The following is a 139,369-nucleotide window of genomic DNA, read 5'->3' on the forward strand; positions in this document are numbered from 1 at the left end:
TTTGAAATATTTGGGTGACTGGCATGACGACAGATCAGTCTAATAAGAACTACTTAACACATTCCAATCTTTCTGGCTTCAAAAGTGATTCAAAAAAGGGGAAAACGGCTTCCTGTAATCTATTAATAATTTGATTACTGATAGAAATTATGATAGAGCCCTCTGCAAATATAAAGTGCTATACAAACCACGTTGCCAGCAGGCTTACTATTTTTAATGGGTACATTATCTTCTGGAAAAAGTTTTCTCCTCTCAAAATGGTACAGGAAAAGCTTTTAAAATCACATGTAGTCCACATGACTGATGCTGCCGAATTCCCCGTAGATGGAAGAGAAGAATAGAGGCGGTGAAAAGGAGTAATTTCCTCAGGTTTGAAATTTAAACTCAAATTCCCGAACTGCCACTAACAGATGCCTGGGGGAGGGGGTGGGAAGCAAATCTAAACTGATTTTGATAAAGAACTATAATTTTTAAATGAAGAAAAACAAGTATGCATGTAAGTTACATAAGCATGGCTCTGAACTCCACCATCACCCACTCCTCTGAGAGGTCCTACCTGCTATCTGCTGGTGGTCTTCGTAGTGAACAATCCCCACGTGGGGGTTCAGGGTCGTGAATGGGTAGGAGGCCACAGCAGGCCTTGCATTTGAAATGGCCCGGAGAAGCGAGGACTTCCCTGCATTGGGGAATCCAACCTGGAAGACAGTGAAGACTATCACCACAGAGTCTATAACTGGCTGGGGTCAGGGTATCTCAGGTGGGGAACAGGGGACAAGCAAGAGCAGGGCTCCTGATGAAGCCAAGAGGATCTGATAGGAGAAAGCGGGTTGCCCGGCCACCACGATGCACAGACACCCACCAGTCCAGCGTGTGCCACTGTCTTGAGCTCCAGGAAGAGGACGCGCTCCTGGCCTGGCTGTCCGGGAGTGCAAGTCGTGGGTGCACGGTTGTCGTTAGCCAGGAAGAAGCGGTTACCCTTTCCCCCTGACCCGCCCACTGCTGCGATGAACTCGTCTCCTGGGCGCGAGAGGTCAGCCAGGACTTCACTTCCCTCCTTCACCAAAGTGCCCACGGGGACCTGAAACACAACAAAGCGCTTTTAGGGGCTGGGAGGGATTGGGGGCAGGAGGAGAAGGGGACGACAGAGGATGAGATGGCTGGATGGCATCACCGACTTGATGAACATGAGTTTGAGTAAACTCCGGGAGTTTGTGATGGACAGGGAGGCCTGGCGTGCTGCGATTCATGGGGTTGCAAAGAGTTGAGCGACTGAACTGAACTGAAGAGAAGGGGGTACTTCCAAGCTCCCAGAGGGAGGAGGGCCCTCGGGGGTCTGCAGGGCAGGATGCACAATGGCTTCTCCCAGTAGCACTTCTGTAGCATCAGGGTGAGCAGAGCATCTGCCAATGAGAGCGATGCTGAGGGCATGAACCCACTGCTCACACGGAGATGCCCCAGGGGGGTAGGGCAGGGGAGGCTTGTGGGGCTGCAGATAGGGACTGCGGACCTCTGGGTCCCCTCGCTGGAAGACAGAATCGTCTCGTTGACTGTGAACAGGTCACAGATGCACATGGTATGAAATCGGCCAAAAAAAAAAAAAAAAGAAATCAACAGAGTCCCCGTCTGGGGTTGCTCCATGGAAGACGGGCCCCTCTGGACCCCTCGCAGGACCTGGGAACCCAATGGCCCACAGGGTGGACAGGGGACTCTGTGCCTGGCCTACCCGAATATAGAGGATGGAGCCATTCCGCCCAAAGCAGTTCTTCCTGCCGCCATCCTCGCCGTCAAACCCCTGGTACCGCGAGAGGACAGAGGACAGAGACTTGACATGCTGGTCAACTGGAAGTCAAAGCGGGAAGCGTCACCGCCCTCTGTGTTAAAGGCAGACCTGTCTCATTTCATCAAGTTTCTCTTGTTCAGATTAAGAATGCAGATGGGATGAAGTTATAGCAAAAGTTACCAAACAAGCAATGAGACTTTTTGAAAAAGCTAAATTCTTAATTTCTTTTAAAAGATACTACAGTTTCCAAAAAATTCACAACTACCCATAATATCATTGTGAGTTTGAAAATAGCTGTACTTTATTATTATGTTGTGAATGGCTACTAACTTCAAGTGGACTAGTTAGCTAGGCCTTTGTGCTCCATGCGTGTAGGGGTGATCAACACCCTTTCAGCACTTGACTGAGATAGTAACAGTAAACAGATTTAACCCTTGGACATATGGTACCAGAATGTTAGATTCCCTGATAGTCTTTATGTTCCTGAAATGTTAAAAAAAACAACAAACCATCAAAGTTGGTTTGAAAGTCGGTTTGGAGTGAAATATCTAAATGTGAACATCCACATAATTTAATAAAATGATGTCCACCCATCGGTTTTGAATTCAAATTCCTGTTAGGGCAAGAAGGTGCAAACTCCCCATCCAGAGATGGTAGACACAGTGAACTCCCCCAGCTGCCCAAGGGCACCTGCCTCTCAGGATGACATGGCCCCCGTTGCCTCCATCACCGCCGTCAGGGCCTCCAAACTCCTTCCGGGGTTCGCTGTGAAAGCAGCTCACCCCATTGCCTCCACGTCCCCCTCGGACAAGCACTCGGCGATGATCCACAAAATGCCGTTTCTGCAGAGAGCACAGGGTGCCCTGATTGGTATTAACTCCGCAGTCCTTGCAAGGACCAAGCAGCCGTTTGAAAGGTACCTTTTCTACCTAGGAAGAGCTTTAAAATTAGATGCTAAAGATACTAACATTGCTAATCTCACCTAAAATGCAAATATAAGAAAGAGTTCCCAGAAGTCACTGCTATTTATAGGCAAATGGAAATCCAGGACGCAGATGTAAAGAGTGGTCAGCATGGAATACACACCCCAGAAACAAACGCGACACTAACAACCTAAATACAGCACAGCATAGGAGACACTCCTTAAATAAAGCGTCTTCCTAGATTTTTTTCAAATAGAAACACACTACTGAAATAACAGACCTTTACTAATGAAGTTTCTGTTCCTCAGCACGAGACACTGAGAGGGACACTCCCTGGGCCACTGCCAGGCTTCCCGCTGAGACCAGATGTCTTCTCTGGCCAACTGAGTAGGTCCACATTTTTAAACGTGGTGATGCAAACAGAGCTCTAATCTGTGAGCTAGTTCTTCTCCAGGTCCCTAAGGGAGCTACAACTGACCTAAAGAATTAGACTAACTAACCCACCAGGCTAATATTTAATAAATGTTCACTCGCACAAGACATCCAGCTGCCCGAGGTGCCAGGGTGCAAGTTGGGGCTACCACCCCAGCCCAGCTGCCCTGTCCCAAGAAGCCTGTCTGCTTCCCACAGGAGCACACAAGCAGATGTGGCCACCCACACAGCCCCTCCGTGGGGACCAAGGCATCTGCATTTCCATAAGCAGATCTTTTTTTAAAAAAGGAAAACACACCAATATGTTAAGATGCTCTGGCACCATCACATGGAAAAACTACGAATGACTATTCAAAAACACAATGCATAATTTTGAACATGATGGAAAGCAACCTGATGGGAAAAAAGCACAACTGATGAGCACTGTACAGAAGATAAAACTAAGAGTCAATGTTTACATTCTAGGGAGGAGACATAACCATTGAAAACCTGATACATCTGAGTACACTTGCTGACTGCCAAAGTAGTTTTTCCACAGGAAGTACTCTCTGCCCTAATGAGCCTCATGTGGAACCCCCTACTTAGGAGAAAACAAAGTGGTCTTAAACATGTACGTTCTTCACTTTGATTAAAGATCATTCATATTTTAAATAGGTTTTGATAAATAGAAGAACAAAAAAGTGTGAGACTTTGAGAATTATAAAACTAAACGTCTATGCGTCCCCCTCCAATGATATAAATTAAGAACTATTCACACATATTTAAGAATATGAAAGTGAAAAGTGAAAGTGTTAGTCACGCAGTTGTGTCTGACTCTCTGTGACCCCATGGACTATAGCCTGCCAGGCTCTCCTGTCCATGGAATTCTCCAGGCAAGAATACTGGAGTGGGTAGCCGTTCCCTTCTCCACGGATTTAAGAATATATATAACACTTATCTCAGACACATAGGCTAGTGATACAGGGGTCTGGGCACCCTCCGGATGAAGGGAGAGAACACCCAGAAGGGTCATCACTTTTAGCACACTGGCACCACCTTGGGGCTGCCACAGTTTTGGCCAGCACAGTACTTGGTATCCACATGCCTTCATCTCATGTCCTCACTTTCAAGGATAAATGAAGACAAGGTAATGGGAGCTCAAAACAACACCCTGTGACTTCCAATGAGGAAACTGGAGGCAAATCCCTTCAGGGTTTCTAGAGGTCTCACCAGTTTTTTCTCCGAGAGTGGCTGCTTCCTGGGGGGTTCCTGGTGCTTCTTGCAGTCTGCACAGCTGACTGAGAGCAGCCTGGGAGAAGTGCGCAGCAGAAGAAGGCGGCTGGGCCCAGGGACCATGCGGGCTGCCAACGTCCAGCACCCCACACCCTCCAACACCGCCTGGGGTCTCGCTGAGAAAAGCCTCGAAGGTATCATGACTCCTTAACAAAAGGCAAACTGGCAAAATAAGACAGCTGGTTTAAACCTGAACATGAAATTGAAACTAAAGAAGTGTGGGCGCCTAGGCCAGAAAAATCCTGATGTATGTTTCTGAAATAAATGAGCCCACGAAAGAAGTTCTCACCTCACTCGCCACTTTCCACCCGAGTCAGGCCCTCTGAGCCCATATGCCACTTGGAAGGAGCTGCCTGGAAGCCTAATGGTTAGAATTCTGGGCTCTTACTGCCAGAAGCCTAGGTTCACTCTGTGGCTGGGGAACTGAGAGCCCATAAGTCTCGAGGCCAAAAAAACCCCCCAAAACAAACCCATTTGTTTCTTACAACCCTATGAGGGGTAACACCACATGCTGGATTTTTCCCACTGGCTTTTTGAGACTTTTCCCACCCTGCTGTTTCAAGAGAATACCCTGCAGGACCACCCTCGTGGCCTTGCTGTTGGGCAGAGACTGGACAGAGTAGCAGAAGAGCTGGATACTGATTGAAGGCTGCACCGCCAACCAAGGAGCCCATGTCTACGCTCCTCTGTCCTGGTCCTTCTCTTTACCCTGCGGGTGTCCAGGGTAACTCCACTGGACCAGCTCCAGATAAAAACACCAACTCTGCTGTTTCCCTGAATGCTGCCCTTCAAATGGGGGCCTTTACACCCTTCTTAAATTGTCCTCAAGAGACTGTGCCAGGATTTTGGACCCCTACATTTTGCATGCCCATTTTAAAGCAGTGGAGGCTGAGACTCAAGAGAGGCTGTCATTTGCCCATGTCCATAATGTCCTCGCTGCACCAGTGATTCACAGCAGTGTTCTTCAAACGCGGGACACACACGCGACCACCGTCCAGTGCAACAAGGCAAGGATCATTTTTAAAGAATCAATATCGTGTTCCTTAACTCTGGACACGTTTCTTCTGCTAAACTCTATCTGCCTGAGAACTATTTTAAAAGCGTGTTCTCCTTTCCGCTGGTGTCTCGAGAAGGGTCCTCCACAGAAGGAAGCCCCCTCCTGACAGGCCTGCGAGCAGGACGGACCGGGGCGCCCGACCAGGACAAGTCTGGGAAGTCCAGCCTGCCCCGAGCTGCCCTCAGAGCAAGACGCTGCTTCTGCAGAACTGTTTACCACGTGTGTTCACGCTCACACTGTTCTGTACGACCGCGCCACCGCCAAGTACAGAACAACACCCGCGAGGACCTCGGCCCGAAGGCATCTCCGGGCTCCCGGAGCGCGCCCACGCGGGCTGAACGGAAGTAGGCAGCCCGGACCGGGGACTCGAGGGCGCGCTCGGTCCCACGCCCGCCCCCTACCCTCTCCCACGAGTACCCGGACGCTACCCACACTCACCGCCCCGGGTGGGCACGTCACTTCCGGTGCCGCCTCCAGGGATCACTTCCGGGATCGGCCCCGCCTGCGCAGGGTTCCCCAGCGCGCATGTGCGGGAGGGGGAGGGGCTACGGGCGTCCGGACGGAGCCGACGAGGGTTTCCAGCGAGTGGGCGGGCGTTTCCTTTGAACCCCGGGACTCCGAGATCCCGGCCGGGCAACCCTCTCCCACCGCGGCTTCCGGCTCCCCATCACCTCACGGAAACTCAGTCTTCAGGTCGGTTCTCGAAGAGCCAGTTTATTAATTACACCAAAGGCATAAAACAACTTAAGACGCCAAAGTCCGACTGAAGAGAGAAACGGCGGATGAGGACGGTTGTCCCAGGACGGCCTGTGCTCGCGAACGAGACGGGGCTATCTGCCCGGTCACGGCCGGACGGTCAGACGCCCACTTCTGGCTCCGAGGCTGAGCGGCCGCCGGCGCTCAGCGACCGCCGAGGCGAGGCTCCGGCTGGGCGCGGGAGAGATGCTCGGCCGGCCGGGCCGGGCCGGAGGTGCCGAGTCCAGACGGGGCCGGGGCGGAATCACCGCCCGGCCTCCCGCACCTCAGCCGGGAGACCAGGAGGCACCGACCACGCCGCGCGGACGACTCGGTTCGGCCTGAGCTTCCGCAGACAGAAGAGACGCAAGAGAGTGACGAGCCGCTGGCATCACTCTCCACATTACATAAAAATGGACGGCACGTTAAATAAACATTTTGTTATTAATCATTAAATATATTAACACCAACAATCATGTATAAATTAGGAAATAAATGTACAAACTATCTCACAAAGTGCTTTTTAAAATATATACAACAACATTCAAGAAATTCTTAATGTAAGACATTTCAGATTGAAGTTTTGGGATAAGTTTTTTTCAAGTGTCCTTTTCCTTCAAAAAGTATTAATACAGCACTTTAAAAAAAACACACACACACACACGAAAGGCATATTCCCATATTGGCAAAGAATAAAAATAAACTATTTTCACAGTTCTCTGAAATGTTTTAACATTTTCAACGGGAAATTTTAATCCCCGATTGAGTTTGCAAATTACCTCTATGAAAATTGTCAGGAAAGAACAGAACAAAATGAAGGGAAATGACTCCCTAAATTGAAATTGCTAATGTCTGTGTCATTTAGCAATTAAGGGCTCTCACTTCAGTAATTTAATATAGAGATGTATTTTTTAAGCCCTTACTAGTGTCAAGGGTTTCTAAAACCTGAAAGTCTACAAAATAAACACTTATATCCCACTGTCCGTGTGATTCTGTCTCCACAGAAGAGGGCAGAATGTCCTACAGCAGGACTTGTTCTGGACCCCAGCTGTCCCTTCAGTGAGCCTTGGTGTGTCAGCTGTAAAACAGCAACAGTAACTGTCGCCATGTTCCCAGTGGGGACGGAATTCATTCCGCTAGAAACACATTAAAAATGTCTTATAGACTGCAAAGCATCCAATTATGGATAAAGTACTACTTTAAAATTTTAAAACATAAGACTTCACTAAAACATCACCTTCAGTAGACTTGAGATATCAATAATTGGATGTTTTTTTTTCTTTTTTGGATTTTCTTGGTTCTTGGAAATACGTCAGCATTTACCCAAAGATGTTTTTAAAGGGGCCATAATAAATATGGGTATTATTATCCAAGTAAAGGTTAATAAAATGTCTGTAGGACTTACTAGTGAAATGTAGAATTTTTCCTTTGACTTGACTTTTCCACATGAGCTATCTTTAACGTCTGTGCAGAGTTTAAATGGCATTTAATGTCCTAGGAATGTAAAAATGACTCAGATTTCTCTGCGTAAGAGCTTTCCTTCTCTTTAGGAAGAACACAGGAAAATCAGTGGTGTTCTCTTTAAAAATAAGATGTGAATTCCAGATATTCCTAAATGAAAAGGAATGCTTGCTTGGAGATTTGAATAAGCAGGTCCCGGAAGAAGTAGTATAAAATAACTTGTCAACTCTTTGGAGAATTTGGTGTCACTATTTTAAATTATGAATTTAGAATTGAGCATATTATATATTAAAATTCCAGAAACAGCCATCCAATAAACAAGGGTCAAACCCAAAATAATTCCTTCAGTAATACCCTCTCCTTCCTTCAGTAATACTGCTCTCCCTGGGTGAGGCTGATCACAGTTGCCTTCTTGGATTCCTACTTATTTGGAACAAAGTCATTGATCCCTCTTCACTTTGTAATACAAAAACGTGTGACTTTTTGGATAAACAGAACCTGTGAGAGACACAGGTAAGGAGCGAGCTCTGGAAATAAAGGTTCACAGCCTCTCCAAGTGAAGCTTATTTATCCTTTCCATTGGGTAACAGAGACTGATGCAAACCACAGAAAATGCCTCCCCCACCTCCCCCGCATTGAGGCCCAGGAAGAGGCTGCCAGCCAGGGGCAGTGCAGCCAGTGAGAGACAAGTTTACGACCCCCAGTACAAGCATGACATGAGAGTCAGACCTCAGGTCTGTTCATAAGAGCACGCGGACTGTGGCCTCTGGTAGGTTTGTCCCATCACTGGGCACAGAAGACTCCAATGACAAAAGGACCCCTAAAGCTAGCTAGAAACATGGAGGGGGGGACAAAAAGGGACAACCTCTCTGTTGTATGAACATACAATACTATACACAGCACCAAATATGTCACACCATCAAAGCGCCACCTGGCACCAGCATGCACGCTCGGTGTCCTACCCCGCATGAAATGTGCGCGCTTCACAAGCAGACGCTGCGTGAGGCAAGGGGCAGCCTACAGGTCACAGCCCCTCAGAACTGTCATTGGCCTGTCCATCCTGGGCGGACATGCCACCTCAGGATTCCTCACAGATGTGGGTTCTTCACTGCTGGTAATTTCCGTACTGGCCCTGCAAGAGAGCAAGACATAGATTATAGCCCAACAGGTCTGCGTGAGAGGGTCCACACCTGAGGATGAGACAGATCCCACCCCAGCCCACACCCAGGATGAGAGGTGGACAGGGCATGGTTGGCCAGCGACCAAATGCCTCAGCCTGTTTCCATGAGGCAGGTGGGTAGCTGATGTTCTGGAAGCCACCATCCAGGCTGAGATGACTGACTTAGGTCAGTGGATGGAAGAGGTTGGCCTACGTGGTCACACAGTAGCTGACCGCGCTGCGCCTGGGCCAGGTACCCCCGACACATCCCCACTGGACCCTGCCATGAGCAGGTTTGGGACGGGCTCCCCAGGCACACTCCCCTTGGCACTGCTTCCCACACGCTCACCAGAACGTTCCAAAAGCCAATAAGATTTGCTCCCCTAGTGACTCTGCCCTGGGCTTGTTTACTTCCTGTTGAAAACTCGTTCTCTACGGATAACTGGCTCATTCTGTATCTCTCTTTAGGGAGCAGGGTGAGAAGTATTTAAACAATGAGATACAGGACCTTACCTATTCAGGTACCAAGAGAAAAACATCCCTAATCCACACAGTGCCTTAAGGTTTTATTAGCCATGTAAATGGTCATTAGCGCCTCTGACCTACCACATAGTCACTGATGGATAGTCACCTCTTGCCCGGGACTATCCTCCAAGGAGACTGCAGAGTGCCCAGGACCGATCTCCTCCCACCTACTGCCCTGCTCCTTCCCCAGACAGGTCCGACTGTGACAGGCAAGATGCAAGCTCTACAATCTGCCCAGGTGCCATAACCTGAAGGCACGCCACGGACACTGACGCTGCCAGGCATGAGGGAAACATCCGAGGTGTGAACGGACGAGACTCCAGGTGAGTTTAGGACACAAAGAGCCAGCTGTGACTGACCGAAGTGGCAATTTTTAAAATCCTTACAGGCTCAGAGAATTCATGTTCCGGAGGAACCTGGGGAGCCAGCCTGTCCCATTTTATTATTCCTCGTGGCCACAGGGGAAACTTTTGTCACATGTGATGCACAAGGCGGGGCGTGGGTCTGGAAACGGGCAGAAGGCTTGCCTGCTCGTAGCCATAAGGCCGCTGCTGCTGGGCGGACGGGCCCGTCTGAGATGCTCGGTAGCTTCCGTACTGCTGGCCTTGTCCCTGCTGGTAGCTGGAGTACTGTGAGGGGGCGCCCTGGGCGGGCCCTGGAACACAGCAGGATCCGTGAGATCACCCCCCCAACGCCCTCTCCCACAGGTCCTCCCAAGCCCTTGAGACATGCGTTTGTGCTAATTCAGTCGTGTCTGACTCTTTGCAACCCCATGGAATGTAGCCCGCCAGGCTCCACTGTTCATGGGACTCTCCAGGCAAGAATATTGGAGTGGGTCGCCATGTCCTCTTCCAAGGAATCTCCCCGACCCAGGGATCCAACCTGCATCTACTGTGGCTCCTGCATTACAGGTGGATTCTTTATAGCTGAGCCACTGGGGAAGCCCCTGAGACATCGGCACCCGTTTTTCCTCCACATTAAACCTGAGCAGTGAAAGCACCACAGCTGGCGGCCACCCCTGCTACATCCGCATGGCTCCAGCTATGCCCCCCCACATCCAGACAGGGACTGGGGGCCACTCTCAGAGCGCTAGACCTGCTTCCTGGGACCAGTTTACACAGTCACAGTTATCACTGTAAACACAAGTTAAATGCACAGGAAATGGTGAAAATACATGCAAGACAGTGATGGTGCCTTGAAGCCTAAGTGGACAGTGTAGGTGGAATTGACAAAGGCTGAGGAGTTTTTCCAAAACCAGCTGCTTCAAGGGCTGGGACAGGGGAAATGCTATGGTCCCAGAAAGAAGCACATGCCCAAAGCCAAAAGCAGGGGGCACGTCCAAGAGCCATAGGCACCAACCCAAGCTCCCGAGAGGCAGGGCTGAGACAGCTTGAACCGTAAAATAAAGAAGTTTGTATCATAACCCGATGTGTAACATCAGTACCTGTGAGCACCTACCAATAGAAATATATGATCAATAACTAAGTGAACAGGGGAGAAGACACCTGTCTTCCCTGGAGAAGACTTCCCGGACAATCTATGTGGATGATACCTCCTCAGGTGGGGATGGACCCAGTGACACCACAGTCTGGAGGACGGGATGGAGGGAGTTGGGCAGTGGGAAGGCCTGGCAGGCGCCATGAACCACATGACCACGGTCAGCCTCAGCAGAGGCAAGTCACACCCATGGGAGGGGATATGAAGACACTTCCCCACCATGGTCTTCTTTTCAGAATCCAGACAAAGCCAGCCTGATGGAGGGTCTACAAAGTGCCTGCCCAGCCCTCTTCAAAGTGCCAAGGTCAGGAAAGACAAGGCAAGTCTGAGCAACTTGCAACCCAAGGAGCTGTAGGACCCCAGACAGTTCAGGACAGGAAAGGACATGAGGTAGGCCCAAGAGATCTGAAGAAACTGGGTTCAGTCCACGGCCACGCACCAGTGCTGGTTTCTTAGCTGTGACCACAGGGCGCTAGGAACAGAAGAGGTTAGCCACGGGGTACCATCAGCTCTCCCCACAGCTTTTCTGGAAACCTACAGCTGTTCCAAAATAAGAAGTGTGCAGGCACCCATTGAGTGACCACATTCCTGCAACCCCCCCACCTTACCGTAGCCTTGCTGTTGTCCGGGGTAGCTCTGCTGGTTGGGGTACTGCTGTTGGGAGTACGTCTGCTGCTGGGCTGTGCCCTGCTGGTACCCTGTCTGCTGCTGGCTGTACTGTGAGTTTCCTGCAGAGGGAAGTAGACGTGAGCTTGTTTCCAGAGAGCAACGGCAGCTCCGTTGTCCCCCAAGGTGTGGGCTACTTTGGCTTCCATAGATTGACTCTACTGTTCCAGTACCTTTTCTTTACCACAACAATACAAATTACTTTATTATACTTCTCTCTTACTATCTGATAGAAATACAAAAATACAGCCAAAATAAAAAGATTATTGCAGTTAAAACAAAGCCCGATACCAGGGCTTTGAGGTCCTGATCCCGGGGACTGGTGGCCTTATTTGGAAAGACGGTCTTTGCAGATGTAATTGTTAAGGGGAGGCCATACTGGATTAGACTGGGCCCTAATCCAGTGTCCTTATAAGAAGGAGATCTGGACACACACACAGGGAAAGGCTGTGTGACTTCCACAGTTCAAAGGGACCCCACACGTTTCAGTGCAGTTTCGTTTTACAGAGAAATGTGCAAGCCAGTTCAGACCTGTAATGTGTTTTTCCTCTGACTTCATGGATGAAAAGATGCAGAAATTTGCCTCTGTATTCTTCATCTATATGTGGGTATAGTCCCAGAGATGTTTTAGGTTCCTTTTTTCTTTTTTTTCCCAAAGAAAATGCCTTAATTCTCATTTTCAAAAATCTTAACTAGCCAGCCAGAACCCATGCTAAAAGCCTCATTTTTGGAAGAAAGCTCATGGTAAAATTTGAGAGAGTGGTAAGCATATTAACAAATAGTTATCAAGGGTTAAGAGCGAATGTAAACAACTATTTAAAAATCCCACGCCTACAATGGAAAAGAACCTAAAAAAAGTACATATGTATATATATATATATATATATATATATATATATATATATATATATATATAACTGAGTCACTTTGCTGTACACCTGAAACACGACACTGTCAATCAACTATATTTAAATAAAATTTTAAAAATCAATAAAAATTAAAAATATTTCTACAAAGTCTTCCTAACACAGGTCACAAGAGTTTTAGATTGGTGTAGAGATTAAATGCCATTCAGTTTTCATAGTGCCTTTATACAAAGACCAATTTAAGCCTAGTTTCATTGTTTTCTTTTAAATAGGGCTTTGCTCTTCAACACCACAGTGCCTGCCCTTTAACTTACAGTATATCGGGTCCTACTTTGCATAAGACCCCACCCTCTAACAGGAGCAGCTGGAGGCAGGGGGCCCAGGAGTGTTTACTCCTCTGTGGCATCAGAGAGCCAGTGAACAGCCTGCCCAGAAAGGAGAGCTATTTGTTGTTTTGTTGTTGTTCTTTAATGAAAACATATTCTGGAAGTAAGAGACAGAGGCACCGTCACAAGAGGCCAGGTTATGAACAATGGAATCCAAATAACCCATTTTTCTACATTATTTTTCCAGTTGTAAATAACTTTCCTCTTCTAGGAGTTGTAAATTGTAAGTATTTAAAAACTGGGATCCTAATAATGTACATTAAAAAATAACAGCTTTATTGAGAGCAAATTCATGTGGAAAGGCTTAAAACCCCACTAGGAAGTCCATTTCCAGCTGCACACAAAGAAAAGGAACATGCTCTGTAATATGGGCAAACTTTTCTCCAAGGTGGGCTCTGAGGAGCCTGCCAGGTCTTTTTAAAAAATTATTTGTTTATTATTTGGCTGAGCCAGCTCTTAGCTGTGCTGTGGCATGTGGGATCTTTAGTTGTGGCAGGTGGGATCTAGTCCCTTGACCAGGGATCGAACCTGGGTCTCCTGCACTGGGAGTGCGGAGTCTTAGCCACTGGACCACCAGGGAAGTCCCTCCTGGGTCTTTCTGACTGATCACCATCTAAGGAAACACCTTGACCTCTGCTCCCTCCTCACAACCATGGCCAGTCCCAGCAATAATGGCCAATGGGACAGCCAATGGCCAAGGAGGTGTCAGCAACTGGTGGAGATGAGGGTTCACTGTCCTTGTGTCTCCTGAGAAGTACATCAGAGACTTGGCAGGTTTCTCCAGGGCTGCAGAGTTTCGGGGCCCATCTGCACGTTCTCATGTCTTACAGTCCCTGTTCTCCTCCTGTGGTAACAGGTAAAGGGGCTAATTTACAACAGCAGCCGCTGAGGCCTGGACACAGCAAGTGTGCAGTGAGTAAGAACGCAGCGCAGATCTCACGCACCCAGAAAAACCTTCCCTTGACCCAGGGCCAAACCCCAGCAGAAGATGGGCTGGTTTGGACAGCTCTGAAACAAGAGGCAGGACTCTTTGAACATGCCTGAGGGATTCTCAAGAGGGTCTTGTGGGAGCAGCAGAGCCAGGGAGCCCAGATTCTGCCCTTCCTAGAACAACCCGGGGCTTTCCCTCCACTGGGGCAGAGACTACAACTTCCCTTGTTTTTCCACTCCTTTTCATTTGTTTCTATCTTTAAGACTATTGCGACAATCTATGATGTGGCCATGAAAAAAGGAAACATTCATTGGTGAAAGAAGAGGCTGGTGTTAATAAATGTGGCAGGAATGTGGCCACAAAACAAAGGAACAAACCCATGATGGTGACTTGTCTATAAAACCTTGTCGTCAAGCACAGATGAGCCTTGGGGCCTGAGTGGCAGTTGTCTGGGGCAGAGCCACCCTGCTGTCCCGAATGCCCACCCACAGTTACCATTGCCATCGGGAGAAACTGAGAATCGACCCGAGGACTGGGGGTGGGGGGCAGATCTGCACAGCCACAGGGTTAGTGCTTTGATTTTCAACGACAGCCAATAATGTTTAATATTTCGAAGTTTGACTTCTAAATGGACAGATACATTGATGCAATCTGAAATCTAAAACCAAACCCAGTCCACCTTGGAGAGGTCCATGGCCCGCCTGCACCACCCACCTGGCCTGGCCTTATCACCCCCGAGTCACTTCCATCACTGTCCCCAGTATTTCTCGTCTGTCTTTGGTGAGTGGGTGTGCTCTTAGCACTCGCTGTTTTGCACAGAAGGCAGCATCCAGACACCCTGGTGCTGCACATCTGGTGTGACCCGGGGGACCTGCCACAGCAGTGCTCTGGACACGTCACAATGGACACTGGCTGTGTCCAGCCTCTGCTCCTGCAAACCTCATGGAGAGGAAATGCCCGTGGGACACCAGGGTTTCCTTGGAGGGCTCTGCAGTGGCCCTGACAGCAACCCTGTCCCATCCAGCTGAGTTTGCTGTGCCCGGGGCCACTTCTCGGCACCTCTCACTCCAGAGAACCCGCAGGGCGCCTGCCTCCTGTGAACAATACCAGGACCAGCCACCCGTGTCTCTTGAGGTTCCTCATTTCCTTGGGGGACAAAGCTAGTTATGGCAAAGTCCTTTACGTCGGTTTCAAGCCACCCCTTATCGCCCCCGCCCAACACTCCTGCCTTTTTCAGAGCACAGACCACTCCTCTGAAAAGAGACACCCCCACCTCCCAACCTAAAAAAGACCAGGCAGGTCACCCACCAAGGCGTGGCCAGTACCGTGTGTGGTCCTGTGCGGGGGTCACTAACCAGGTGGAACAAAATGTTTCCAGATCCAGGAGGAAACCATGCCGTCTGCTACACCTGCCCTAAAAGAAGTCACTGGATGTTTTAGCAAAGTCCTCATCAATTATGGAGGGTGAGCGCTTGTAACCCAAAGCGAGGGTACAAACTGCACTTGAGGCTTTGACAAGCCGGCCCTGGTGAGCAGCTGGAAGGCGGGTAGGGGCTCCTCCTGAGGAGGAGGCTGAGCCCAGCTTTCCCAAAGAGGGAGGGGAGAGAGGGAGGCAGTGTTTCCTGGGGACAGATGGTCAGTTCAGGAAGATGAAGGCTCTGGCGATGACGCTGTAACATCACAGTGTGCACTAGTGCCACTGAAGTGTGCACTTAACAATGGCTAAAACGGTTACGTTATGTGTTTCTACAATTAAAAAACGGTCACCCCCAAAGTCACATTTTCTAGTTACTCATTCCATTTATATCATGTCTTTTCGTTCCTGGGCCACTGGCAGCCCTGACATTGTCCCCACTCCTGACCAGCAGACTGGGGGCCCTGGATTACATCACCCATGAGCTTATTAGTGGCCCCTCTCCTCTCAGGGCTTCCTGGGGGCAGCAGGAAGTCCTTTCCAGGGCCAGCTGGCACCCAATCAGTTTGGCCACATCACCTTGGCGGCTCTATCAGCACCCGCCCGATTTCTGCAGGCCCTGTGCACATTGGGCTTGGAGCTCACAGCCAGCTGCCTTACCGCCCTCGTAGTAGTGCTGCGTGGAGTCCTCAAACGACCGGTCGTAGGTCTGCTCTGTGTAGGACGCCGGCTGGTAGGCATAGTCGCCGTGTCCTGCAAGGAAACGAGAAGCCTAGCGTCAGTGGAGGTCCTGGCTTCCCAGACCCGGGAAAGACCACATGGACTCAGCCATCAGGTCAGGATGGCCTGCCACTGGATGTGGGTCCCGTGTCCTAGACAGAGCCCGTGGGGGCGCTTCCTGCTGTCTGGCAGCCGAGGTTCCTTTAAAGTGCAGATGGCCACCTGCTCCTGGGGCCAATAAGCCAAGGTTTACAAGGCATACTTGGTGCCCCATGTCTGACACACATATGTCCATTAACTCTTAATGTCGCTATGTGGTCACCATCCCGCCACCGGCTCCCATGAGAGTGCATGACCCCTCTGGTCTTGGCCACCTCCCCACCGCCCACTGCCTGACCTGGTCACACATCCCTGCATGGGGTCCTCTCCAAATCCCACCTGTCCTCTGTAGTCACTTTAAGCCATCTCCACAAACCTTGATTTTAAAGATGCCGGAACGGTGACATGGAAAAGGAAAATAACCTGCAGAAGTTGTAACTGAGCAGCTGGGAGGTGGGTGTTACGGGACATACAGTTGGCTCAGGTTTGTCACGTTCCTGAAGGCACTTCACCATGAGCTCATGTCCATCCTTTGGACAGTTATGTCCATCCATTCAGAGGACTGTGCCCCAGCCCCAGGGAGCCCAGTGCCAGAAGCTTCTCTCAACAGAGACTAGCCCCTACCCTCAAAGGGAACTCTGGGTGCTTCGCTGGTGGGGGCGCTGGGGCTGAACTGGGAACAGCTGGGAAGTGGGGACAGATGCCAAGGAAGTGGGCCTCACCATCGGGGTAGTACTGCTGGCTCATGGGCTCCGAAGCGGCCTGGCCGTGGCCGTACTGCTCACCGCCGTAGTACTCCTCCTGGCCCAGGTACTGCTGGGACGAGCCTGGGGGAACAGTGCTGATGTCACCTCCCCGAGCCCCAGAACCTCCCAGACGGGCCCACTCAGAGGACACCCCACCAGGCCCACCCAGGGGACATGGGGCCCTGCTGCATGTCCAGCCCCCAGGAGCCAGGCTTCCCACAGTGGCCCTCCCCTCACCGGTTCCCTGTACCAAGGGTGGCCTCACCTTGCTGGGAGGGCCGGTAGGGCGCCATGGGCCGCTGCCCCATCACGCCGCCCCCCTGCCCGCTCTGGCCCATCATGGCCATGGACTGGCCCTGGTAGTGCTGGCTCCCGCCCTGCGCCGCGCTGTAGTGAGACGAGGCTGCCTGCTGGTGCATCATGGACACTGGGGGACACGACAGACCCCAGTAACCCAAGCAGTTCCCGGGTGGTGCCTCCCCCACCCCCAGACTAGCCTGCACCCTCACCCCAGGCTGAAGCTTCTACAAGGTCCCCCCCAGGGGGCCACGTCACCCTTCCTGCCAAACTGCCTTTGGGTAACTCATAAAATGTGAAACGGGGCCCCCACTCTGGTCCCAGAGAAGCCTGTGGCCCTGCCCTCCCCAGACTGTAGCCTCAAAGAGCCCTGGGGGGGCCCCGCCTGCCTGTCCTTTCCTGCCCCCCCCCCCGCCGCTCGGGACCCTCCAAGCAGCGCTGTCCAGCACAAGGTATGTGAGCCACATCACAGAATGAAAAGAAACAGGTGAAATCTATTTCAGCAACATTTTATTTGACTCAATATATCCCAAATAGGTTGTTTTCATAACATAACAAGCAAGGAGAAATTTCGTACCCTCTGTTCCTGTTCTAAGCTTTCAAACTAACGGGGCACCCCAGTTTGGACGCAACGCTTCCTGAGTGCTCAAGGCCCCAAGGTGCCCAGCAGGGCTCCCGCCACCCCTCAGCATGCCCTGCGTGCCTCCTGCCTGTGGAAGCCCTACCCTGTCCTCCCAGCACGGGGTGGGGCATGCCACCACCCTTCAGAGCCTCCCCTGAAGCTGTCGTGGGAGCAGCCAAGCCCCCCTCCCGCCGGGCCTGTACCCACCAGCGCCGCCCCTTGGGAAGCTGCCAGAGGAGGGGGCCATGGGCAGAGCGGAGCAGTACCTGGGTTGGACTGCATGTTGATGTTGGCCCGGGACACATAGTTGCTGATGGCGCCCTGGCTCTGCAGGGGTACACTCTGCGAGGCAGGGCCTGAGTGGCTGTAGCCGGGCCCTGAGCCGTGGCCGCTGCCCGACATACTCATAGAGGTGGTGGGCAGCGTGCTCTGCGCCGTCTGCTGCAGGGACACGTGGTTCGGACCTGTGGTGGGTGAGGGGGTGTGAAACCCACAGAAGACCGGCTCTGAAGAACCCCCCCACCCCGCTGAGCTTCCTTCATGTGACTGTGCAGGGGGGAGGCTGACCATGGTCAAGCACACAACCAGCGAAGGAAACGGCCTGCTTCCCATCACGTTAATCAACCGTCCCAATGGCTGCTACTGACTCTCAACCCAAGAACAGGACACCTGTGCACTCAGGTGACCAGGTGACGCATGCCGATTTGCAAGGTCACAGTCAATCTGGGGCTGGAACAAGGGCCCTACCCCAACCCCTGTCACCCGCGCACGTGTGCCTGCAGCAGGGCCTCTGGGAAGAGGGGGTCTCCACCGCAGCACCAGCCACTCGGGAGCCCAGTCGGTGACCCGGTTGTTTCCCGGAACCAACCCGAGCCCGACGCGCCAGGGCTGCTCACCGTTGCCGATCTGGGCCTGCATGAGGGAGGACGGTGGCAGGCCGGCCCCGATGGCATCGCTGAGGCTACCCTGCGAGTGCAGGCCCTGGGCCGAGCCGCTCTGGGACAGCCCTCCCGGGCCCAGCGTCATGCTCTGCGTTGGCGGCTGTGGCAACAGGAAGGTCACCGGGAGGAGGGTTAACGCGGAGAACGGCCTCTAGACCGTCTCATCCAGGGACTCAGCCACCCCAAGACCTGTAGCCACATTTGCTGGCTGCCTGGCAAACGTCTCTAAGACAGACCACCACTCTCATACAGCTGGACAGCTTAGGCCAAGACAGAAATGCTACTCCAAGTGTTCCCCGAGCTTATCAACACACACTTTGAGGTTCAAAGCTGGGCCCCCCTTTCCTGGGACTCAGGGAGTTGCTTCACCAGCCCCAGCTGCGTCCACCTCACCTTCTCCACACCCTTCCCCACCCGCCTTGGTCTCAGCTGGCTGGGGTCTCTGTCCCTGGTAGCCCCGAGTCCTTGCACAGTCTGTCCTGTGCTACAGTCTCAGGTGGCCAGGCGCCCTGCTCCTCCTCCACCCCCAGGGCCATCTCTGATCACAGGACTAAAGATGGAGCTTCCAAGTGACCACCCCCCCCGACCTGGGCACCCTCATCTCCCAGATCTGAACCAGATAGTTCTGCAGCTTTGGACCAATAGTGTCTATACCCTCCCCCCCACCAGCCTTGGTGGGCACTCACGGCGGGCAGCAAGGACTGCATGTTCTGGTTGGAGTCTGCGATCGTGGCCAGGTAGACCAGGTTCCGGTGTAGGATCTGCTGGTATCTGCAAGTGGGGGCCTAGGTGAGGGGAGGAGCCTGCCCAGCCCTGCAGCCAAGCCCTGGGGTGGGGCGAACGGGCAGGTGGCACAGCGCTCTGCAACCCAGAAAGGGCCGGGGGTGGGGAGGGATACCCCGACCTGGGACCACTGAGTCTGTTCAGAGGATGGAGGTGGGGGTGGGTCAGAGGGACTTGGGGGCCAGGGAGATGCAGGAGGGGCTGTCAGGGGGCGAGCCTCATCGGTGGACCCTGGCACTTGGCTCACTTGATACCCCAGCCCTCGAAGAGGCAACAGCATCTATGACAGCAGTTTGTGAGCCCACTCTGCACCCAGCCCTGGGCCCCACAGTGGTCCCTTCTCCCCTACACTTGCATTTCCCTCCAAACCCGCCCACCTTTCTGTGGGGAGCCACCCAGGGGAGCCGACTCAGCAGCTTAGCTGACCCTGCGGCCCCACTCGCTCAGGCCACCAAGCCCCAGAGGCGGCTGGGAGGGGTGCAGGCAGTGGGGCCACTCACTGGGTGCACTCAGCCGTCTTGCCCTTGCTCTGATAGTCCAGGATGCACTGGATCAGGTGGTGGTTCTCATCCAGCATCTGAAGGAGAAGCAGACGTGAGCGTGGGAACACAGTGTGTTTTCGGGTAGTCTTCGAGGGGGCTCGAGGGCACCATCCCACAGCTCATGAGGCCCAGTGTTGCCATCAGCAGAGCTGCCCCCTCACAGCCCGAGCCAGCAGGGCCCAGCACTTTCCACATCCCTGGGCCAAGCCCGCAGCCCTGCAGGGCCAGGGTCCATCACACCCAGCCCCACCCAGACAGGTCCCAGGTTCTCTGCAGAGGAAAACCCACAGCCTGCAGGACCTGTTTTCCAGGATCCTTGAGGGTGGATCGGAGTCTGGAGAGCATGAAACCTGCAAGTAACGGCCATGTGGTGGGGATGCCTAGGGGAGGCATTCTCCAGAATGGCCACTTGGGGACAGCACCTGGGGTGGCCCTGGAGACCAGGAAACGAAAGAGGCTGCAGAAAAGGTCACCACGTGGGAGTGTGGGAGAGGCTCCCAGAGACCAGCCAGGAGGCCCTGCGTAGACACTTCCCATCCGGACGTGGGGTGGAGATGAGGGCCTTGCCCTACCCGCTCAGCCCCTGAGCCTTTGGGCTTGGCTTCTCTTGCTTGGTTTTTTTAGTTACAGCCTCTTTCTCTTTGCTGGGCTGTTTTCCCCACGCTGGAGATGATGTGCCAAATTCTGCCATTCCCATGCCGGCGGCGAAGCGGACCGAGATAGGGAGCCACAAAGGGGCGCTGTGGGCCGGGGCTGCCTGCAGAGCCCAGCGCAGGCAGGCTATTAGACCCACGGGGACTGGACATCCCAGCCATTTGCCCAGGAAGTCTTTCCCAGATTAATTAAGAAAGGAAAACAACCACAGAAGGCCGTGTCCTCTCCCTCTCAGAGCCGCCCCTAGAAGGCTCCACAGGCTCTACCTCCTAGGCTCATGTTGCCAGGCCAGAATCCTCTCCCAAGGTCACATGCTTCACATGAACCATAAGTCCATTTCAGCATCCTTCCTATCTGCTCAGAAAAGGGGGGATGCTAAGTGCTCAATGTTGGGATAACTTATGCAATGACAGGAAGACCATAGGATGAGACGTTAACCAGCTGTTAGGAACATTTTTGTAGTTCTAATAACTATGAGAAAATGTTACACTGTTAGGATTTTTTATTTTTTGTTAGGATTTTTTAAAAACAAGGTACTATCTCACTTCATGGAAAGCAGAAGGGGAAAACGTAGCAGCAGTGACAGATTTTATTTTCTTGGGCTCTAAAATCACTGCACACGGTGACTGCAGCCATGAAATGAAAAGACACTTGCTCCTCGGAAGGAAAACTATGACAAACCTAGACAGTGCATTAAAAAGCAGAGACATCACTTTGCTGACAAAGGTCCATATAGTCAAAAGTATGGTTTTTCCATTAGTCATGTATGGATGTGAGAGTTGGACCATAAAGAGCGCCAAAGAACTGATGCTTTCTAACTGTGGTGCTGGAAAAGACTCATGAGAGTCCCTGTGACAGCAGGGAGATCAAACCAGTCAATCCGAAAGGAAATCAACCCTGAATATTCATTGGAAAGACTGCTGCTGAAGCTGAAGCTCCTATGCTTTGGTCACTTGATGCGAAGAGCTGACTCACTGGAAAAGACCCTGATACTGGGAAAGACTGAAGTCAAAAGAAGAGGGAGGCAGAGGATGAGATGGTTAGATAGCATCACCAACTCAATGGATGTGAGTTTGAGCAAACTCCAGGATAGTGAAGGACAGGAAAGCCTGGTGCATTGCAGTCCACGGGGTTGCAAAGAAATGGGCTTCTTAACGGAGGCTGACTTCTGTTGTTGCGTCTCACAGGCTTAGCAGCTCCATCTTCCTGGATCAGGGATCAAACCTATGTCTCCTGCATTGGCAGGTAGATTCTTAGCCAGTGGCCCACCTGGGAAATCACTGAAGGAGACTTTCTGAGAATAATCAGACCCTGGGAGAGACTTCCTGAGGTGGGTGACCCAGTTCTGACTGAGACGTTCTGAGGAGGGATGACCTGATCCTGAGGTGGATGACACTCCTGAGGGGAGATGGCCCAATCCTAAGGGAGACTTCTTGGAGAGGAACGCCCCAAATCAGACAGAGATTCCCTATGGAGGGACAGCCTGATCCATGGAAAGGATTTCTGAGGAGGGATTATCCAACTCCCAGGGAGACTTTCTGAAGAGAATGACCTGCTCTGAGGGAGATTTTGGAGAAGGAACGACCTGATCCTCAGGGAGACTTTGTGAGCAGGAATGACCTAACCCTGAGGGAGACTATCTGAGGACGAGTGTCGGGATTCTGAGGGAGACAGTCTCAGGAGGGATGACCCGATCCTCAGGGAGACTTTCAGAGGAGGGATGATCTGATTCAGGAGACTTTCTGATAAGGATAATCAGACCCAGGGAGAGACTTCCTGAGGCGGGATGACTCAGTTCTGACAGAGATCTTCTGAGGAGGAAAGACCTGATCTTTGAAACACTTCCTGTGGAGCGACGACCTGATCTTGGGTAAGCCTTTGGAGGAGAGATGATCTGATCCTTAGGGAGACTTGGAAGAGGAATGACCCAATCCTGTGGGAGACTTTGTGAGGAGGGATGAGTGGATCCAGAGGGAGACCTTCTGGATGAGAAATGAGCCAATGGGGAATCTTTCAAAGGAGGGGTGACTCAGTCCTAAGGGAAGCACTCTCAGGAGGGATTAGCCCACCTGAAGGGAGACTTCCTGAGGATTGAAGACTCCTGAGGAGTTATTATTACATTATTATACATTATCTGAGGGAGCTTATGAATCCTAAGAGACTCTATCAGAGGAAGAATGACCTGATCCTGAGGTATACTTTGTGAGATGGATTACCTGATCCTCAGGGAGACTTTCTAAAGAGAAGACCAATTGCCTGGGAAACTTATAGAGGTGATGACCTAATCCTGACAGTGACTGCCAGAGGAGTGACTACCTGGTCCTGAGGGGTGTCTTCTCAGGAGAGATAACTGGATCCTAAAAGGGCACTTCTGAGAAGAAATGAGGCAATCCCAAAATATCCTGGGGAGCAACAACCCGATCCCAAGGGAGACTTAACATACTTTCTTAACACAAAAAGGAAAAGGCATCTTCCACACTAATTGAGTGCAATGTGTCTGTGTTACTTGTATCCGACTCTTTGAGATCCCATGGACTGTAGCCCGCCAGGCTCCTCTGTCCACAGGATTCTCCAGGCAAGAATACTGACATGGATTGCCAGTCCCTCCTCCAGGGGATCTTCCTGACCCAGGAAGTGTATCCAGGTCTCCTGCATTGCAGGTGGATTCTTTACCATCTGAGTCACCAGAGAAGCCCTATTGAGTGCAACTGACTCATAATCTTCAAAACGTCAAAGTTTTAAAGACCAAGATGGACTACGAATTCCTTACTGGAAAACTGAATATACGTGACTTGGGATTTTCTTTTTCTATGAAGCACATTTTTGGCATAAATGGGGAATTAGAATTAGGTCTACAGACCAGATAACAGTCCTGTGTCCATGTCCATGCCCACATTCCCATCTCTGTTCTGTGGTTATGTCTTTGTCTTTAGGAAAGTGATGCTTGGACATTTAGGAGTAAAAGTCAGTTTGCAAATCTCAAACAATTCTGGCAAAAATAATATTTATACACAGGGCAGGGGGGCAGAGAGAGGACGAGAGAGCAAATGAGGCAACATGTTAACTTGGGGAAATCAGAGGGAAGAGAATATGGGAATTCTTTCAAAGGTTCATGTCTCACACCCCTTTTTTCAGGAATCTGTAAAATGACATGGTCCTATAAAACAAGGGAGCAAATGGCAAAAGGGGAAGACCTCAGACCAACAAAGAGGCCTAAAGAATGGGGACCATGATGGAGGGAAACCTGGAGAGGCCCAAGAAGAGTAGCACTGAGACCATGAACCTGACAGATTACCTGAGCTGAGGCTTCCATGACTGGGAGAAAGTCTAGGATAAAGTAGTGAGAAATGATTTAAAAGAAAGTGAGATTGCCAACTCCAGGGGGAAAAAAAAAGACTGGACAGGAAAAATGATCACACACAAGATCGTGCATGGAACAATATTTACACTATCACAACCAGAGGCGGATCAACCAGCAGGGGGCCATCCTGGGGCAATTGGAGCACTTGTGTGTGGTGGAAGAGGGAGCACGAAAACGAGCCATGAACCCCTTTGCTATCATCTTCATGTGAGAGCAAATGTCAGGGACTGAATATCTGATGTCCCCCTAAAACTCCTGTGTTGAAGCCCTAACTCCCAATGTGATGGCACCTGGAGGCAGTACCTTTGGGAGGTGTTCAGGTTTGGATAAAGTAATGAGGGCAGAGCCCCCATCACGAGATCACTGCCCTGGCGAGAAGAAAACACCAGAGCTTCCTCTGGGATGAAGACAGCAAGAAGGTGGCCGTCCACAAACCAGGGGGCAGATCCTCGCTGGGAACCAAATCTGCCACCACCTTGGTCTCAGACTTTCAGCCTCCCGGTTGTGAGTGGACTGAGTCAACAGACAATGCTTAAAGCTAAAATCATTCAAGAAGCAGCCACTTGGTTTAGCAATGGTGAGGGCAAGTGGTGTTGCTGGGAGGTGGAAACCAGCATGGTGGTGGAAGAATGACCCTGAATTTCTAATACAAGCCTCACAGCATGATTTGATTCTTTACGTGCAGGTGTGGTTTTGATGAGTGTAAAATCTAACCTTAAAACAAGAAGTAAAAAAAAAAAGGAAAAAAAAAAAGAAGTAAATGACCAGAGGGAAACCCTGGCTCACTCCAGATTGGAGATTACAGAGATTTTATTTCCTACGAAAGTCACTCAGTCGTGTCCGACTCTTTATGACCCCATGGACTACACAGTTCATGGAATTCTTCAGGCCAGAAAACTGGAGTGGGAAGCCTTTCCCTTCTCCAGGGGATCTTTCCAACCCAGGGATCTAACCCAGTTCTCCCAAATTGCAGGCAGATTCTTCACCAGCTGAGCCACAGGGGAAGCCCAAGATTACCGGAGTGGGTAGTCTAGCCCTTTTCCAGCGGATCTTCCCAACCCAGGAATAGAACTGGGGTCTCCTGCATTGCAGGTGGATTCTTTACCAACTGAGCTATCAGGGAAGCCCTGATATTTTCTGATGGACTGGAAATCCATCGGGGTCTCCCTGCGAAGGTTCATATCCTGCTAACTACATGGTGGTTATCTGTGAATCAGTTCCTTCTTATTTCCTATATGTGTTCATTAAAATTTCTAAGAGAGGCATTTGTTACTGTTATCATTTAAAACATGATTCTATTATCTTTAAGCTTCTTTTTTTTGGATCTTTTAAATTTTCATTTAACTTTTTCTTTAAAAAATTTTTTAAATTTTATATTGGAGTATAAATGATTTACAATGTTGTGTAAAAGGTGATTTTAAAGAGTCTGGGACTGCCGGGGCTGGATGGGTCCAGGGGTTCACTTGTTCTTTTTCCTACCAGTGTGTGCATGCTAAGTTGCTTCAGTTGTGTCTGACTCTTTGTGACCCTGTGGACTGTTGCCCCCCCAGGCTTCTCAGTCCATGGAATTCTCCAGGCAAGAATATTGGAATGGGTTGCCATTTCCTCCTTCGGGGAATCTTCCTGACCCAGGGATCAAACACTTGTCTCAGGCATCTCCTGCAATGGCAGGGGCATTCTTTACCACTAGTGCCACCTGGGAAGCCTCTTTCTCTACCTAGTGTGTGTCTAAAAAGTGTGTATCCTTAATACAAAGTTGAAAAATAAAGACAACACTTACACTGACAGGGGGATTAACAATCTATTTCACATATTTATTGCTGTCTTCTGAGCTTTCTCACAGGAGATTCTGTGTCTTCCTGCACCAGAGGGCATGCCCCTTGCTCTCTGCGCTCTTGGGAAGCCTGGTATTCATAGGTTCAGGGGGATGGTACAGGTGATGTCACAGAGAAAGGAGCTGGAGACTCGTGAAGTATAAGAGCTGAAACTCAAGTGCCAGGCGTGGCCCAGGGCCTCTGGAGGCGAGAATCCTGGGGTAGACAGTAGAGAAGGTGGCAACACCGTTTGAAGAAGCTGGCGCTCAGCATTGAGGGCCACGACTGCCAAGTTGATAGTGAGATCCCATCTCTGAAGGCCTATCCTAGACTCAGGCAAGTGTGACAAGGAGATGGCCAGACCCCACCCTTGCTTGCGATGGAGTGGGCAGTGGCAGTAGGCGGCCGGAGTCAGGGCGAGTCGGCCATGGGCACACATCTGCTTGGTGCCACAGGGCGGCTGTGTGTCAACTGTGATCTTGACAGCAGGGATCCAGGAGCACGCAGCAGTGACGTCTGAGCCATGGCTGGAAAGCCGACCAGGAACACACAGGTGGAGATGAAGGCAGGGCAGCCCGAGTGGCAGGGGTGGCCCAGGCAAAAGTGTGGTAGAGCAGGGCACATCCGAAAGCAGAGACAGAAGTTTCAGGAACGTGGATAAGAGGATGCAGTGGAGACGGAGAACCGTGGAGCAGCTGGGGGAGGCCGAGGCCTGTGCCCAGCAGAGGGTGACCCACTGAACCGCAGCCTAGAGGGACTGCAAAGGCCAACGGGACCAAGGTCATGGGACACAGGGCACAGCCGTTACCTGCTGCGTGTCACAAACGTCCCCGTGCCCCGTGGTGAAAACAGTGGCTTCTTAGATCTCATGATTCTGGGCCGTTGGGGCGGTCTGCTGCAGGTCTCTCCTGGCCTCAGCTCTGGCATCGGTGGGGCCTCCTTGGCACATGGTCACCCTGGTGGTCTCAGGCCCCGGTGGGTAGCCGGAGAGCACAGGTCTCATTAAGCCTCTGTTGTGCTGGCCGCTGTTTCAGCGGTCAGAGCCCCATGAAGCAAAGCCTGGGGCCGCCGTGGGGCGGGGGGAACACGGGCTCAGAGCGGGGGTGGCCCCACTCAGCTGTTGTTTCTGTGACAATCCACCACAGGCTTTACCAGGGACTGGACCTGGCTTCGAGGGAGGTGATGACCGACCTGGCACTCTGCTGCCCATGGGCCTGCCTGGAGGTGAGGACACAGGTGATGAGGCAGGGCTGGGCTCAGGGGGCCACTGACGCCACACGTGGGGTCCTGACGGGTGGGTGAGGGATTGAGGATATCAGAAATTTGGGAAGGGGAGGGACTAGGGGCCCTAGAGCCCCCAAGAGAGCAGGGTACAGGGACTGGAGCCATCAGAGAACCCTGGAATAGGGGCCACAGAGGGACCTGGAGGCCCTGAAACTTGCTGCCAAGGGGGGATCGGGTCACCCCACAATGGGCAGAAGGACCCTTCACAATGTCCTTGTGGCTGTTCTTGTAATTAACAAAGGCTGTACCCTCGATGTGACTTAGCAGCAGCAGCAGCAGTACCCTCGAAATGGGAAAAAAATTCACGGATGTGCTGAAGTCCAGGGGGAGGGTGGGCCTCCCACCTCCAACCTCCCACCTCCCACCTTTGGCTGCCACTCCAGCCAATCTCAGCTGGTTTGGGAAGCATCTCCCTGTCCCTGCTGTGCACACATGGGGAACATTTCCGTCCCACTGGTCTCCCACCGTCCCTGTCTCAGAGACTGTCCCGTATCAGCCACAAAGTTCCCCCCTTGTTGTTTCCTAAGCACCAGAGAATTCCACAGAACAAACACGGTATTCAGGGGCTTCTGTGGCTACAAAAGAGACTGCAGAGCATGCCTCCACACGTGGGGTCAACTCCATGTGAGATAATTCCTGGGAGCCACCTGAGCTGTGGGAGGGACGACTGGAGAGCTGGGTAAGTGTCCCCAGTGGCCGACCCTCCCGCCATGGTTCTCAGGGCAGACGTTTTGCTAATCCATCAGGGCTCCTTCCCGCCAGCACACAGGCAGCTGCCACGCAACCACCCTGGAGGATAAGTAGGGGCCCCCAGGCCACAGACCTGGCTGATGGATGCCAACAGGACCCTCTTCCAACAAACATCTGCCTGATGGGACAATCTGTGAATCAGATGTGTGGGTTTCAAAAAACCCCAAACCTTACTCCTATGGTGTCCTTGGGAGGGGCTGGCCCGGCTCTGTGGTCCTCCCTCTGTGGCTAACACGTGTGTTCAGACTCTAAGGACATGGTAAGGCAAATTAACATGGTTGTAGTTGTTCAGTTACTCAGTTGTGTCAAATTCTTTGCAACCCCATGGACTGTGGCATGCCAGGCTTTCTTGTCCTTCACCATCTCCCGGAGTTTGCTCAAACTCATGTCCATTGAGTCGATGATGACATCCAACTACCTCATCCTCTGTCATCCCCTTCTTCTCCTGCCTTCTATCTTTCCCAGCATTAGGGTCTTTTCCAGTGAGTCGGCTCTTCACCTTAGGTGGCTAAAGTACTGGAGCTTCACCTTCAGCATCAGTCCTTCCAAAGAATATTCAGGGTTGATAACCTTTAGGATTGACTGCATTGATTTTCTTGATGTCCAAGGGACTCCCAAGAGTCCTCTCCAGACTACAATTCGAAAGCATCAATTCTTCAGTGCTCAGCCTTCTTTAAGTCCAACTCTCACATACATGACTACTGGAAAAACCATAGCTTTGATTATACTGATCTTTATTGGCAAAGTAATATTTATGCTTTTTAATATACTGTCCAGGTTTGTCATAGCTTTTCTTCCAAGGAGCAAGCATCTTTTTATTTCACGGCTGCAGTGACTTCACTGTCCACAGTGATTTTGGAGCCCAAGTAAATAAAGTCTGTCACTGTTTCCATTGTTTTCCCTTCTATTTGCCATGAAGTGATGGGATGAATGCCATGATCTCAGTTTTTTGAGTGCTGAGTTTTAAGCCAGCTTTTTCACTCTCCTCTTTCACCTTCATCAAGAGGCTCTTTAGTTCCTCTTCGCTTTCTGCCATAAGGTTGGTATCATCTGCATATTTGAGGTTGTTGATATTTCTCCCAGAAGTCTTGATTCCAGCTTGTGCTTCATCCAGCTCATCATTTCTCATGATGTACTCTGCATATAAGTTAAATAAGCAGGGCGACAGTATACAGCCTTGATGTATTCCTTTCCCAATTTGGAACCAGTCTGTTGTTCTATGTCCGGTTCTAACTGTTGCTTCTTGTCCTGCATACAGATTTCTCAGGAGGCAGGTAAGGTGGTCTGGTATTCCCATCTCTTTAAGAATTTTCCAGTTTGTTGTGAGCCACGTTAATGTGCACGCAGCTGCAAACACATGTCCATCCTCCTCAAGGACATGGGGCCCGCACATTATTCAGTCACCGCCACTCTGCCCTGTGAGCCTGGCTCCCTTCCCTCTTCACAGGACCCTGGACTCCTGCGGTTTGGGATCACCTGCCCTTCAGAATCTACTCTTCGCTTTTGCTCAATGTCAAGAATACCATCAAAAGGCTGAGACCATCACTTACTTACAAGATGGCTTGCCTTACTATACCAGGCAATCACGGGTTACCACAAGTGCAGTTGAAAGGACCCAACCATGTCATCTTCCTTAAAACAAGGAACCCGAGGCCTGGAAGTGGGGGTGGGGGGCGCTGGGCTGTGAACTGTCATAGCTCCACCCTCACTGCTGACCCCATGGCCCACTGCCCATCCACCAGCCCTGCAGTCCCAGCGCAATCACCCATCTACTCAGGAGCTGTGCTGGCCAAGGGGGTTGGGGCCACATTTCAGGAGCCTCAGCTGCACAAACATCCAGCACCTTTGCCCTGGGGCCTTCTGACTCCTGTCATGTTCATGCAGCAGGGCACACAGTCATGGTGCCTGCCAGAGATCAGGCAGTCCAGACTGGCCTGATGTTGCCCACATCCTGCCACTTGGGGACATCAGCTAGGTCCCCTCACTGCGGGGGTGAGAGGGCGGCTTCTACTCAAAGCCTGGGGACTGCATGGATGCTGTCATCCAACTCCCAGCACAGGGCCCACCGGCCCAGGGAGCGGGCTGGGGCAGAGAGCCGGGGCCACGAGCAGGGCACAGTGGGGACACCTACTAGTGAGTGTCAGAGGGCCCCTGGCTACCTCCCCCTCCCTCCACCTCCAGGCTCTGGAAGAGAGACACAGCCCTGAGGAGGCAGGCTTGCGGAGGGGTCGGGGGTGGGGCCTGTACTTTATCCAGAGGCTTCCATCCTCCACCAGGGGGCTCCCAGGACAACATCTGGGTTGAGGCAGTGCCTGGGCAGAAGGGCAGAGACCAGGCGGTGGCTGTTCCCTCCCTGAGAACACCTATAGCGGATGCACTCAGAGCCTCCACAGGGCAGGTTCAAGTGTGCTCAGGGGCAGCACCCTGCCTCCCCACCCAGGGCTGGTCCCAGAGACCACAGTGAAGGGACACCACCATTCCCACCCCAGGAGACCCTTCCCAGGCCTCTGCTCACTGGGGAGAAAGTGCTTTCGGTAATTACTGCCTGAGATGATCAATAGCAAAGCTCACAGGAGGCTCCGAGTCCCCAAGACCCTCTCAGTTGTGAATTTTAAAATGGCCAATCTACCTCCCCCATGAATTAGCCTACATTTTTAAGGCAAGTTTCAGGTCTGAGAGAGTAGAGGGCACCCCCCTACAATGGGTCACCCCTTACCCCTGTGCCCCCACCCTGCCCCTGGGCACAGAGGTCCTTGCGGCCGGGCAGCCACCCTGCTGGTCTCTCTCCCATGCCTGACCTGTATCAGCAAACACGCCAGCTGCCTACCCCTCCATGAGCTCCCACGGAGCCTGTCCCGCCTGCACAAGGTGCTTGGGTGCAGAGGGACAAGACGCTACCCCCGCTCTTCAGCTAAGGAAACAAGCTAAGGAAACCAACATAAACAGTGATGATAAAACCTCACATTTATTAAGCAACTACTATGTACAAAGCAGCAAGGAGGCACCTACACATCGGCTAAGGCAAAGCAGCCAAGGGCCCCTCCAACATGCCCCAGCCCAGCCACACAGGCTGCAGAGACGGCGGCACCCCAACCCCCACCAGTGACATCCAGAGCAGCTCAGGGCGGGTCCTGGCCTATAGGTCAGCTGGCCAGGTACAGAGCCACTGGCTTTTCCTGGGGACACTGTCCACCTCCACCTCAGACCCTCTGGCCAAATCATGTCCCCCGTGGTTCTCACCTGGGTTGAACCTGCCCTCACACTACGCTTGGTCACGGCAAGCAAGACCACTGAGTGCATGACTAAGGCACCCCTAATCAGGGTGGCCCTTCCAGCCCTGCTAGTTTTGGTGCCTGATGTGAAGAGCCGTCTCATTGGAAAAGACCTTGATGTTGGGAAAGACTGAAGGCAGGCAGAGAAGGCAGCAACAGAGGAGATGGTTGGATGGCATCATTGACTCAACAGACATGAGTTTGAGCAAATTCTGGGAGATGGTAAAGGACAGGGACGTCTGGCATGCTGCAGTCCAAGGGGTCACAAAGAGTTGGACATGACTGAGCCACTGAAAAACGCCTGTTCTGCTCCCTGCAGACCACAGGCGGGACCACTGGTGACTCTCAACCTTTGAGACCCTTCCTATCCCCACTCTTTGGTCCTCCTTGTCTGATACGCCCCCGCCCCCTGTGTCCTCCTTTAGGAGTTGAACTGTGTCCCTCAAAATTACCTGGTCAAGTCCTAACTCCCAGTATCTGGGGCCATGGCCTTACTTGGAAATAGGGGCCTTGGAAAAGTAATCAACTTATATTTGAGGTCACATGGATTAATGTGTTAGTTGCTCAGTTGTGTCTGACTCTTTGTGACCCCATGAACTGTAGTCCATCAGGCTCTTTTGTCCATGGGATTCTCCAGGCAAAAATACTGAAGTGGGTTGCCATTCCCTTCTCCAGGGGATCTTCCCGACCCAGGATTGAACTCAGGTCTCCTGCGTTGCTGGCAGATTCTTTACCATCTGAGCCAACAGGGAAGGATTAGGGTGGACCTTAAACCCCACACCCGGTGTCCTCATGAGAAGAGGGAGATTGGACATAGACACATAGGAAGGGGCCAGGTGAAGATGGAGGCAGAGGTCAGGATTATGCATCTACAGGCCAAGGAGCTCCAAGGACCACCAGCAATCGCCAGAAACTCAGAGAGAAGCCTGGAATAGATCCTGCCTCGGAACCCCAGAAAGGAAGCAACACTGCCAACACCATGACTTTGGATTTTCAGCCCTTCAAACTGTAAGAAAATTCATTGCAGCTGTTTTAAATGACCCTGTTTGTGGTAATCTGTTATGACAGCCGTAGGAAATGAATACAACTGCCCATCCCAAACGCTTGACTGATGGAACCAGGGTCACAGATGCTCCAGCACATGGTAGGCACTGACTGTGCTGGACACTGTGCCAGCCTGGGGACACAATAAGAACCGGTCAGCAACACAAAAACTTGGGAGCCCAAGTGACATGTCAAAGTGCTGCACTTACCACATTACTGCCAAGGGTGTACAAGGAAGGGGCATTTCAGGGGGGCCTTGAAGGTTGAGTAGGAGTTTGTGTGGCAAGCTCCTGTCCAAACATACTCTAAGGACAAGAGTGTACTTCCTGCTGTCTCTCTACCAAGCAGGCTTCTGAGGAACCCCTGGCTTTTTCTCAATGCTCTGAGCATGAGCACATACTGTGGACACAGCTCATATGAGTGCAGAACATGTATTTCTGATGCCCTCTCACAATACCAGTAAGAGAGCCCTGCGTATATATATTGACAAAACACCAAGGTGAATACACAGACTGCTAGTCCTATCAGGTCAAACCAGATGACAGCCTAAGCCGAAGACCCACCTCCAACAGTCAGCAGGCAGACATTCTGCCCTGCGATGCGGTCTTTCTGATCTGATGTTTGGGAGCAGTGCTCAAACACACACTTCTCCCTAGAGACTTGCAAAGTGCAAACGACTGGATGAATGCTGACGCCAAGGCAGCTTCAGGAACCGTGGCTACACTTGTCACACTTAGCTCCAAACACCAGGGTCCTCAGAGCCTCTTGGGCTGCCAACATGTGTGTCTGGGTCACATGCTTGACTCTCTGCCCCACCAAGGGTCCCACATGGGGTGTCACTGTCAGGGCAGACCCTGGAGTTGCTGTCCAGGTGTGACTCCTGGCCCCACCGTGTACCAGCAGGCACTCAGCCTCCCTATACCTGTCTCCTGATCTGTAAAATGGGGACGATAGTAACTCGAGACATTAAACGAGCTGAGACCTACAAAGCCCTTAGAATAAGGCCAGTAAGCTCCCCATAAGGGTTAACCAAACAAATAAGAATGCTCTGTTTTTAAACCTGTATTTCTCCTGCTTAAGTCCTCTCTTCCCCATTTAGCATTTATGAGGCTCCTCCTTTGTCAAAACCAATCACGACAAAAGTCTCAAACAGTCAAGAGGCTGAGGACAAGTCCACCAGGTCCCTGCAGGCCATCAAAGTCAATCCCTTCAGGGGAAAAACAGGCTCACAGAAACCAAGGCATACTGCAGAGGACCACAGGTTAGAAAAGAAAGTAACATAGCTGTCAAAAACACCAAGAAAATTCAAGTGGGAATGACTAACACCCTCTTTCTTCTAAGCTTATCTTCTAAGGAAAAACAGTAGGAAAACTGAAATCTTCATTTTCACAACTTAAGGCTTTGTTAAAGTTGCCCCCAAACCAACTGGGAAGGTTATCTCTAGAAAACCACAAGGCCGAACTTAAAGAACGTGGGCAAGGCTGTAAAGCGAATGTGTAAAGTTTCTGTTAGGTGAGAGACTGGCTAGGTGTCACACTGAAAGACAATTTGACACGCGAATAAGGGCAGCAAGGTTTGGCCGGCAGGTCGTCCCCGGGGTGTAGCGCGCTCCTTGAAGGGCTGCGGGGCTGCTGGAACTGCGTCCCACCCTCTGGATGCGCCCCTTTGTGCATCGGAGTGCACTTAAAGGGGGCAGTAGGGGCCGGCTGCTGGGACCTATCCCTGTCGCCCCGTGCACCCCTCGACCAGTCAAGGTACGCGTAGGGGCCAGGGCCGCCCACCACGCAGCGCCACCGCTTTCGCCAGCGAAGCGGATCCCTTGTGCACGCGGGGTGGCCGGCGGACACCACTCAGTGGGCGGCTGGTCCCACCGCCCTGCACCCCTGCCCACGGACCGTGGCCCCAAAGATGGTGAGTCACCACTGTGCCCGCGCGGCCCGCAGTGGATCCCGGGTTGGATCCGAGGATACCAACCCACGAGCAGCATCTTTCGGACACCACCCCTTGAGCAGTCTGTTCCGCCACACTGCGCCCCTGCCCGCGGCCCCTGGTCCCGAAAGCGGCGGGTCCCCACCGTGCCCGGCGTGGCCCAGGGTCGTTCCCGGCTTGGATCCGCCGACACCACCCCACGGGCCGCCCCGCGCCCTACTCACGGCCCACGCGCGCCCCCGCCCAAGCTGGCGCACGTCGGCGGCCAAGCGTGCGCGGGGCCCCGGCGGGGTCGCTGCGGTCGCCTGCGCCCCGGCTTTGTTCGCGCCCCGCGCCCGCCGGCTACCCTCGACCCTGCCGGGCGCCCGCCCGCACCCCGCGGCTCCCGGGCTCCGGCCCGGGGCTCCCAGCCCACCTTCTGGATGGTTTGCTGCGTGACCTCGCCTTTGCCTCTCGGCCGGGCGGACGCGAAAGCCACCGACATGGTAGCGGGCGCTGGATCAGCCCTAGATCATCGGGGTTTATTCTCCGGCTGCGATCGGCAGCCGGAGGCGCTCATTCTCCGCAGTCGCTGGGGGGCGGGGGGCGCGGGGGGAGCCGCGTTGTGGGCTCGTCCGCCCCGCCACTGCCGCTTCGCCCTGAAGCCCGCCGCGCCCCTATCCCGTGCGCCGCCTCAGCTCGAGGCGGAGCCCCGCACGGCGCCCCGGGGCGACCGCTTCGCGCCCCGCGCCCGGCCCGCCGCCGCCGCGCCACCCCCCGCGCCCGGCCGCCGGTGGTTCGGCCGGGCCCCGCCCCGTTGCGCGCGCACGTCAGCCCGGCGCCGCCTGACGCCCTGGGACGCCGCCTTACGCCGGTAGCGTAATCGGGGGCGCCGGGGGCGCGGGCGCGCGCGGCGCCGGCGCAGCAACGTTGTGAATCGCCGGCTGCGCGGCCGTGAGTGTGCGCTTTTCCCGGGCCCGGCCGCGTAGTCCAGCAGGCATGAGCTACGACCGCGCCATCACCGTTTTCTCGCCCGACGGCCACCTTTTCCAAGTGGAATACGCGCAGGAGGCCGTGAAGAAGGGCTCGACGGCGGTGAGCGGGGAGGCGGGGCGCGGGGGGCGGTAGAGGCCTGGGCGGCTGGGTGGGGCCCGGGCACGTCTCCCCGACCCGCTTCCCCCGGGGCCACGCTGACGGGCGCGCGGTGGTTCGGGGCCCAGGGAGGCATGGTGGTCTGGGGCGCACACGGAAGCTGGGACTGGGGCGCCGCTGCGAGAAAGGAGCGCCGCAGGCGGCGGTCGCGAGGGCAGGCCGGGAAGCTCTTGGGGCGCCGGTTTCCGCGTACGGGCGAGCGGGGCTGCTGGTGCCTCGACAAGGGCTTTGCTGGCTGCGGGCTTCGCTTCGCGCCGTGTCCGGAGCCGAGCGCGCGCCTGCCGCCGACGCCATCTTGGCGGGGGCCCCCGCGCGGGCCTGGGGGGCCGGGGGCGGTGCGAGGGCGTGGGGCTTGGTGAGGCAGGGCCCGGCCCTTGCTAGTTCCGAGGCGCTCCTTGAGGGAGTAGGTGGCTACGGCGGACTCAGTCTGGACAGCTCCCAGGTAGCCGACTCCCCCCTCCCTCTCGTCTTCCGCCCCTAGAAAGTAGTTGCCCTCCAGGTCTGGGGCTATCTCGAGAACAAAGGGCGACCGGTGTCAGCATCGGCCTTGCACTTCCCGGGCCGCCGGCGCGGCGGGCAGGCTCCCTCCTGGGTCCGATTGCTGAGTCCTACCCCCTTGGACCCTGCCCTCGACTCGTTTCCCGTCGCACCTGAGCGGTCTGTCATTTAGGCCGCTGCTTCAGGTGTGAATACTTGTTGTCTTTAAGATACCTGTCAGTTTGTTTATCGGTCTAACTGGATGATGGGTTTTTGTGGATTTTTTTTTCCCCCCTAATCATTTAGTGTTTCGAAGGCCTGAGTAGGCAGAGAGAAAACACACGGTTCTGTGAATTTTGAAGTATTTTTTATTTCATGAATCTCGAAATTAAGGCCCCCAAATCCACTTTCTGACCTACCTCAGCTCAGCTTGAAGACTACTGGGGGAATGTCAACTGACACCCCTCCACCGTGGGCCAGCCAGGTGGCTGCCTTTGCTTGCCCGGACTGCTGCCTCTGGGTCTGGCCTTTGCAGACAGTTTATGAGAAAGCTTCTTGAAATCTGAAACGCTGCCACCTGGTGCTTCTCTGCACGGGACACGGAGACTTCTAAACATCCAACAGGGCTCAGACCTGGCTCCCCACATTGAAGAATTAGCTGGCCCAGGTGCCTGTAGGGCCAAGGCTGAGATACCCTGTCCAAACTGAGAGAAGTTGCTTTTACAAGTGATTGTCTCGTTTGTGTCTGCTGTGCTTTGAGTGGGTTAACTGGCAGCCAGTGTGGTTTTCTCCCCCATGTATTTAAAACATCTTTTTCTTGTGCTACAGTGTCAGCCATAAGCAGAGAGCCATGGGCCTCCCAGTAACAGTTGATACGTTGTTCACCTGATACCATACCAGGCACTTCTGCACTGCTGTGCACATTGGTTTCAAAAGTGCAGGAGGGGGAGTTCCTTGGCAGTCCAGTAGTTAGGACTCTGCTTTCACTGCAGTGGCCCAGGTTCAGTCCCTAGTCAGGGAACTAGGATCCCTGGAGCCTGATGGTAAAATCAAAAAAGAAAAAAAAAACAAGTGCACAGGAGAGAGAGGGAAGGATTTGGGTAGTTTCATAACCACAGCAACATTGCTTTTGGAACACCTTACTTCACTGTTAAGGGTCTCACGCTCAAGCTTTACAGAGACTCTGATTCACTGGGTTGAAATGACACATGTTCACAAGCACATGGATTATAGAGCAGTTATTCCTTAGTTGTGTTGTAACTGAAACTACATACCAGTATTTTAAGGCACAGGGCTAGGTGCCTAGATGGTGATGCCTGGGCTAGCTCTACCAAAAGTGGATTGAGACCCACAGTTTGCAGGGTGTGCATGCCCCCCCCGCCCCCCGCCAAGGGTGTTCACAGGCCCATGTTAACATCTGCTCTTAGTGCTGTGTCTCTGGTGGCAAAACCTCTGGTCAGTTTCGTAAGTGCCCCATTGATATTTATTGAAGGTCGGTGTTCGAGGAAAAGACATTGTTGTTCTTGGTGTGGAGAAGAAGTCAGTGGCCAAACTGCAGGATGAAAGGACAGTGCGGAAGATCTGTGCTCTGGATGATAATGTCTGCATGGCATTCGCCGGTGAGTCTGGGGCCAGCACCGTGTCTCTGTCTCTTGGAAGAACGGCCCTCTGGAGGTTAACCTGGTTAAAAGGCTGTGGGGGACATGTGATTGGGTAAACCGGAATCATTTAGAAGAACGATTTGGCCTTTAAGAAAAGGGCTGGCCTCAGTTTCAGGGATAGGATCCTCCCCAGAAGGCTGAAGCAGAGGGGCTAAATGAATAAACAGTTCCAAAAAGAGGGGCTGTGCTGTCTCCTATATTGCTGCTATCAGGAGAAAGGTCAGCTGTCCACAGTTAACGGTGTACCTATGAAGTGGGGAGAGCTGGACAGCACCCTGCTCTCGGGATGTGCAGTGTTCTTGCACTTCTGTGGCTTCACTCATTTCCTCCTTCAGCAGGAAGATCCCAGTTCCCCTAGAGATTGACTTGTCAAAGACCTAGTGTGTGTGTAGCCTAGCACCCATAGCTCCTTAACCATGTAGCTTTCTTAGAGGATTTCACAGAGGCTGCTGGTCCCACTGTGGGGCTCTCAGAGTAACCTTGGTGCTGCCTATCAGGACCAGTTTTAGAACTTGTCCAAGGTTATCTGCTGTCCATGCGTGTGATCTGCACCATCCTTGACAGTTGCCCGGATGAGGCATGGCTTAGGGGGCATTGTCTTTGTGATTCTTGCAGGCCTTACCGCTGATGCAAGAATAGTCATCAACAGGGCCCGGGTGGAATGCCAGAGCCACCGACTGACCGTGGAGGACCCGGTCACCGTGGAGTACATCACCCGTTATATCGCCAGTCTGAAGCAGGTGGGTGTTCCTGCTGTGGCTCGGCTCTGGTGTCGAGCTGTGTCCTGGAGCGTCCTGCCACGGGATATCACTGTGGGGAAATCAGGAAACTGCACTTGTTCCACAGGCACAGTCCTAACCTCGACTTTCTCATCTGTAGTTTTACTGTTGTTTATCCTTTACAGTGGCATTTGTGGTGTTCTTATTTAGTGGTGTGCGGTAGTCCAGATTCATATTTCTAGAGGGACATGATGTAGTTTTTGTCTTGTTCTGAATGACCGGTCACTAAACAGTTGTGAGGGGGCTAAAAGCCACCCCCACTCTTGGTGAAATTTTAGTCACCTGTGAACCTGGTGTGTAACCAGATTGTGTCTGCTGTCAAAGTAACTCCAAGGAACCCCAGCCACTTTCCATGATGCATTCTGGTTTTCTAAGAATGAAAATGTAGCACAGGAAGGAGGAATGCTGAGAAACCATGGGCTCGTTTCATTTTTCACTTGAATTACAAGTAACCTGAACATGGGCTCAATTTATTTTCATCCTTTTGTTAAAATCTGTGTTTGGAACATGGTGTGTGTTTTATTTGCAGTGGGTTCTGGGTGGCCTCTGTGCGGAGGCTGCGGTGTCACTGTGTCTCTTTCTCCACTAGCGCTACACGCAGAGCAACGGGCGCCGGCCATTTGGCATCTCTGCCCTCATTGTGGGTTTTGACTTTGATGGCACCCCCCGACTCTATCAGACTGACCCCTCGGGCACATACCATGCCTGGAAGGTGAGTGCCTGACAAAAAAGGGGCTTGGAGCCATTTTGCCTGTAGAAGCAGTTTTGGAGGCTGTTGGGACCTTGAGCTGGCCTCATCTTATAGAAGGATGTACGCATACACATGTTTTGTGCTCATGACACTTGTGATGCGGAAGCCGGGAAGTAGTTCAGCGTTGATGTTTGGGAGCAAAGGACAGTGAGCTGTAAGGACACGTGGCGTATGCAAGATGCCCGTATGTCCTTTCATTAAGAGTCCCATTCTTGGTGGGCATGAGCACCAACTCCAAATAGCCCTTTGCAAAAAGCCATGGGGCAGGGCCTTCCCCAGCCCGGCTGCCTCTCCACAGCACGCAGGAGCAGGGTGGCAACGGCTGGCTCTGGATCGTTGCATTCTGTGCCATGTACCACACATCCCTGTTTCAGGCCAATGCTATAGGCCGGGGTGCCAAGTCAGTGCGTGAATTCCTGGAGAAGAATTACACTGATGAAGCCATTGAAACAGATGATCTGACTATTAAGCTGGTTATCAAGGCCCTTCTGGAAGTAAGTTTGTGTTTGAAACCTGGGCAAGATGAAGACACCCATGCCATGGTAGTGGTGGTACTTGGCCTGGGGAATGGACAGCATGGGATAGAACAGCCTAATGTATAGGCAACAAGGAGAGGCACAGGCACTCACAGTACCACCAGGCACCACTTTAGTGCTTTGTCAGCTCCTTACACATCTGGGGCAGTCAGGGTACCAAGTGGCTAAGCTGGCCTAGAGTTCAGGCTTTCTGAGGCTCAAGCTATGGCTAGAGTCAGAATTAGAAGAACTGGGAATAATGGGTGGGAGCTGTGATGTCTGACTTTGTCAAGACCTTGGAGGTGCTGGGAGTGAAGCCAAAGAGGCAGAGGGGGGTTACAGCTTTAAGGCTAGGCTGGGGCTCAGGCCTCGGTGGTGGGGCAGGCTGTGAGCAGTTGGCAGGGCCCTGAGTACATGTGCTGCAGGAGGAGAAACAGACAGCAAGCCTGCCCAAACCCAGCTGCCCCAAGACAGGAGTCGTCCCACCCCTCCCCTTGTGTGGTAGTTCTGGGTTCAGGTTCACGGGGCACTAAGTGTAGTTGAGGTGGGTGAGGTGTCTAACACTCTTCTCTCCCCTTGAAGGTGGTTCAGTCAGGTGGCAAAAACATAGAGCTGGCTGTCATGAGGCGAGATCAACCCCTCAAGGTAATCACCAAGTTGGTTTGCTGTCCTTCTCTTTGGGTATGTTCCCAGTGGTCAGGGCAGGGGGCAGTGCACGTTCAGAACTGCTCTAGCATCAAGAAATGTTCTTTCCAGGGGGCCCCACACAAGTGGAAAAGAAAACATTCCCACATTGACCATCTACACATTGGTTCCACCTTGTCCCCTGGGTCAGCCACATGTGACTTCACTCTCCTGTAGAAGCAGCCAGAGGGGGCATCTGGGACTTAGGTTTGGGGGCACCTTGTGTGGCTAACCATACACTGTTCCTTTGGTAGATTTTAAATCCTGAAGAGATTGAGAAATATGTTGCTGAGATTGAAAAAGAAAAAGAAGAAAATGAAAAGAAGAAACAAAAGAAAGCATCATGATGAAATGAAATTTTGCTTGTAATGATTTTTAAATTCAAATCATGGCTGATTTCCAAAAGGATACGTATGCGTTTCCATTCCATTTAATCGTACTGTCCAAGTGTCCTACAATAAATTTGCCTATTTTTTAACCTTTCTTTCAGAGGTGAATGCATCTTTTAGGTGTACAGATAGCTCTTTAGGGAACGTGCTCACTTTGGGTCTCTGGAGCATTCCTTCCCACTCCTCACCAGGCTCTAAGACAAGGTGATGGCTGAGTGGGATCCCCTTGGGATTTGTGGAAAGGCTGTACGGGGCAGTAGACAACAGGTGCCATGGAGGCAGAAACTTGGGGTTTCTCCACACAGGATGACCATTTCTTTTCACATTTTGTTGGAGTCCTTGATCAATGTATGACGTCAGGACACAAGGCCAGACTGTGCTCAGTTTAAACCAGGAGCTCACTTTGCAGCGCAGCTCTGGAACTGGTCTTGAATTTCTGGTTCTAGTAAATCAGGTCAGCATTCCTCCTGTTTTGATCCTTAAAGACTTCTGGTCCCTACCCACTCTCCCTCTTTAGCCCGAAAGATGATCCTTCTTTTAGCTTCCAGCCCACTTAAGGGTAAGTAATGGTCCTCAGCTTTGCCTCGGTAGGAAAACCCCAACCACCCACTTTGCCTGCATAGCTCTTGTGGGCTCTGCCACTAGCTTTAGCGATGGCATTGCCTCTTGGCTTCCAGTACTGCAGGAGAACCCAGAGGGCTTTCTTGAGTCTCTGGGCTGGTGGTCTCTTGTGACTGCACTGGTAGTACTCCAGGGCTCTGCTCTGTCTTGTCTATGGCTTTACTTGAACTGAGTTCTCGGTTCAATGGATTATATCCATCCATCAGACTTCTAAAGAGTACCGGGAATTCCTTGGTGGTCCAGGAGCAGGACTTAGCACTTTCACTGCTGAGGGCCCTGTTCATTCACTCTTCGGTCGGGGAAACTAAGATCCCATAAGCCACACAGCACAGCCAAAACAGTCAAGAGGCCTTGATACATTGTAAACTCAGCCTGAAGTGTCTAGTTGTCACAATGATTGTCAGTTTAAATTTTTAATAGCAAGGGTAGTCATAGGTGGTAAACTGTGACTTAACTATATTTAGACTCTCTAGCAGAGAAATACCTGTTGAGCTTGAGTGTGGAGTCACCTACCTAGTTTAGAATTAGTGTTTAGGCTGGTTGTATCCAGCAAGTCAGCTGTGGAAGGTGTTTATTTTTCATTGGTCAAAGATGTCAGTCGCTCAAATGGAAAGTTGCCAAGAATTTGTTCAAATTCTGCAACTACCACCAGGGCTCAGGACCTGCTAGGAGTGGTGGACTGCCCAGAAGAGGACGTTGGCCAGAGCACAAGGCTGGGTCCACCTGCTGCCTGGCCCTGCCCTGAGACTGCCTTTGAGAAACCACCTGGACGCTCATTAACAGTGATGTGCGGCGCTTCCATCTGGAAGCGGCCAGGTCCCTGCTTTTCTCTGTGGTCCAAAGGTCCAGCCCTGTAACATGTTACAAAGCATCAACATGAAGTTCTGGGGGTGTGGAAGCTGCATTAAGGTAGCAAACCTTCTGAAGCTGGTTCTTTAAACCAGTGTTCCAAGCGTCTAGAGAGTAGGATCACTGACCCCAGAAGGGCCTGGCTGATGGCCCACATCCAGACTGACCAGGTCTTGCTCACAGCACCAGGTGTCCCCAGAGATCTGCCAACTCAAGGCCTGAACAGCACACACACAGCATGCATATGGGACGGGCATGTTAACCCTGATGTAATTTAGGCAACAGAGTCAACAGGACTATTTCTAGAGCGAGAGAAGAGTTTTAAAGGTTTGCGTGTTTATTTATAATTACAAGTTTACATTATTCCAACAGGGCAACCCCACCGCTATGCTCTAATTCTTAGCCATGAAGTCCTACAAAAATAAACCTAAGCCTTTACAGTAACTTAATACAGAACTAAAACCTTTATACCTACTTAAAGGGATTTAGTTACCAAGGTGCTTATGTTCACCACAATGCCCTGTCAGAGGGAACATGCTTCTACTAAAGGTCTCATGCAATGAATTTATATTCCCACCCTCCCCTCCACCTACCAGTAAAACAAAAACATGGAACTATTTACAACTGAGAAGAAATATGCTCTTGGGTCAATCGACCTCGCAAAAAAAAAGACTGGCTCATTTCCAAGTGGATGAGACACCCAACAGTGTTCGGCCTGAGTCCAACACTGACTGGCCTGGGTCATGGACTGGTGAGGACAGGCACGCCACAGAGGGGCTTGTCCTGGGTGTTCACCCCACCCCAATGCCTATGAAGCCATGCTCCAAGTGACAGCTCACCTCCAGGAGCCCCCCACCCCGACCCCACCAGCCCCTACCTTGACATTGCCCCTTGGGATGTCAGGGTCATCTGCTTTGCTTATACAACATGATCCGTGGGACACCGCACTTTCCCTGCCCTAGGCCCACCCGCCCCCACATGCCCCCGTGCTGGCCATGCCCGGCTCCCGGGCCCCACCTGTGGCAGTGGGGGTGCCAGGCCAACAGCACCCGCAGCCAGTTGAGTTACAGAGATGCATTTGGCTGCTGCATTTGCCAAATGAAATTTGGTTCCACCTTAAAGTGAGAACTGTCCAAGAAAGGTCACAAAATGAGGATCACGCTTTCGCTCTAGAATCTTTCTGCAGAACACCAAAACCTTACAATCAGGCTGTGCACAACTAAAAACGAAAAATAGGCTAGGACACCTCAGAGCGGTTTCCCATGTACACTTCCCCAAACAAGAGGTTCTAACTCAGACCACATCCAAGTTCAGTCCAAAATTTAAGTAGTAGCGCGGAACTTTGCAAACTACGAAGTGACCATGTCTCCCCCAGTAAGTGCAGCGTTCTCCATCATCCTCGTAGACACGGCCTGGCACCCGTGCTGCTTCAGCAAGAGCCTTCAAGAAGACATGACACCTATGAGTGTCTCACCAGGCAGCTCCCCAGCCCAAGCCCAGCACACCTTGGCCTCCAATGAAGAATGGGCTACTCAACCTTCCCCCGACCCCAAGTCAGCCAACACAACCTGAGGTCATTTTTTGTCCACACTGGGGGTTGGAAGGCAGCTCCAGGTCCCACCTACAGCTCATGCACCATCCAGACCCCAAGGGGCAAACGTGATCCCCCTTGACGTAGTTTAAAGATGAAGACTCGGGGGCACTGCAGGGCCAGGCTGGAGCTGAGCCCCAGCTTGTAATCATTTCTCCTGATTGACCACACTAGAGAAGGAAACATCCCACCCTTCTGTGCCTGGACCCTCATTTTGACAACCTGGGGCCTGAGTCCCACTGTCCCTGAGAGCCCCCCAAGTGATTCATTAAGATCACAGGGCCCAGTCTGGCCACGATGCTAAAGGATCACGAAGCCCCCTCACTCACCTTTGGCTGCCTCCTTACACCCTGCCAGTCCCAGCTCTGTGGGAAGTTGGGTTACGGCGGGTTGCACCGTTGCCCCTGCCCCCTCGAAATCCACCGCGGAAACTACGGCCTCGGAGGAACCTCCCTGACACCCCGAAGGTCTCCGTGTTGAGCTTCCTCTCCTCAGCCCACGTCGTCCGCCTGGAACTGAACCACAAACAAAGAACGTGAAACTAACTGCAGCAGGCAGCTCCTCACACAGCCTGGGAAGGAAGGACAGATGGTGACTCATCACTGGAGCCATGGTGGGGCGGGGGGGCAATCCAGTCAGGATCTTGGAGCCCGAGCCTCTGCACTGCAAGGGTTCCCAGGCCTGTTTCCCACTGGACGGGTCTCTCACACCTGCAATGTCTTAAGGCCAGCACAAGACCCCCGTGTGCTCAGGGGGAGGGGAGACAAGAGCCTCTTCCTTTCCTTTCTGCTGCACCCCCAGCACAACTACTCCACTTGAGAACGAAAGGACCTAAGTGTCCACACCATGCTCATCCTTCAGACTCCATTTACTGTCTAGCATGTTCCCGGGCAGCACCTGGGCATCAGCTGTTGGGTACTAAAACCGTGGACACCCTTGCCAGCTGCCTAGGTGGCAAGGGCCTCAAGCCAGCAAGGTCAGACCAGGAAGCAGGCGCAGGCGAGGTGGTGCAGAACTGAACATCAGCAGTACCAGCAGGGAGCACTCCACCCCCCCTTGATGGGGAAAGGGCAGCTGAACAAAGAGGAGCCTGGATCTGCGTCAGATCACTCCAGCACCAGTGACTGCCAGGGCTCCCAGGCCCCCACCTACTGCCGGCGCCACTGGGGCTACTGTATGCATGATGGTAAAACTGAATGGGGGCCCAAGAGATCTGCCCTGAACCTGAGATCTGGGTTTGGTCTCCATGGGAGCATGCCCCAGTCTCAAGAGCGCAGGTACACCATCTCCACAGCAGCTCCCCGAGGCCTTGCCTTGTCCCTCAGCCCCCCAACCTGGTCTTGAGTTCAGAGGAGATGTTGTCAAAGAAGGACTTGGACTTGTCGTAGTAGCAGTTGGGTCCCAAGTGGTCCTCCTCAGCAGGGGCCTCGTCACTCTGGGTCACCACGGCCAGGTCCTTCTCTTCCCCTTTCTCAGCTTTGTCATCTGCACAGAGAAGCAGAGCACCAAGATGCCAGGGAGCAAAGCAAGCCCCTTCCGCCAGGACAGGCCCCACTGGGCCACTCCGCCTGACTGAGGCTTTGGGAAACACCCAGGAGTGTTCTGCACTGAGTGGAAGCTCTTCTGCTCCTCAGGGCTGGTCTCGGTCCCCCCCCTGCACTGCCCCAGGCCCTGCAGCCTGCCTTTGTCCCCACCTCCAGACGCCTCTCCTTGCCGGGACTTCCTTACATGGCAGCACCCTCTCCCACTGACCACCATTCCCAGCTGCCCCCCACCCCCAGCTGTCTTTCCTTGACCCACTCTATGGACACTCCTGGGGTGAGGGAAAATTTTCAGACCTTTAAAATTCAGTTTCTTCTTAAATTCCTTGTCCAGCTCTTCTCGGTTGAACTGGGCATTTGCACTCTCAAAATCAAAGTCACCTTCAAACTTGATTGTGTTTTCCTTGATGTTAGCTGGACGGCTTTGCCCTCTGGAGCGGTTCCTTGTTCGTCTGTTCCCTGTGAGAAGAAAGGGTGACCCTGGCTGTTAAACCACTAACCCAACATTGCTCAGCGTGAGACAGCAGAGCAAGAGGGACAGAGTACATGGAAGCCACCGCTGAACCCAGCCCCCCGAAACTGTCACCCACGAGAAGCAGGCAGGAGCCATGAGCAGAGCACAGCTCCCCAGAACTCTAAATGGCAACACCTGTTACCTGAGCGCCTCCTCTGAGGTCTTCTGTTCTCGTCGTTCACCTGCCCTTGAGTTTGCACAGCTGCCGGCTGAGCTACATCTAAGGTGCAAAAGGGAAGAGTTTAAGGCCAGCATCTGCAGAAGCAGAGCCCGGTGAGGGATGGGGGCAGCACCCCCAGGGAACACGTGGCAAGAGGCTGCCCTGCAAAGCCTATAGGGCTTGTGAGGTGTGGGGCCGGGGGGGTCTAGTTAAAAAATAGAGACCCCCAGGAAGCGCTGTGCCTGAGAACATGAATAAAGACCAGGGGAGAGAGCAGTTAAGTACCGGGGGTGGCCTTGCTGCCGGGTGGGGCCGGGCGGCCATTGAGCTGCATGCCCACGGTGCCCTTGCCAGGTAACAGCTTCTTGGAGTTCAAATTATCAAGAGATCCAGTCTGGACAGCCTGCTCCACCATGGGGCTCTTGCCAACTGAGACAGACGGAAAGCTGGCTCCTGAGTTGAGGAGAAGAGGATTTAAAAATGGAGAAAAGGAGCAAGCCTCACACCCCGCACCCTGATACTTGTCTCCCAGCTGGCGAGTGAGGGAGAAGAGGAAGGCAACCGCCTTGAGAAATTCTACTAAACGCAGCACAGCCCCGACCCGTGCCATCCCCTGCATTGAGCCTAGGCAGCAACAAAGCCAGCAGGCTCCCCTAGTTAGGGCACCCCGAGGAGGGAAACCCCTACCACCACGAACACCTCTCAAGTGCCTTAGAAAACGCTTCCCCCAACCACACAAGCTCTAACCCCATGGGGGCTCGACAGTAATGAGATGCTGGTGAATTCACGGTCTGAGAATGTGTTTCACTCTGGGCCCTGCTGGACAAGAACCATCTCAATCTGGCATCTTCCAAAAAATGCAGTGGTCAGCCTTTGAAGTTAAAAATGCTAGAACATGGTCATTTTTGCTTAAGGTACAATAAAATCAAAAAGGATGAAGTGATGAAAGCTGACTACAGAGAAGTGACAGCCTGCGCTCTTCCCATGAAGGCCTGTTTTAAGAGCCCAGGGTTCCCAGGCTGCCCCAGGAGCAGGCACCGCAGGAGTCTTTCCCCACCCCGAGGCATCCCTAGGCCTGAGGGCAGGAGAGACGCCTCGGAAGCCAGTCTTGGCAGAATTCCCAGCTCACGGGAGGGGCTCAGCCACAAGAGGAGGTCAGACAGGGAGGTCAGGCCATCTCCCCTCCCACGTTCCTATGGGCACTGTTGCAACGGACAGCTGAAGACTAGGTGGAGGTGCACAGACTTCTGAGACAAAGAACAATGAATCCTAACTATGGAGTAACTATGTTCGGAGGAGCAGCCCAGCACACACGAACACAGGACAGTCTACCTTAGTTCCACACACAACAGAAACGACTGTGAGAAATTCCTTGTAAAGATCAGGACTCAGAAGCCAGGCCCTACACACAGGTACTTTTTTTTATTTTGGCCACACCACAAACCATGCAAGATCTTAGTTTCCTGACCAGGGATCAAACCTGTGCCTCCTTCAGGGGAAGCGCGAATTTTTAACCGTTGGACTACCAGGGAAGTCCCCACACTGGTACTTCTAAGTGTTCTCTGTGATGGCATTAATTAACCTAGACCACTTTCTCTGACAATCGTGTCACTGAACACGGCCTTCCCCCAACAAGACACAGCTGCGTCCTACTCACACTGTAACCAGACTGGGCAAGAACCTTGGGCTTGTCTGCCTTTCACAAAAACAGACCAAACTATCTTGCCCTTAGAGCAGTTCTACATAAAGAGCCCCAAGAACAACCAACTATCTTGGGCAATTTTTAAGTGGGGGAAAAAACCACCGCAGCCATAGCTCAGATCCTCTGGCATCCATGCAGGAAAGCAACACAAGCAGGTTAACAGACTGACAGTAGTCGTGGGCTCTAACGGAAGCCCCAGGTACCATCTTGGACCGAGTCTCTGCAATGGTGAGGGCGGCACACACAGTGCTCTTGTGTCAGATTGCTGGTGAAAGGAGAAGACCCAGAAAGGTCAAGAAACTCCAAGTGCAGGTGCCCGGCAGACAGGTGGCACAAACCAGCATTAACAAGCCAGGGATCAGGCCCACTATTCACCTGGTCCACAGCTCAGGTTGGCCTCCCAATTTTAATGGAGCTTCTTTTCCCAAAGATATCTGAGGCCCCCGATTACTCATGCCCTGGGTGGTGAGGAAAGTGCCACACGGATCCCAGAGCAGCAGGCGATCGCCCTGCAGTCTTCCCCACCAGAAACCCCAGAAAAGGGCCTTCTGAGCAGAGGTAATTATGGTAGAGGTGAAAACAAGCCCTGGACTCAGGATGAGTAAACAAAGGGCACTGCCGGTTCTTCCTAATCAGTCGTTTAAAACTGTGGGAGTCATTACTCCAGGACTGCGTGCAAAACCACACAGAAGCACTTGAACTGATCATGGGCTCAGCAAGTTATCTGCTACAGCTACTGTCATTCTGGGCTACTGGTTTACCCCTCGCTCTTAGCTCGCAACACGGCATGCAGTTCTCCAAAACTGCTGTTACCCTTGGAAGTGAGCTGGTGTGGCTCTGAGGACATGTCAAGCTCTGAAACAGGTTGTGGAGATGGAGAAGAACTAGGGCTGGAAGCCGCGGCTGAGGCTGGAGGGCTTACCAACTTCTCTAAAAGAAGATAAAGGAGACAAGAGCAAACAAGAAAGCACACAGGTGAGTAAGGACAGACCCCGCTCGCACCCAGCAGGCTCTCTCACGGGGCACTCTGTTCACAGAGGCCTCATCTAGGAGGCGGGAGCCAGGTGAGAAGGCCTCCTGCACTGCGGGAGCAGCGGTCAAGATGGCAGGAGTCTTAAAGCACGACTCATGAGCCAAGTGGGCAATGCCTGCAACTCTGTGGTCTGAATACACTGCAAACCTATGGCCAGGTAACCCTCAGTCTATGCGTGTAGAGGAGAATTTACTGAGCCGTGGGGGAAATTTCATTTTTTGAGCAAAGCGCTGACAGGAGAATGATAAAAGGATAGAATAGGTGGGTGTTGCATTTAACTTTTATATTTATAGGCTGACAAATGTGTAAGTGGTTAGAACTCATCTGTAATTACACATATCAGTTATTTCTTCCTTGAAGCAGACGTACCACAACTTCCACCCAGACACAGGCTATTTTAAAGGAATTCTGATTCGATTCATCTGTTTTAAAACTCACACTGCTGCCTCTCTCACTCATTTGAGGAATTACTAATTTCTCACTAGCTGAAGGGGCACTGAGAAATGTACATTACGCAGTGTGCACTACAATCTAGATGTGACAAGAATGCAGTGTCCCCACCACCAGGGTCTGTGCCCATCTCCTGGATGTCACAGCACAGGCAGTTCACAGGTGGCAAGGGTTACTCACCTAAACCCAAGGAAGCGGCATACTGCTGGCTAAGCAGGGAGCTGGCGGCCAGCTGGCTGTAGGGCGGCATCCCTCGGAAGGGGCTGTAAGGCACGTGTGGCTGGAAGGAGGAGGCCGAGCCCGAGCCCAGGGAAGACTGAGCAACGAGACACACAGGTGAGAGCAGCGCAAGGCCTCCCGTCACCCTGCCTGGAGAGCGCCGTGCAGACCAGCAAAGGCAGCCAGGCTGCCAGCCTGTGTTCGCAGAGGCTGAGGCGGCACGGAGGCGCGAGAGCCTCCAAGACGACCTCAGAACCGCCAATTCCACACTTCATCCCCGCTCCACCAGTATACGAAAGTCTAACACGATCTTCTCCTAACTCTATGAACCCCTCTGATGGCCCCCCGCTGCCTGTGACCAGAAACTCAGAGAACGGGGGGCATCGACTAGGCCCTTCCCCCAACATTCAGGGGCCCAGCTGTGCCACTAGGAAACTGTCTCCACGCGTCTCCTCTCTGGCTGCCCACCTTCAGGCAGACTGGTGCCTGGGCCCCGCTGTCTCTCAAGGACTTGCTCGGGTACTTCCTTCTCAGCTTCCTAGGGACACTCATTCCAAACCTTTCCGAAGTCTGGCCTGGGGCTTCTTTATGGGCTCCACAGCCCAGAGTGCAAGCTCCTACCTCCCAGGGGGCATGCTCAGCCCCAGAGCCTCCTGCAGTGTGAACCCCAGAAGAGTCAGTGACTGTCGAAGTTTACAAGTCAAGAAAGTATCAGCCTGGGCTCCCTAGTAATCCAAGGCAAATGCCCTAATGCAGCAGGCAGGCATGTGGTATGAGACCTGCAACATCAACGTCCCGCAACTCTGAATGCAACGCCTGGACAGTGTAGAGAGAGCGAGTTCTGCTGACCCAAGTCCCTCCAAGCATCTCTGCTACTCATAGCATGCCACTGGGGCTCCAGGCTTACCCAACCAGACACTAAGGACAAGCCCCCCAGGTGCATATCAGTAATTTCCCCTAGAAGCATCTCGCTCCCACCCCTCCTAGCACACCCACCTCCCTCTTCAGTACACCCCACAGTTTTAAAGGAGGTTAAGACCTCCCACAGAACACCAACTGCCTAGACAAAAATTCAACTACTTTTCATGAAAAGGTCATTCTTTGAGTTGAGCACTCTGGCCATGGCCAGATGACACCAAGTTCCACTTGGAAACCAGCACCTCTTAGAAACAATGCCCACAACAAAAACACAGCAAGGCACTTACTTGAACGATAGCAGGATCCTGGGGGAGCGTGTGCTGAGCTTTCGGAGGTTCACACACAGTAATATCTTTGATATCACTTCCCCGGAAGATGATGTACTCATAAATCTCCTCTCTAGGGGGGGCAGGCCTATCTGTGGGACGGTCTTCAGTACCAAAGGACCTCACTTAGGGGTTGAGAAAAAGAAGGGTTAATTTGTTGTCCTCAACCAAGTGCATTCAATCAGTCCCCTCCTAGGAGCCTGTTTCCACGTTTCAACTACTACCCACCCCCAATTATCAATGGAGAAGACCCCATTATCAACCGACAAGTCCCCAGCTGTCAAAGCTCCAAAAAGTTCTAGGTCACAAAGGACAAGGAAAGATTCATGAAGCTCAATATTCTCATTTTCAAACACAAACCAGCGCTCTTGCAAAATGAGTCGTCTGATTTACAGAACCCCCGTTCACATCTGACTTAGCAGATTAAACAGCCCCAAAGCTGCTTTTTGATTGAAACTTCACAACACATCAGCCCTGGGGAGTCTTGTTTTCAACCGAGAAAAGCCGTGGGTTGAGTGCTATCCCCACCCTTCTGTCCACAAGCAGCCTGGGAGGAGCTGGTAGAGAAACAATGGGAGAGGGGTGCCCTGAACATGGACCCCCACCAGCAGTGTCACTGTCTTCTGGCGGAACTTCCTAGGGGGTTAACCCATAATGGCAGGGTTCAAGGAGCCCAAGCAAGTGTCTCCTCCTGGGATCTCTGAGGCACAGATGGGCTTGAGACTGCCTCTAACTAATTTGAGCACAGTGAGGACCAGGGACTACTATGGGCCTCAGGTTTTCCAACCAGGGTCTCAGGCCAAATGCTGTCAAAACTCAAGAGTACAAATGACGATATAATCTTATAATACTAATACTAGTCAGTACTAATACAAATTAGTACTTATACTAACACAATACTAATAGTACTTGTATCAACACCTCCTGGAGCAACGCGTCCATCCAAACACCTAACTACTAGTCTTTAGAGGAGCTATTCCCAGAGCTGGGAACTGACTGCGACCTAAAGGCCTGGGGCTCTAACACAAGAGAGTGGGTGCTGCGCCTTGACCCTTGAAGCCCAGCACAATGTCCCTAGCCTAACAAGACTCACCAACCACATGGGGCTTCTATAGACCTGGCTGCACGCAGCACTTCTACGAGGCAGAGGAACGACACTAGTTACCTTCCCGGAGGATGAAGACAAAGGAACTTTGGGGCCACCTCCTGCCTCAACACACTCAGAAAGACTCTGAGCTCCAGCAGAGGGACAATGCAGCCATCTTTCCCTAAGTCTCCCAAGACTTCAGTGGGGTTACCAACGCCCGCAGGGAGAGGTCTGTCACCAAAGAATATACCCACAGACCGAACGTCTGAATTAAGAGTAGGAAGGCGCTTTCAAACGGAGCACCTAGCCGCCAGCCGATGCTCTTATCCTAGCAGGAGGATCCATTAAGACGTGGTATTTGTTCAGGCTCAAGGCCCCAGCTGCTTAATAGGTTCCAGAAGGGCTTGCAGGAGTCGTTTTCTCACCCCCCGCCCCCCCAGCGGCCTGGAGAGGCCCGGGGAGACTCGGGTCTGCACGCTCCCCCTACCCCTCCCTTTCCCTCCCCTCCCCCCAGGGACCGGGTTTTCTCGGCGCCCGCGGCCCCTTCGGCCCTAGGGCAGGTGGGGGAGAAGACAGCCCAGCAACGCCGAGCCCCCACCTGCAGAGGTGGGCTACGCCACCACGGAGAACGGGGGGCGGCGCCGCGGGAGCTGGACCCGCCCCCACCTCCCCACCCCAACTCCGGGCAGAGCCGGGCGGCCGCTCACAATTACGCCGCCTCCGGGGCCGGGAGAGCCCATTGTGCGGGTCGAGCCCCGGAGGGCTGCAACGGGAGAGGGGCGGAGGCCAGGGACGCCCCGGGGGGCGCGGACCGGATGCGGGGGTGCGCCGGGGGGCGGGGGAGGGGCGCCCCGGGAGGTGAGGCGGGACTGGGGAGGGGGCGCGCTGGCGAGGTGGGGGTAGGGCGGGGGCGCGGGCCCGGCTGTTGGCGGGGGCGGGGGCCGGACGGTTGGGGCGGCCGCGGGGCGCTACCTTTGGCGAGCGCCACGGTGGAGTTGTCCGTGTCGATGGTGTAAAGGATGCCCTCGTAGCGGATCTGCGCCTTGGAGATGAGGCTGATCTTGCTGCCCAGGTACGGAGTGCCCGAGGAGCCGCTCATGGCGGCGGCCGCCCGGCCGGGCCTGGCCCACTCGCCTCCGCGCGGTCGCCTCGTTGCCCTCTCCTCGGCCTCGGCGCCGCCTTACCGCCGCGCGAGGGCCTGCGCGGGGACCAGCGAGTGAGCGGCGGCGGCGCGCGGCCTGGGGCTCTGAGGGGAGCGCGGGGGAGGAGGGGCCACAGCAGCCACATCCGGGGCCTGCGCCGCCACGCCCCGCCCCCACACGCTCTTCGCCCATTGGCTCGCCTCGCCGGCCTCCCTTTAAATATGGCCGTGCCGCCGGCCTGGGGGCGGGCCCGCGATGTGCGCCTGCGCAGCCAGCGCCGCCAGCCCGGGCGGGCTTTCCCCAGCTCTCCGCCCCACTTCTCGGCTGGCTCCCGGCGGGCCCCGCGCAGGGTGGTAGCACGAGACGCGACGGGCAGGACTGGGGGAGGGGTGGGAATCGGCCGGGGCGGAGCGCGCGTGCGCGGGAGGGGCGGGGCACACGTGTGGCGAAAGGGCGGGGCGCCAAGCTCTGCCTGCAGCGCGTGCTAATCTTCTCGCCACCCAGGGACAGGGAGCCAGTGGACAGTGTTAACGGCTCTCAGTTTTCCCTTTTTCAGCAGCTTGCCGGACATCTTTCTCCGGACCTGGGCGGGAAGGCCAGAGTGCGCCCCAACTCTCCCGTTCCCCAGGGGCAAAGATTGGGGGCTCCCTTCCTCGGGGAGTGACGGAGGGCCGAGGTCACTGCCCGTGGGGTGAAGGTGGGGGACCGGGGAGGTCTCTTCCTTAAGAGTAGAAGGTAGGAGGCCGGGCCATAGTCATTGCCTGAGGGGTGGAGGCGGAGGGTCCGGGGGCAGGGTCTCTTCCCCTGGGGCACGAAGACGGGATCAAGGTCACTGCCCAGGAGGTTAGGGTGGGGGCCGCCCCTCGCGCGTGGGGCGCCGTAGTAACTGCGGGTAATGAGCGCTTCCGGCGCGTTGGCCGCTAAATATAACATGCTGAGCGCATCTCCTTTAATCCCGCCCCTCCCCCTCTCCTGCGGTGGCGTTCCGCGTCCCTTAAAATAAATCCCCGCCGCGCCACCAGGGCCTCCGAGCCCCGCCTGACCTGGCCTGATTGCCGCCTTGTCCGGCTCCGGCTGGAGGTCTCGCAGTGAACTGGGAAACGGGTCGCCCCTCCTGTTCGCCAGGCCCCTCTTCCCTGTACAGCCTTGTACTCCATGGGTGGTTACGTCTGCACTTGCTTTTTTATTTTTTTTGGTCTGTCTCTCTTGACATCAGATCAGAGGCCAGCATTGGGTCATGTAAAAGCTTAATGAGTGGTGACCAGCATTTTATAAAAACGAAACAGAATGAGGCAGAGAGCGTCTCAGGGAGAGTGCTCTGGCTCTGGGAACCGTTTATTTCAGGTACACGTATTTAAGTGGGTACTTGACCAAGATGTAAACGGCGTTGCTTGCAGTAAGTGCCCAGTGAAAACGCAAGAGCTACCGCAGTGAACCCCTTACCACACCATGCACTTTGGCTCTGACTCCCCATTTTACAGAAGAGCCCCAGCATGGGAGGGTCACCCAGCCCACAGGTTGCAGATATCACAGACTCCTGCAGCCTGCCACAGACTCCTGCCCTTGTGAACCCCCTAGTCCCACAGGCACCCCGCAACAGAACAGTACTGGGTTGGAGAAAAGGGAGCAGAGAAGGAGCAGAAGACAAGATGAAAAAGTCTTCTAAAGTTTAACTGCCGAGATTTAGCTGTGCTTCTCTGCTGCTGGAGGTGCACTGGTGAGATGGCCCCTGGGTTAGCCCAGCTCCAGTAAGAAAGGTCACCAGGCCTGGGGGCTTCTGCCCATAGGCGTGACGCAGGGCTCTCCCTCAGCACAGTACAGTCTTCCCCAGGGTGTGCCTATGTGCTATCAGTGCCCCCCCCCCCAAGGTCTCCTGAGCACCTTAGTGACGATCTGGGCTGGGGTCCCCTGTGCAGCTGATGCCTCCCCACCCACTATCCAGGTCCAGAACATGACTTGCCCCAGGTCACAGGTTCTGTGGCTCACACATCTCGCCCCAGCCGCGTGTGCGCGGCGGGGTGGGGGGCTGGAGGTGCGTTCTTCACCAGCAGGAGCCGACTCAGCCATGGACAGGGGCGCTGGGTCATGAGCTCCAGGGTCAGGGCAGCAGCAGTGCCCGAGACCTTGGAGAGACCACTGGGCTCCCGGTGTGCAGCCGGCTGGTTCCCTGAAGATGTCAGTTGCTGCAAATGGCAGGGCAGAGGCTAAAAATACACGTGGCGCACAGGTCCAGGAAGGCTGGCTGTGCCATTCATTCCTTGGCATCCTGCCCACAGTGGAGGGCGCTTGCAAAAGGACGGGGCGGGGGGGGCAGTTGTGTGGGGCCTACATGTATCCCAGGAGTCCATTAGTGTGGTCTGTTTCCCAGGAGAGGACACACCCCTCCAGCTCCACCACCCTAAATAGCCGTTCACAGTGCCCACCTGCTCAGTCATCAAGCCTTAGGCTCCCAAGCCTGGGGATGTAGTGTGTGCTAAGTCGCTTCAGTCATGTCCGACTCTTTGCAACCCCGTGGACTATCCCTCGAGGCTCCTCTGTCCATGGGATTCTCCGGGCAGGAATACTGGAGTGGGTTGCTATTTCCTGTTCCAGGGGATCTTCCCAACCCAGGAATTGAACCCACATCTCTTATGTCTCCTGCATTGGCAGGTGGGTTCTTTACCATTCGGGCTACCTGGGAAGCCTGGGATGTAGAGAGAGGAGCTAAGAACCCAGAAGATTCTGGGTAGGTTGGACTCCCTGCCTCAGTTTCTCCTTTTGCCAGATAGAGATGACAGCTGTCCTGCCTCTCTCACTGGGAGCATGTGAGGACCCCAGAATATAATGCTTGTGATGGGCTTTTGATAGGTGCTGGGGCTCTGCATGGGAGAGGGGGGGCCATGCAAAGGACCACAGAAACGGCTGGCTAGGTTTCCACTGCACCCACGAGCCACACACTAAGCCCTGGTGTTTGGAGGAGAGTGTCCTTTATTAAGGGCTTCCCAGTGGTAAAGAACCCGCTTGCCAATGCCCAAGAGATGCAGGTTTGATCCCTGGGTCAGGAAGATCTGGAGAAGGGCGTGGCAACCCACTCCAGTATTCTTGCCTAGAGAATCCCATGGACAGAGGAACCTGGCAGGCTACAGTTCATAGGATTGCAAAGAATCAGAGACGACTGAGGAGACTCAGCACGCTCACACACATGTCTCTTACTAGGGACGAGTGTGAAGATACACAGAATCCTGCCCAGGGTTTTATTGCTGCCCGTGTCCTGCAGCAGGTGAGGGGCAAGTTGCCACAGAAAGCCACTTTGTGACTGATACGCAGCTGAGAAGGAATGCCTGGCCTGGCCACTGACCTCACAGGTATTATGACTTAGTAGGGGCTTCCCCGGTGGCTCAGTGGTAAAGAAGCTGCCTGCAATATAGGAACCACAGGAGACGCAAGTTCAATCCCTGGTTGGGATGATTCCCCTGAGGAGGTCATGGCAACCCACTCCAGTATTCTTGCCTGGAGAATCCCATGGAGAGAGAAGCCTGGAGGGCAACAGTCCATGGAGTCACAAAGAGTCAGATAGGACTGAAGCGACTTAGCATGCATGCACATGGCTTAGTAGCAGCAAAACAGAACAGGTGAGTTGTTAGTAATAGATAGGTGGTCACAGATAAAGCAGGAATCGAGCCTATGGTCTGAAACTGGGAACATGCCAGCAAGGCAGGACCTCGCCTGTCCCCTCCTCTCCTCCAGGACCTGATGCACACATGGGAGGGGTAGATGTCCACCCTTTGGGAGGGAGACATTGCCCATAGAGAGTGAGGAGCCAGGAGGGAGCTGAGGAGTTACAGGTGGGCTGGGTCGGGGGCAGGGGGCTGGCTTTGGGAGTCTTCCAGGCAGTCTTCCAGGGGTTGGGAGGCCCCGGACAGGTGTGCTCAGGGCTTCAGTGGTCTGGGAGTAAAGACAAGAGGAGCAGGGTTGATCCTGCACAGCCAGGCATCCTCCCCAAGTTCTCATCTCTGTGAATCCACTGGAAGTGCATTACCTGCCCCAGGGCTTGCAGGGCTGTTTTCCCTGGAGGCTCCCAGAGCTCCAGTGGGTTGAGGTTCATGCATCTTTGGAACCCCACCCCCCCGCCTTCCTTTCCCTTCTCCTTCATCCCTTCCTTCCTCTTCCATCTCCTTCTCCTTCCCTCCCCCCCGCCCCTTCCTCATCTCCTCACCTCCTCTTGCAGCCCACCATCTACCCAGCTGAGTCTCCTGGTGATGAGGCATGCTGTGGGGAGTAAACAGAAGTGTATTTGGGGACTTCTCTTGTGGTTCAGTGGCTAAGATGCTGTGCTCCCAATGCAGGAGGAAGAGGTTCAATTCCTGGTCAAGGAATTATATTCCACAAGCTGCAACTTAGAGTTCACATAACCCAGTGAAGGTTGAAGATCCCTCATGCTGCAACTAAGACCCAGTGCAGTCAAATAAGTGTGTTAAGAAACAGACCTAGCTTAGCAGCCTTGGCCTGCCTTTCCAGGTCCAGCTGGGTGGGACAGTGAGCAGAGTTGATGGGACCCTGGCAGAACCAGATACTTGGTCCCTGAGTATCAGGGGGCTTCCCTGGTGGCCCAGTGGTTGGGAGTCCGCCTGCCAGTGCAGGGGATATGGATTCAATTCCTGGTCTGAGAGGATTCAACATGCCTCAGAGCAACTAAGCCCGTGTGGCACAGCTGCTGAAGCCTGCGTGCCTGGAGCCTCTTCTCTGTCATAAGAGAAGCCCTCACGCACTGCAACTAAAGCGCGCACAAAGCAATGAAAACTCAGTGCAACCAAAAATAAATCTCAAAAGAAAAAAAAAAAGACAACAAACTTGAAAAAAAAATAAAAGAGCCCAGGAACAACTTAGGGGGCACATCCTGGGACCCCTTAGCCACCCTCACCACCCAGGGCCGGTCACACAGAACTGGCTGTGTTCTCCTAACCTCTCCTACTCCAGCATTCTAGAGAAAAGTGGGGACCAGGTTGTGGCTCATGTTCTGAGGATGGAAAGTGTGAGCACCAGGCCAGCAAGCAGCAGGGACTCTCGTAACACCTCATCCTGGGTCACCCCCATCTGCTCGCATGCTCAGAGCCTCCCTGAGAAGGGTGATAAGAAGGGTCGTTAGGGACCAGGGCCCACCATGCATACAGGGAGGGTGGAAGGAGGTTGAGGTCCCCGGGGTCCCCCACATCAGCAGCTGGGCCCACCCTACCCATCCCACAAGGCCCCCACACCCCTTCCATACACCTGGGCTCCCTCACAACCTCAAGGAAGAAGTGTCCAGGCCGGAGAAGTCAGTGGTGAACGTTTGACTCCTGAGAGCAGGGTGGGAGGAAGACAGGTTTCAGAGAGGAGAAGGAAATTGCCCAGAAGCAGAGCCCTGGGACACCATTCCTGGTGCCTCCCACCTCACCCCCTGCTGTGTGCCCTGGGCATCTCCTGCCCACATTCTTCTGGGGTAGTGAGCCGCCAACCACAGTGATGGGCAGGCCCACGGTTCAGGTGACCTGTCCCCACCCCCTAAGAACCTCCATGCCAGGCTCTGGGTTTGGCACCAGGCACATGCACCATCGCTGTTTATCCAGCTCAGCTCATAGGGGGCCTGCCAGCGCTCCATGCCAGCCACCCAGCCCTGGCCTCCTGGTGGTTCCCAAGGGGAGCTCAGAAAAGGGATGTGGGCAGTGGGGCAGGGAGCTATAGGGAGAGTCCCCTGTGTTCCCCTGAGCACATGACAAGTGTTTTTATTTATCAGTAGAAGGTCGCTCTAAGGGCCCAGTGGTGATGCATGTGTCTGTCTAGCAGCAGATGCTGTGGAGCGATCTCACAGCAGAGCTGGAGACCCCCATGAACCATGACTGCTGGCAGGAGATTGGGTCAGTCTGGGCACCACACATAAGCAGACCATGGTCGTATAGACGGGGCCGTGAGGGAAAGAGACTCAAAGAACCCACGCTCTGATCCCCTGTATGGAGTCACAGGCCTGCACTGCACGATGCAACCAGGATGTTGGAGATCAGGTTGGGGTCCCCCAGTCGGGGGGGCGGCCTAATGATGATGAACCCAGCCTGAGCTAAATGCTCATCCAGGGTCACATGGCTAGTGAGTAGCCGGGCTGGGATTCCGATCTGAGCCTCCCACTTCTGACCATACACCCTGCCTCCTGGCATTCCTTGTTCAGCCCCCAGGGGAGAGATCAGATGCCCACTCCTCACTCAAGGAACCCCCACTGTGTCTGTGCCCAGGGCAGGCTGTCCTGAGCTGAAGCTTGGCTGGGGGGCATACCTTCTTCTCTTGACCCCATGCAGAGAGTGCAGGATGCGTCCCAGGACGTTGCCACAGTAACCCAGAGACCTCCCGGGAGCGTCCTAGAATTTGAACACCCCGTCAGCTCCAAGGCTGGACACCTGCTTGTCTTTGCACCTGCTGATGATACACGAACACAGACCTGACACAATCGCAGCTCCAGGAATGAAGTCGTGTAAATAAGCAGTAGAGGGCTTCCCAGGTGGCTCAGGGGTAAAGAATCCACCTGCCAATGCAGAAGATGGGGGTGGGGTTCCATCCCTGGGCTGGAAGATCCCCTGGAGAAGGGAATGACAATCTACTCCAGTAATCTTGCCTGGAGAATCCCACGGACAGAGGCGCCTGGCAGGCTAGAGTCCATGGGGTTTGCCAAGAGTCAGACTAGACAGAGAAACTGAGCACACGTGCAGAGACGGTCCAGCCCCCGAAGCCTGTGGTCACTGCAGTGCTTGGGAGCCAAGCCGAGGGCTTCTTGGCTGCGTGCTGACACCCTCACCCAGCGAGAGGCTGGAATGTGGATGGGGAGAATCCTGCCGGGCCCATGGGTGCTTTGGCTCGTGAAGGTCCAGTTTGTTAACACTACAAACCTTCTCTTCTGTGACTGCCGGAAGCTCCCTGAACACCAAGGGTTGGCGGCAAGGAGCCAGGTTCGTGGAGAGCCTGGGCCCCGAGGCAGACACTCATTGAACTGCACACGAGCCAGGCGGGCACGTGTATGGTGGGAGGGGCAGCCTGTGGGCCGGGCTGAGGAGGGGGCTCTCCTCCAGGAAGATGCCTCCGCCCAGAGCTGCTTCTGGGTTTTCCAGGAGGTTTCAGCAGCTGGATGGGGTGGGTGGGGGTGGGCAGCGCCAAAAACACACCCCCATGGCTGGAGTTGCTCACACAAGCCACCGCAGACGTCCACAAGTGTATATTTGTCTTTCCCAAGGAGCAAGCATGAGAAATGTTTGCCTTGGGAGTTTCCCTGGGTTCGGGAAAGTGTTTTCACAAATAGTGTTCACCATGCTCCCTGGAACCTCAGGGCCAGCGGTCCAGAACCTGGTTTCTCTCCACACTGGGCTATACCGAACTCACGTCTGTTTATTCATTTCTTTGTTTAGCAACATTTTTGAGGTATTATTTACACACCATAATATTAACCCATTTAAGGCATTCAATTCAGAGATGTTTAGTATAGTCACAGAGTGATGCAGCCATCACCACTGTATAATTCCAGAACATTCCAACCCTCCAAACCGGGGTTTCCCTGGTGGTCCAGTGGTTAGGATGCCGATCTTCCACTGCAGGGGCAGGGGTTTGATCTCTGGTTGGGGAACCCCGCATGCTGTGAGGTGCAGTCAAAGGGAAAAAAGAAAGGTCAACACAGCGCCCCCAAACTCTGTAGCCATTAGGATTCACTCCCCACTGCACTGTCCCCCCAAAGGGGCAGGCAACCAATGTGGATTTGCCTGTTCTGGACATTTCCCATCCATGGAATCATACCCTGTGTAGGTTTCTGTGACTGGTTGTTTTCACTATGCAAACGTTTATAAGTGTGTTCAAGGCTCATCCAGGTTGCAGTGTGTATAAGTACTTATTTCTTTCTGTAACTGAATAACATTCTGTTGTAGGACAGTGCTTATGTGTTCATCAGTTGATGGATATTTGGGTTGTGTCCACCTTTGAGCTACTGTGAATAATGCTGCTATAAACACTGTGTACAGGGCTTTGTGTGGACATATGTTTTCATTTCCCGCGGTATATACCTCAGTAGAATTGCCTGCTCATATGGTGAGTCTATGTTTAACATTGTGAGAAACCACCAGACGGTTTTCCAAAGTGGCTGCACATCTTTCTGTTCCCACAGCAACGTGTGAGGGCAGCCGGTCCTTGTCTGATGCTATTTGGGGACAGGGTGTCCGTGTCTCTGCAGGGCTATTCCTTCCATTTGGGGATGAAAGGCAGTTCCCTGCTCAGATGAGCGCCCCAGCACTGAGTGTCCACCCCTCTGTCAGCAGTCGCCGAAGGGGCAGATTTGTGCTCAGCTGGGCAGGACAGATAGAGGTTTCTTTTAGGACAGGCCTTGGGAGGGGACTGACAGCCTGCTTCTGGGAGAGCTGCCCTGGGGTTGCTGTGTATGCAGCCTGCCTTTCATCCCAGTCAGTCAGGTAGCGCACGAGTCATAGGCCTTCGGCCCAAAGTCCCCAGACCTTACAGCTCCAGGTCTTCAGGCCTGTGGGTCATCATCCTGACCTTGGATACAAGCAGACCGCAGAGGTATTGTGGGTTCTCTGCCATGCCACTGCAATAAAGTGGATGTCAGAATACAGGGAGTCGTGAATTTTTTTTGGTTTCCTAAAACGTATGTTTAGGGTCATGAATTTTTTTTGGTTTCCTAAAACTTATGTTTAGGGACTTTTCAGGACTGATGCTGAAGCTCCAAAACTTTGGCCACCTGATGCAAAGAGGCAACTCATAACACCAGGAGAAAACAAAGGACAGAGAAGCCTGGCGTGCTGCAGTCCATGGGGTCACAAAGAGTTGGACATGACTCAGTGACTGAATAACAACACCTAGTAGTCTAGCAGCTAAGACTCCATGCTCCCAGTGCAGGGGATCTAGGTTTGATCCCTAGTCAGGGAACTAGATCCCACATGCCACAACTAAGACCTGGTGTAGCCAAATAAATATTTTAAAAGTTATGTTTACACTATAGTCTATGAAGTGTGCAATAGCATAATGTCTAAAGGATAATGTATATACCTTAATTTTAAAATAATGCTCTTGGAAAAATGTGTGCTGATAGACTTGCTAGATGCAGGGTTTCCACAAAACTTCAGTTGGTGAAAAATGCAGTATCTGTGAAGTGCAATAAAGCAAAGCATAATTAAACAAGGTATGCTTGCAGGATGCAGACTGTGCATTCTGATTTCTGCAGAGAAAAATAAGGTCCATGGAGCAAACACTTTGAAGGAGTGCTCAGAAAAAAGGACAGCAGCTGAAGTTCACAGTTGCTGAGTGTGTGCTGGCCAGTGTACCAAGCAGTTTCCATCTACACGTTTGATGTTAGAAGCAGTGCTCTGGGTTGGTGGGGGGTTGGGGGGTGGAGTGCTCTACAATTATCCCATTTTATAGACAGGAGAGCAAGGATGAGGGCAGTTATGGAATGTACCTACCGTTCTAGCTATGTGTTAGTTGCTCAGTCCCGTCCAACTCTTTGTGACCCCATGGATTGTAACCCACCAGGCTCCTCTGTCCATGGGATTGTCCAGGCAAGAATACTGGACTGGGTTTCCATTTCCTTCTCCAGGGGATCTTCCTGACCCAGGGATCGAATCTGAGTCTCCTGCATTGCAGACAGATTCTTGCTGAGCCAGATGCAAACCCCAAACATTTGCTGAATGAATAAACCAACCCTCCCCGGTCATCCTGCCTGTCATCACATAATGGCCAGGTGAGAGGGTCTCCGGGAAGCAGATGCTGAGATTTGTGAGGGTTCAAAGGGTATGGCTGGGGGGGGGGGGGGGTTGGTAACACCTCTGAGGGGAGAAATGGAGGAAATTGGCATAGGCTGGGACTTGACAAAGTCTCCCTGCTGAACAGAACTCTGGAGTCCAAGTGAGGAGTCCCATGTGGGCAGAAGTGACCAGGCCCTAGGAACACAGCCTCGCTCGGGGGCTGACTGCTGCCACCCTGAGAAGGGCACCATCTCCGTGAAATCTGAGGCAGACCCTAAGCCTCTAATGGCTGTGGGCAATCAGCCAGCCCCGCTCCTATATGGGGCAGTGCGTCTCTTTGGGAAGGGAGATCTGTGTGACCACAGTCCACACCCTTGGGCGAACAGGTTCGCTCCCTGGCACGTGGGGGCTCTCCAGGGGTTCTCCAGCCTCTCTTCCTGGGGATACTTAGATGAGAGAGGGAGGTGGATGTGCCCTCATGGGTCTCGGGGCCTCAGCTGGTGCTCAGCCCCTCTGGTCTCCACTCTCCACTCTCCAGTCCACACCCTCCTCATTGTCACCTCTGCAGATCTTAGGGGGCTTCGTCAGGGAGTGACCCTCACCCTCATTCCAGAGGATCTGAGCCCCAGTTTCTGTTCCTCCTCAGGTTGGGGGTGCTGCTCTGTCCATTCATGGTAATGGTCATATGGGGAGCACCATGGTGCCAGAGACACCCTCAGAATTCACTCCCTACCCTGCAGACTTCACAATATATGTCAGCCAAACCTTGAAGTCCCTTTTCTCCAGTATCGTCCCAGCTACATTTGTGACTTACTTCTCGTTACAGGCCTGGAGGCCCAGAATGCATGTGGGACAGGCATCTGCTGTCTTGTCGGGGAGAGTTCCACATCACTGCTGCGGAGTGGGCCGCGTCTGTAGGCTCAGGTGGCAGAAGGCCTCTGTGGAGTCAAATTCTGCATGCACACATTCAGGTCCCCACCCCTTGGGGGTGCCCGGGGTCCCAACCAGGGTCCTAATGTAGGCAGAACAGTCCTGCCTCAGCTGAGCACTCAACCATCTGAAGTATAGCCTCTCTGGCCACCATATTTGAACTTGAGTGTTTTCTGCTCTTGGACCTGAGATGGGAATTGCTTTGAAGTTGCTAATGAGATTGCTGGCCCTCACACCCTGTTCTCAATTATTTAACTGCCCCCAGCCTGTCATTAGCACCTTAATGTCAATGTCTCTAAGTCAGCAACTTAGTTAAGGAAGGTTCCATTATCTCCTCCCTCCTCCAGATGAGCCAGTGGAGACCCCTCCACCAGCCTCTTTCCCAGCCCCTTCCCCAAACCATCCCTGGGGAAAGTGTCCACAGCTGGGCCCCTGGCCAGGGATAGGGTTCTCCTCATTGCCCTGACAGTGAGTGGTCCCATCCACAAGTCCACCCTGCTGCCTTCTTTTCTGGACAGCTCCACTCCCAGTCCCAACTTCTCCAGGAAGCAGACAGTGAAGTGGAGTTGGGAGTGCAAAGGTTTCTTGGAAAGAAATACCTGCAGAGGGGAAAAGGGAGGTGACAGGGCTGAGCAGGAGGGACCACCAATGGTGATGTGTCAGCCCAGGGGGGTGGCTCAGGAGCACTGGCCCATTGTTGGAGTCCCACACTGAGCAGAAATAGCTGGCAGGGCCTGGGATCACCCAAGCAGCGAGTGACCTGGGTTTGCAGCTAATGGCTGGAGGTTCTAGGGTCACCCTGCTCCTTGCAGCTGGGCTGTGGTCCTTTCCCAGAGGGCTGTGAGCAGCACATCTCTGCACCTACACAAAGAGGGTGTCAAGAATCCATCCCTTCCCGGGAAAGCCCTCAGCCTTGTCACTTTGGGCTGGCTTGTCAAGAGTGCCATATTCCCTTTGGGAGACTGGCATGGTCCTGGCTCTTTTCTGTGAAATGCAGCCCCACCCAGATGTTTAGCATCTTTTCATGTTCTTATCGGTCTTTTGTATATCTCCTTTAGAGAAATGTCTATTCACATCCTTTGCTTGTTTTAAAATTGGGTTATTTGTCTTTTTATTATTGAGTTGTGATAGTTCTTTATATATTCTAGATACAATTCTCCTCTAAGTGTGATTTAAACTTTTTCTGTCATTTTTTTTCCATTTTCTTGATGTCTTTTGAAGCGCAAAAGTTTAAAAATTTGATGATGTCAAATTTATCTTTTTTTGTTGTTATTGTATGTGCTTTTGCTGTCATATATATATATATATAAATCACCTAACCCAAGGTCTACATGTGTACTTCGCTCTAAGAGTTTTACAGTTTTTGCCTTCACATTTAGGTGGCTCAGATAGTAAAGAATCTGTTTGCAATGCAGGAGACTTGGGTTTGATCCCTGGGTCAGGAAGATTCCCCTGGAGAAGGGAATGGCTACCCACTCCTGTATTCTTGCCTGGAGAATCCCATGGACAGAGGAGCCTGGTGGGTTACAATCCATGGGGTCACAGAGAGTTGGACTTGACCGAGCAACTAACACTTTCACTTTTTTTTTAGGTCTTTGATCAATTTTTAGTTCATTTTTGTGTCTAGGGTGAGAGAGGGGTTTATTCCTTTGCACTGCATATGGTATGCAGTTTTACCAGCACATTTGTTAAAAAGACTGTCCTTTCCTCAGTGAATCGTCATGGCACCCTTCTCAAAAATCATTAGATCGTTCATGTGAGGGCTTATTTCTGGGCTCTCTTTTCTGCTCCATTGGTCTCTATCTCTCCATACCCTAATTCTTCTCTGTCTTGATTACTGTGGTTTTGTAATACATTTGAAATTAGGAAGTGTGAGTCCTTCAACTTTGTTCTTCTTTTCCAAGATTGTTTTGGCTATTCTGGGTCTCTTGAATTTCCATATGAATTTAAGGATTCCTTTGTCGATTTCTGAAAAGAAGTCACCGTGAGTTTGATAAGGATTGTATTGCATCAGATATACAAGTGGTATCAGGGCAATGCAAATAAAAATCAATTTGGGGAGAGACTTCCCCGGTGGTCCACTGGTTAAGGCTCTGTGTTTCCACTGCAGGGGGCACAGGTATGATAGCTGGTTGGGAAACTAGGATCTTGCATGCTGCATGGCACAGCCTAAAAATTAATAAATACAATAAAAGATGCTGAGTGAAGGAAGACAGACACAAAGGAAGACATGTATTGTTTGATCCCATTTATGTGAGATGTCTAGAATAAGTAAATTCATAGGGAGAGAATCTGGATTAGTGGTTGCCAGAGGCTGAGGAAATAGGAGATGGAACTGACTGCTTACAGTTTTCCTTTGGGGTGAAGAAAATATTCTGGAACTGGGTAAGGGTGATGCTTGTACAACACTGTGAATGCACTGAATGCCACTAAATTTTACACTGCAACAAAGTTGAAATAGTGAGTTTTATGTTATGTGAATTTTACTACAATAAAAAAAATTAACCTTTACACGCAAAATAAAACATTGGGGAAAAAAAGAGAGAAGTCTGTGTAATTCCACTGGCCTCAGGTCCCCAACCTGGCTGCAGGAGTGCATGCTATGAGAACTCAGGTGGTGGTCACCTCGGGGAGGGGAGCCTGGGAGGGGGGTCTCTGGGGTGGTGGGCACCGTTCTGCTCCTTGATTTGCTGCTGGTGATGTGGGCGTGTCAGTTCGAGAAGTCACTGAGTTGTGCATTTTTTTTAAAGTGTGTGTCTTTTTCTTCAAGCACAAGTTAAATGATGAAAAATCAAGCGATGCTTCTCTTTTGTTTCTCTCTCTCTTTTTTTTTTTGCTTCGCTCTCTTTTTAATGATAGCAGAACAACACATCCATTCGAGAAAATGTGGAAACTCCAGAAAAAGCACAGAGGAGAAGGGAAGCAACCTTGAGCTCCCCGTCACCTTTCCAGTCTTTTCTCAGACAGCCCTGGGGAGCGGGCAGCCCAGCAGCTGGAAACTGGTGAAAAACAGCCCTCTGTGGTTTCTGGCGGATGGATCAAGCCCACTTGGACCTGGTCAGCTGTGTCCAGAGTTGGGGGCAGGCCTTCTCTCCTGGTCTCCAGGTCATGTCTTTTAGGTTTACATTCCTGCTTTGATTCTTTCTCATGCTCTCAGGTTCATCAGGGAGAGCCCATGGGGCATCAGGCTCCTAATGAAAAGATTCGCCCTTTTGCACTCAAGAGTTAGGCTATGTTTTTGCTTTATAAGCTTTAAAAAAAAACAGCATGTGGGTTCTTGGGGCAGGACATTCATTTTGCAAATGGTTTCTGAATGACACAGTCCATTTTGATAAAAAAAAAATATGACTAGCAAAATAAATGCATCGTCATCTTTTAGTGGCTAAGTTGTGTCTGATTCTTTGTGACCCCATGGACTGTAGCCCGCCAGACTCCTCTGACCATGGGATTTCCCAGGCATGAATACTGGAGTGGGTTGCCGTTTCCTTCTCCAGGAGATCTTACTGACCCAGGGATTGAACTCAGGTCTCCTGCATTGCAGGCGGATTCTTTACCGGCTGAGCCACCAGGGAAGCCCAAATAAATGCATATTGGCATGAATTTGGGAAAGGCTTTAATGTGTGAGCCTCTCTCAAAGATGCGATTCACTGGCTTGTTCTTGACCACTAACCTCATTCTGCACGTGCGACTCCCTTTTGTTCTCCCCAGAAAGGAGCCGGTGACTCATTTTGCTTATTCCCTGTTTTAGGGAATCTGGGGGGAAATGACAGGCATCCCAGGCATCTTTTGTATGAGAGCAATGGGTCTTAACCTCAGTGGGAAAGACCATAATTCCAATGATTTTTTCAGAATGTAGGCAGCTGCATCCCACCCAAAACCTGTGGACACACCCTCCCAGAGAGAGGCTGGATGCATCTGAATGCACACCTGTGCAGGTGCATGCACCATGTGAGTCTGTGTGGGTGTTTGTTTTACCTTTTAAATGCTAAGTGTCTCATGCATATAAAAGAGTATATACATCACAATGCAGGGCTTCCCAGGTGGCCCTAGTGGTAAAGAACCCACCTGCCAATGTAAGAGACTTAAGAGAGTGGGTTTGATCCTTGGGTTGGGAAGATCCCCTGGAGGAGGGCATGGCAACTCACTCTAGTATTATTGCCTGAAGAATCCCCATGGACAGAGGATCCTGGAGGGCTATGGTCCGTAGGGTCGCAAAGAGTTGGACACGACTGAAGTGACTTAGCACACATCAGAATGTATCTTTTAACTAACAAGAAGAAAGTGAGTGCCCATGTCCCCACCATCCAACCTAAGGAGTAGGGCATCATTAGCACCTCCAAGCCTGGGAACCTTCTTCAGTGGAAGGAATTTCACTCAATCCACCCCCTCCACCTCGCTGGGCTCCTGCCCCGGTCTGGGTTGTCTTTGGCTTTAATTCTTCAGGAGTGAGGGGAGTACTACCTGGCCATGTAGGGCAGGGGTGGCAACTCGGGGTCCCTCTGCTCAGGACACTGTCAAGCAGGGCCCAACTTCCAGCACCAGGCACCTTCTTGGTCAGTACACTACAGTTGCTGGGTAATCACCACAAATTAGGGGTTCCCTTTTAGGAAGATGGTTATTAAACACTCATGCTTGTGTGTGCTCACTCAGTCATGTCCGACTCTTTGTGACTCCATGGACTCTAGCCCGCCAGGCTCCTCTGTCCATGACATTTTCCAGGCAAGAATACTAGAGTGAGTAGCCATTCCCTTCTCCAGTGGATCTTCCCGACCCAGGGATCGAACCCGTGTCTCCTGCATTGGCAGGCGGGTTCTTTACCGCTGAGCCAACACTCACCAACACCTAACTGAGTGATTGATCCTTGACTTCTAGGACCTTCAGGTTAGTTGGGGTAGTAAAACCTACAAGTATAAAATAACTAGAGAATGTTGATAAGGTCACTTCTGGGTAATTTATCCAAAAGAACTGAAAGCAGGGGCTTGAAGAGGTATTTGCACACCTGTCTTCATAGCAGCATTATTCACAGTAGCCAGGAGGTGGAAACAATGCAAGAGTTTACCAGAAATGGGCAGAAAGAAAGGGATTTAATGCAAGCAAATTGCTGTGTTGGGGACAGTACTGACAAAGGATTTAGGAACTTTGTGTTTCCTTCTATGTCTCCATTTCCTGGTGGCCTTAGGCAAGTCGCTTGCCATTGCTGGGCTCTGGTTTCTGTCTCTTAGAGAATGAGGGGTATGTTTAAGTCTTTCCAGCTTGGAAAGCTGAATATGCAAAGCCTGATACATTTACTCATTGACTTTCACTCAAGTGTGACATTTACAAAAAAACTCCACACATCAACACATTCTCTCAAACCAAACACGCCATGTAATGCCATTGAATGAGTGGACCGCCATTTGTTTATCCATTTCACTGGTGATGGAAATTTGGGTTGACTCCAGTTTGGGGTGAGTCCAAACAGTGCTGCTCAGACCGTTCTGGTTCTTCCACGGGGCACACAGGACTTTCATCTATGGGGTGCAGGCGGAGACTTGCTGGGCCCCAGGCTGAATGCCTGCACTGCTTAAGCAGAAATTGCCAAACAATTTACAAGGTGGTTGAACCAATTCCTACTGTCACTTGCAGATACTCCTTCTCGACAACTAGATGGTGTCGGTCCTTTTGAGTATGGTCTTTCTGGCAGGTCTACAGTGGGTTTGGTTTGCATTTCCCTGGTGATCAATGAAGCTGGCCCCTTTAATAGTCTAATGAGTCTTTTTATATATCAGAAGTCCTATGCCCATTTCTCTATATTGCATGTAATCTCTCCCACTCTGTGGGCTGCCTTTCCATTCCTTTAATGGTGTCTTTTTTATAATTTATTTAGTTAGTTATTTTGGGTTGCACTGGGTCTTTGTTGCTGGGAGTAGGCTTCGTTTAGTTGTGCTGAATGGGGGTTACTCTTTGTTGCGGTGTGTGGGCTTCCCACTGTGGTGGCTTCTCTTGTTGCAGAGCACGGGCTCCAGAACACTGCCTCGGTTGTGATTGTGGCACACAGGCTTCCTTTCTTGGAGGCATGTGGGGTCTTCCTGGGACCAGGGATCTAACCAGTGCTCCCTGCATTGCAAGGCGGACTCTTAACCACTGGACCACTAGGAAAGCCCCTTCGTGATGTCTTTTGTTGAGAAGTTCTTTTTTTTTTTTCTCTTCTTTTTTTTTTTTTTTCTTTTGCAACCCCATGGACTATAGCCTATCAGGCTCCTCCGTCCATGGGATTCTCCAGGCAAGAATACTGGAGTGGGTTGCCATTTCCTTCTCCATTGAGAAGTTCTTAATGTAGTCCAATGTATCAACTTTTTTCCTTTATAATGTTCAGCACTTTTTGTACTTATTTTTTAAAAAGACCTTCAAAAAAACAAATGCCCTGGCAGTCCAGTGTTTAGGACTTGGTGCTTCTACTGCTGTGGCCCAAGTTCAATCCCTGTTTGGGGACCTAAGGTCCTATAAGCTGCATACCACGGCAAGAAACGGACAAAAACTTTACATTTTCTGAGATTATAAGCCCGTTTCCTTCTATAAGTTTTATTATTTTACCTTTCACATTTAGCTCTTCAATTTACCTGGAATTGATTTTTCTGTATGGTGTGAGGTTTGTTTTTCACCCTTTTGGGGAGCCATGGTCCCAGGACCAGTGGTGAAAAAGACCATCCTTTCTCCGCTTCAGGGCATTGTCTGGTATGTCATAAGTAGGTTGGCTAAACACATGTGAACTGTTTTGAGGTCTTGGTATTCATCTGGCCTATTCACCTATTCTTGCACCAACCCCTCACTGTCTTAATTACTATCACAGTCATGATATCTGGTAGTGAAGGCCTTCCAGGGTTGTTCTTTAAGATTACCTCTGACTTTTTACGTTTCCATATAAATTTTAGGGCTTCCCAGGTGGCACAGTGGTAAAGATATCTGCCTGCCAATGCAGGACAAATGGGTTCAGTCTCTGATTCAGCAATATCTCAGATGCCTTGGGGCAACTAAGCCTGTGTGCCACAACTACTGAGCCTGTGCTCTAGAGCCCACGCTCTGCAACAAGAGAAGCCGCTGCAATAAGCCCACACACCACAACTAGGGAGTAGCCCTGGCTCGCCACAACTAGAGAAAAGTCCAAGCAGTAATGAAGACCAGCACAGCCAAAAACAAATAAATAAAATTATAACAAAATTTGGAATTTGCATTTCTAAAATAAGCATTATAAACTAAATTCCCGCTATACATTGTTTATCTTGCAGCCCACACATTTTGTTTTTTTTTTTTTATTTTTTATTTTTTCCAGTGGGTTTTGTCATACATTGATATGAATCAGCCATGGATTTACATGTATTCCCAATCCCGATCCCCCCTCCCACCTCCCTCTCCACCCGATTCCTCTGGGTCTTCCCAGTGCACCAGGCCGGAGCACTTGTCTCGTGCATCCCACCTGGGCTGGTGATCTGTTTCACCATAGATAGTATACATGCTGTTCTTTTGAAATATCCCACCCTCACATTCTCCCACAAAGTTCAAAAGTCTGTTCTGTATTTCTGTGTCTCTTTTTCTGTTCTGCATATAGGGTTATCGTTATCACCTTTCTAAATTCCATATACATGTGTCAGTATGCTGTAATGTTCTTTATCTTTCTGGCTTACTTCACTCTGTATAAGGGGCTCCAGCTTCATCCATCTCATTAGGACTGGTTCAAATGAATTCTTTTTAATGGCTGAGTAACATTCCATGGTGTATATGTACCACAGCTTCCTTATCCATTCATCTGCTGATGGGCATCTAGGTTGCTTCCATGTCCTGGCTATTATAAACAGTGCTGCGATGAACATTTCAGCCCACACATTTTGATATGCTGTATTTTCAGTAAAATTCAGTTTGAAGTATTTTCAGATTTCCCTTGTGAATTTTTTTGACCCATGGGTTAGTTAGATATTTCCAAATATTTGGAGTTTTAACCATTTTGTTATTGATTTTATTATTCTTATTGTTATCTTAATTGTTTTTACTTTTTGGCCATGCCATGAGGCATGTGGGATCTTAGTATCCCAACCAGGGATCGAAACCACACTGCCTGCATTGGAAGAGCAGAGTCTTAACCACTGGGCCACCACTGGGCCAGGGAAGTCCCTGTTATTGACTTTAATTCCAATATAAACAGAAAACATATTCTTGCATGATTTCAACCTTTTAAAATTTGTTGGGATTTGTTTTATGGCCCAGCATTTGGTTTACCTTGCTGAGTATACTATGTACAATAGAAAGCAATGTGTTGGATGTAGTGTTGGGTAAATAGCAAGTCAAGACAGTTCGATTTCTGGGTTGGGAAAATCCCCTGGAGAAGGGAAAGGCTACCCACTCTAGTATTCTGGTCTGGAGAATTCCATGGACTATATAGTCCATGGGGTCGCAAAGAGTCGGACATGACTGAGCTACTTTCACTTCACAAGACAATTCAGTGTTGTTCAGATCATTTGTGTCCATCCTGAGATTTTTGCCCATTGATTCAACGGCTGTTATAATCTCCAACAATGGGGACTTCCCTGGTGGGACAGTGAAAAAGAATCTGCCTGCCAATGCAGGAGACATGGATTCGATCCCTGTTCTGGGGAGATTCCACATGCTGGACAACAGCTAAGCCCATGCGCCAAAACTACAGAGACTGTGCTCTAGAACTGGGGAGCCACAGCTACTGAAGCCCGTGCACCTAGAGCCTGTGTTCGCCAACAAGAGAAGCCACTGCAGTGAGAAGCCAGTGTACTGCAACTAGCAAAAAGTCCCTGCAGCAACGAAGACTCAGTGCAACCAAAAAAAAAAAAAAAAAAAAAACCTCCAATGATTGTTGAATTATCTATTTTTTTGTTTAATTCTGTTAATTTTTGCTTCATATGTTTTGAAGCTATGAAGCACATAAATTATGATTTTTGTATTCTTAATGAGTTAACCAACCATTTTTCATTAGGGCAGTGTCTCTTTTTATCTCTGACAAGCACTGTGTTGAGGTCCATTTTATCTGATGTTAATACAGCCTCTCTAGCCTTGTTAACCTGTTAGCATGATATATTTTTCTGAAATACATCTCTCAAAAATAGCATATGGCTTTCTTCCTTTTCTATCTTTTTAATTGAAGTGCTTAATGCTTACCATTTAATATGATGATGAAGTTGGTGAGATTTAGGTCTATTGTCTGTTTATGTTCTTTCTAAAAGGTGCTCTTTTGTTTTCTTTTAGATTATCTGAATATTTTCAACATTCTAATTTATTGATCAGATTTTTAACTGTGACTCTGAGTTAAACTTTTTAGTGGTTGCTTTAGGTATGTCAATACATATTATTAACTTTTCAGTCTTCTTTGAGTTGACATTGCACCACATCACATAAAACGTAGAACCCTAAAAAAAAACAAAAAAATTTAGAAACCTTTCACTAGTATAGGTCCATTTCTTTGCTATAACTTTGCTATAGTATATTTAAATGCAGGAAAACCTCCCACAATTCAGTGTTATAATGTTGCTTTAAATAGACATGTACTTTAGAGAAAGGAAGAGGAAAAATATTCTTTCATATTTATTCTGGTATTTACTGTTTCTGATGCTTGTCATTCTTTCCTGTTGACCAGTGTCTATCTGGTATCACTTTCCTTCAGTTTGAAGAATTTCTTTCAGCATTTCTTATAGTTCAGGTCTGCTAGTGATGAATAATCTTAATTTTCTTGTACAGTAAAATATCTTTATTTACCCTCATTCTGGACAGTTTGAAAGTTTGACGTTCTACAAAAGGGTTCATGGGCTTTCTTTCAATACTTGAAGGTGTTGGTCCATTTTCTTCTGGTCTCCATAGTTTTGGGGAAAAGTCAACAGTGTCATCTCACTGTTCCCTGCATGAGATGTGTTGTTTTCCTGCAGCTGTTGTTGTTTAGTTGCTCAGTTGTATCTGACTCTTTTGTGACCCTATGGACTATAGTCTGCCAGACTCCTCTATCCATGGGATTTCCCAGGCAAGAATACAATACTGGAGTGGGTTGCCATTTCCTTCTCCAGGGGGTCTTCCTGACTCAGGGGTCGAACCCTCATCTCGTAGGAAGCCCTCTCCTGCAGCTACTCATTAGATTTTTCTCTTTACATCTGGCTGCCAGCTGTTTGACTGTGCTCTCTGCTTGTGCATGGTTTTCTTTGATTCTATCTTAGTTGGGGAATTCGGGAATTCTTCAAGTATATAAATATATGCCTTTCACCAAATATAGAAAATTCTGGAAATTATTTTATCAAATACTCTTTTTTGCCTTATCCTTTCCTCTGTTTTTGTGATTTTGGTTGCACAGATGTTGATATTTCAATACTATTCAGTATTACAGAGATCCCTTATGCTCTTTTAATTTATTCCCCACTCCTTTTTTTCAGATTGAATAAATTCTATTGATATACCTTCAAGTCTACTGATTTATTTCCCTTTGTCATTCTACTCTTCTGTTTGGTTTCAGTTAAGTGTATGTTTGTGTGTGTGTGCTAAGTCACTTCAGTTGTGTTTGATTCTCTGTGACCCCATGGACTGTAGCCCGCAAGGCTCTTCTGTCCATGGGATCCTCCAGGCAAGAATAGAGTGGGTTGCCGTGCCCTCCTCCAGGGGATCTTCCCAACCCAGGGATAGAACCTGGGTGTCCCACATTGCAGGCAGATTCTTAATCATCTGAGCCACCAGGGAAGCCCAACTTTATGTTAAGAAAATTTTAACTTTCAGTTATAGAATTTCCTTTATAAAATATATTTGCCAGTCCTCTGTTGTGATTTTTATTTTTATTTTATTTATTTAGTTTTGGCTTCACCATGTGGCATGTGGGATTCTAGTTCCTGACCAGGGATTGAGACTGTGTCTCCTGCAGCGGAAACTCAGAGTCGTAACCACTGGACCATCAGGGACGTCCCAAGTCTGCTGTTGAGTTTCAAAAAATCTTTTCCCTTGTTAAAGTATGTTTTTCTTTATGTGAGTGATTACAATCCTTTGAAATTTTATTTTGCTGATTCTGTTATTTGGATCATATCAAGGATCAATTGCCATTTTTTTTTTCCAGGATGGTTTATATTCTCCTTCTCTTTATTTAGTAATTTTTTTTCTGTATTTAGTAATTTCAGATTGTGTCCTGGATATTGTGTTATTTTGTGTTGACACTAGATTCTCCTACACTAACTCAGAGTGTTGATTTTATTATTTCTGTGTTTATGTTAGCACACAGCAGATGACTTGGTGGGACTGACAGCAAACACTTTCCCTTGGACAGCAGCTCAGATCTCATCTCAGTTCTTTCATTCTTAGCCAAGATGCTTAGAGTCTGTCCTATACCTGTGTTCCAATGTCACCTGGAGATTTAGGCCCAGATTATAAGTAGAATTGGAGTCTCCCCTTCTCTCACTCCTTCCTTTCTGGGATGACCCCAAATACTTTCCACAGGGTATCACTGCCCCAACTCTATCTCCTGGCTCTCAGGCCAGCAGGCCTGGGGGTGTTTCCTTGGTGTTTATCTGTTGAGGCTGAAGCTCCAATATTTTGGCCACCTGATGGGAAGAGCTGACTTTCTGGAAAAGACCTTGATGCTGGGAAAGACTGAAGACAAAAGGTGAAGGGGGCGGCAGAGGATGGGATGGTTAGATAGCATCACTGACTCAATGGACATGAATTTGAGCAAATTCTGGGAGATAGAAGAGATAGAAGAGGATAGAAGAGGGAAGCCTGGCGTGCTGCAGTCCATGGGGTCACAAAGAGTTGGCATGACCTAGTGACTGAACAACAACAACAACAATCTGCAGTTAGAGTAGAAGCTGTGAAAACAGGCAGCTCACCCTGCCATTCTCTTTTCCTGAGTGTTGACTCCTCTCCAGCATCTGCCTGTGCTCATGACAGGGGCTCCAGGTTAAGGGTTATTTTGTATTTTGTCCAGAGTTCATAGTGCTATCTATGAGAGGTCAGTTCAGTAGTTTACATATTGGAAATGGAAGCCTAGCTTGTCCATTTCTGTGAAAGGATCCTGTCTGGGATCTTAAAATCCATTTGTATGGAATCTAGATTATCCTGGGGAGAAACGATATTTTTACAATATCGAGTCTTTCAATTCTTGAACTTCGTATATCCCTCCATGTATTTATTTTTTCTGTAATTTCTCTCAATCATGTTTTACAATTTTTTGGTCTGTAGGTCTTGTGCTCTTCCTTCTTAGTTCTGTATCAGGGTATTTGGTGATGCTGCTGCAAGCCAACAATGCCTTGCGACCACCAGGAGCTGGAAGAGGCAGGAAATTCTTCCTGCCTTCTCCAGAGAGTGTGGCCCTGCTGACACCTTGATTTTGGACTTCTGGTTTCGAGAACTGTGAGAACAAGTTTCTATTGTTTTAGGCCCTCAAGTTTGTGATAATGTTACCAAGACCCTAAGAGATTCATGGAGCTGCATTTACAATCAGGTATGTGTTCCTGAGCTTGCCCCTGGGATGTGGAGCCATTCTTGACCAGAGCACAGCCCACTGATGCTGTGTTGCTGGTTGGGACCAGGGCCGGGTCACCAGCTGCCACCTGGCTGTATGTCTTTTTTTAAAAAAATTGTTTTATTGTGTGGTATTTCAGGCAGACAACAAAAGCATAGATGATATAACAAATGCTGCGTATCTTTCACAAATCCAGGGCAACACTGAAATTATTGACTTGTGGTTATGTTTATTCTTATATTTAAGAGAGCGTGTCTGATGTTTTCTCTATTTTATTGAAAAGACAATATACCGCTTAATAAACCCGATAGTCCCACATAGCTGCCAGCCTGGGAGGTCTCCTTTTTGCTCATGGCCTTGCACGTTTGCACCGCTGTGGGTGGCGACTATATACTGTTTTAGGGTTCTGCCATTCTCACTTAACAGCAAACATTTTTCTGTTTAAACCTGGTGTGTATATTTACACTCGTTTTCGGGCCCGTTTCTCTTTTCATGCCAGGTGGAATTTTTGTTTCAAACTACGTAAGTCATACGGAAGCTTCTAGTGGGAACAAAACCAAGCAGCGATTGAAAGAAAATGCTCCGAGTCCCCAGGGTGGCCAAGGTTAAGTCTGGCAGCATCTCCCCGCCCTCCATAGGGAGGAGGGGAGGAGCCACGTGGCTACCGCCCCTCCCCCACCCTGCAGGGGGGCAGGTCTCCGGAGGGCGTCCGAAGCGCAAGAGCTGTTTAAGCAGTCGGTAGCCCCCACCTTCCCTTGGGGCGCAGAGACCCCGTCTGGAAGCGGAGTCGCGGCGGAGCGGGGTGGGGAGGGAAGACGGTGCACCGACGCTTCACCTCCCACACTTCCTGCTGGACCGGAGGGCGCCTCGGAGGACGCTGGGGGTGATGTCAGCACCGCTGCGGCGCGGAGGCCTGCGCGGGGGAGGGGCCCCGGGGTTGCCCCTATGGGGAAGCAGGAGGGGCCCGGCACCGTACCACCTGCTCCCTTCACTTTAGATCCCAGTAACTAGAGGGGCGGACCCCCCACCCCCCACCGGGCCTCACCGTCTCGCGTCAGCCAGTTATTTGTCTCGTAGCAAGGCTGTCACTCTTCTGCCCCGACTCCGATCTGGGTGTTTTGAGTGCAGACCACGGTGTACCCTCTGTTTCCCACTACGGCACCCGGGGCCTGCTTTTGTTTGGCTCACTTAACATTTTCTGATGAGTTGTCAACATTAAAGATGAGATTTTACACATATTCCCACATTTCTGCTCTTGCAAACCAGATCGTCGGCCCCCGCTGGGCTCAAAGCGCGGTGGGGATGGGACCCAGACACCCCGAGTTCAGGGTACCCCCAAGCCCAGGTTTGTTCCACCCCTTTCTTTTCCTGTGTTTTGGGTAGTCATATTCAGGTGCAAAATTCCGATTCTCTCTTTGCAGGGTTTCCCCGACACGGTCGCCCGGGGAGGCCCCTTCGCAGGCTCCAACCCCCGCGCTCATTGTCTGAACCCGCCCCGGGAGCTGGGCTCGCGGGGGCCGCCGGCTCTTTTGTTAGGCGGGTAGAAAAGATCATTTGTGTGTCAACAGCTTCCCGCATTGTGCTGCGGGCCGTGTGATTGCGGCGCGGCCTGTTCGGCCGGAGGCGCTTCTCTGGGTCTACCCCCCTCACCCCCCAAAAAACACAAGAAACCACTAGACATGTCCCAGAATACCATCTTTCGGTTAAAAAAAAAAAAAAAAAAAACCGCAGAATTTCACGTGAATTCTTCCTAGAGAAGGTGCTCGTAAGGTTATTTTAAATAACTTACTTCGTCAAAAGGACAGAACGGGAAATAAGGACCCCAGGAAGACCTCCAAGCTGGACGCTCCCCTTCCCTACGCGAGAAGCTGGTCCCGGCCGGCACCGCCGTCTCACCCAGTGATTTAGACACTCGCGGCCACGGGCCGCGCCGCCGGAGGAGATGAGTCACCCTGGTGTGGCCTCGGGCGCCGACCCCTGCCCCGCCCCCGCCGCCCAAGCAGCGGCCCTCACGGCTTGAGACGCCCGGTCTCGGGCTGACCGAGGCGCCGGTCCGGGGGACAGGCCCGCGCTCGCCACGCCCGATGCCCCGAGCTTCGGGGCCTGCGCCCGCCCGGGAGCAATGGCGACGACGCCCAGGCCACCTCGCTGATCCGGCCCCCAGGCAGTGCCCTCACGGGGTGCCGCGTTCCCGCGGGCTGCCGCGGCCTTGGTTCCGATATAGGCGTCCCCGCTCCCTCGACCGCCCGCCCGCCGATCCCGTCAGCTCCGGCCGCAGCCATTTTGGAGCAAGCGGAGACAAAGAGCTAGTCATTGCTGCCGCCCCCACCAGGCCCCGGCCGCGGTCCCCGCCCGTCTTGTCCTCTGGGTCGTCGGCCTCTGGCCCGTCCGCCAACCTGGACCCTGACATCCCCGCCAGCCCAAGGACTCCCCGACCCCCAGCCCACTATCCCGCGGACCCCCGGCGGCCCGCCCGCGCCCCGGCCTCTGCCGCTCGCAGCCATTGGCCGCGCCTTTTAACCGCAAAGCGCGACCAATCGCGGGACGCCGGGCAGCCGGGAGGGGGGCGCCGCGGCCAATGACTAGGCGCCGGGCGGCGGGCGGGGGCGGGCACGCCGCCGCGCCTGCGCACCGCGTTGCCACCGCCCTCCCCCCGCCCGGCCGCCCGCGCCCCCCGCCCGGCCGCCGCCCCCGCCCCGCCCGGCGCGCGCCGCCCCCCGCCCGCCCCCGCGGCCGCCCGCCCGCCAGCCCGCCCGCCCGCGCGGAGCCTCCTCCCCGCCCAGCGCCGGCCGAGCGGCGGCGGCGGCGGGCCGAGGAGGAAAGATGGCGGCGGGCTCGGATCTGCTGGACGAGGTCTTCTTCAACAGCGAGGTGGACGAGAAAGTGGTGAGCGACCTGGTGGGCTCGCTCGAGTCGCAGCTGGCGGCCAGCGCGGCCCACCACCACCACCTCGCGCCCCGCGCGCCCGAGGCGCGGGCCGCGGCCGCCGGCGCGCTCGGGAACCATGTCGGAGCCGGAGCTGTGCCGGCCGAGGGCGCGCCCGCAGCGGCGCCGGAGCCGCCCCCCGCAGGTAGAGCGCGGCGCGGCCTGAGCGCGGGCGGCCGCTGGCCGGGCCCGCGTCCTCACCGCGCCGCCCCGCTTGTCTCCGCAGGGCCCGCCGCGAAGCTGAGCGCGCTCGAGGCCGGCGCGGGCGCCGGGGCCGGAGCCGGAGCGGGCGCCGCGGCCGGGGCCTGCCCGCCGGGGGCAGCGGCCGCGCCCGAGCCCGCCGCCAAGCCCGTCGCCCGCAACGGCCCGCCCGGCGGCCCCGGCGCCGCGCAAACTTTGAATGGGAGCGCCGCGCTGGGGAACTCGCTCCGCGCCGCCGCCGCACCTGCTGTCAGCCTGCTCCACAACGGGCCCGCGCCCGCGCCGCCGCCGCCCAAGCCTGCCGCCGCCACTGTCATCCAGACGCCGCCCTTCCTCGGCGCCCCCGCCGCGCCCGCGCCCCGCGCCCCCTCGCCCCCCGCGGCCCCTGCGCCCGCCGCGCCCCCTGCGCCTCCCGCGCCCGCCGCCGCCGCCCCGCCGCCGCCGCCTCCCGCGGCCGGCAGCCTGGCCCGGCCGCCCGGGCCCCCGGCCGGACCACCGGCGGCCGCGCAGAACGGGGGCAGCGCCGCGCCCGCGCCCGCCCCCACGCCCGCCCCCGCGCCCGCCCCGGCCCCCGCGCCCGCGCCCGCCCCGGCGCCCGCCGCCAACAGTCAGCCCGGGCCCGCCGCCGCGCCCGCGCAGGTGGCCAAGGCCGACTCGCCCAAGACCGCGCTGCAGCCGGCGCCCCCGCCGCCGCAGACCCTGGCGACCAGCTGCCCGGCCGGCGCGGGGTCCGGCATGATCCTCGGGCCAACTATGCAAGGGGCGCTGCCCGCCGCCGCCGCCGCCGGCCTCCCGCCGCCGGCCCCGGGCACCCCCACCGGGCTGCCCAAGGGCTCGGCCAGCGCGGTGACCCAGAGCCTGCCCAGGACGCCCTCGGCCACCACCGGCGGGATCCGGGCCACGCTGACGCCCACGGTCCTCGCCCCACGCCTGCCGCAGCCGCCGCAGAACCCCACCAACATCCAGAACTTCCAGCTGCCCCCAGGTGAGTGGCCGCGCCGCCGGGCGGCTGTGTGTTTGTGCTCCCCAGCCGGGAGTCCAGGAAGTTGTCGGGCTGGCAGGACACGGAGGTCATGAGCCCTGCGCGGGCTGCCGCGAGCCGGGGGTGCGTCTCTGCCCCGGTCCGGGCCGGTCCCCGGCGTGTATGTGCTGGAGTGTTGCGTGATGTGGCTGCGGGGGCCTCTTAGCTGTGCCAGGCTTGGCTTCTACTCTCCGCTTTGCGTTGGGGAACTTTCTCTGTCGGGACTTCCGCCGAGTGGACCCTTTCCTCTTCTCCTGGCTTTGTGTGTCCCTGCCCGGTGCCCCCAGAGTGGACAGCAGTAGCAGCTGGTGTTCTGGGGACAACTTGCTGGGTTATTCAGTCTGGGCCGGTGACTTTCCCACGCTTGGCTTTTCTCTCCCTGGTTTCTGGGATCAGGCATATGGTCTGTGTCCTCACTGAACTCTTCTGCTCTGTTACTGGGCTGGTCTGTGATTGGTGTCCCCTTCCGGTGGTCTAGGGACTCCCTTTCCCGGTGAGGTCAGGGGAGTGACACCCCCTCCGGGAGGCTGGGCAAGCCTGCGTGGAAAGCTTTTGCTCCCCTGCTGACACCAGGATGGCAGAGTTCCCAGGTGAGCTTGTAGGGATCCCGGGACACACACCCTTCCTGGTCACAGCCCTTGCCTCATGCGGCTCCTGCAGTCGTTTTTCAGCACTTCTCGTGGTGGCTGTGTGGTTCTGCACGGAGTCCTCACTTGGAGGACGCAGGGTTACTTTGATTGTTGCTGATGCAGTCCGCGGTGGGCTGGGGTTCCCCGGTCAGTGAGTCCTTTGGAGGTACAGATGGTGTAGGAGGACAGGCAGCGTCTCTGAACCCACACTCCATCTCCCGTTCTCTGGGCAGCTTTTTAGGGCTTTCTAGGTCCCTGCGGCATTCAGTGTATCCCACTGCTTTCTTTCGGGCTTCCTGGGCAGAGAGAAACCCCAGCACTGGAGGCTCCCAGTCTCTGCTTCCATCCCCGGCCTCGCCTGCGTGGATGCAGAGCGCTCCTCCCCTGCCGTGTAGTAACATGTGCTGGCAGCAGGAGTAGTGGAGACAGCACCGTCTGTGTGTGCGTCCCCTTGTGCCTTCTGAAGCAGCCGTTGGTCACCTTGAGAGGATTTCAGCGTCTTAGAAGGAAGGTCTTGTCACAGTGCCGTGAGGTTTGGAGCGGTGGTGGCACCTGGCAGGGATCTGATTTCACACCCCAGAAGGGAGGAGGCAAGGTTCCAGCCAAGAGTGCTGTGTTTGGGGGTGCTCGTGAGGGCTGCCCTGCTCCCCGGAAGAGGTGACGTGAAATAGGTACCTGAGAGGTGCGGGGTGCCTCTTACAACACGCTTTGTGTTTGAGTTTGTAGGAGGGTTTCATTAAAGGTTCTGTTTTGCTCATTATGTGTATTTTGACCTTTTAGTGGAAAATGTTTGATCTTTAGTGACGTTTAGAAAAGAGAAGTCACGGTGGCAGCAGGTTATGTAAAACGTCAAAATACTTTTTAGTTACTCATTAAAGTACCCCCTCAGTGGTCCTCAGCGCCTGCCCCACTCCTGGCCCGGACAGTTCCCTGCGCGACGCTTTTGTTCTGAAAACTGTCAGTGAAGTTTGAGTCAGTGGAGCTGGTGAGGCTGGCGCTGTGCCCAGGGAGGAGGCCCCCCCCGCCCTGGGGCACGCGTGTGATGCCTGTAGGTGTGGCGGTTTGGGGCTGACTGGATCCCCTCGCCTCTGCATAGGTGCAGCCTTCACTGCCTGCCGCCTTCTGGGGGAGGAAGCTGTGGTTCTGAAAGGGCGCCTCTGTCAGCTTTGTCATGATTGACCCTGGACGCACTTTCATCTCCTGTTCTACCGGCGGTGTTAAGGATGTCTGCATGTGACAAGTAGGCGACTCCTTGAAGAAAACTGTAAAAGTGCTGACTCTTTGCATGAGTTCTCATGAGTCTTTGCGGTAGTCCTGTGTGTGTATGTGTGTGAGCAGAGAACAGCTCATGTTGACATTTGGGTGACAAATGCGAAGAGCTGTGCTTTAAAGGGGCCAAATGCTTTCTAGAAAATAAAAAATTCACATCCATCTCTTCATGCTTCCCCTACCCCCACAGTCGAACCGCTGATTTGGAGCTCTGATTAATTCTATTCCATCATTTTAATAAAAGCAGGAGCAGAACAAGCATAGTTAAAACTACTACCAGTTCCCCCAAAACAAAGTACTTTCTTTTAAATAGTACAAATTAATTCTATAAATCAAAGTGACAGATTATGAATATTCTAGTTGCCTCATGTAATTGATCGATTAGAACATACTAAGTTCTACTTGAGGTCTCCTGTTCATTGAAAGCTCTCATCATAAAAATGTATAAAGCGGAGGTGGAATTAACTTGTGAAAATAGCTATCGCCTGGCTGATAATGCACTCTGGTTAGTACTCAGAGGTTAGGGGTGGGCAGGGTTTTCAAAGCTACACATAGGTGTCAAGTGAAATAACAGACTGTTGGCAATTGAAGTGTGGGTGAGAGAGGCCTGCCCCACCGTGGGGGGTGGTGGTGATGGAAACAGAGGGACAGAGGCTTCGCTGAGTCCCTGAGGGCCCGGCAAGGCGGCCGGCCTTGCGTGTTTCATCCTCCCAGCCCACTGTGAACTCCTGTTGAATTTGGTTTCAGCAGATTCAGTTATGATGTCTCTGTCAGGATGGTTTTGTAAAGAGACGTTGATGTTATTGTGATTAATTTACTTGCATGAAGGTACCAGAGTCTCAGTTGTAATCTGTTGTGGGGAATATTGAGAACACGTAAGTCTTCAGAGAGATTGTTGCAGCAAAGGCGGTGGTCCCAAGAACAGTGAAGAGCACTAGTTAGTTTTGTAGAGCTTAGAGTAGTCATAACATCAAAGTAATATTATGATTATAGTTGAAAGAAGAGAGAAGTGATATGACACCAAAATTAGCATGTGCACAAATGGTTTTAAGAGATCTTTTCAGATAGGTGTTACGTTAGAGATGCTCATTTCTAAAGGTTATCTTTTGTTGGCAAGTTTGCATTTTCAGTAGTGTGTGTCTCTGTTCTGCTTTCACGGAGAATTTGTCCTCCTGTGATGCTCAGGTTTGGCCGAAGTACAGTTCTCATTCCAGGAGAGAATGCCTTTCCTCCATACCCTGGCTTCGGCACGTTTGCATGGGGCTGACTTAATTTGAGCAGTCTTGAGGTGGCTGCACTTGGAAAGACGGGGTCTAGGGTGGAGTTCCCATCCTCGGTGAATGGAATTGTTGGATGGTGGGGAAAGAGGAAGAAGAGTCTGGGGGCTGACTGCTGTGTAGACCGGGTTGAGTTCCGGGAGGGCGGATCCTGAGCAGCATGGTAGGGCTTGGGGCTCAGGATGTTCTGGTGGCCGACTTCTGCAGAAGTGTTTGGCACAAGGGATAGTCTTAGGAGTTTATATGTTGTCACTTGAGGGCACTCTTCACCTGGGACAGAATCCATGGTTCCAGGGGCCTCAGTTTCCCCAGGTGGAAAGTGGGCTCGACCCTGTTGTGAAGGCCGTGAAACTGCATTGGGATGAGCCGTGCACGATTGTCAAGTAGTGTTTATTCACATGGTGTCTCAGCTCCCTGGCATTTGTAAAACTGGCAACCCACTCCAGTATTCTTGCCTGGAAAACCCCATGGACGGAGGAGCCTGGTAGACTACAGCCCATGGGGTTGCAAAGAGTCGGACACGACTGAGTGACTTCACCTTCACCTTCAAGCAGTATGTGCTATGGATGTAGCCTAGTCTACAGGATGGCTTTATTCCCATCAAATCTGCGCCCAGATTGGATAGGTACTCAGCACCCGGGGAGCCTACACTTTCTCACTGTAGGTGAGAAAGTTGCTGAGGTTTCACAAGTGGGCCGCAGATCTGGGGGATGTGTCCTGACAGACATGGGGGACACGGGGTGCAACTCTCTGCGGAGAGAGTAGATTTGGGCAGGGGCTCACTTTAGGCCAGAGGCCTTGGCCAAGTTTTCCTCTTGATGTACTTAGATAATAATGGAATTTGAAAAGAAGGAAGAAAAATAACTTTGGGGCAGCTCTGCTCAGCGACAGATGAAGTGACGTCTCTGAGGTCACTTCCCCACTGCTAGCTTGGGGTAGGCCCTCGGTGGACAAGCAGGCGGTCCCTCCTCCTCGCTCTCTGCCCCACCTTCTGTCCTGGCTGTCCCCGTCTCTTTAGTGTGGACATAGCTGTCTTGGTGATGTGGCCTGGGATGATGTCCCATGCCCATGTGTGTGTCTTTGGGACTGATGATCCTCACATTTTATAGCAGCAACCAGAAGAGGCGCCCCCAGGCCTTTTGGGGGTGTCTTTTCTCACTGTGCTCCAGGGCAGTGAACCCTGCCCTAGTGGCGGAGTCACCGGAGTTTGAGAAGACGACAGTCAGTCCTGCTGCAGGAGGGGTGAACCCTTATCTGTTAGGGCTCTGGAAGGAAGCAGTTAGGAAGATGGTCTCCTGGCTGGTGGATGGCCATCCTGTCTCCCTGGACAGTGGGGGTGAAGCCTGGGCTCCTCAGATTACCTTCAAAGTTGCTGACCGGTGGGCGCTGGGCCCCCAGCAGTGGGGTGGGATCAGAACAGGACTGGCCCAGTTCTGCCCTGCCCTAGCTCAGGAGGTGGCAGTGGGAAAGAGCAGTAGGGGCGGGCACACCTGTTTGTTTCTTTGAAATTGTAATGAGATGATGGTGGTTCTGACATGCTTCTTGAGCCCATTGCAGTGTGTAAATGTAAGCTTTCCTCATCTTAAGTGATACGTCTGAAGAAAGCTTTTTTATAAATCACTAGTTGTGTGTGAATTGATCAAAACATAATTAAAACTGTTTTTGACAATCTTGAAGCAGAAATTTGAAAGGACTCTGGAGAAACTTGCCTGAGCTTTGGGGTAATTTGCATTGTTCTCAAAAGCACTTTTCCTTGTCTTCAAGTTGATAACAAGCAGGAGACTCAGGCTTTCCAGATTGTCTTGATTGACTCAGTTGCTGCTTGGGGCTCGCACCTCTGAGATTTGTCTTTGGCTGGAGGTCGGCAGCATGTTATTTAGTCAGGCCTCTGATGGCAACAGGACAAACTCAGAAAGAAAAGCAAGGGAGAGGGGAGCTGTCTGCAGCAGGACCCCCCGTCCTGGGTGCTGGGTGCCTGGCAGGTGACTGCACTGCACTGTTCCTTTCGTGCCTGAGGGGATCATGGCCCTGGTCTGTAAATTACAAACCCTGCACTTCAGACCATCTTAGAATAATCACTCTTTAACGCCAAGTGAAGTAGATTAAGTGCTATAAAATTTGTTTGAAAATTGGAAACTTGATATTTCTAGGATAGGGCCATGCAAGCTTTAAATTAACAGTTTTGAATTTTCAGTTCAGTTCAGTTACTCAGTCGTGTCCAACTCTTTGCGACCCCATGAATCGCAGCACGCCAGGCCTCCCTGTCTGTTACCAACTCCCGGAGTTTACGCAAACTCATGTCCATCGAGTCATTGATGCCATCCAGCCATCTCATCCTCTGTCGTCCCCTTCTCCTCCTACCCCCAATCCCTCCTAGATCAGGGTCTTTTCCAATGAGTCAGTTCTTCACATGAGGTGGCCAAAGTATTGGAGTTTCAGCTTCAGCAGCAGTCCTTCCAATGAACACCCAGGACTGATCTCCTTTAGGATGGACTGGTTGGATCTCCTTGCAGTCCAAGGGGAACTCAAGAGTGTTCTCCAACACCACAGTTCAAAAGCATCAATTCTTCGGCACTCAGCTTTCTTCACAGTCCAACTCTCACATCCATACATGACCACTGGAAAAACCATAGCCTTGACTAGACGGACCCTTGTTGGCAAAGTCATGTCTCTGCTTTTTAATATGCTGTCTAGGTTGGCCATAATTTTCCCTCCAAGGAGTAAGCGTCTTTTAATTTCATGGCTGCAGTCACCATCTGCAGTGATTTTGGAGCCCCCCAAAATAAAGTCAGCCACTGTTTCCACTGTTTGCCCATCTATTTCCCATATCTTCAAATAGCTACACCAAGAAATTAAAATCTTCAGAAGACAAAGTTGTCCACAGTTTAGATTCCTCCCTTGCCCCCAGTTTGAGAAGCACATGGATGCCACACCTGTTTCTTGTCTGGCTGCCCACCTGGCTGCGCTGCTGCTCGGGGGTGGGTGGAGGCCATGCGTGGATGGAAGGGGGAGCCCCCCACCCTCCCAGTGTGGGCTTCCTGATGGACCTGACGCAGGCCTGTGAGCGCAGAGCCCCTCTGTGGCCCTGTGAAGCTGGGTCCGACGTTTGTCCTTCCCTCCCGAAGTTAGAGCCTGGGTGGGACCTTTCTGTGTTTTCCACGTGGCCTGGGAGGACGGGACATGCCTGCTGGTGTTGAGCCCCAAACTTGGGAGGTATGTGACCAGGTGAAGAGGAGGGTGCAGGGGGTTGGTGCTGATGCTGGGGAGCCTGTGTCCTGGAGGACTTGTTATCGTTTGAGTATCGTCCCCCTCCAGAGATGGGGAAATCCTAAAACAGTTCTTCAAATTGGATGTTGGATTTTAGAACTTAGGGGCAAGTGGTAAGAAGGTTTTACCTCGTGAGTGACTTGTTTTGGGGGGTTAGTGGCCTGAGTGGACACTGAATGGATAGGGCAGGTCTCGGAGACCTCAGCCCCTTCCCCAGTGCTGGGCGTGGCTGGCGTGCTGGTCAGGCAGAAAGAGGCCCGTGGGGTCAGCAAGGAGGCTGCGGGCTTTGGGGACGAAGTGTATACTGTGCTTACACCTGAGTCTCGGGGTTGGGGGGAGAAGGCAGCTTTTCTGCTCTTTGTGCAGAAGTATGTGGACAGCCACTCAGGAAAGGTGTTTAAAGGAGTTTATACAGCTCTCATGGGGGGGGCTTGTCTTCATGAAGTTCATTCAGATGGATGCCAGGCGTTGGTGAGCTCAGCATGGAAGAGACAGGCCTGTGTCGAGCCTGTTTGATCTTGTGAAAATGCTGTAAAATAGTAGCGTCTTAAGTATCACGGTGACTATTTGAAGAGTTAAAAAGGAATATGTTCTTGATTTTTTAAAATATAACTGTTATACAAATTGTTGGTCACTTGAAAATGATTTCTTTGCCCACCTGTTTTTTCTGATCATAAAATTAGTTTTATTCATTATAGGAAGTTTTGAAAGAAAGAAAAAGTATAAGGAGGGAAAAGAGATCACTCGTAACCTCACTTTGTCGGACAGGTCTCATTTTGGTGATGTCATCTCAGCCCGTGTCAGGTGCAGAAGTGCCTCTAACTTTTATAGAATCGGGGTTACTCCATAAGGTTCGCCTTCTCCTGCCTGAGTTTTGGGTGTGGCTCCCACCCCGCAGTGGTCTTTGAAGTTCCCTTCGTCCACTTGATGTCCCTCTGCCTCGGGCCAGTGCTTCGTCTCAGCTCTGTGACACCCTGCAGTGCTCACGTCCACTGGTCTGTCGTGGCCGTCCTGTGTCCACTCTGTGTGCCTGCTGTGCTGAACGTTTGCAAGTCTTTGATACTGGTGTCTTTTGAAGGACTCAACTGTTTACGCTTTTAAAACCGTGGTGTTTAGAAACATGGCCAAAATGTGACTTTTTAGAAACTGGTAGTGTTCTGAAGATTTCCTTTTGCAAGTTGTATCTGGTTTTATGTCTGGATTCTTAAACCATGTGAGGGTAATTAAGCCCTTGGTTGATGGAGGTGTTGGTGGAGACTGTGTCCTGCTTTCCAGGTGTGGACTGAGCCAGTGAGCCGGGCTGCTGTGGATGCCGGCGTCCAGGCTGGGGCCCCAGACCCACAGAGCCCCTGCTTTCGGGGGCTTGGTTTTGCGGGTTTCTCACCCCAGGTTGATGAAGGCGTGGAGAAGGGACCAGAAGGCCTTCCGAGCAGGCAGTTGAGGCCTGGGTGGTGAGAAAGGAGCTGCATGCTGCCAGGGACCTGGGTTCAGGAGAGGAAGGGGCCAGTGCAGGGACTTGAGAGCAGGTCAGGGAGGAGAGCCCAGGTCGGGGGAGCCACGGGGACCAGCTGGCGGCCGGCTGGTCACAGGGCTGTGCATTCAGAAGTGCTGAGGGTTGAGTTTATTCCAGGGTTCTTGGCAGGGCGGTGGTCGGATCTGAGCTGCGTTATGAGAGCACCTTGTGTGTGTGGAATACAGGGGTGAGGTAGGTAGAGGCAGGTTGGCCAGCAGGGGTTGTTGGTGGCCAGGGCAGCATCCAGGTGTAGGCACGTAGCCGGGTCTGGGGCGCCAGTGTCGACATGGAGCATGGTGGACCTACTGATAGGTTGGAGGTTGGGGTAAGGACAGAGCATCCTGGGGGGAGTGAGGTTGGGGACTGGGGTGACATGAAAGAAGGTGGGACATTCCTTGGGGGGCAGTGGGGGTAGGCACAAGTGTGCTTGTTTGGACATGTTAAATTTGAGATGCCTGTTTGTGGAGGGATTGAGATGCCTGTTTGTGGAGGGAGTTGAATATAAGCAGGACATTGAGGGAGAGGTCAGAAGAGGTCAGGATTTGAGAGTTGTGGTAATCGCTGGACTTTTTTGTCGTGTGGTCACCCCCACAGGAGCCTCAGTGCAGATCCAGAGAGGGCTGCCTTCTGGGAGAAGGTGGGGAGGGGCAGATCCTGCTGGGCAGAGGGTAAGGAGGAAGGGGGGAGTCTGAATGCTGCCAGCCCTTCTGGGTAGAGTATTTTGTGATGTTGGACGTTGTCACTGGGGAAGTGCTGTCTGCTGGCCTCTCTGCCTTATTATGAAAACCCCCTAGAATGAACGTGGGTACTTTTGGTGTGGGGCTCGAGTTAACGAGCCCAGGTGTGTGCAGTCCTCGACTCCTGCCAGGTGCCAATGGGCAGGCATCTATAGGTCTTCAGGGGCCTGTAGGTTTCTGGAGCTGACGGTCCCCTGCAGATGACCTCCTTTGAAGATGCTGAGACTGGAGGTGAGTCACTTTTCAAGGACCTAATGGCCACTTACCAAGGGGCTGGGCATCCAGGGTGCCTCCTTCCTTCTGGTACGCCCGCCTGGCTGTGCCCACTGGAGCAGCTGGTATTCAGGGTCCAGGCTTTGCACAGGGGAAGTCTGCGTGTGGAGAGGCTGTCCTAGGGAGCATGCTCGCTTCCTGTCTGGAGAGCAGGTGTGGCAGGGCGTGGAGTGTCCAGCTGCAGGCTTCTCCGAACGGCAGGAACTGTGCGCCATGGTCCTGACTTTGAAAGGCCCCTCACGGCCCCTGCAAGCGCTCCAGTTGAGGCCACCCAGCTGACTGGGAGGGTGAGCTGTCAGGAGGCACCCCGGCCTCGAGGGGCAGAGGCTGCGGCTCCTCCAGCTGGGCCTTGAAGGCACAGAGCTGTCTCGGTGGACAGTCAGTGGCCCTACTCGTGGTCCCGCAGGCCAGGGCGGTGGTTCCAGAGCTTGGCCGCTCGTCGATCAGCAAGTGTGAACTGAGCACCAAGTTCAGGTCTGACCTGGTGCTGAAGCAGGACTGTCCTGCCCTCAGGGAGTGCCCTTCTGATGGGCGGGGTGTGGCTGAACCTCTGCAGGTCAGTGGGGGTGGAGTGAGTGGAGTGTCATTTCTGAGATGCCGTGTCATTAGTCACTCCCTCCCTTGGTGTAATTTCTCAAAATAGGCTTTCTGCCTGTTCTGTTCAGTTCTGGATGCTCCGCAGTTTTCTCTGCTGCTTTGGACTGATTAAATAACAAGTCAGGTTTCATGCAGCTTAGTGACGTGTTTTGCAGAAGTCAGTTCAGAGTGTCCACCTTGAAAGTCCTCGGGTGATGAAGACAGCCTCCAGCTGGGCCATGGGAATGATGGGCAAAGAGCTCATTAGGGATCGTGCGGGTCCAGCAAGGCTCCCAACCTCTTTGTGCCTTCGCAGCCTGGCCTGGGTCCTCGTGGGTCGACTCTGCTTTCCTTCCATGCTGAGCAGTTGGGAAACCACATGCCTCTCTGAATGTCTCTGAGGCTGCGCTTGGGGGTAGTGTTGGCTTGGTGACCTTGGGGGCTGCCGGCCTGCTGGGGACCTGCCACTCTAGAGAGAAATGTCATGTCCCGGCCTAGCCTCAGCAAGGTGGGACAGGCCGTGCGGGGACGCGTGGGCACAGGCAGAGCTGACAGAGCATCTGGGCTCCATTCCCTGGGTCAGCATGGCTGGCCAGCAGGAGTACTCCATGTGCAGGGAGGGGGCCCAGGATGAGCCCCGTTCCGTGGCTGTGCAGGGACACTGCTGGGGTCAGTTCCCACAGTGTGGTTTGTGTCCTGTGTTCCTTCACTTGTGGGCAGTTGTCCAGAGGATGGGCTTGAACCCTCTGAAGGTGTAGCTCCTGAACCCGCGGCCCCCAGCAGAGCAGGCCCTTCCTCAGGACCATGGGTCTCTCCCTGAGGCTTGTCTCCAGGAGCTCCCGACAGCAGGGCAGGTGTTCTGAGTCTGTGTAGGTGGGACTTTCTGGGAATTACCCATTGGTCTCGATTGTGGTCTTATCAGTGAAGCAGGGCCCCTGGGCCTTGCTCTGCCTTGACTTCCACGTTGGCATGGCCCTCACGTGGGGAGTCCCGGAGACCTGGGGGTGTTGTGGACAGTCCATTGTTCAGCAGACCGGCCGAAACTTCGGGAAACATTGGTTGAGACAGAGACCAGTAGAGGGCAGGATGTGTGTTTGGATCTGAGGTGTGTAGAGTTGAATTAGTCACAGTCTCTGGTCGTTTACTAGTTAAATAATCACCTGAGACACCCCTGGCAGGAGACCTGGGTCCTGCCTGCCTCCTGTGTGACTGTCTGGACTCTACCTCCCAGGCTGCAGCAGCCCGTGTCCCAACTTGTGATCACCACACCCTCGTTTCCCCCTCCTACCCACTTGGGGCATCTTCCTATATGTAGCTGAACCACGTGTTGGATTTTGTTGTCACTCTGTAGGGAGAGCCGTGCTGTGGGTCGTTTTCTGGGACCTTGCGTGTTATGGTGCAGGGTTCCTCCTCCTGTAGGGTGGGTGTGGGTACCCTTGCCCCTCTCCAGTAGGGGAGCAGGGGGCATAGGCCTGTTGTGGGAGGAATTGTCATCCAGGAAGCATTGCCATTTCCCAGCAGCGTGTGGGACATCCTGCAAGCAGGCCAGTGGCTCCCTTAGGAAAGCCACGTGCTTGCTTCTGGAAGTTTGAGTTTGGGTCGTCTACCCATATGAATGTGAGTCAGAAAGTGGGTTCAGGGCTGGGACCTAGAAAGGGCTTCTTAAAAGGGGGGTTGCTCTTCACACCACGGGACGGTGTGCTCACCTGGTTCGGGGGAGGGTAGGATAGCTGGGAGAAGAGAAGTTGCCAGAGACGGGTTCTGGGTGTTGTGACACCTGGAGGGTGGAACAGGTAGAGCCCTCGAAGGATGCTGTGGAGGGGAGAGGGCGGTGTGCGTCCCCGCCACGGAACTGCCAGGGGATTCCCGCAACCTCCTGTCCATCTACTCTCTTCTCTTTCGAGCTTAGTACCACTTAGGTTCCTTTAGTCTTGGTTTAGAGGGTCTTGGTGGGGGAGGAGGTTGTTCCACTATCAACCAGTCACTCAGAGGCTGTTTCTCAGGTGTGGTTTGGGGCTCTACTCTGGACTCTCCAAGTACTAGCAAAAGTAGATTTAAAAAAAATAATAATAATTTTTTAAAGCATTTTTAGTTTCACAACAATTTAAGAGGAAAATACAGTGATTTCCTATACACCCCTGCCCCCAACACACACAACCTCCCTCCTCATCCACAACCCCCACCAGATGATGCATTTGTTACAGCTGGTAAACCTGCGTCGACACGTCATCACCATGCAGGGTCCACAGTTTACATATGGGCTCACTGTTGTGTTGTGCATTCTGTGGGTTTGGGCAAACGTGTGATGATGTGTTTCCATCATTACAGTGTTACACAGAGTGTTCTACCGCCCTCACAATTCTTGGTGCTCCACCTAGTTGTCCCTCTTCCTCAGCCCCTGGCGACCACTCATCTTTTCACTCTCTCCATAGTTTTGTCTTTTCCAGAATGTCATATAGTTGGAATAATACACTATTGTTGTTTTCTCTGATTGACTTCTTTCATTTGGTAATATACACTTAGCATTTCGCCATGTCTTTTTCATGGCTTGATAGTTCATTTCTTTTTATCGCTCTGTAACGTTCCACTGTCCAGGTGCACTACTGTTTGTTTATCCATCACCTAGTGAAGGACATCTTGGTTTCTTCCAAGTTTTGACAGTTATGCATATGGCTGCTATAACATCCATGTGCAGGTTTTTGTGTGGATGTAAGTTTTCAGCTCCTTTGGGTAAATAGGAGCAAGAGTTGCTGCATCGTATGGTAAGAAACCGCCGAACTGTCTTCCCAAGTGACTGCACCGCTTCACATCCCCACCAGCAGTGAACAAGTGTTCCTGTTGCTCCACATCCTCACCAGCACTTCTGGGTTTTGGCCTTTCTATTTGGAGTGTGGTAGCATCTCGTTGCTTTGATTGGTGTTTCCCTGATGACATACTATGTGAAGCATCTCTCCATGTGCTTATTTGCCTTCTGTACTTCTTTGCTGAGATACCTATTTAGGTCTTTGGCCCATTTCCAATTGGGTTGTTTGTTTTCTTGCTGAGTTTTAAGAGTTCTTTGCATATTTTGAATTACAGTTTATCAGATGTGTCTTTTGCAAGTATTTTCTTCTCCCAGTCTATGACTTGTCTTCTCGTTCTCTTGATATTGTCTTTTGTAGAGCAGATGTTTTCAGTTTTGATGAAGTTCAGCCTATCAGTTTTCTCTTTTATGGACTGTGCCTTTGGTGTTGTATCTGAAAAGGCATCACTGTGCTCATGTCACCTAGGTTTTTTTCTGTGTTATCTTCTAGGAGTTTTCATAGTTTGCACTTTACATTTAGGTCTGTGATGCATTTGAGTTCATTCCTGTGACGGATGTAAGGTCTGTGTCTAGATTCGTCTTTTGTTGGTGGAGGGGTGTCCAGTGGTTCCAGCACCATTTGTTGAAGAGACTGTCTTTGCTCTGTTGTGTTGCTTTGCTCCTTTGTCCAAGACCAGTTGACTGACTGTGTTTATGAGGGTCTGTTCCTGGGCTGTTTGTTTTGATCCATTGATTTGTTTGTCTGTTCTTTCCCTGAACCACTCTGTCTTCATTACTGTGGGTAATCACTCCTCCAGCTTTGTTCTCCTTCAGTGGTCTGTGGCCCACTCTGGGTCTTTGGCCTCCTCTTCCATGTGACCTTCAGAATCTGCTTGTTGATACTCATGAAATAACACACTGAGATTTTGATTGGGAATGTGTTGAGTCTACAGATAAAGTTGGGAAGAACTAACATCTAGACAGTATCGAGCCTTCCTCTCCATGAATGTAGAATATCTATTTCTTCATTGATTTATTTCTCCTTTGACTTAATTCATCATTGTAGGCATTATGTTAGATTTATAACAAAGTATTTCATTTTTTTTGATGCTAATGTAAATGGTATTGTGTTTTTAATTTCAAATTCCATTTATTCGTTGTTGGTTTATAGGAAAACAATTGGATTTTATGTATTAACTTCGTATCTTGAAACCTTGCTATAACTGTTTATTAGTTCCAAGGAGTTGTTTGTTTTTTGGTCACTTCTTTTGGGTTTTCTGCATAGATGATCGTATGATCTGTGAACGGAGGCAGTTTTATTTATTTCTTTTCCAATCTGTATACTCTTTATTTCCTTTATTGCCCTGGCCAGGACTTCCAGTTTTAAGCAGTGGTGAGAGGGGGGCATTTTTGCCTGCACCAGATCTTAGTGGAAAAGCTTTGAGTTTCTCACCATTCAGTATGATGTTAGCTGTCAACTTTTTGTAGATTATCAAGTTGAGGTAATTTATCTTTTTTCCTGTACTGAGACTTTTTATCATGAATGAGGGTATTTGGGGAGCCTCCATGGGAAGCTAGGGGCACACACTTGGCAGGGGAACGCTGAGGGAGACCCTCATCCCGTCCAGGCCTCGGTCCCTGAGTGAGTCCAGAGTTCTGAGAAGGGCATTTCTGGAATGCTAACCCCTCCTCCCCCAAGGGCGAGTCCCTTGCTTGTTCCGGGGTTCTGGTGACAAGGGCCAGTATTACAGCCCAAGGGACCTGGCCCCACCTGAGCCCCCAAGGGCTTTTGGGACTTTCAAGGGTGAATTTTGGTGTTTGTGTTAGAAAGCGACCCTCCCCAACCGGGGTGTCCTGCTCTGGGTTGGGGGTGGGCTGGTTCCCGCACCCCACGGGTAGTGAGGAGGGAGGTGCCTGCTGGGTGGCTGGAGGGGTGGGGGTGGGGGCCAGCCTTGGTGAAGAGCTGTGAGGCAGGTGGAAGAGTGGGTCTGGGGGATCCCAGGAAACAGTGGTGTGGGTGCTGCTTGTCCATCAGGCAGCCACGTCTGAGTGTCCTGGTAAGGGAGTCCGGGCGCTGTATTGGGACGGTAGATCTCTGGTCCCCTTGACGTGTCGTTTTCCATAGGACTAGAATTTGATGGCGGATGTTTGTATTCTCCACACTCTTAGTGTGGAGACCAGGGGTCACTCTTCTTACGGCAGAGCCTGGCTTGTGCAGGTTAAGCCCTTGGTGGGTTGCACGGTGTGAGCGCTGCCTTTGCAGCAGAGAGAAGGGCTTGTTGTCTCGGTGTCTTGTGAGATGTCACCACCTCCACTTGTGAGTCTGGTTCTTTACAACCAGGCTGTGCCTCTGGAGGTCTCCCTGAGGGCAGCTTCTCCAGGGATCCACCGGAGCCAGTGTCCTGTTTCTTTTTGTTAGGGTCTCCTCTGCTTGGGCCTGGGCTTCCAGTTTCCCGTTCACGTCCAGGGCTCCTGTTTTAGGGATGAGAATGTCAGGTGACGGAATGTCCAGCGATCTCCAGGCTGTCACCCCTGCTGGGAACAAGTGTGAATGCTCGTTAGCTTTAGGAGCTTGAGGTAGCTTTAGCTCAGTGCCTGCTTGCTTCGCTCTGAGAAGGTGGCACCTCAGGGCTGAGCACAGCAGTAAGAAGACAGCTCTGCTCAAAACAGACCGGAGTTTGGAATAGACATGAGATAGGTCTTGAAGATGGCTGGCAAACACATGAAAAGTCATCAGAGGACTTCTAATGAAGGCCCCTGTGGGGTATTCCCACCCTGTCCACCCCCACTGAGGCAGGTAGAGTGAAAAGGACTGAGCACACCTCCAGTGGGCGGATGTGTGGGGGTCGTTTTTGAAGTGGCCTTGGTAAGGTACACGTTTCCTCATCTGAGCTTACAAACCAACCAGGTAACATCTGGTCTCTAAATTTATTTCCATTGTAGAAAGTTTGATGAACAGAAAACAAGTGCGGGCAAGGAATGATTATTATTAATGTGTACTGTGTATTTCTGTCACCAAGAGATCATTATAATAATCTCTGACCCATTGTTTCTTGATGTCTAGAATTTCCCAGGCCCTTAACTATACCCTGGTTAACATGATCTTAATGGGTGTGCACCTAAGTGACCCGTCATTCACTTTTCAGTACTGGTCTAGTGCCAGCTCTGAGCCAGGCCTGTTGTGCATGATGGGACCCTGCACAGAGGGAAGACGTGCTTCGGTGGGCAGGAGCGTGCGTGGGGTGAGTGGTGGAGGGTGGCCTGGTGGGTCCTCATGTGCCTGTGTGGTGGGCTCTCGCTGTGGGAACGACCCAGATGCTCACTTGAGTCTTCTCGTGTGTGTTTCCTCTGGTCTTGGCTGTGTCTGGGGTTGGTCTGTGTGTTGCAAGGCGAGTGGATCACACCGCGTTTCTGGAGGTGCCTCTTTTGTTGTCCCTGTCTCTCCACTGGGGGCCAGGTGGGGTGGGGATGACTCTTCATTCTGTCCTGCTGGGCTGTGAGCGCTCACTGTGTCCTGTGCTCTCGGGGTCCCAGGCCTGGAGATGAACTTTTCCCAGTGAGATGGGGAATGGTCTTTACAGGAAAGGGGCTCTGGAAAAGCCAGGGGCTGGACCTGGTCTCTGAGGGGAGGGGCTCCTCTCGGTGTTTCTAACACAGGTTACCCCCCAAGTCTTCGAAGCTGTGTATGTATTTATAGTGTTAAAATTTTATTTATTTATGTCCGTGCTAGGTCTTCATTGATGCACATAGGCTACTCTCTAGTTGCGGTGGCTTCTCTTGTGGAGCATGGCCTCAGTGGTTGTGGCACATGGACTGAGAGCGGATTCTTATCCACTGTGCCACCAGGAAAGCCTTTCTTTGCAGTCCTTTATATGTTTAAGCCTCCATTAAAATAATCTTTTCTTTTGTTCTATGCTACCAATTTGATACATGGTTTACTTTTTTTTTCTATTTTTGTTTTACTTTGTTTTAAACTTTAGTTCCTATTTTTTTGTTTGTTGTAATTTTGTATTTTGAATGTGTGAAACATTTTCAGACATTTCCACTGTATGAATGCTGAGCTTTTTAGAAGGACTTTCAACTCTAGTCCCGCTTTATTCCTTTCCCCTAGAGGGATAATTTAAAAGTTTTTGATTTTTATTAGTCTGTGGGACATCTTTTCAAGTATGTCTTTTTGTAAAAATAAATATGTGCACACAGAGATATATTCTTTCCCCTTTTTTTTTCTACAGGTGGCATATACATTGACTTGAATCTTGATTTCCGTTTTTTAGCAGTGTAACCTGGAGATCATCATCTAGTGACGTTTTGATTGAAAAACTACATTTTATATCTAGCATACTCTGAGAAGAAATAACTTTTCGTAGTGACATCTTCCTGCATGCTCAGACACTAAAACTTAAAAAAGTAGGTTTGGAGGGGGATAGTTGAAAATGACGTTTTAGTTTTCCCTGAGCGATCAAAGGCATCCATCAGCATGGGTCGGCTGGCGAGTGTTGGGCTGGAGGCGGAGGGCTGTGCTGCCTGCGGAGGGCAAAAGCCCGGGTGGTTCTGGTCCAGTCTGCTGTGTGCTGGGAGTGGGGGCCTCGGCTTCCAGGATGACTTGGAAGTCTGGTCTGTGACGTTTTAGGATTGACAGGGCTCATCTTTAAACACTCATCAGCACCCGTGAAATCTTTTTGGGGGTATTTGCATGCAACAGAGCGGATCCGTTTTGCGCACACAGATTGAATTTTGAGAAGTGGATGCCCTGTCTGTCCCCTATCACAGGACGCAGGACGCTTGTTTACCCTAGGCCACCCTGGGCCCGCGCAAAAGTCCTTTTCGCTCTTCTGTCACTGCCGCCTGGTTTTGCCTTCCTAGAATTTCCTGTGTGTGAAATCATGCGTCCTGTGCTTTCTGGTGTCAGTCGCTCTTCCCTCCATGCACGGTTTGAGTTCACCCACGTGGCTGTGTGTGCCAGTGATGCGTTGATCGTGCTGAGCAGCATTGCACGTTTGGACACACGCCATACGGTCACCCATTCACGGTGGGTAACTTCCCACTTTTGACTGTGATGATCGACACTTCTGTAACATCAGTGCCCTGGCTTCACATGGACGTGTGCATGGACATGCTCTCCTCCTGCATGAGTGTTAGGAGTGGAATTTCTGAGTCGTGTGGAAGTGTACGTTCAGTCTCATCAGAGGCCACCTCATTGCTTTCCTGAGTGGTCGTGTGAATTTCCTAGAGTTCCTGTTGCTCCGTGTCCAAGCTGGGGCTTGGCGTGGGAAGGCTGTTTCATCTTAACTGTTCCAGTGGATGTGCAGTGGTATCTCATTGTGTTTATTTTTTAAAGTCTCTTTTATTGAGGCATAGTTTTTACACAGTAAAATTTACCCTTCTCAAGGTATAGTTTTGTGAGTTTTAGCAAACATAAATTATGTAACCATCACCACAGTCACGATAGAGAATTGTTTAAAAAAAAAAAAGAATTGTTCGAAAGGCTGAAAAAGTTTTTCCTTTTGCCCCTTGCCTCGGTGGTTAGCTGATGATCTGCCCTGTCTCTATGATTTTGCCTTTTCTAGAATTTTATATAAATGAACTTACACAGTGATAGTCTTTTCTCTCTGGCTTCTGCTTAGCACAACACTTGTGAAAATTTCCAAGCTGTTGTGTGTATCGGTGTATGCCGTTTTGTTGTAAAGCAGTGTTCCGTGCTGTGGATGGATGTGGCGTTTGTTTGTCTGGTCACCATTTGGTGGGTATTTCGGTTGTTTCCCGCTTTTGACTGTTAAGGATAGCGCTTCTGTGAAGCTGAATAACTGAAACTAGCACAGTATTATCAATTGGACACACATAAGAAAAAAATAATATTGCTTCTATAAACTTTCTTATCAACCTCTGTATGGACGTGAGTTTTAATTTCTGCTGGGCAGATGCATAGGAATGGGACTGTTGGAAATGGTAAGTGAATATTAACTTTTTAATCTGCCAAGCTCTTTTCCAGAGTGGCTGTCCTATTTTACATTACCACCAGCAATGTGTGATGGTTATTTCAAATCCTTGCTGTTATTATGGTCAGTATTTTAAATTTTAGCTGGTTTCTTGGGTGTGTGATGCTATCTCATTATGGTTTTAATTTGCATTTCCCTAATGACTAATGTTATCGAGCATTTTTTCGTGTGCTTATTTTTCATTTTCCTATCTTTCCTGAGGTGTGTATTCAAATCTTTCACCTGTATTTTTTTATTGGGCTGTTTGTTTTGTTATTATTGGTTTGGTAAGAGTTTTAAAAACATAGATACAATCAGTCTTTTATCACAGAATTGTTTTATAAGTGTTTTTTCTTAATCTGTGTTTGCCTTTTCATTTAACTAACTGTATATTGCAAAGATCAAGTTTTCAGTTTTAACGAAGTCCAGCTTATCAGTTTCTTTAAGTGTTACAACAAAACGGCATACACCGATACACACAACAGCTTGGAAATTTTCACAAGTGTTGTGCTAAGCAGAAGCCAGAGAGAAAAGACTATCACTGTGTAAGTTCATTTATATAAAATTCTAGAAGAGGCAAAATCATAGAGACAGGGCAGATCATCAGCTAACCACCGAGGCAAGGGGCAAAAGGAAAAACTTTTTCAGCCTTTCGAACAATTCTTTCGGTTGCTCAGTCGTGTCCAACTCTTTGTGATTGCGTGGACTGCAGCACACCAGACTTCCCTGTCCATCACCACCTCCCGAAGCTTGCTCAAACTCATGTCCGTGGAGTCGGTGATGCCATCCAACCATCTCATCCTCTGTTGTCCCCGTCTTCTCCTTCCTTCAATCATTCCCAGCATCAGGGTCTTTTCCAATAAATCAGTTCTTTGTATCAGGTGGCCAAAGTATTGGAGCTCCAACTTCATCATCTGTCCTTCCAATGAATATTCAGGACTGACTTCCTTTAGGATTGATTGGTTTGATCTCCTTGCAGTCCAAGGGACTCTCAAGAGTCTTCTCCAACACCACAGTTGAAAAGCATCAATTGCGCGCTCAGCTTTCTTTATGGTCCAACTCTCACATCCATACCTGACTGCTGGAAAAACCGTAGCTTTGACTAGACAGACATTTATTGGCAAAGTAATGTCTCTGCTTTTTAATATGCTGTATAGGTTGGCCATAGCTTTTCTTCCAAGGAGCTTTTAATTTCATGGCAGCAGTCACCATCTGCAGTGATTTGGGAGCCCAAGAAAATAAAGTCTCTCACTGTTTCCATTGTTTCCCCATCTATTTGCCATGAAGTGATGGAACTGGATACCATGATCTTAGTTTTCTGAATGTTGAGTTTTAAGCCAACTTTTTCACTCTCCTCTTTCAGTTTCATCAAGAGGCTTTTTAGTTCTTCGCTTTCTGCCATAAGGGTGATAATATCTGCATATCTGAGGTTATTGTTATTTTTCCCAGCAATCTTGATTCTAGCTTGTGCTTCATCCAGCTCAGCACTTCTCATGATGTACTCTGCATGTAAGTTAAATAAGCAGGGTGACAGTATACAGCCTTGACGTACTCCTTTCCCAGTTTGGTACCAGTCCATTGTTCCATGTCACGTTTTAACTGTTGCTTCTTGAACTGCATACAGATTTCTCAAGAGGCAGGTAAGGTGGTCTGGTATTCCCATCTCTTTAAGAATTTTCCAGTTTGTTGTGATCCACATAGTCAAAGGCTTTGGCATAGTCAATAAAGTAGAAGTAGATGTTTTTCTGGAACTCTCTCGCTTTTTCTGTGATCCAACAGATGTTGACAATTTGATCTCTGGTTTCTCTGCCTTTTCTAAATCTAGCTTGAACATCTGGAAGTTCTTGGTTCATGTATTGTTGAAGCCTTGGTTGGAGAATTTTGAGCATTATTTTGCTAGTGTGTGAGATGAGTGCAATTGTGCAGTAGTTTGAACGTTCTTTGGCATTGCCTTACTTTGGGATTGTAATAAAAACTGACTTTTCCAGTCCTGTGGCCGCTGCTGAGTTTTCCAAATTTGCTGGCATATTGAGTGCAGCACTTTAACAGCATCATCTTTTAGGACTTGAAATAGCTCATGTGGGAATTCACATTATGTTTTATCAAAGAAGTTTTTGCCTGACCCAAGGCACAAGGATTTTTTCCCATGTATTCTTATAGGATTTTTATGTTTTTAGCTTTTACTCAGTACAATTCAAGTTCACTTTGGGATATTGGTAAGGTCGGGGGTTGAGATTAATTTTTCTCCCCATAAAATATTCAGTGGTTAAAAAAAAAAAATATTCGGTGGTACCTATTTGATGTGGTCTTTGTTTATGGATTGTATTCTGGTCCCATTTGTTTATCCCTGTCCACAGTTCTTGATTAGCATAACTCCTTCATAGTAAGCCCTGAACTCAGGTAATATCAATGTTCTGAGTGCTCTTTTTCAAAAATGTTTGGAGCTATTTGTTGTTGTTCAGTTGCTAAGTTGTGTCTGCCTCTTTGTGACCCTGTGGACTACAGCATGCCAGGCCCCTCTGTGTCCTTAGAGCTACTTGAGTTCCTTGCAGTTCCATATAAGTTTTAAAATCATCTTGTCCATTTCCACAGAAAAGTCTTCTGATATCATGCCTGGGATTGTATTGAATCTGTGAACCAGATTTATGATAATTGACATCTGAAAGACATTGATTTCTGATCTATGAACATAGAATACCTCTCCATTTATTTAGGTTTTTAAACATATCTCTCAGAATTATGGTTTTCAGTGTTTATGTCTTAAACATACTTTGTTAAATAAGCATATCTTTAAGCATTCATATTTTTAAGCTACATAAATGGTACTTAAAAATTGAAATTTCCAGTTACTTGTTGCTAGTATTCAGAAATAAAATTGCTCATTTATTGACCTGTATCCTGTGACTGTGCCTAACTCATATATTAGTTCTTTCAGCAATTTTATGGGTTCTTTAGCATTTTCTACAGAGACAACTGTTTTGTCTGTAACAGAGAGAGGCTTCCTTCTTCCTTTCTGATCTGCACAGCTTTATTTTTCTTCTTGCTATATTGCACCAGCTGGGATCTCCAGTGTAACGTTGAATAGAAGCAATGGAAAGGGACATTTTTGCCTTGTTTTTGATTTGGGGGGATTGTATTAGACTTCTTCCCTTTAAATGTATGATATTAGCTGTAGGATTTTCATAGATGTCCTTTACTGGGTTGAGGGAACTCCCTTCTCTTCCTTGTTTGGTGAGAATTTTTGAATGGATGTTTAATTGGCAAATGCCTTCCATGTTCATGTATTGAGATGTTCTTGTGTGGATTTTTTTTTTTTTTTTTGTCTGTTAATAAGGTATTACATGGATTTAGTTTTGACTGTTAAATCATGGTGCATTCCTAGGCTAAACCCCACTTGGCCGTGAAGCAGTATTATTTCGTGAACTATTATATTTGCTGAGGTTTTTGTGTGAGTTTGTGAGGGCTGCTGGTGCTGTCTTCCTGCAGCATCGCTGTCTGGCGCTGGTACCTGAGTGATGCTGGCGACTCCAGTCTGCCTGCCTCCATGCAGAGCTCCTGTGGGTCTTCATCCCTGACAACACTTGGTGTTGTCAGACTTTTCAGTTCTTCAAACCTAGTGCGTGTGAAGTGCTGCCACATTATTGTTTTAGTTTTCATTTCCTTTTCCTTCAGTATTGAGGAAGTTGACATTATGTTGTACACTGCTGTTTGTGGGTATCCTTCTGTGAAATGTCTGTTTATGTCTTTTTGCCCCGTTTTCTTTGAATTTTTCTGTTAATTTGTAGGACTTCTGTCTGTATCCAGGTCACTATTCCTTTATAGGTCATGTAGTGACCAGTTGTTCTTTCAGTTTACGGCTGGTCTTTTCACTTTCTTTATGGTATCTTCTGATGAACAGGAGTTCTTGATTTAACGTAGTGGAATCTGTTTTTTTTTCTTTATGTCAAATACTTTTTCTAGTCATGTTTAAGAAGTTCTTTCTAACCCCAAGGTGGTCATAGGTGTGGTCTCCTGTATTTTCTTCTAAAACTTTAGTGTTTACTTCCACTTTTATGTCTTTAAACCTCCTGGAATCTGAAGTGCATATGGCACGTGAGAGTTCCGTTTTCACTCTTCATTCTATTTGTATAAACAGTTGTCCTGGCACTGTATTTGCAGTGACCTTCCTTGTCTCAGTGATCTGCATGTCCCTTCTGTAATATTTTTGTTTTTATGTTATGTAGGGGTCTGTTTCTGGGCTGCCAGGATTTTCTCTTTATTTGTTTTTTCATCAGTGGCATCATGTCCATAAATAGTGTGGCTTCATGATGACTCTTGGTGTCCAGTGGAGCCAGTGTCTCACTAGGTTCTTCCTGATAATTGCCTGTGCTTGTCTTGGTATTTTGATCTTGCTTATACATTTTTGAATCAACTCTTTGAGGCCCAGGTTATTTTGATCAGAATTATATTAACCTGTGGGTCAATTTGAGAAGGATTACCATACACAAATAGTACATATATATTCATGAATATGGCATTATCACTCTATTTAGTTCTATATCTTTCAGTCGAGTTTTATAATTTTTTTCTGTTATAGGTCTTGTGCATGTTTGATGTTTGGTTGGATTCATTCCAGGACACTCTAAAGTTTATTCTGTTATCGTAAATAGTAGTTTTTAAAAATTGCATTTTTCTAGTTCTTTATTGATGAAATGTTGAATTGTAGTTGAGTTTTGGATATTGATTTTAAATGTAGCGATGTTATCGAACCTTTCATTTAAAAATGTATGTGCAAAAAAAAAAAAAGTATGTGCAGTGACTTTCCTGGTGGTCCAGTGGCTAAGATTCCTGCTCCCAATGCAGGGGGCCCAGGTTCGATCCCTGTTCAGGGAACTAAATCCCACCTGCTGCAACTAAAACTCAGCTCAACCAAATAAAATAAAAGGAGTAAATATTTCAAAAAATACATGTGCAGATTTTGGGGTAGGGGTGTTATATATAGGGAATACTGTTGTATGCAGTTATGACAGGCTTATTTTGTTTCAGCCCTCATGTTCCCACTTCTCGACCTGTTCTCTGGTCTGTGGGGTTTGCCAGGATCGCTGGTATGGTGTTGGGTAGATGGGTACTGCTGCCACCCTTGAATTGTTCCTGATACCAAAGGAAATGCTCCTGAGGATTTACCACTGGGGCTGGGAGTTTGGAGGTTCATTTCAGAGAGTTAGCGAGGTTCCTTGTCTTCTAAGACCATTTGTTTGCTTTTCCTGGTGGAGGATATTTATTTTTTAGTCCAGTGGATTTTGAGTTTTATCAGATGCCTCTTCTGCTACTGTGGGGTCCCTTCAGTTATTTAAAACCCAGCTGTGTGCTCATCAGCTCCTCACCTTCCTGGTCCTCTGGCTTCTCCTGCAGAAGAAGAAGACCATGACCCCCACCTGGGCCCAGCGCCCTCCTGACGGATGGCCGCGGGTCTTGGGCCTCAGCCCCCAGTCCCCTTGGCTTTCTCCTTGGCGTGTCCCTGGGTGGTCTTTGCCTGCCGTGCTGCAGTGTGGGGTGCCCTGCCGTACCCCTCCTGACACTGACCCCCGCCCCTCCCTCCCGGGTCGTTTTGGGGTCCTTCAGTTGAGACCAGGAGTGTTCCCTGGTTGCACAGAGCACTGGGCACCTCCCCCCTGTAGCATGGCCCTGGCGTCGATGGATCAATCACATTAATTGATAGGTGGTTGTGTTGATGGGAGGTGGTGGGTCGTGGCTACCTCCACCTCCACACGTGGCCTGCCTCACCCCACATGTAGGAAGCCCCTGGCCAGTGTGCATTTCTGGTTTTTCTCCAGGGCCCCACGCAGTCCAGCATGAGTAGGTCCTCAGTGAGTGTTGGCGGCAGTGAATGAACGAAGGTGGTTCAGTCTCTGGTTTTGCTTCTTCCTCTCGGGCCTTCTGATGAGTGAGGGCAGGTGGCTAAAGTTTGCCGTGAATCCTGGACCGTGCGCACTGTCTGCCACCTGACCTTGGTTCCCTGGAAACCGTGCAGTTTGCACTGTCCAGATGTCTCACAGCATGCAGACCCACCCTGGGCTTCAGTTGGCTGCCGTAGACCCAGGCCCTGCACCGGCCCTTGGCCTGGATGCTGGAGCCCAGGGTGGGGTGGGTTCGGGGCAGTGGGCCACGCTTCCTGCCTTCAGCTATCAAATCAGAGCAGCCCCTCTGCTCTGGCCTCGATTTACTGAGCCCTTGAACATGTGAGAGGGTGGAGATGGACACATCTGTGGCGTTCAGGCTGGAGAAGCTGGAACTGACCCGTCCTCAGAGTCAGAGCCTGCTGAGCACACTGTCTGGAAGAGGGGTTCTCATTTCTTTGCTTATTGACCTTGAGAAGGGCCCAGAAGGTTCCTCCAGAGCATCTTGTGTGTTGCCCTCCTGCCCTGTCTCTGGAGCAGCTCTCGACACGCACAGCTTTGTGGAGGGAAGAGGTGCACCCGCCTCCTGGCTGCACCCCCTCCCCTGTTCTGGGAGGAGCATCTGCTGGTTTTTTTACTTATTTACACACGTTCTTACCCGCAGAAGCAACAGAAGGTGAATAATAAAAACAACAGAAGATAAAGTTAAGGGAAAGTCTGAGGAAAGAGAAAATAAAGGAAAGATAGGGTGGACTGGGTTGACTGGAGAAGTGCCCACCTGGGGTCTCCTGGTGCTGTGTGTGGGGGTGGGGGCACAGACTGGCTAGTGCCAGTCAAAGCGAAGGGAGCAGAGATCTGTGGGCAAGAGGGACTGCACTGAATCACACGTGGATGCAAGTTGTCCGCTAGCGCGGAGTGTTCAGAACTGGGGACGTGGGTTGCAGTGAAGCATGTTCTGGCTTTCTTGCAGAAGTTCGGGGAGGCTGCAGACAGGGGCACCAGGGCCTTGGGATGCTGACTGACCTCTCAGCACGGCCGCCCTGGCGGCCAATGGGTGCAGGCTTTGGGCGCCAGCACAGGGCTGGGAGGGTGGTTCAGGGCCTCCAGAGGAGCTTGGGGAGGCCTCTGAGACCTGTGGGTTGCAGGGATCTTGAAAACCTGAGGAGCTGAGAACCGCTCTGTGCTGACTAAGGTGAGGACAGCAGAGAGGCAGAGGGGGGTCCGGGCCAGCGGTGTCCTCCACAGGTGCGTGGAGAGGCCCGCTGGGCCACACAGTCGTTTCCCATTTGCTGTGCATGGACATGCAGGGGTGAGGGCCCTGGGCCAGGGGACCTCGTTGGGCAGATGCGTGGACGTGTGCCACCTGTCGGGTGAGGCCTGTGTCAAGTTGGAGGGAGACCTTCCCTCCGTCATGCTGTGCCCTTAGGGGCACACGCCACGTCCTGTGGCATCGTGTTCCCTCTGTCACCCAGAAAAGAGCCAGGTGACAGGCACCTGGAGCTCAGAGCCGGCCCAGGACACAGGAGGCGAGCGCAGTGTCCAAGACGGGGCGGGGCAGCGCTGGCCGCCGAGGCACATGGTGGCACCCTTGGTGGTGGACCTCGGGGAGGAGGGCCTTGGGGAGGAGGGGAGTGGAGGCCGCCCCAAAGGTTGAGGGCACCTCAGGACTGGGGGGCTCTGGCACCCCTGCATTTCTTGGGATTGTCTTCCTTTCTGGGATCTCCCTGAAGTGACAGGGCGGTCACAGTGCTAGTTTAAACAACTGTGACCCTGGGTCTTCTCCTGGAGGACAGTACCCTGAGGTGTGTCTAGACCGGGTTTTTATCTCTCGGGTACATAACTGAGCACGCACACGTGACTTTTCCACGAGCTGGTCACTTGTGTTGTGGTGCCGTTGTCTTCTCACATCCCGTCCCATCACACGTCCACGGCATGCGTCCCTGCCAGCTCACTGGTGGACACCGTGTGGACACGGCGTGGCTGTCTGAGCCCTGAAGGCGAGTGCCGCTGCACAGGACCCCGCACTGCAGTGGCTGGGTCCCGGGGCACCCATCCTGGTGTTGGTGCTCGCCCCACGCCCCCGCCTGTGCCAGGCCTGGAGGGCAGAAAGGACGCTGAGCTTCCTCTGGATGGTTCTCGCCTGAAACCTGCCTCTCCTAGCTCGTCAGTGAGGTTGAGCGTCTGCTGTTTGGCCCTTTGTGTTGCTTTTGGGAATTGCTTGATGGACATTTTTATGGTCAATTTTTAAAGTAGGTAAGACAGTTGTGGTTACTGACTAGTCAAGTTTGGGGTAAAATTTTGTTTTCAGAAATTGTGCTCTAAGCAGCTCCGTTTCTGGATTTCAGCCTGTGTGGACGTGCTCGGTGTGGGAAAGATGTCCTCCAGCCCTGACCCCCCACCGCCCACCTCGTCCTGGTCCTCCTCCTCCAGCCTCTCCTGTGGGGACATCTCTGTTGCCCTGTGTGCACACAGCAGTGAGCTGCTTTCCTTTCCTTATTTTTAATGGCAGGGCAGTTGCTTTACAGTGCCGTTTGGTTTCTGTTGTACAGCATGAATCAGCCGTTAAGTACACGTATGTCCACCCTGGGAGCGAGGTTCTGAGGCCCAGTGATGCCTTAGCTTACTTAGAGCCGATGCTTGGTTTCATCAAGACTTTGAAAGTCACCGTGTGATGTGAAGTGAAAATCAGGTGTGGAGTCCTGAATCTCCAGCCGTGCTCCGCCATGACCCTGAACCGTGTTTGTCTGGGGGAAACCTGACTTGGAGGCTGGAAGAAGCGGGAGGGGTCTGCCTGCCCGGGGCTTTTCTTGTTGTTGTTTTTTAAATTGTTTTATTTATGCATTTATTTGTGGCTGTGCTGAGTCTTCATTGCTGGGTGGGCTTTTCTCTAGTTGCAGCGAGCAGGGGCGACTCTAGTTGTGCTGCGCAGTCTTCTCGTGGTGGTGGCTTCTCGTCGCAGACCACGGGCTCTAAGGCACAGGGGCTCCAGTAGTTGCGGTTCCCTGGCTCTGTAGCACAAGCTAGTAGTTGTGCCGCATGGGCTGAGTTGCTCCCAGGCATGTAGAATCTTCCAGATCAGGGATTGAACCTGTGTCTCCTGCACTGGCAGGTGGATTCTTTAGCACTGAGCCACCAGAGAAGTCTTGTTGTTTGTTTTGATCAAATGTTTCACCTGTGTTTCCTTTCACCTTTAGCTTTGAAAGCACTGACAGTGCAGGCAGGCAAACACTTCCTTAGGTTTGCAGCAGTCTTGCTCCGTCCTCAGTGCTCAGGTCCTGTGAGGCTGAGGTGAGGCCAGGACACGGCAGCCCCGCCTCCCACACGTCTGACCCCCCCACCAGCCTTCCTGGAGTCATAGCTCTGTGGGTTTAGGCACTTTCTTTTAGGTGATTTAAAAGGCAGGCAGCCCTAAGAGTGAAAGAATATTTAGGCTGTAATTAAGTCAGCGTCACTGGTGTCTGTTGGTGTCTGGCTGAGTTTGCTTCTGGTAGAGTAGTTGGGGGACCCTGCCCCCAGGGACGTGCTGGAGGGGCCCCCGGCAGGACTGCGGGTGGTGTGGCAGGAGGCCCCTGTCACACCCTGGCCAGTGGCTGTTCTCTTGGGCGTGCGTCTCAGAGATGCTTCACGAGGCCGGGCTCCTCTTCTGCTGCTGAGGGCTGGGGTCTGGATGGGCCAGTCCTGGGGCTCCTCCCAGGTGCCCCGCATGGCTCTGAGGAGAGAGTTCTCCGGCTGTATCATGCCTCTTTGCATTCCTCTGCTCCTGGTCTGATTCTGGCTTCTTCAGTGTTCAGTGTTCAGGGGCAGTTTTATTTTGCATCTTGATTATGGAGGGTCTGCCGTTCATCTAACCATCTCTGCAGACCCTCCGAGCTATCTGGCTAGTGATGGGGCAAGGAATGCTTGTTGGGGGCAGGTGCGAGGGCAGGGAAGGGTCTGGCTCCTCCAACACGACTGCTGTTACCTGCTTGTGCCAGTACAGCCGGGCTGTTCGCCAGGCCTGGGAGCCCCCAGCCGAGGTTGAAGGACACGCGTGTGTCCTGGGGGCAAGGTTGGGACTGAGCACTGAAGGCCATGCTGAGACTGTCTCCCCAGAAGTGGTGACTTCCAGGTGGAGGATCCCAGGCGGGGTGGAAAATGCCTTTTTAATTTGTCGTGTAGCTCTGGCTGACCTACATTTTGGTTAAAAATACAGTGAAAAATGTTGGTATGAAAGGGATCAGGGAAACTGTAACCTTGGGTACAAATGCTGGAGTTGATCTTGAACTCCGGTTCTTTCAGGAGGGTGGGGCTCACTTAGTCCTAAGGACTGTTGTTGTGCTCGGGCTGTGACGGGGACGTGGCCCCACCCCGACAGAGCTCACTGCACTCTGTGCCCCTGGGTGCCCAGCCTCCCAAACAGGCGGTGCTGTGTCTGTCTGCGGTATGACTGCACGCAGCGTGGTCTTAACAGGGGTGCTGCGGGTTTATGCTGCGTGTCTTTCTGTAAAATCCTGAGCTCTCACAATGACAGAAAGTAGAAAATTGCCTGCCTTCATCAATAAAGAAATTATAAATATGTTTTGGATGAAATACATAGCCACTGAAAATTATGGTTTTGAAAAGAAAACACCAAACTGAATATCAACAGAATTACCCCAATTTTCTTTACGGTTATCAAAACACATATGTTGTACACGTGCTCATAGAACAGAGGGTGGAAAGAAACTCAGAGTCTTGTAGCCAGAAGGGGCGGGCTCCTGAGAGTTCCGTCTTCCGGGTTCGTCTCCGCGTTTTTCAAGTCTGCTCTCATGAACGCTTGTCTCTGCACTAAGAAAGATGTTATCATAATTTAACGTGGAAGTTTGAGTGGCTTTCTGTTGTGTGAACTCACCATGTCATGCTTTTCGCTTGTGCACACTGGCTGGTTTTGGTTCCAGAGCACCCTGAGTGGGGTGTGAGGGGTGCAGGGAGGGGCCTGGTGGGGTCCACGGTGCAGCCAGACCTCCAGGGTGTGTGTGTGGGGGACCTGGGGGCCGTGTGTCTGTAAGGCGGGAGGGTGGCGCCTGCAGGGGCCCTTCCCTGACCGCTCCCAGAGCTGGCCTTGCGCCGGCAGAGGGATGATGGCTCAGACGGCCTCCTGGTCCCCCCTGGGGCCGGGGTGCTGGGAGTCCCAGGCCGGGTGCTGCTGTTGTGAACACACAGTTGCTTTTCCGTGATCTTTTATCTAAAGTTTGTTTTAGTTACATTTTGAGACCGTTGTGTTTCTTTGCTTTTGAGTGGTACTGCAGAGTCATCTGTTAGAAATGAGCATTATGACCAGAGTTTATGAGATCCAGAGAGTGTGATGATGTCATGACTGTGTGGCATATTCTCCCAGGTGGCACGGGCATGCCTGACTCCAGTTCTGTTGGAATCAGTGGCTGTATGCATGTTACCCAGGGAAGCTGCCACGCCTTCTGGAGCTGCCACCCATAGAGCTGCTGGCTGGCGCCGCCTGTGGCCCTCGTGCCTGGAACAGCTGTCCTGGTTCTCTCTTTCCCGGGTCTGTTCCCACCGGAGACTTTGCTGATGCTGCCGAGAGGTCTCGTCACTACGAGAGTCCCACGTCACTTCTTGGCAGGAGTTTTGCTTCTGTCCTCAGCTTTCCCCACTCTATCGGCACATTGCATGGCCCAGTCTGTTTTTTTTTAAGACTTTTGTGTCCAAAAGACCACTGTTACTTGACTGGCATATTAATCACATTGCTTTTCTTGAATGTTATTTAGATATTCCTTTGAATTTCTGTGAACATCATTCTTTAAGCAAATAAGCAAGTATTCAATAAAGTGTAGGCATCAGCTGCCCCATTAGCGAGTTTGAAATTGGGGTGTCCAGCTGTGGAAACTGCGGGGCCTGCTGGGCTGCCCTGCTCCCTTGAGTCCCTGTGATGAAGGAGTGGCGTCTCTGGATGGTGCCTGAGTGAACTGGTGAGTGAGTGGCTGGGCGTGTCACTAGGTCCCCTCTTTTGGGGTCCTCAGCACAAACATGGGCCAGGGTTGATGACCATGCAACCCCCTTGAGCTGCCCTGTGGCCCGAGCCTGTCCTGGGCGTGGTGCAGACTTCTCAGGGCGTAGGCATCAGTTCCGGCTGCCAGCCTGCCAGGCCTTTCTCTCCTCAGTGCTTTCACAAGCTCCCAGGTTTTAGAGATTTCAAAACAGTGAGTTATTTACAGCAGCTGTGTTTTGTTTTGTTTTGAAAATATGGCTTATTGTCTTTCAGTTCAGTTTAGTCGCTCAGTCGTGTCTGACTCTTTGTGATCCCATGGACTGCAGCACGCCAGGCTTCCCTGTCCATCACCAACTCCTGAAGCTTGCTCATACACATGTCCATTGAGTTGGTGATGGCATCCAACCATCTCATCCTCTGTCGTCCCCTTCTCTTCCTGCCTTCAGTCTTTCCTAGCATCAGGGTCTTTTCCAGTGAGTCAGTTCTTCGCATCAGGTGGCCAAAGTATTGGAGCTTCAGCTTTAGCATCAGTCTTTCCAGTGAATATTCAGGACTGATTTCCTTTAGGATGGACTAGTTGGATCTCCTTGCAGTCCAAGGGACACTCAGGAGTCTTCTCCAACACCATAGTTCAGAAGCATCAATTCTTCAGCTCTCAGCTTTCTTTATGGTCCAACTCTCACATCCCTACATGACTACTGAAAAAACCATAGCTTTGACTAGATGGACCTTTGTTGACAAAGTAATGTCTCTGCTTTTTAATATGCTGTCTAGGTTGGCCATAGCTTTTCTTCCAAGGAGCAAGTGTCTTTTAATTTCATGGCTACAGTCACCATCTGCAGTGATTTGGGAGAAAATAACTCCCCAAAATAACAAGAAAATAAAGTCTCTCACTGTTTCCGTTGTTTCCCCATCTGTTTGCCATGAAGTGATGGGACCGGAAACCATGATCTTAGTTTTCTGAATGTTGAGTTTTAAGCCAACTTTTTCACTCTCCTCTTTCAGTTTCATCAAGAGGCTCTTTAGTTCTTTGCTTTCTGCCATAAGGGTGGTGTCATCTACTTGTCTGAATTTATTGGTATTTCTCCCAGCAATCTTGATTCCAGCTTGTGCTTCATCCAGCCTGGTATTTTGCATGATATACTCTGCATATAACTTAAATATGCATTATTGTCTTTATTTTAGTTTTATTTTAAAATTTGTTGTAAGTTTTAAAGTTTTATTTTATGTTGGAGTATAGCTGATTTACAATATTGTGTTGGTTTTGGATGTACAGCAGGGTGGTCCAGTTACGCATATATTCATTCGTCTAGGTTATCACAGAATATTGAGCCTGCCTGCACTGTACCGTAGATCCTTGGCAGATTATCCGTTTGAAAAGATTCATTCATTTATCTGGCTGTGCCAGGTCTTAGTTGTAGCATGTAGGCACTTTTAGTTGTGGCATTTGTATTTTTTGGGCTTCCCCAGTGGCTCAGTGGTAAAGAATCTGCCTGCCAATGCAGGAGACAGGTTTGATCCCTGGGTCAGGAAGATCCCCTGGAGGAGGAAATGGCAACCCACCTCAGTATTCTTGCCTGGAGAATCCCCTGGACAGAGGAGCCTGGCTGGCGTGGTCCTTGGGGTTGCAGAGTCAGACGTGACTGAGCACATGTATGTACACATTAGAATTCTATAGTTTTGGCATACAGACTCTTCAGTTGTGGCATGTGGGGTCTAGTTCCCTGACCAGAGGTTGAACCTGGGCCCCCTGCATTGGGAGCAGAGAGTCTTGGCCACTGGACCACCAGGGAAGTCCCAGTTATCTATATTACATGTAGCTGTGTGTATATGTTAAACCCAGTCTCCTAAATTACCCTCCCCGACTCCCACCTTCTCCCTTGGTAACCATAAGTTTGTTTTCTAAGTCTCTGAGTCTGTTTCTATTTTGTCAGTAAGTTCATTTGTATCAGTTTTTTAGATTCCATATACAAGTGACATCATATGATATTTGTATTTCTCTGACCTACTTCACTAGTGTGATCATCTCTAGGTTCATCCATGTTGCTGCATGTTGCACTATTGTATTCTTTTTCATGGCTGAGTAGTATCCTGTTGTACATATGTACCACATTGTCTTTATCCACTCATCTGTCAGTGGATACTTAGGTTGAAGCTTCCTTGTCTTGCCTGTTGTAAATAGTGCTGCAGTGAACATTGGGATATGCGTATCTTTTCAAAATACAGTTTTCTCCGGATATGTGCTCAGGAGTGGGATAGCAATCCCACTAGATCATATGATAAATTTGTTTTTAGTTGTTTAAGGATCTCTGCTTAGATCTGCCCATTTTTAAATTTTTTGTTTGTTTTTTTGATATTGAGCTGCATGAGCTGTTTGTGTATTTTAGAGATGATCCCTTGTAGTTGCATCGTTAGGAAATATTTTCTCCCATTCTGTGGGTTGTCTTTTTGTTTTGCTCATGGTTTCCTTTGCTTCAGCATGGCTCATTTGAAAGGGTTGTCTTGGAGGGCGCTCTCATAATGGGCACACATGCGAGAAGTTTTTCTGGATCGAGAGTTGCAGACGTGACCCCGGGGAAAGGCTGTATTTCCTGATGTGATGATGGGTGTTGAAGGAGCCGGGACCAGCAGCTCCAAAGACTTCTCCGACTTCTACGTTGGATGGAGCTCCCGTCTGGTTCAGCAGGGAATGCCTGTTGTTGTGATGGCTGGCAGGAGGTTCTTGGCCTTGAGGTTTTCAGCTGCCCTGTGGGGCTGCCCACTCAGCGGGCTCCTTGGGCCACACCCCTGCCCGGCTGAATCCTTCTTCTGTGGGGTGCCTCGTGCCCATTCTCCGCGAGCCTGGCTTTGGGGCGACTTATTCATAGGACTCCTTTCAGCCCCATTGCTAATCCGTCATGGGAAATTGTGTGAAAGTTGTGTTACTGTTTCTAATGGAATCTAGGATGTAATTGGTGCTGGTTTTTGAAGCTAGAATTAATGCCACACTCCCTGCTAGGATTTGGTTTCCAGTGATGTAGCTGGAGCCCCATGAAGGGTGAGTGGTCCTTCGTGTCTTTGTGTCTCTGTGGGTGGGGGGGGGGGGGGCCCAGGTCACCGTGGACACACGAGGGGTCCTGTTCCTGGAACGAGTGTCTGGGCTTCGGGCACTCCAGGCCCGGCCCCAGGTATGTGGGTGGTGGGCAGTGCTGTCTCGAGGTCCAGTCTAGTCCCCAGGGATGGGGACCTGATGGGAGAAGAGACCAGGCTGCCTCCCCCAGAGCCAGTGGCGGGCTTGGGTGGTGACCTGCTCCTGGGCAGGGCTTGGGTCTGAGGTTCCAGATGCAACCTCTCCTGAGACACCTGCTGCCTTGTGCACTTGGCCACTCCAGGCAGCCCATGTGGGGAGCACACCTGGCCGCGGGGGCTCTTGGCAGGCCCTGGCTCCCTGGCCTCCGACCTGCAGGCCAGTGCAGGGTGCTGTGGGGTGGACGGGCTGTGAGGAGCTCTGCCTGCCTGGCTGACGGCTGCTACTTAGATCAGTGAAAGCCCCTCTCGTGTCTCTGTCCTCCTGTGCACATCCTGTCATCATGTCTCTGCTGGCAGGTGTGCTCAGAGCTCAGTGATGGGTTCGTAGCATCTCCCTTTCCTCCTCAGGGCTGTTGGCTCCCCGTGGAGTCGGGCCCTGGGACACATTCTTGACACCAGCCCCCTCCCCCGCCCCCCAGGTATGGTCCTCGTGCGGAGCGAGAATGGGCAGCTGCTCATGATCCCTCAGCAGGCCCTGGCTCAGATGCAGGCCCAGGCCCACGCCCAGGCGCAGCCACAGACTACCATGGCACCGCGCCCGGCCACCCCCACAAGTGCCCCTCCCGTGCAGATCTCCACCGTGCAGGTGAGCACGCGCCCAGCCTGGGGGGGTTGTGGGGGGTAGGATGGCTCAGCTGCCCCAGGAGGAACTCGGGTTTCCTACCTGCACCCCTCCCCCCGCCACCTCCTGTGATTCCTCTCCCCCCCCCCGCCCGCGCCTCCTCTTCCTCCTCTGCAAAGTATGGATCCTGCCACCCTGTAGGACCATGACGGATGGTTAGGACACTTGAGTGCAGGACCCAGTGAGCCCTGAGCCTCGTTAGCTGTTGTGACCAGAGGGGTGCAGAGGAGCTTTGCAGAACTGTGTTAAACAGCCCCCGCACCACACACAGATGTGTGAGCCTTGGGGGCTACTCCCCCCCACCCCCAGGCTGTGTTCCCCCCCCCCCCCCCGCCCCCCCGAGGTTGTGACTGGAGGACAGGTTCAGTGCCTGGGACTCGCCCCTCCCCTAGGTTCTGCCTCCTGGTGCCTTTCTGCCCCTTCTGAGCTGGTTGACTGGTCAGAGACTAACATGGAGACTAGAGGGGTCCTGACAGCTCTGTCGTCCTGTGACTTCAGCCGCATCCCCTGGAGTTGGTGTCCCTGCACTGTAGACAGAGGGGCCCCTCCCTGAGCATCCAAAACAGCCCCAAGCAGCTCGCAGGGTCTGTGGAGGTCTGTTCCGTCAGATGGTTGTAAGATGTTCACTTTGAGTGCTGTGTGATTACAGGAAATCAAAGTGTTGCTTTCCCAGATACATGCCTCCCTCGAAGACCACGTGGGCGGCTCTGCTAAGGAGTGTTGTAGTTATATGGTGGCAATTAGGGGGCCTCGCTGACTCTGGCTAGCCTGGGGGCCCAGGTGTGCTCTCTGTGTTGAAGGAAGGACCGTGTGGTGTGCCGCCTCTCACTTCCCTCCTTTTAGGTGACAACTCCTTGTTTTTCAGGCACCCGGGACCCCAATTATTGCACGGCAGGTGACCCCAACGACCATAATCAAGCAGGTGTCTCAGGCCCAGACGACGGTACAGCCCAGCACCGCACTGCAGCGCTCGCCCGGGGTTCAGGTGAGGTGGGGGCTGGGTGGTGCCCACGATGCCGGGGTCAGGGGTCGGGCCTCATGAGTTTGGGTGCTGGATGCCAGGGTTCAGGATTTGGGGCAGGAGATGCTTTCTCTGCCCACCAGTGCAGGGGAAGCCAGGCTTCTCTAAAACTACACAGAGTTTAGCACCAGCAGCACTTTCAGAAGCCGCCTACTGTGCCAGAAGCGCAATTAAAAAATGTCACCTACTAACATTTGATGGCGCACGTCTCTGAAGCAGAAACGATCTACAGCTCAGAGTATGTGTGTGTTGCACTGAGGAGGGTGTGTCCTCACTGTGTGTGTGTTACTGTGTGTAGCTCTCACAACACCCTCCCTGATGGACACCAACAACGCGGTGTGGGGGCTTCTGGCCCTGATCCCGAGTGCAGCCAGCTTGGCCTCCTTGCTTGTCCTGGTCTCCCCGCTCGCCTTGGTCGTTTGTCTCTTGGCGCCCGCAGCCGTGACACTGCTTTCGGAGCAGCTGGAGGAGCAGTTGGTCCCAAGTAGAAGAGCTTGGTGGTTTCTTCCTGCGATAAGAGCTGCATGGCGATGGTGCTTCCTGGGGTTGGGAGTCATCTGGCCGAGTTCAGCCTGGTTGGAGTGTCTGAGCTTCAGTTGTAGAGAGAGGAGCCTTTTCTGAGAAGGTGGTGAAGCTCATGGTGAACTTTTGCACCAGGCTTATCAGAACAGGTTCTCTCTGCCATCTCAGTATTGTCCAGGTGAAAGATGTTTTCATGGGACTAGTGGGAGCCGTGTGAGGAGTGCATTTTGATAGAAATGACAACCTCCAAGAGCTGGATGTGCCCAGGCTGTTTCTGATTGTCCAGAAGCAGCTCTGCTATGCCTGCTGGTCCATTCTTTTCCTTTTCTTCCTCTGAGGTTTTTTATTTGCCATTTTCTTGTTACAAAAGTAATAAGTGCTTAATGTTACAAGTGAAAGAATTTATCAATGATAAAGAAAGCCCACCATGTCTTCTGACTGACATTTCTCCTGGGAAACCAGTGTTTACAACCTGGGGTTGCAGACAGCTTCCTGCCCAGGGGCCCCCCCTGTCCCTTTGCCCCCCACCAGCAGCACCATTGGAGCACCTCCTGGAGCGGGCAGGCACCAGGACCCGCTTTGCTGAGAGCAGCCGCCCGCGTCATGTTCAGGGTTATACTGCCCCCTACCTTCCAAAGTCATAAGAAAGTTTGAAAAATTGGAGAAGTCTAGATTTTTACGTTCAGTTCAGTTGCTCAGTCGTGTCCGACTCTTTGTGACCCCATGAACTGCAGCACGCCAGGCCATTGGAAGAGTGCCAATTTAAAATAGAGAAGCAGTGAACATTTGCATGATTACTCACATAGGATAGAAATCTCGAGAATTTGACAAGCCCAGTTGTTTGGTGTCTAGTTGTTCGTTTGTTTAAATGTATTTGTTTAGCAAAGTCACCCCTACCTCCCAGCACTGACTACATTGAGCCCCTGCCTGGTTAAAAACCATTTCCAGAGCATTTCTGGATGTGACTCGCTTTGGGGGAGCAGAGAAGGGTGTTGCGGCAGGGGAGGGGAGCCCGGGACCCCAGTGAGTCCTGGTGCTGCCCTGTGGGGTGCCTGCCTGTGTGACATACTGGATTTCTTGTCACCAGCCTCTCTGCACGAGCCAGGGGATGGGCTTTTCAGCTTGTTTCTCTGTTTTCTTTTTTTCCTTTTAATTTCTGAGATGTGATCTGGGTTGTTATGAAAATGTTACTTGTCCTGGCTGCCATGTGACACTCAGGATTGACTCCTGACAGCCAGGTTCCCTCTGGCCATTGGCTTTGCTTCTGTCAGTTTTTGCTGAAGGTGCAAAGCGCTGCTTCCTTGGTGCTCAGGATTGCAGCTCTTGGGGACACAGTCAGCTGTGGGGCTGGCATGGTCCCTCGAGGTGGCGGGTCCTTTGGGGCCTGCCTGTTGCGGGAAGTCTCACGAAGGCCGTCTGTTTACCTCATGCTTTGGATTCTCGTAGCCTCAGCTTGTTTTGGGTGGCGCTGCTCAGACAACCTCACTTGGGACGGCAACAGCTGTTCAGACGGTGACACCTCAGCGGACGGTCCCAGGGGCCACCACCACCTCGACAGCTGCCACGGTGAGAGCTGCCTCTCGGGAGCCACGGGGCCGTGTGTCGGGGTCATGCTGCCCCAGCATGCATGTGGGGAGCCTTCGGGTCTCCATGGCCCCGTACGTGGCGGGGTCTGAGGGCAGTGGCCTCAGCAGGGTCACAGGGAGGGTCCGGCATCCTGCACCACCAGGATTTCGGGCTGTGGAAATGTCTATGTGATGAAGCCCAGACCTGCCGCATTCAGGGACGACGGGGCCCGCACAGCAGTTGTAGCCTGCCAGAGCAGTGGCGTCATCCTCTTCAAGTTTATTTCCAGCAGTTTTCCTACATGTGGATGAATCTTTAAACCAGTGGGATTGTGCTCCATTTGTGATTTAAAACTTTTTCATGTTTCTTTGCTGAGTGTTTTTCAGCATCTTTGTTTAGTAGCTGTGTCATGATTCCATTTCTTTTATTGTGTACTTAGGTATAGGTTTTTCTTTATGATAAGCAACATCACAGTGAATGTCTTGTAGATTGTCTTTTTGCATTTATCAGTTACATTTCTGAAAGTAGAAAGGCTGGGCTGAGTGAGCTGTGAATTTGATCTGTGCCTTGGGAGCACATGTCTTGGCTTATACTCCCATCATCAGGCGATGAGAGTAACTGCATTTTCCTGAGACATTTTAGAGAAGAAATACATTTCTTATATGATACACAACATCTTAATTAAACCAAAGGCTATGATAACAGTTTGCTTTGTAAGAGTTTTTCACTTATACCTTCTTAATTTCTATCCAGGAAACTATGGAAAACGTGAAGAAATGTAAAAATTTTTTATCTACGTTAATAAAACTGGCATCGTCTGGTAAACAGTCTACAGAGACGGCCGCTAATGTGAAAGAACTGGTACAGAATCTGCTGGTAAGAGCCCGCACGCCGGCCCCTGCCTTAGAGCGCAGTACTTGGCTACTTGGAAGGGGGGGGCGGGGGTGGCGACTGCAGTCTGGGCCCCTCTGCCCTTGCCCTGACACTTTTGCCCCTGGCTTCTTGGAACCTCGCAGCTGGACAGCTCTCCCAGCGTCTCCTTTTCCACGTCAGTCGCTTGGCGTGCTGGCCACACAGGAGCGATGTGAATTCACCAAAGAGATGGCGGGTGTTTTAAGGGCTTTCCCTCTCACTCCTCCTCGTCTTTCGTGGAGGATTTTGAATGACACGGAAGCGGAAGGCAGAGTGAGGAGCGCTTGCGGGCCAGCTGCCGGCTTCGCAGGTCCTGAGTTCTTATCTGGCTTTGCATCCACTGTGCCCGTGTTGCTGCACATAGCCCCTCCCCAGTCTCATTCCTGGACATAACCTGGGACCCTGGGGATCCTCGCAGCCCCCAGGCTTCTGGAAGCTGAGTCCAGTGTCACCGCAGGGCTTGGTCAGTCATCCAGTCGACTTCTGGCTGCTGCCTCCGTGTTGCTGTTCACCTGGGGTCCCCTCCTTCCCGCTCTTTCCTTGCTCTTGGTCTCTTTGTCCAGGAAGCCTGGTGGTTTAGCACACGTGCTGATGGCCATTTCTGTCCTGCTGCTGTTGGGTTTGTCGGCGCGACCCCTCCACTTGCAGCCTCCCTTCCATGCCACGGGCTCAAGCTGGAGGGGAGCCACCCCTGGGCTGAACACGTGGGTTTGGGGCTGGAAAGGAGTGAAGTTGCGCTCTCACAGAAGAAATGATCACTTCAGATGCGCCTTAAATATTTTCAGGAAACTAAGAGATTGAAAAACAGTGTCACCTCCTGAGAGGAACAAGAACTCCCAGCTTTTTGTTTGTTTCAATTACAGTTTATCTTCTAATGAACATTTGTAGTTAAATACATGCTGTTCTTTCTTCCCACGGCCCCTTGTCTGCAGCCCCTCCTGGGACTGGAAGCACGGGCTCATCTCACCATCTCTCTTGCTTCCCAGAAGAGCCCAGCGCTATCCCCCTGTGCTGTGCCCTTCTCAGGGTTCTGGGACCCCCGTCCTGCCCTCTTTGCAGCCCTGACTGCTCCCTCCTTGACTTGGGCCCAGTCAGCCCCGGGCTTGGAGGCTGGTGGGAGGTGACCCCGCGTGAGAGGGTGCAGGTGTGCACCTTGTCTCGTAGGACTCCTGGGTGTGGGCAGAGCCACCTGGGTCAGTGCTCACGCCTTCAGGGCACCTGTGCTGCCCTGTCCCTGCCCACCTCTGGTCCTCCTGGTCTCATGGCCGCTTGCTGTGGCCCCTCTCATCTGGGCACGCGCTTCTCTCTCTGGCGCCCCAGCTGCTCTGGGGTCTCAGCGTAGGTGTGGTCTCTCCAGGGAAGGGCGTCCCTGGCCTGTCTTACCTTCCGACTTGGTCTCGAGGGTACTTTTAGGCTTGTCTGTCTCCTGGCAGAATGCCTGATGTACAGTGGTAGTAAGAAAACTGAGGAATGGCACAGCGAGCCCACGGCCTGGAGGGAGGAATAACTGTTTGTAAAACTTGAGACCTGGAGAAGTACTGCATAAAGATACATGTGTGCAAACTTGTATTCACTGAGGAATTTTAATGTGAATTTTGTCTTCAAGGATGGAAAAATCGAAGCAGAAGATTTCACTAGTAGGTTATACCGAGAACTTAATTCTTCACCTCAACCTTACCTTGTGCCTTTCCTGAAGGTAATCCGAAGCCCGCTGTGAGCGCCCAGTGTTGGGGGGGGAGGTGGTGGGCTCCTCTGGGAAGGGGTGGACTTGGACGGGTGTCACCAGTGCGTTTGCAGCTTTCAAGCCCCTGAGACAGACTGTTAAGTTTTCTGTTCGGAGGCTTTTCTGTAAGTTTCAAGAGCCCTACCGCTGCGACCACAGTGTCGTGTTGCACCTGGGGGTCCAGAAGGGCCCTGTCCTCTTAGAGGGCGGCCCGTGTGCCCGCGGCTGAAGGGGGCCACTCTGCTGGGAGGCAGGTGTCGCTCAGACACCTCTGCTGCCCTAATGCGCTTTAACCACCTGTCGGAAATGACGCTGCTGGTTGGTGTTTAAACAGTTCCAGCCAGTTCTCACTGAGGGCCACCCTGCCCAGCGGCAGTGACAGTGTGGGGTGCTGACACTGGATCCCTTGAAGCCCCACACCGACGCTGGGGCGTATTCTCAGGGTTGTGTGTTTCTGGGTCAGAGGAAGGGTGGTGCTGCCAGCCGACCCCATGTCTGTCTTTCCGCCCAGAGGAGCTTGCCCGCCTTGAGACAGCTGACCCCCGACTCCGCGGCCTTCATCCAGCAGAGCCAGCAGCAGCCACCGGCCTCACAGGCCACCACCGCGCTCACCGCCGTGGTGCTCAGTGGCTCGGTCCAGCGCACGGCTGGGAAGACGGCGGCCACCGTGACCAGCGCCCTCCAGCCCCCTGTCATCAGCCTCACGCAGCCCACACAGGTGGGCGTCGGCAAGCAGGGGCAGCCCACGCCGCTGGTATGAAGGCCGAGCCTTGCCCTGCTCCCCACCCGCCCACCTGCCTGCGGCCCAGAGAAACTGGCAGGGGGAGTTTGGGGTGTTAAATCCTGAGTAGTGAACTGTCAGGTTGAGATCAGGGCCCTGCAGGTTCCTAGTTTATTTCTCAGTAAAGCCAAGTAAGCCTGTCGGTTTCTACCCTCTGGCATGTCCGTTATCTGTATGGTTCAGGGTGTCCCTGGGTTAAGTGGACATAGCATGTGTGTGGTGCATCTCAGCCGGGCGTTGTCTTCCATCAGGAGCCACGGCCCAAACACACGGAGCCAATGCAAGTGCTGAACGTTGGGCACGTCAGTTTTCATGGCTTAGGACCCAGCTCCACAGTGTAGTTTGGGGCCTGGGGCTTCCCAGGCATGCAGCTGCTGATGGTGGGTTGGTGTGTGGTTCTGATCCAGGTTCTAGTTGTGCAGCTGTGTAGAAGCCGTCTCTGCTGGGAAGAGTGAGGTTTGCCGGCAGGCAGGTGGAGTTCGCCAGGCATAGCAAGTCAGTTGCTTTTTTTTTCCCCCTCCAGTTTCAAAGGGGTGTAGTTCCTAAGTGCGTGTGTGTGTTCAGTCGTGTCCAGCTTGTTGTGACCCCATGGACTGTAGCCCTCCAGGCTGCTCTGTCGATGGGGATTTTTGGGCAAGAATACTGGAGTGGGTTGCCATTTACTCCTCTAGGGGATCTTCCTCACCTAGGGATCGAACCTGTGTCTCCTGGACTGAAGACAGATTCTTTTACCGATGAAATCACCTAGGAAGGTCCTTTGTTCCCACTGTTGTTTATCAGTTGCTCAGTGGTATCCAACTCTTTGCCACTCCATGGATTGCTGCATGCCAGGCTTCTCTGTCCTTCAGCATTTCCCAGAGCTTTTTCCATTGAGTCAGTGATGCCATTCACTCATCCTCTGTTGTCCCCTTCTCCTTCTGCCTTCAATCTTCCCCAGCATCAGGGTCTTTTCTAGTGAGTCGTCTCTTCACATCAAGTGGCCAGAGTATTGGAGCTTCAGCTTCAGCATCAGTCCTTCCAATGAATATTCAGGGTTGATTTCCTTTAGGATGGACTGGTTGGATCTCCTTGCAGTCCAAGGAACTCTCAAGAGTCTTCTCCAACACCACAGTTCAAAAGCATCAATTCTTCAATGCTCAGCCTTCTTTATGGTCCAACTCTCACATCCGTACACGACTCCTGGAAAAACTAGCTTTGACTATATGGACCTTTGTTGGCAAAGTTTGATGCCTTTGTTTTCTAGTACATTGTCTAGGTTTGTTACAGCTTTTTTCACGAGGAGCAAGCTTCTTTTCATTTCATGTCTGTAATCGTTATCTGCAGTGATTTTGGAGCCCAGGTAAAGAAAATATGGTGCTGTTTCCACTTTGTCCCCATCTATTGGCCACGAAGTGATGGGACCAGATGCCATGATCTTAGATTTTTTTGAATGTTCCTATAGACAGTTAAAAAATTTAATAAAACAATGCAGGTCTTTGTGTTACTTTCATTGGTTGTAGAGTGTGTATTTTATGATAATGCCCAAGTGATACTCAGGTGGGTGATCAGAGTCATGAGGGGAGTGCTGGTCTCTCACCTGCTCAAATTGAAATCTGTGTTTGTTTCTGCCTTCATCGGTGGTGAGGAAGATGGGCTCCATGGAGGTGGAGAAGTGTCTGCTGGCCACGGCTGGAGCCGGTGTGCCTTGGGCCAGTGTGCCAGTGTGAGGGCAGGGCTCCCTGCGCCCCTCCCCCGGAGGGGAGGGCTCTGCCTCGGTCCTGCTTTATTGCAGCAGAAAGACTAGATGCAGCAGACTCAGGCACCGATCATCACCTGCTGTCCTTGAAGCCTGTGGGGACGGGAAACCCTGAGGCTTTTCTCTTAGCTTGTGCCACAAGGTGGCCTGAACCTCTGGGGAAAATCGTGCATCTGTTCTCCCAGATGGTGTGGATTTCCACGGGACTGGTTGCCGAGATCACATGGGCCAGGGCACCCCCAGCCCCCTCCTCGAGTACCTATAGCACAGGGCAAGCCCCCAGGTGACCGTTATAGAATTCAGAAGCTGGGTTTTGAGCATCCTGCCTGAGGCTGTGGTGGGTCTGAGGTGGCCCTGGCACCTGTGCTGGCATCTGGGGAGAAGCCACTTGTTCCTGCTGGTTCAGGAGCTCTGTGGACCCTGTCCCCCAGGTGCTGACCTCAGGGCCCCACGTGTGGCTCTGCTCCAGGAGCTCGAGGTGGTGGTGGAGGCACTGGACGTGGGGCACCATCCAACCTGCCTGGTCTTTTGGGACGGCTGGGACCCTGGGCTGGGGATGGGTGCCGGCAGCCCCCTTGAGGGTGGGGGTGTGTGCTCATGCTCCCCCGCGGACTCTCCCCAGGTGATCCAGCCGTCGCCCAAGCCCGGAGCGCTGATCCGGCCGCCGCAGGTGACACTAACGCAGACGCCCATGGTCGCGCTCCGGCAGCCCCACAACCGCATCGTGCTCACCACGCCCCAGCAGATCCAGCTGAACCAGCTGCAGCCAGGTGAGCGCCTGACCCTGTCCGCCTGGTCCTCATCGCTGTGGGACTCACAGCTCAAGCTTGGCTACTTCACGTGGCCCGTCAGTGCTGTTAGCCCCGGTCCCCACCCTGGCAGCATGGTTTTTAGAGGACTGGATTCCTTACCAGCAGTCATTCTTAGACCTCAGAAAGTGTGATGAAATGCAGGAAGATAAGTGCTTAAGAGAGGCTGCCTGTGCTTTTCCTGTAGCTTAGAGTTAGTAACGTGGTGTTTCTTACGGTTTAGGAAGCTTCCTCATGGCGGGTTGGGGGTAACGGCCTCCCTTGGCCCACCCAGCCCTGGCGCGAGTCCGTGCAGGGGGCACACCCTTCTCTCTTGCTCTGCAGTCCCTGTGGTGAAACCTGCTGTGTTACCTGGAACCAAAGCTCTTTCTACTGTCTCCGCACAAGCTGCTGCTGCACAGAAAAATAAACTCAAGGAGCCCGGGGGAGGCTCGTTTCGGTAAGGAGTGTGCACAAGAGGTGCCAGTGGGAAGGCCACGTGGGTACCTGCCTGTGCCCAGGAGTGACTGCTCCATGGCACCTTTTGACGCTGTGTCCCCTCCACGCTCAGCTCTGATCTCCGAGCTTGTGTTTTCCCACTAAGCGACTCGAGGAGGTTTGCTGCAGACACGGTGGGAAAGGCAAGCCAGCTGACTCTGCAAGCCAGCAGGAGGTTTGTTTCTGAGACATGACGGCTCAGCCTTCTGAGTGCATCATGGTCCTCATAGAGGACGCATCCCGTGTCCTCCCATCAGCCTCAGAGCCTTTAGAGGTGCTGTGCTTTGGTTTCTTGATGGGCAGCTGGTCTGAGTGTTGCCCTAGGAATGTCTGCGGTATCTCCTCTGGTTTAGGTCCAGAGGTGGTGAAGTGTGCACGTGTTGGGGGCCCATTGGTCCTTCCCTTCCCAGACGCTTTGGCCCCAAAATGGTTAGGCAGCACTGGGAGGCTTCGGGGCCCACATCAGAGCTGGGTTCTAGGCAGGACAAGGAGGTGGGGGCCGGGCAGGGTGGGAAGGATGCTCATGAGGGTGAGGGAGGTTGTGGAGGTGAGAGACACGTCCACCGGCGGGTCAGAGAGGAAAGGAGCGAGGGTTCCCAGAGGCCATGCTTCCTCCTGCAGGTGAGAGAGCCAGATATGCAGAGCAAGTCAACCAGATGGGCCTGGTGGGGTTGAGTCCCGGCTGAACACTCAGGTGACAGCTCTGGGAAAGCCATCGCTGGGGTTGCCCACCTGCCCTAGGGGTCTGGGACCAGTGACACACAATGACAGCAGCACGCCCAGCGCCCTCGTCTTGTTGTCTAGAACCGATTCTTCCACAGTGACCAGGCGCTTCACGAGGCTGCTGGTTCTAGGCGGGATTCAGGAGGATGCAGGATAAGTTAGTGCCTTTCCGGTGGTTAGAAAGCAGTGCTCGAGGGTCAGAGTTCGCAGAGTTCTAACTCTCTTTGAGTTAGAGTCGCCGCCTTTTATTTCCTGAAGGGACGATGATGACATCAATGACGTAGCGTCCATGGCTGGAGTGAACCTGTCAGAAGAAAGCGCGAGGATATTGGCCACAAACTCTGAGTTGGTGGGCACCCTGACACGGTCCTGCAAAGACGAGACCTTCCTACTCCCGGCACCTCTACAGAGAAGGATATTAGAAATAGGTACAGCCCTGGGATGTCGGGCCTCACGTGTGGGCTTGGTGTGGACCACAACCGCGTGCTCGGTGTGCAGCTGTCCTGGGCTGGGGGGACACACCTCGTTCCTGGTCACCTGTTTTGCCAGGGCTGTGCTCTCCAGGGGGTTGACAGTGGTGGTCTCAGGGAAGCAGGTGTAGACCCCCTCCCCTGCGGGCCTGCCTGGGGTGCTCTTGGGTGCACAAAGCCATAACCAGTGAATAAGAGGAAGACAGCGAAGGGAAGAACAGCGCTCCAGTGATGGTAAAGTGCTGCCTGTCCCCAGGGAAGAAACACGGCATCACGGAGTTGCACCCAGACGTGGTGAGTTATGTGTCACATGCCACGCAGCAGAGGCTGCAGAACCTGGTGGAGAAGATATCGGAGACGGCCCAGCAGAAGAACTTCTCTTACAAGGTAACTGCTGTTTCTCTGGGGGACACTCCCTGTTGTCCCTCCCCGGGGGAGGGCGCAGAGGTAGGCAGTCAAGTGTCCAGCCTGTTTGGAGTTTTCCCAGAACTGGATTTGGGGGAGAGGCTACTGCTTTCAGCCCCATGGCACCCTTGGGTGCCGTCCACCTGGCTGGGGAGGAGGATCCGAGAGCCGATCTGCTGGTCCAGGCAGGGGCCTCTTCAGCTCTACAATGGGTGGAGTCTTCCACCCATTCTTCCCACTCCCCCGTGGTCTTTGGGCCTGAGGCCTGAGCTGTCCCTGCAGCCCTGAGGGGGTCCCGCCCACCTTTGACTCGAACAGCTCTCCGTTTTGTTCTGTGGAGGGCCACTTTTGGGGCACCATGGAGAGGCGAGGTGCCTGCCGAGCTCTACCAGGCACTGCCTTCAGAGCAGCATTTGGAAAAAAGCATGTAGCCATTTGTTTTAAATTTTTTTTTTAATGTTACTATAAAAATTTTAGCTGTCACTTAAAAAAAAAATCAAGTGATGTTCGGTCCTGGATTTTGGCCCCCCCCAAAAAAAAAAAATCAAGTGATGCCAAAGTGTGTAAAATGGAAACTTTCTTGTGAGCCCCAAGGAGACTCACTTGCGACGGCATGTGAGCATCCAGAGCACTTATCAGATGTGGAGCTGGGAGGTGGAGGGGGTCGTTGGAGTCTGCGCACCAGCCTGGGGATTGGGCCGAGGGAGGCTGGAAGCGGTACGCCGACTGGCTGGCTGGGCTCTCAAGTTTATGACAAACAGTGTTTTCACTTTTTTGTAGGATGATGACAGATACGAACAGGCAAGTGATGTCCGGGCTCAGCTCAAATTTTTTGAACAGCTTGATCAAATTGAAAAACAGAGAAAAGACGAACAGGAAAGAGAGATCTTAATGCGGGCAGCAAAGGCAAGTGCTTGCGGCTCACTCAGTTTTCCCATCTCCATCCTGAGGGCTCACACACATGCTTGGGGTGTCCGGGGGCCAGAGCGCTCACACACACATTCGGGGTGTCCAGGAGCTGGAGCGCTCACACACACATTCAGGGTATCCAGGAGCCCAAGCTCTCATACTCATGCTTGGGGTGTCTGGGAGCCTGAGTGGTGTTTGAGGGTGACCTCATGACACGGGGCACGGGGCGGGGGCCTTCGAACAGCAGCGGTCACTCAGTGTGTGGGCAGGTCCCCTAGCTGCATGGCGCCCTTGGGCTGCCCGTACCCACCATCCTCATGTCATATCACATCAGATTCTGCAGTTGGCAGACCTGCCACAGGCCACACCATGGTTCTTCTGTCCAAGTGGTATTGATTTTCTCAAAAATAATGTTTGTTTTTTGTGATGATATTTGGCTAGATGCATTTAAAAAATTTGACGTTTTCTGTTGTAAGACTTAGATTTTGTTATATCACGAATAAGATAACATGTTTGTTGGATGAGAAATGTTTAGGTCATAAATTGTTTTTCTTTTTTACCTGTTTGATAAAATAGTCTCGATCCAGACAAGAAGATCCAGAACAGTTAAGGTTGAAACAGAAGGCAAAGGAGGTAAGCTTTTCTAGTCTAAGAACCTGCACAGCACACTGGAAAGTGTGTTTGTAGTCAGCCTGAGTGCTGATGGGTGAGAGAGGGGCTGAGGAAGTGATGGCATACCTGAAATGGGCCTCCACATAGCGACTAACACCGTTCCTGGTGTTTGCCTGTGCAAACCGTTTGTGTCCTGCTTTTACGTTTCCTGGTAATTTCTCATTCGGGGCATCTGATCTCTGTACTCTCAAAATTTGCTCATGTTTTCTGAGCTTTTTAAAAGATTTTTTTTTTATTATTGCTTTACTACTTTTATGATTGTAAAATATGCTTACTGTTTATTAAAAAAGTCAAACTAAAAGTTTAATTTGGAAAAATTTGGAAAACCCTTTGGTGTCTGTGTATTACTTTTGTAGTAAGAAAAAAAAGGTGCATAAAATGACAGTCTCTGTTTGCTTTTCAAAACAAAGATGCAGCAACAAGAACTGGCACAGATGAGGCAGCGAGATGCCAACCTCACAGCACTAGCCGCCATCGGACCCCGGAAAAAGAGGAAAGTGGACTCCCCGGGACCGGGATCGGGACCAGAGGTACCGCTTGGATGCAGGGACAGGGGCTGGAGGGCCTCGGGCGTCAGCCTCCCACTCACCCTCCAGGGAGTCGGGCTTTCGCACCATTTACATGTTGTCTCACCGCCCTCAGAATACGTTTTACATTCGATGCTTTATATTCAAATCAACCTATTTGTGGATGTCACTTGAGCCATCCCTTTGCAGGAGGAGGTTTGATCTCTGTAGCTTATACAGTGAGGTTTAGGCTGACTTTAGAGACCATGTGGGACATTCAGTCAGCAGAGTGACCTTCCTTGAGGTGACTGTCCTCATTGAGTGTGGACGTGAGGTGAGCCCAGATCCCAGCATGAAGGAAAGCTGTGGCCTGGTTCTGTTTGTCCACATTTTGTTAGTTTCCTGTTTTGTTTGCTCTCATATCTTTATATATAATTACAAACCCTCTGTTAAAGTATCATGATTTTTTCTTTAAACTGCCAGTTGTGAATCTCAGGAAGACGAGAACATTGTCTTTTATATTTACCTGCTGACTTGCCATCTCTGATGTTTGGTGTTCCTTCCCCGAGTTCCAGGTTTCCATCGGCAGTATTTCTCTTTGGCTTGAAGGACAGCATTTAGTGTTGCTGGTAGTGCAATCTGCTTGGTGATGGGATCTTTCAGCTTTTGTTTACTTGAAAGTGGTTGAATTTCCTCCTTAAAATTTTGAATGAAATTTTCCCTGAATATTCACAGTTCTTTTCTTTCAACTCTGTCTTTTTTAAAGTCAATTTCTCTCACCTTCTTGAATAGGCCAAGCAAATCCAGATACGTATAACTAAATTTAATAGAATGACAGACGAACCAGGGACAAGCGATTCTGAGAACTTTAGCTGCCTTTACATTTTCCCTATCTCCTGAGGTCTGTCTTAGTGCTGGTCTGTCTCTTCTGAGGGAGCTCCTATTCTCATTTAGTTGTGTTGTCTTGCTCCAGCTCACAAAGAAGATGGGAGGTGTCCCAGTGTGCTTTGCAGAGTTACAGAACTCTTATTCTTTCTTAGATGTGAACACAGCCATGAACGTGTGACCATTAAATCATCCTGAAAGAAGTTGTATAGTATTCAGTGTTCCACTGTGATTTCGATCCTTGTTTCCTGTTGGTCATGAGTTTCAAGATGACTGTCTTGCTTCTTAGAAGTTTGTTGTCTTTGTTTAGACGTGGTTCTCTTGACCTCTGCTGGGGCTTCTCTGAGCTTCTTGGGTCTGTAGGTCACTGTTTCTCCTCAAATTTGCAGCACTTTGGCCTTTACTTCCTCAAACCTTTCTCTGTTTCAGTCTTTTCCTGTGGGGTTTCCCAGGTATACCTCTGTTAGCTCTCTTGATACTGCCCTGTGGGTCTCTGAGTCTGTACCTGTTTTTCTGTAATCACTTTCTTTTTTGTTCGAGACCGGATAATCTCTACTGATCTATCTTCAGGTTCTCTGTCATCTTGCCTGTCCAGTGAAGTTTTACTTTGTTGACACATTTGCAGCTCTGGGATTTCTGCCTAGGTCTTTTTCTTTTTTTAAATCATTGCTAATTCTTTGCTGAGATTTCCCTGTCTGCTCCTTATTGAGGCCAGATTTTCCCATCATCCTTGGAACCTCTTTGTAAAAGCTGCTCTGACGGTTCGTCAAATCCAACATCTGGGTCATCTTGACTCTATCTCTGTTGACTGCTCTTGCCCGCAACTGTGGTAACAGCTTCCTGTCTCTGCGCGTCTAGACATTGTCACCTGTACGCTGGATGTTGTGAATGATACATCATCACCCTCTGAAGAGTGTCACTGCTTATTTAAGTTCAGCAACTGGCTGCTCATCTTGAGTGTGTGCTTTGCGTTTGCTTCGGTGTTCAGTAGGGTCTGTGGCGATCTCACCCAGTGGGGCTCAGTCAGCACATTTGCCTTCCCTGTGAGGTCAGGGTGGGTCTTGCATAGGGTGTGATCCTTACTCCTGGGAAAGGCCTTGGCATCTTGGCTGGACCCCGGGAGTGAGGACGTGGGGCGGGCTGTACTACTGCAAGGACTGTTAACTTGCGCGTGTTTTGGTTACGTCACACGGCTGTTTCATGGTAATCTTAGTTCCATAAGTAACTTGATGGTTAATACTGACTAGTCTTTGTGGATGTCTGTTTAGTCATTTGGTTTTCCACATCTTATTCTCTGTTGGATTCTTTTGGAATGTTTCCTGGGGGCCGAGTTCTCCAAATTTGTGTGTGTTGACGACAGTTTTGATAGCTATAAAATCCTTGGCTTGAGACTCTTCCTTGAGTAAGTAGTTACATTAGATATTTTCCCCTGGTGTAAAAGGTTTGCTGTCTGTCTGGTGACTGTCTGATTTTATTTCTCTTGTGTTTCACATGTTCTTTCTGCCCGAAGTTGCCCACTGAATTCTTTTCCCTCAAAGCCAAGCATTTTACTTGGAATCTGCTGTTTTTAGGTGGTTGTTCTTGGGGAGAGGTTGTGTTCATTCAACATGCAGTTTGAACGTTTTTGTATTTGGGAACATTTTCTTTTTTGTTTTTGTTTTCCTCTTCAGAGATTCCTGTTATTCATATGTTGTATCTTTCATACCTACCGTCAGTATTTGCCTTTTCTCTTCGATCCTTTTAATCTCTCTTTTAAAAAAAAGTTTTATGCTTTTTAACCTTCTTACTGTCTTCTTTCTTCCTTAGTGTCTTATTTGTTTTATTTGCTCTTGTGTTCTTTTTTAGTGTAGTCTTCATTTCTCAACTGAAATTCTCTTTTCTTTCTAATTTTTCCTTGACTTTGTCAACTCATTTCCAAGTTTTGCTAATTCTGATTTATGTTGTTCTTTCATGCATTTTACCATTTTCTCAGTGTCTCTGCCTGTTTGGAAATAGACATCATAGTTTTGATTTCTTATTGATTGTGTTTCTGGTGTTTTCCATTATCTCTCTGGGTGGTGTTCTGCTCCTTATTCTCATTTTTCCTTAGGGCAGCTTGTCTGGGGTTCAACCTTTTCGTGGTTCACTTTTGTGTGAACTGTGTGGTCTTAAACATTCAGGAGGAGGCAGTGTGAAGATCTGCTGGCTTCACTGAGCTCCTCTTCCATAGTTTCCACATGGTGTTAGATGTGCTGTCTGTGATTCTTGGCTCTGCCCCTCTCCACTCTTAGCTGGACCTTTTTGTTTCCTCTGTCCTGTCCTGCTCAGCTTCTGTTTCACTCCTCACAGAGTCCCCTCTGTGTGGGCCTCTGGCTGGTCACAGGCAGAGCTCCTGGTGGCAAGGCCACAGTCAGAGTACCAGCCCAGTCTGGTGGCTGCTGTCAGGTGAACCTGCCCCCTTCTTGGTGAAGACCCTGAGGGTTTTGTTTGAGACCTCAAAGCTGTCCGGCAGCTTTTCGTGCATAGTTTTGAGGTGGTCTCCAGGCTTGTGGCTGCTTGCAGCTCGTCTCCACTGGTTTTGTTCTGTGTGTTGCCTGCTGGCCTTTGGTTTTGCTTCCTAGCTGCTCTGGATTTTCTCTGGCCTTTGGGAAGATTAAAAACCTCTGATGTCTCTGGCACCATCTTTCCAGGATGTATTGATTAACATTTTTCAACATGTTTTCTTTTAATTTATAATAGTTTCAAACCTTTAGAAAAGTTGGAAGAACAGAATGAGAATCTCCATATCCAGATTCTCCGTTTTGAACACTTGGCACCTCTATTTCATCACCTCTTCTCTTTACACATGCAGTGTGCCTGTGCACTTGTGTATTATACATAATGTGTATAAAATCTTTTCCCGATGGATATCCCATCACCTCTAAATGCTGATGATGCTGGACACTCTCTTACATTACTACTGCACCCCCCTCCCCCCCGCAATCAGGACATCGCCCTGATGGCCCAGGGTCCCCAGACCTGCTTGCACTTCACCGCCTGTCCAGGGCGTGTGCAGTGTCCAGCTGGCACGTGGTGTGAGCCTCTGCCTGATGCCTGCATTCCTGACAGCATTAGAGAGGACAGGCTTCTGGTTCTGTAGGGCGATCCTCAGTGTCATTAGGCCAACAGTATTGACTTCTTGCTGCTGGTGACCATAGCCTTGATGACCTGACTGCATGCTTGGTTAAGAAAGCAGCCTTCCCCACTGTGTAGTTGCCTGGTCCCTTGGTGTTCATTAGTGTTGTGTGAGGAGGGGTCAGGGTCACGCACTGCTCTGTCCCTGTCACCCCTCCCCTGGCCTCAGCACCCACGCATGGCTCCCGCTGCGTCAGGACCTCCAGGCTAGGGGCCAGGCTGTGGCGCTCTGTGTCCATCATGCCCCGACATTTACTGGTTGCCTTCTGCTGTGAAGAAGAGCCTCCCTCCCACCCTCCTCCATCCATCCATCCACTCATCACCGTGTGTGGACACATGGATCCTGCTGTGTTCAGGGGGTGTAATCAATGCTCTCGTTGTTTCTAGATTGATCAGTGGAAGCTTCTTCAAGCTGGTTCTATATCCTTTTGAAACGTTGCCCTCAACCTGTAAGCATGAGAGGTGTCTGGGTGACTGTGCCTGCCCTGCCCTCGCCCGCGTGGCACCTGGGAGCATCCCTGCAGTGGAGGGTGATATTTGGAGACCAGTGTCTGAGCACTGTGCGTGCTGGTCGCCACGGGGTCCCTGCCCCAGGCCCTGGAGGCCCCAGCATTCAGAGACTGGAATGTGTGTCTGTGCACAGTTGTGTGCGTGTGTGCGCCTCTCTGTATCGAGAATGACCCTATGCGTTCCAGTGGATTCTGAAATTCTAGTCTAGGACCTCAGGGCTTCTTCCAGGCTCCTCCCCTTCCTTCCTTTGGAGTCCCTTCACAGGCAGTGAGACATCAAGTTTCCATTCTTCTCAGAATATTTGGTTCTTCTTTGTTTTTGCTCAATGTAACCAATCCCACAACCACTCTGGCCGCTGGGGTCCCTGTGCTGGGAGGGGAGGGCCCAGGGGAAGGGCATGTTGATCAAGTTCTGTCTTAGGTACTGAAATACCTACAACGTAGAGACTGGCGGGGCGGGTGTGGGTGAGGGCAGGAGAGGTGTTGGGGAGGATGGAGCACCCCGAGGAGACAGTGGAGACGCATCACTGGAGGGGGCGTGGCACCATGCATTGTCTGTGTGCTGATTTGGGACTTTTGGAAAAGTGAGTTTTGTGTGTGATAACAAACACAAAATCTGGAGCTTCAAAAAGTCCTTCAAGTGCTTTTCTTCATCAGAGATAAGGCTTGATGTTTTTCTTTTTTAGTTTAGGGCTATATCCTTAGGGTATGTCTTAAGAACTTTTATTATGAGCCAATTGTAGACTTGCAGAAAAGTTACATAAAGGGTAGAGTTTCCATGTACCCCTCACTCAACTTCCTGATGTGAAGTAGTGCTGTGATACTGTGAACTCAAGACATTACTGGGTTTTGTCTTTCAGAATTAATTTTAAATATGTAAACTTCATATTTTAGAGCAATTTTCGGTTCACAGTCAAATTGAATGTAAAGTACAGTTTTCCCTATGCCTCTGCTCCTCCACCCCCGTGCACAGCCTCCCCCATTATCCATACCCCCACCAGATGGTGCATATGTTACAGCTGATGAACCTGCATTGACACGTCATCACCACTCAGAGTCCACAGTTTATATCAGGGCTCACTCTTGTGTTGTACATTCTGTGTGTTTGGACAAATGTATATAATAACCTATCCACCTTTATAGCATCACACACACAGTATTTTCACTGCCCTAAAAATCCTCTATGCTCTGCCTCTTCATCCCTCCTATTCCCCACTCCCTGGAAACCCATGATCTTTTTACTGACTCCATAGTTCTGTCTTTGCCAGTGTCATAGAGTTGAAACCAGACAGAATGTAACCTTTTCTTACTGGCATCTTTCACATAGTTGAATGTTTTTAAGGTTCCTTCATGTCTTTTCATGGTTTGATAACATACTTTGTTTTGTTGCTATTTCATTGCCTAGATGCATCACATTTTACTTAAACATCACCTACCAAAAGACATCTTGGTTGCTTCTGAGTTTTGGCAATTATGAATACAGCAGCTGTAAACATCTGTGTACAGGTTTCTGTGTGGATGTGAGTTTTGAACTTACTCAGGTAAATACCAAGGGACACAATTTTGTGTGGTGAGAGTATATTTACTTTTGCTATAAACCTCCATACTGTCTTCCCAAGTGACTGTACCGTTTCACGTCCCCACCAGCACTGAACGAGCGTTCCTGCTGCTCCACACCCACACTGGTACTCGTGTTGCCAGTGTTCTGGGTTTTGCCCTTTCTCATAGTTATGTGGTAACGTCTCTTTGCTTTAATTTGCGCTTCCCTAGTGACATACGATGTGGAGCATCTCTTCGTGTGCTTATTTGCTATCTACATATCTTCTTGGCGAGGTGCCTTTTAAGATCCTTGATCCATTTTTAAAATGGGGTTGTTTGTTTTCTTGTTATTGAGGTTTTAGAGTTGTTTGTATAGTTTGGATTTTTTATTTTTTAAGTCAGATGTGGCTTTTGCACATTTCCTCTGCATTTGCTGGTGCCTGCTCTCCATTGATGCTGCAGGGCCCTGTCCTGGTGTTCGGTCTCTGTAGCCCTCCGTGCTTCCTTGTCTTTCCTGACCTGACACTTGGAAGAGTGTTTATCAGTTGTTTGGTAGGCGGTCTCTTGTTCTGGGTGCATTGTCAGGTTCCTCTCGGTGAAATCCAGGTGATATAACGGGGCTGGAGTGGCGCCCCAGCCATGCTGCGTCCTCAGCGCGTCATCTCAGGAGGCGGTGACATCCGGGTGTCCCGCTACAGGCGGTGGGTCAGCTGGGCTTGCGGGTGTCCCCGCTGGAAAACGCGTTTACTCTCTTAATGAGAGTCTTGTGGGGAATTCTGGGGCTGTGCTCCGTCAACCCCTGTTCCTCCCAGTCCGTATCACTGCTCCATGCTCGGGGCCTCGGGCTCTTCCTGGGCCTTTGTTGGGGGAATCTGCTCTCTCTACCTCCTCCATTCCTTGCCTGCCTCTGTCACGGTGGGGCTTGCAGTGGGGTCTCCGGTCCTGGCCCTGCTCAGTTACCACAGGCCCCTTGTGCTTGGCTTCGCTCTCCTCTCACTTAACCCGCTACCTTCTGAAGGTTTCTCTCCTTCCCACATCACCTCACGTTTTCCTGCTGTAGCTGTGGGGTCGGCCGTGTCTCCCTGGAGCCGTGGTTCCTTTTGCTGGGACACGTGTAGGACCGTGTGTTGCCATGCTGTTGAGTTTTGCAGACCTGCTGGGCAGCAGGGATACTTGGTGTTTGTGAATGCGCTGTGGGTGCTTGTTCTCAGGACAGGGTATCGGCTCTCGTGGGGTTTACAGAACTTCCTGGATTACACCGACTCTCGGCTTATCTGCATCCACCTGCTGTGTTCTGTGCTAGATGTGGAGCTCCACAGTCACCCTTGTCAGTGACTCTGTCTTCATCTCCTGCGGGTTTTGCTTTTCTGGGGGTTGCTGTGGTATTTGATACGTACATACCCGTAAGTGTATCTTCACAGTCAGTTGCGATTTTTAGGATCATGAGGTATCTGTCCGTGCCCAGGGGGCTTGGTGTCCCCCTTGTCCTCAGTCAGGCCTGTTTCCCCTGCTCTCCTGTTCCCCTTGGTCTGGAGCCTCTGTTCCTCCTGGGCCCGTGGCCTCTCCTGTAGGTGCACCTCTGTGTGGTGTGCGGCAGGGTCCTGTCCTCTGAGTCCTGCTGGCGAGTGTCTTTCCATCACGCACAAGTTAAGCCCATCATCTGTGTTGATGCAGCTGACATGTGGTTTCAGACTCTGTCACAGATTCTTAGGGTTATGATTGTTTTGGTGTGATGTGCAGTCTTTGCTCCTTAGTTAAGATAATTGTGTTTAGGAAGGTGTGTGCCTCTGCTCTAGTGGTCACTTTTGTATGTAAGTGTTTGGGTGTCTTTACCCCGGGTTTTCACGAGTGTTTCCTGTTGGACTTCTTAGCTCAGGTCCGCATTCTCCTTGGCCCCAGGCAGCCACACGGCCTCCCTATGGGTCCTGTGACCCCTTCCATTTCACGCTTTGTCACGTCATTTCTACTTCGTCATGGCATACGGTGTCATCTCCCGGCCACTTCCTCAGTGTCACTGTCGCAGCAGCTGTGTGTTTATATTATAAATGCTTATTTCTCCCTTCTTCTGCGGATTCTCTGTTCTCTCTCATTGGGATGACCCTGACCTGTGGCCGAGCTCTCACGAAGCTCAGGTGCAGAGTCCCTGCCATATTGCAAGTTGAAACGGTTTTTCTGTGGCCTTGATGTGGAGGGCAGTCAGGCTGGATATAAAAATGTTGGTTCATGCTTGCTTTCAGTGATGTTTTTAATGCTTTTCCTTGCTTATTGTATAGGGGTTTCCCTAGTGGCTCAGTTAGTAAAGAATGTGCCCACAATGTAGGAGACTTGGGCTCGATTCCTGGGTCAGGAAGATGCCCTGGAGAAGGAAATGGTAACCCATTCTAGTACTCTTGCCTGGAGAATTCCATGGACGGAGGAGCTAGGCAGGCTATAGTCCATGGGGTTGGACACTGTGCGACCAGCTTTCACTTTGGCTTACTGTATGGGTTTGGGAAGGAGACGGCAATGGCAACCCACTCCAGTACTCTTGCCTGGAAAATCCCATGGATGGAGGAGCCTGGTGGGCTGCAGTCTATGGGGTCGCTGAGAGTTGGACACGACTAAGTGACTTCACTTTGACTTTTCACTTCATGTATTGGAGAAGGAAATGGCAACCCACTCCAGTGTTCTTGCCTGGAGAATCCCCAGGGACGGGGGAGCCTGGTGGGCTGCTGTCTATGGGGTCGCACAGAGTCGGACACGACTGAAGCGACTTAGCAGCAGCAGCATGGTTTTGGGAAAGCCTGATTCCAGGTTAATTTATCTTGGAAAACTGACAGTTTTATGAGGCTTCGTGGAAGTTGATTTTAAGGGTTAATTTTCCTAGGTGCCCACTCGCCTTGTCCAAGTAGGTTTGGTTTTTGGTTTCCATTTCTTGCAAGTTCCCTCAGATTATGGTTTAGTGTATTACTCCTGCCCTCACCTTTGGCTGCCTCTCTGGGGGCTCCGATGGCTCAGTGCATGTCCCCCTTTCGTGTCTTCCTTTACCCTGTGTGTTCCTGGCCCTTTAATTTTTTTTCCCTTTGTCTCCTTTCTCTTCTTTTGTTCTGCTTTTCTTCTTTGCCACTTATGAATTTTTATTCGAGTTTTTTCTCCCCTGAGCACCTTACAGTTTATTTTATTTGTGTATCAGATAATTTTGTCTTTTTTTCTCATTTCTTTCTTGAGTCAGTCAACTCTCGTTTCTTTCTGGCTTTTAATCCATCTAGCCCTTATATTTTGAGTGTTTGATTCAAGGTGATGTTCATACCCTCCAATGTGTAAGTACATTTTTTTGTTGAAAGGGTTGTCTTGTAGTTGCTTATTTTTCCAGATTGCGTTTGGACCTGATATGTGCGGGATTTCATTTTCTGACTGCTTGTGGTGGTTCTTGGTGGTCTTGCTGATCTTCCTCTTGTTAATTTCGTGGTATGGGTGTTGACAAGATTTGTGGTCTGATGATGCCCTCTCCTGACTGTTGTGCAGAGCCCAGTGACTTAGCTGGTGTCTCTCCTGATGTGGAGGGCTGAGGTCCTCTGGTGGAACCTGCAGGACCCTACCTCCCTACCACTCACTTCTTGGTGTGCACTTAGGCACCCCCCAGCCTGCTCTGGTGGGAGGAGGACTCTCTCGCTGCTGTGTCTACTGCTTGGCATCATGGGGGCATAGCCCTCCTCCTCGGTCTTTGCGGAGCCTGGGCTGCATCTTCATGTAGTGCGGATGCTGTGTTCCCTCCCTGTTCTGGATGGCCCTGGGGGAGATGATGAAAGATACCAGGGTGACCTTGGCTCTCCTCAGCCAAGTGCCAGGGGTCCCTGGCGCCCTCCAGCTGCCTGTGCTCGGGCGTGGACAAGCTCGGGAATTGCACTGGTGTGAAGAGGAGCAGAGCGAGCCAGGGGGTGTCTGTGCTCTTGGTACTTTGACCTCCGTTACTTACCACCTGGCACATGGGGCATCACTCAGACACCCTCTCATGGTGTGGACCTCTTGCTACTATTGTAGGCATTCTGGGGGGAGTGGCAGTAAGGCCCCCCGTGCGATTTCCCCCAGACAGTCGCCGAGGGGCTGGTGCTCTCTGCCACCTTGGTGAAGGCCCGTGGCAGGTCCCTGCAGCTGCAACCAGGTGCCATGGCCCATTGTGCATGGCTCGGGGGCCTGAGTGAAGTGACTGGCGAGCCAGGCAGGTTGGGGCTAAGGTGATTGTTTCCACTTGGTTCCTGCATTGAGTACTTGTTGCCTGTCAAGTTGGTTGTGGCATTTTTGACAGTGTTAAGGTTGCCTTCAAAGGAGACAGTAGGGGATAGCCTTTCATTGATCCTCTTGACAGTCTTGGAATGGGACAGGTTGAATTCACACAGTGCTTTCAGGTGGGGAGCTGGGGTCCAAGGTTGCTGTTGCTGTGTTTCAACCCCAACCGCTGCACATGCAAAACAGAACAAATCCATCATCCTCTGTGCTTGAACCTGTTGGTGAAAGTGGATGCTGGCATCTTCCGTGCAGTTTTCTGTCATCTGAGATCACTGCTGATAACCTAGGGCCACTTCCTGCAGGCTGGGCACTGGGTTCCTGTGACTGCCTTCTGTGGCTAGGACACCCCAGAGCTAGTTGGTCACAGGCTGGCACTCACCCCATGACATTGGATGACATTTAGTGTCAGGTAGGAGGCCTTTGAGCACAGGCTTCTTGTTTAAGTCCATGAAAGAGTGACATGTGGCTACCTCATGACCACTGGTGCCTGAGACATGATGAGCATGGCCAGCATGGCCACGGCCCTGGAGTCCTGCTGTGGGCTGTGCTAACGCCTGCTTGTCTTGTTTGGAGCCACTTTTGACTTCTGAAAAAGATTTCATTAAAATATCATTTACCTTGATTTCTGAGTTTCAGCATCCTTTACATTCTGTGCCTGAAGTGATAGCCCTCACCCTTCTCCTAGCTGGTTTTGGTCATTGAACTATTTTGAAAGTAAGAGTGTCAAACACGGTCCAGAATTGTACTGAGTGTCACAGAAGACACCTGGCCCATGGTTTAGGTAGTGCTTTGTTCTCCATGAGCCTCGAGGTCAGGTGGTGCCCCGTCCGCTCCTCCCAGCTGTCTCTCCAGACACTGGCCTCTACAGGCTCCCCCGTGTTGAGGGTGCAGACCCACAGGGCCCCGGGCGCAGGCCAGCTCCCATTTTCCTGGTTCCTCTTGGCTGTGTGTTTTCATCACCACCTTTTCAGGGGCGCTGTTTGTTTTGTACACAAAATGCTCCTATAGGGCTGTTATGGAGACTCAGGGAAAACTGGCAAGAAAACCTAAGTAGTTGTTTCAAACACGGACAAGTAGTCACCAGAGGACTTGTCTGGAGGAGGGACCGGTGATTAAGGTTCTGAAGGGGGGTGTAAGGAACTCGTAAATTAACAGAAGACGCATGGGATGCCTCGCCTGCCATCTGCTGGCCGCTTGCTGCACTGCGGCCTCCTCCAGCATCACAGGACTCATGGCTCCCACCTTCTTAAACTTTGAAAAAACACAATAAAAGTTCCATTGTAAGTTTTGCACTTGAAATACACATGAGCAACTTTAACCATCAGAATACAGACACTTCCTGTTTATTCTGAACGGAAAACCAAGACCCGTCCAGCTGGGAGTTATATGGTTTGCACCCACGAGTGTCGGATGGAGACGGTGACAGACGTGCTGAAATCATGGATGCTGCTGCTGGGGGGGGCGGCGACACGGCAGGAAGGCACCCAGAACCCCAGCTCGGCAAGCAGGCAGGCGCCAGAGTTCACACCTTCGGCCAGATCCCTCCGCAGGCTGACCAAACTGGGTGCCGAGCAGTGCAGACCACTGTCAGCCCAAGGGAGTGGGGCCACCCTCCAGGCCGCACACGACATGGTGGCTGAAGAGTCCTGCAGCCCAGCTCGCCGACCGCCAGCCCGCCCAGCCCACGAACCTGGACCTTGCGGCTTTGGGAACGTGCCTTTGTTGGCGAAGTGGTGGGTGACATGGCCACCGCAGGTGTAGTGCCAGCCCACCTGAGTCCTGGACACCAGCAATGCCAGCCACGAGCCCTGGAGCCGTTCTGCGTCCCTTTGGGGCAGGAGCCGCCACGTTTTCCTTCTGTGTCCGGGGCCAGAGTCTGAGCTCTGTGGGGAGTTGCAGGGTTAGCATCTTCCAGTGTGTGCCTGAGAGCACCA

General features: G+C 51.6%; 5 protein-coding genes across 8 annotated transcripts in view; 2 read left to right on the plus strand and 3 right to left on the minus strand.

Moving 5' to 3' along the window:
• The window catches only part of MTG2 (mitochondrial ribosome associated GTPase 2), a 7,904-nt gene extending 1,863 nt beyond the window's left edge, over window positions 1-6,041 (minus strand). The window contains exons 1-6 of one of the 3 annotated variants that reach the window (XM_061126888.1): window positions 5,903-6,041; window positions 4,345-4,569; window positions 2,475-2,622; window positions 1,724-1,839; window positions 860-1,078; window positions 557-695 (exon numbers count right to left, since the gene is read on the minus strand). In XM_061126888.1, the coding sequence (XP_060982871.1) occupies window positions 557-695; window positions 860-1,078; window positions 1,724-1,839; window positions 2,475-2,622; window positions 4,345-4,548 (826 nt within the window). In that variant the 5' untranslated portion in view covers window positions 4,549-4,569; window positions 5,903-6,041. Of the gene's footprint in view, window positions 1-556; window positions 696-859; window positions 1,079-1,723; window positions 1,840-2,474; window positions 2,623-4,344; window positions 4,570-4,696; window positions 5,125-5,264; window positions 5,637-5,902 lie in introns of those variants that run through there. The other 2 variants (XM_061126890.1, XM_061126889.1) reach the window with 2 other exon arrangements.
• A 2,614-nt stretch (window positions 6,042-8,655) lies between these two features.
• Window positions 8,656-34,539, minus strand: SS18L1 (SS18L1 subunit of BAF chromatin remodeling complex). Its single transcript, XM_061126891.1, has 11 exons — window positions 34,378-34,539; window positions 19,813-19,889; window positions 19,216-19,300; window positions 18,485-18,629; window positions 17,855-18,052; window positions 16,935-17,096; window positions 16,646-16,750; window positions 15,765-15,857; window positions 11,450-11,569; window positions 9,872-9,999; window positions 8,656-8,792 (listed from the first exon to the last, which is right to left on the minus strand). Exons 1-11 carry the CDS (start codon window positions 34,444-34,446, stop codon window positions 8,766-8,768), a joined length of 1,209 nt encoding a protein of 402 aa, XP_060982874.1. The 5' UTR covers window positions 34,447-34,539; the 3' UTR covers window positions 8,656-8,765.
• A 285-nt stretch (window positions 34,540-34,824) lies between these two features.
• On the plus strand, window positions 34,825-40,444 carry PSMA7 (proteasome 20S subunit alpha 7). Its single transcript, XM_061126895.1, has 7 exons — window positions 34,825-35,036; window positions 37,063-37,189; window positions 37,847-37,971; window positions 38,600-38,722; window positions 39,136-39,255; window positions 39,859-39,921; window positions 40,215-40,444. The coding sequence occupies exons 1-7, from the start codon at window positions 34,941-34,943 to the stop codon at window positions 40,305-40,307; spliced, it is 747 nt and encodes a 248-aa protein (XP_060982878.1). The 5' UTR covers window positions 34,825-34,940; the 3' UTR covers window positions 40,308-40,444.
• Window positions 40,445-42,132: 1,688 nt separating this feature from the next.
• Window positions 42,133-52,591, minus strand: LSM14B (LSM family member 14B). Of its 2 annotated transcripts, XM_061126892.1 has the most exons (10): window positions 52,333-52,591; window positions 50,235-50,398; window positions 48,991-49,126; window positions 48,141-48,257; window positions 45,911-46,078; window positions 45,608-45,685; window positions 45,249-45,410; window positions 44,745-44,895; window positions 43,740-43,925; window positions 42,133-43,259 (listed from the first exon to the last, which is right to left on the minus strand). In XM_061126892.1, the coding sequence occupies exons 1-9, from the start codon at window positions 52,457-52,459 to the stop codon at window positions 43,754-43,756; spliced, it is 1,275 nt and encodes a 424-aa protein (XP_060982875.1). In that variant the 5' UTR covers window positions 52,460-52,591; the 3' UTR covers window positions 42,133-43,259; window positions 43,740-43,753. The 2 variants fall into 2 exon arrangements, with proteins under 2 accessions (XP_060982875.1, XP_060982877.1); XM_061126894.1 differs by lacking the exon at window positions 48,141-48,257 and having other exon boundaries at window positions 52,333-52,588.
• Window positions 52,592-78,437: 25,846 nt separating this feature from the next.
• Window positions 78,438-139,369, plus strand: part of TAF4 (TATA-box binding protein associated factor 4) — a 62,694-nt gene continuing 1,762 nt past the window's right edge. The window contains exons 1-14 of the mRNA XM_061126896.1: window positions 78,438-79,767; window positions 113,650-113,816; window positions 114,718-114,837; window positions 116,842-116,961; window positions 117,715-117,837; window positions 119,480-119,569; window positions 120,108-120,350; window positions 122,735-122,882; window positions 123,246-123,360; window positions 124,380-124,549; window positions 124,848-124,978; window positions 125,777-125,902; window positions 126,482-126,538; window positions 126,988-127,107. Of these exons, the coding sequence (XP_060982879.1) occupies window positions 78,480-79,767; window positions 113,650-113,816; window positions 114,718-114,837; window positions 116,842-116,961; window positions 117,715-117,837; window positions 119,480-119,569; window positions 120,108-120,350; window positions 122,735-122,882; window positions 123,246-123,360; window positions 124,380-124,549; window positions 124,848-124,978; window positions 125,777-125,902; window positions 126,482-126,538; window positions 126,988-127,107 (3,018 nt within the window). The 5' untranslated portion in view covers window positions 78,438-78,479. The remainder of the gene's footprint in view (window positions 79,768-113,649; window positions 113,817-114,717; window positions 114,838-116,841; window positions 116,962-117,714; window positions 117,838-119,479; window positions 119,570-120,107; window positions 120,351-122,734; window positions 122,883-123,245; window positions 123,361-124,379; window positions 124,550-124,847; window positions 124,979-125,776; window positions 125,903-126,481; window positions 126,539-126,987; window positions 127,108-139,369) is intronic.

This window comes from Dama dama, chromosome 23 (genome assembly GCF_033118175.1).
Source record: "Dama dama isolate Ldn47 chromosome 23, ASM3311817v1, whole genome shotgun sequence".
Lineage (NCBI taxonomy): Eukaryota > Metazoa > Chordata > Mammalia > Artiodactyla > Cervidae > Dama > Dama dama.

Excerpts from the sequence above, each read along its gene's own strand:
- PSMA7 (XM_061126895.1), top strand. The coding sequence starts at position 34,941 with ATGAGCTACGACCGCGCCATCACCGTTTTCTCGCCCGACGGCCACCTT. Across the intron at positions 37,190-37,846 it reads TGTCTGCATGGCATTCGCCG|GCCTTACCGCTGATGCAAGA; the intron begins GTGAGTCTGGGG and ends TGATTCTTGCAG. Across the intron at positions 39,922-40,214 it reads GGCGAGATCAACCCCTCAAG|ATTTTAAATCCTGAAGAGAT; the intron begins GTAATCACCAAG and ends TTCCTTTGGTAG.
- SS18L1 (XM_061126891.1), bottom strand. The coding sequence starts at position 34,446 with ATGTCGGTGGCTTTCGCGTCCGCCCGGCCGAGAGGCAAAGGCGAGGTC. Across the intron at positions 10,000-11,449 it reads CGGACAACAGCAAGGCTACG|GGCCCGCCCAGGGCGCCCCC; the intron begins GTAAGGTGGGGG and ends GCTGTGTTCCAG. Across the intron at positions 8,793-9,871 it reads GGCCTTATGGCTACGAGCAG|GGCCAGTACGGAAATTACCA; the intron begins GCAAGCCTTCTG and ends GCTCTCTTGCAG.
- LSM14B (XM_061126892.1), bottom strand. The coding sequence starts at position 52,459 with ATGAGCGGCTCCTCGGGCACTCCGTACCTGGGCAGCAAGATCAGCCTC. Across the intron at positions 45,686-45,910 it reads CGGCAGCAAGGCCACCCCCG|ATGTAGCTCAGCCGGCAGCT; the intron begins GTACTTAACTGC and ends TTTGCACCTTAG. Across the intron at positions 43,926-44,744 it reads TCCTCTGAACTCAAGACCAG|TTCCAGGCGGACGACGTGGG; the intron begins GTTGGGGGGCTG and ends TTTGTGGTTCAG.